Source organism: Paramormyrops kingsleyae, chromosome 5, assembly GCF_048594095.1.
Source record: "Paramormyrops kingsleyae isolate MSU_618 chromosome 5, PKINGS_0.4, whole genome shotgun sequence".
Taxonomy (NCBI): domain Eukaryota; kingdom Metazoa; phylum Chordata; class Actinopteri; order Osteoglossiformes; family Mormyridae; genus Paramormyrops; species Paramormyrops kingsleyae.
In genome coordinates, this window is record NC_132801.1 from 30,279,942 (window position 1) to 30,394,423 (window position 114,482).

At 42.1% G+C, this 114,482-nt stretch overlaps 2 protein-coding genes across 6 annotated transcripts; both read right to left on the bottom strand.

Moving 5' to 3' along the window:
* Window positions 1-4,306: 4,306 nt before the first annotated feature.
* LOC111845481 (guanine nucleotide-binding protein subunit alpha-12) lies at window positions 4,307-47,213 on the bottom strand. Of its 2 annotated transcripts, XM_023814928.2 has the most exons (5): window positions 47,086-47,213; window positions 46,379-46,676; window positions 29,508-29,723; window positions 6,936-6,986; window positions 4,307-6,088 (listed from the first exon to the last, which is right to left on the bottom strand). In XM_023814928.2, exons 2-5 carry the CDS (start codon window positions 46,550-46,552, stop codon window positions 5,519-5,521), a joined length of 1,011 nt encoding a protein of 336 aa, XP_023670696.1. In that variant the 5' UTR covers window positions 46,553-46,676; window positions 47,086-47,213; the 3' UTR covers window positions 4,307-5,518. The 2 variants fall into 2 exon arrangements, with proteins under 2 accessions (XP_023670696.1, XP_023670694.1); XM_023814926.2 differs by having other exon boundaries at window positions 46,379-47,170.
* A 10,400-nt stretch (window positions 47,214-57,613) lies between these two features.
* LOC111845491 (caspase recruitment domain-containing protein 11-like) lies at window positions 57,614-89,366 on the bottom strand. Of its 4 annotated transcripts, none has more exons than XM_023814946.2 (22): window positions 89,179-89,366; window positions 78,156-78,369; window positions 76,385-76,522; window positions 75,096-75,421; window positions 74,191-74,370; window positions 71,696-71,848; window positions 71,162-71,287; window positions 70,249-70,443; window positions 69,995-70,168; window positions 69,147-69,253; window positions 68,876-68,922; window positions 68,389-68,527; window positions 65,718-65,919; window positions 65,429-65,555; window positions 64,703-64,943; window positions 64,379-64,463; window positions 62,542-62,637; window positions 62,335-62,452; window positions 61,975-62,154; window positions 59,960-60,084; window positions 58,608-58,723; window positions 57,614-58,437 (listed from the first exon to the last, which is right to left on the bottom strand). In XM_023814946.2, the coding sequence occupies exons 2-22, from the start codon at window positions 78,355-78,357 to the stop codon at window positions 58,233-58,235; spliced, it is 3,282 nt and encodes a 1,093-aa protein (XP_023670714.1). In that variant the 5' UTR covers window positions 78,358-78,369; window positions 89,179-89,366; the 3' UTR covers window positions 57,614-58,232. The 4 variants fall into 4 exon arrangements, with proteins under 4 accessions (XP_023670714.1, XP_023670715.1, XP_023670711.1 ...); XM_023814947.2 differs by lacking the exon at window positions 89,179-89,366 and adding an exon at window positions 89,040-89,115; XM_023814943.2 differs by lacking the exon at window positions 89,179-89,366 and adding an exon at window positions 84,364-84,590.
* Window positions 89,367-114,482: the final 25,116 nt, after the last annotated feature.

A 114,482-nucleotide genomic window follows, 5' to 3' on the forward strand; every position in this document is an offset into this window, starting at 1 on the left:
GCCCACATGACGCAGGAAAAACATGCAAACTCTACACAAACCCCCAATGCAGATGAGTGGCAACAGTGCTACACAATGATATGTGATGCTACTCCATTATTTTTTTAATTTGATGGTATTTCATCCACCCACTGAACCATCTTGCCACCCTGTCTTTGGAACCAAGCCTACATATTCAGTGAATTGTAATCCCTTACACCTACAAGTATCCATATCAAAGTATATTACTTTTCTTATAACCAGATTTTGCAGTAAAGTTTCAATATAGGTGTGTTTAAGAAGTATTGCAAGTTACTGTTACTAAATTTTTTCATCATTGAATGAAACGAAAAGCTGAACCCCCTGATGAGTAGTGGTTAAGAATCAGCACCAGAGGGCGCTCTGTATCATGCTGTAAATTTTAGCCCTGCCTCACCTCTCCAGGAAAGAAAACACATCAAAAAAAAAAAAACAGTTCTCCTTCTCATCTTACTTCCCAACCCCAAAGCAAACCCCTTATTGTGTTTCTACCCAAACTGGCGTTGCTGTGTTTTTCTTTACTGGATCAACAGGATAAGAGTGCAAAAGTGGTTCTTGGAAGACTGGGACTGTGGAGGACTCTGTTCCTGGGTTTCAGGAGGTGAAAGTGAGATTTTCTGGACTGGATTGCATCCGTTGTGCCTCCACATATCCACCCCCCCCCCCCCCCCCCCCACACACACACACACACACTTGCTCACAAAAATCTGTTTTAGGGGAATCTACTTTTGAAGCAGTCCTTTTTCTGGGCCACTCCAGTCTATTAACTCAGCGGATGCCTTTTGCAGTGTGAAGGGGAAAAGGCAACACAGAGGGGGCTTCAGCTGTTTGGGGGCCTCTGGGAGTGCCCTCCCCCACAGTCCGGGGGCCTTTCACTGGGCTGCCTGAAAAAGCGTGGGCCTCAGTTGCTAATGTCTGTTGGCGATTATTAAATATCAACGCTCAACCACGAGTCTGGGTAAATGCAGCCTGGAGAGAGTTCAGGGGTAACAGGAGTCATGAGATTGTGCTCTTTCTGCTAACAAAAAGGGCTTTTTCTGTTCATGGGCTGTGCGGTAGACTTTGGCAAAAGGTTCTATAGAAATCAATTCAAAAGAACAGACATAAAATATTTTAAATGATTTTCTGTTAACAAGAAGTTGCTGACAGTGGAACATTTGCTTGTGTCCTAACTCGTTGTCAAAGGCCAAAAATAAAAGTTAGACATAGTTTAAATGTTGCTATTGAACTCCCCAACATCAGAACATCACCTAAAAAGGCTCATCAACAATTGTATCAAGGACTAAAAATGATTAACGGGAATGACGCTGGCACAAAATGGCTTGTGCTCATTAACACTTGCGTAATCTAAGTCTATTGCCTTGCTTTTGACCTTGTGCAAGCAGGATGAGCTCTTTGAGAAGGAGGATCTGCAGATCGCAGATGGGGGCTTTTTTCCACGTTCTCGTCGTCAAGGATGTGGCTCCCTTTCATCTCCTGCCTTCAGATGCTGCATTTTTTCAGCACAGTGGAGATTAGAAACCCTTTCTGAAAGGGCTTTGCAGGCACATTCCAGAGAGCCCATTCAGAGCAGAAGAGCACAGGCATTTCTCTTTACAGATTTTTTACTGATAGCCGTTTCCATATACAGCTGGTAAGTGTGTATTTTTAAAACATGGATTCTTAGTAGAAATGATGCATGGGAAAAAAAATGAGGGGCAACTGTGGGGCAGTTTTTTTTGGGCTATCAAATGTAAGATGTAGATCAGCTGGGAAAGAAAAATAGAGTGCAGTGGGTCTGTACCTTATATATGGCTCACAAGGTGCAGTCATGGCAGTAAGTGGTGTTTCAATATTGCGGGGCTTCAGGACGGCAACTGGAACCAGTTCCATCAGAAGCAGCCCTGTTTCTGGTCTACTGCTATATTTTAACTACTGTAAGTAATTCGTTTTTTAAAGTAGTTAAATCAAATTAACGACCAATCACAGCACTAACATTGCCCATTAGAGTCTGTAAAAATAAATCAACCTGCATAATGGATTAATATTTGTGATTTTTTTGGCAAAAACAGGCAACTGGAAAAAGAGCTCTCTCTCCTGTTTCATAGTTTGGTTAGAGAGCCGATGGGAACGCGGCCTGCGTTCCGCTGGGGAATGTTGATAGGCAGCGGAGGGCACTGCGCCAGTGGGACGCTCTGAGGTGGGGGCCATGCAGTGCTCTCAGCTGCGGCGTGGTGGAAAACCTTCCCAGGGACCCTATGGCCACACGGGCAGCGAAGGATCAGGCCTGAAATTTACACAGTTGCATTTAACGGTCTGTTCCAAATTCCTCCCGGCTACAGGAGTTATTTTAGCTGAGGCCAAGTGTGGAGTGCTTATTATGGGGCAAACATCGCCAGAGACCGAAGTTTATTATGTCCCGGCTGCCAAGAAAACAGTATTACTTTTTTTTTTTTTTTTTTTTACGATTACTACGTTAAAAACCGTCAGATGAACTATGATATTTTTTTCCCCTGACCAATAGAAAGACTTGGACATCTTCTATTCAAATATGTAGGGTCTGATCGAGCTTTTGAAACATCATAAATCTCTCCTGTTTCACTTTTCACCCTTTATCGGTACGTACCCACGTCTTCTTCCATTCTTCATTCAAAGATGTGTCCATCCGCATGTTTATCAGAGGATGGCTGTTGGAGGATGCTGTAAAGCAGTGTTTTTCAACCGTGGGGTCGCCTGGAATTCAAATGGGGTCCCCTGAAATGTCTAGAAATTGGTAAAAAATAAATTACTGATAAAAATATTTTTTCAACTAATTATTATTCTTTAAAAAATTATTATTAAAACACCACATACAATCTTAAACAACTGTATTATCTCATGTTCATAAATATAAATAAATAATTACATATAAATGAGTTAAATAAAATGATCGCGATCACCTTCAGCCTTGTAAAGACAAGCTCACCTAACTGTACATGTGATGAGGGAAAATAAAATGTGCACTAATCTGGCTGCTATGTATTTGCAACACAGTATAACAAACATGACCAAAAATTAATTCTAGAAAAAAAAAAATGTCTATGGGGTCACCAGAAATTTGTGATGTCAAAATGGGGTCACAGGCCAAAAAAGGTTGGGAACCGCTTCTGTAGAGAGAAGATAAAAAATTGAGTGCTGATGCTGAACTTCACTGAAGACAAAACCAGACGGAGGTGGAGACAACATCCACCCCACCAGAGAAAGTTCAGACTTTCTGCAGCTTTTGTGCCACGGCTCCAGGAATCAGGACTTATTTTCATTGGCAGTTCAACACACACCTCCTACTTTCAAAATAAAGTGTAAGCACCACCAATGTTAGCCAGGGACTGCAGCAGAGCTCTCTTCAAGTTAGCCCTTACATGAAGGACCTCAGAATTCTCCAGCTAAATTATGAAGACAAAACACCAAAAGTGTGACCTAATTACCACCAGACTCAAAAAAGGTCAAAGATAGCCCATACCAGTCAGATAAGAACAGCTTCAAAAACATCTGAAACTTTATTGTTTCAGCGAAGCCACCGATTATGAGTACTCAAATGGCAAAAACAGTGGTTTATCTTTCTTATGGTTTATTTGTTTCTTTACCTTGTAGCTGTTCTTCAAGTATCACTGCAAGGGACTGGATATAGAGTCAGACCAGTTTCCTGCTCAATTTGTCGCTATTGAAAGTTGTCCCTGAATTTTTTCTAAATCAAGCTGGCATTGAAATTCTGGTTCTGTATCTCTGCTCTGTGTATTCACTGCTTCTGCCAGTCACCTCACTAGAATAAGAAGGGGGATGGAATGCCTATTACCTGGCAACCTGACAAGTGGCAAGTAAGTTTTGTAGATTATTTAGAAAAAAAATATTCTAAATGATATAATTTGGGAAAAACTGTTTTGAAGGTGCATGGAAAGAATGTATCTTTCTTCTCCAATACTGTTGACTAGACACATTTTGAGCCAGAGAAGAATGTCTGTGCTATTTCAAGAAACTTTTTTCCCTTATCTCGTCCATTAAAAACCACTTACTACACAATAATCATGAATCATCCTCCAGGGGGCTTTAGTATTGCTTACGACAAACAGACGGTGTCTTGCGATTGGTCCAACTGTCTAAGTGACTCAGTGTGACACACAGAGTAATGAATAAATATATTCAATAAATAAATCCAAAACTAAAAAATATGATACTATGTATTTACAGCATATGCACATAATACCAAATGTATTTCCTGACACCTTGCATTATACCTTTCTCACAATTTTTTAATGAATTTAGCTGTTACATATTTTTGTTTTTTCAACTTTATTTTCAGATATGTTACAACACTAATTATTAGATAAATGTTATTTACAGTGGTTTAAAGACTTTTATTCCTCACAAATATGCTTATATATCACCTCTGATTTATTGTAGGAATCTGGAATGCATATGACAAAAAATCCAAAAGACACAGCACTCGTTAGATGTTAACCCGAATTCTGTTCTGTTCTGAGCAGTGTATATTCATAAACATTTAGAATCAATATAAATGGGAATTAAAAGGTTCTATTTGCACAGTAACAATGTCATACACTCAAAAAATTTACCAACTAGGAGTTGTGTTTCTGTCCCAATCTGACAGACATGGCTCAAAATTTTAAAAAGGACACAAAAATTACAGATATATACATGCACACATTAAAAGCAATGGAAAATGCAAAACTTTAGATGTATCGTTCCATCTTTCACTCCTTTATATATTATAAATTCTGTTCATATAGGTTATGATGCTTTGTTTGGTCAGAATAAGTATGTGAATATTTTTGATGTCCATTGTGCAAATCCTAAATGAGTTTAGCAGTTTAACGCACCACAGTATTCATCATGCTGAAAGATTTACAGAAAGTTTTACTTTATAGGCAATCCAAACCAAATTTGCTCCAAATCAGAGATCTCTTTTTAATCAGATGCCGTTAAAGGCAAAGATTCATAGTCAGTCTCCATTCACACTTGTTAATATCATCCCATCTCAGTCAGCATTAGTGCAAACTGAAATTCCTCTCCTAAAGAGAATACAGAAGGTACAGTCCTATCATTTTCTGCCTCATAACCTTTACAAAAATAAGAATGCCCATAGCTATCTGAAGAGAATGAAACCATCTGACCTGGAGCAAAGATCATCACATTTACATCACATATTTACAGTGCTGTCACATTAGGAAGCACTTGACTATCAGATCATTGTTAGTCATAAACATGATGGATGTTCCAGAGATACACCAGTGGGAAAACTATCTTAATTTCATAAAACTTAAACAGTGATCCTGCCAGAATAGCCTGTGGCACACAGAAACAACAGTTCCAGATTCAAGGCTGGCAGTGTGCTAGTCTAACAGAGAGATATCAGTGCATAGTCTGAAGTTCCAAAAGTCTTTAAGTAGCCTTTCAGCTTCTCTGAATGGGAAGAAGTGCCATCTGTAAGGCACGTTTGCAGAGAACTGAACCCCTGTAGAAAGATTCATTGTAAAATTACGTCTTTAAGGTTCGCTTGCAGTATTGTGTCCTTGACAGCACGAAACACAAAGCGAATGTTCTCTGTGTCGGTGGCTGTGGTGAAGTGATGGAATAGGGGCTTACTGCAATTCCTCCTCTTGCGGTTGAAGCATTGCACCAAGTAGGTCTGCACGTCTTGAAGCCGGTGGGGGTCCCCTTTGAAGTCGGGGAAGTACTTACAGATGTTAACCTTCTTGACTTTCTCCACCAACAGGTCCATTTTGTTGAGGAAGAGGATGATGGAAACATCAGAGAAGAGCTTGTTATTGACAATGGTTTCGAAGATGTTCATGGACTCCACTAGCCGGTTGGTTCGCCTGTCCTCCATCAGAAGTTGGTCATACTCGCTGGAGGACACCATGAAGAGGATGGAGGTGATACCATCAAAGCACTGGAACCACTTCTGCCGCTGGGATCGCTGGCCACCCACATCTACCATCTTGAAGGGGATCTTCTTGATAATAAAGTCATGTTCCACAATCCCTTTGGTAGCTTTCCTCGCAAGCAAGATGTCCTGTCTGCTTGGAAGATAATTCTGAAAGCCAGAAGAAAGATATACCAGAATGATGTAGGAGGAAAGCACTAGAGATATTGTAGTACTCATACAATGAAAGAAAAATAAACACTTTAAACAATTACATAATATGAATGAAAATTGAAGGTTAAATGTTAGTATATAATCCAGCAGTCTTCAATATGAATGAAAAATTAATGACATTTTTCAGCAGCATATCAAGTTGTGTAAATGTTTAGATATTTTAATATTTACAATATTGTGCCAAAGTCTCAGGCAGATAAAGAAACTGATGTTTAAATGATCTTTATGTTGGTGTAAAAGTATATCATGCTTGTCAAAGTGTGTCAGCTTAGCCAATTCAAAACTTCTGCTAAAATCACCCCAATACTTGCAGCAACCATCCAATGCAGCCAATGTACCTTTTGACTCAATCACTAGCACACCTCGAATGCCTAATCAATATCTCATTGACTTTTTAAACTAATTAATTAATTAATTAATTAATTAAGTGGGCTGGTGCTGAGATTTAATAAACACATGGAATGGCTGAGGTGCCCCTGAGGAGAGGATTGGGAACTGAAGCGGTGTTCATCTAGGCATCCAACAAGATATCAGTCATTTTAAAATTAAATTGTGTGTTATCTTTCACATGCTTTCTGTTTTTAACAGCAGCGTTTGATTAAATACAGATGTGTTAGATATACAGTGGATGTTTTTCTTTGAATAATTTCAATGTGGTCCAACAGTAATACACACAAGCAGATATTAGAAACTGGAAGCAACTGTGATACTGAACATTGTGAGGTCCACAGTGTTCCTGACAGACTGCAGAAACCGACTTAATCAGAAAGTGACCATAACTTACCAGCTGCCCAATACGGTCGAGATTGTCCAAGAAATACTTCACTGATTCACCCTGCAGGAGTAAAAACAGCAATTTTACAGGTTGTTACCTTAGTACGTTGTACTTTGGCACAGAAAGATTAAAAAAACGGCATATTCTGGGCTACATCCGGATTGAAATACAATTGAATTTGGAACATGAGATTGACCCCACACCCACCCATGAGTGAATTTTATTGTAGAAAGTGCAATCTGCCTGTTGACAGCTAATATGGCTGTTTATAGCTATTCATAGCCTCGGGGGCTGAACGTGCTTTAAAATTTAGCCTTTTATAAATAAAAAGATAATTAATTTTGCTCCCTGCACCTTAAAATTCATGAAGTCTCTTAGACTCTTGACAGTGCAATAAAGCTTCTATTATTTTAAGGCATAAAATTGAAAGAAATTCTGAGTTGTACTTAGAGCAAATCAAGCTCAACACCCATTGTTAAGAACAAAACAAAAATACTCGTCTCTTGTTGATGCAAATTGCAAACAGGGAATTCTAAGTTAAGGAACCTAATTATACCTCGAAAAAACAAGACAAACGATTGAGGTATTGTGTTTCAATTGTAGTCATCATGAAGACAAAGAATACACTTTGCAAGGGGAAAGAATAACAGCAGCAAGGACAAGGTTTCATTTTCTTGAAATAATGGTTTCTCTCATGCGCCTGTCTCTTTGTTCCACCGTGACCCCCTAACCTCTAGACTGCCGAACTTGGCTTTTTCCATTGTGTGACAGAGCATGCAGGCTGCCTGGAGTAGCTCTCTGGTGCATTGTGTTTGAGAAGCAGTGCGACCAGGGCTCCAAGGCACAGTTCCTGTTTGCTCGATGTTGTGTCCGTGCAGGCCCAAGGCCTTCGCTCCCAGCAGGAAACAGCTGTGCGTGAAAACAGGTGGGACTAATGCCCCCCATTTTCAGAGCCAGGAGCCAGTCAGTCCTGACTGAGACCATCCCGTCACCAGACACCGGAGCTGCTGTGGTCACAAGGGCACCGAACGAGGCGATGTGGTCTGCAAAAATACTATCTGAGGGTTCGGTGAAACATTCAAGAAACTGCCTGACTAGCTATCAAGTGCAAGAAACTGTCAACCGACATGATTAATAAACAGACGACCAAAGCTATTTGTCACACATGAACTCACATCAAATACCTTCAGACAATTTGACAATCTGGCTTCGTATAAAAGACAATGCAAAAACCCACACAAAAGTACAGAAGAAACAAGCCGTCTCAGATTCCAAATGAAATAGAAACGCTCGTCGTTATTCGGCCGATAAACGTCATTCTGACCCAGTCTAAGCGTTTCAGAGGACATTCTGGCAGAAAAACACAAGAAACATAAGAATCGGGAAATATGACCCCCAGTGTCTGCGTTTTGACCCCAAAATTGCCCCATGTGGATGTTACCAAAGAAAACAAAGACAGACTTGTGGCCAAGCCACTGCAACTGCGGGCAGAACTCCCCCGGGCCCCAAACTGCCGGATCCAGCACGGGCCGAGGGGGACTGTGGTCAAAGGAATTTTTAATTAAGCCTCAAGTTTGGAAGCGGATTAAAATACACCTTCCTATGCTTTAACAATCAGTCTGGCTGCTTAATTATGATGGACGCAGGGATGGTTATAAGTCAAAGTCTATGGAATGTTCCAGTATTACAAGCCAAACCTCTTGCTGCAAGTGGGACTGAACAGTGTAGTGCATCATAGCTGCTTTTCCTTCATGTCAGGGCTATTTGGCAACTATTCATAAACAGCTACTCCTAAGTGTGGGAAAACCCAGGCATCTACAGTTCGGTCTCAGAGAGCTGGCAAACTGGCCGCAGCACCAGAATCAGTGCTGGTTAGATGGGTGTTTCAATGCTGTGGGTATGGGGAGTGTGATTAACTGAGACACACAGGCGGCAAGAAAAAAAAAAAACAGCAAATGGATTTTCCCTTCCTGAGCAGAGCAGACCCCTTAGATTCAGGCTGCCTCTGAGATATTTTTGCTTGTTCTATTTTAGCGTGGGGACATCATAGTTCCTTCCGGGAAGGTTCTGGCTTTTTATCTAAATTCAGAAAAGGAGAAGAGTTTGCCAGAGGGCACCGGCGGGCTCCCCAAACAGAGAATGATCGATGGGGCCCGAGGCCGCAAACATGCCGGATTACTGTCACCAAAGCCAGGTCCCCCCGAGTCGTCACGCAACACCAGGGGGAAATGAGAGTCACGCAGGTCGACCATCATCAATAACTCCATAATCACCTTCGTAACTCAGTCCGCACAGCTGGAGGAAAGCATACATTCTTACAGTGTCGGTGGCAAACAGAAAACCCAATCAGCGTCCTCCGCACTGAGCAATTTCAGAATAAAACATAATGAGCCGAAAATTATTAGTCTTACATAACCAGGAACACATGTCCTTAAATTTCTTACTTAGTCTGTCTTCACTACAGTACTAAATGTATAATTACTTTATGATGTGTAATTTTGGTGAATTCAAAGACATATTTAAAAAGCAAGTACACAGAATTAGTCTACATTTAAAACAAAATCAGTATAATGTTGAGTTCTGACTGACATGCGGTGATTGCAGCCACAAGGAGCTGTTTTAAACCAAAAACTACATCTGACACAGTTCCTTCCATAAGAACCGTTATTAACTTTCATTCAGATAGTCGCAGAAAAAAAACACGGAACAATTTTTTGTTTCACTCATTACTCAGTTTATGGGTCTGTGTCTCTGAATAATATATTATATTATCATATAATTTACAGCCTGGTTGTTCCCTGTTTCTCATTAATGAAGGGCTTCTTCCTTGCTTTATGGGTCTTCAGTCCTGCTTCTAGAAGCCTGATATGAACTGTCCTAGCAGTGCATTTCACACCTGCACTTAATGTTTCCCGTTCCTTTTGAAGGTCACTTGATGTCATCCTACAATTCATGAGAAACTGACAGGTAAGTTGACAGTCATCTCTGGCATTAGAATGTCACTTCTGCCTTTTACCTGGCTGGTTTCTGGTTGTTCCCAGTGTCTCCTGCTTCACCTTAACCTTTTGTAGTGCTGTCGTAGACATTTTGAACCTGGAAGCAACCTGCTGCTCAGCATAGCCTCTGCCAGCAGAGCCAGGATTAAACTAATATTTTAAAATGCAGATTTGTATAAAAATATAGCGTGGTCTCCTATTTTTTTCCGAGGCTGTATATCTTATTAAATTGCAGTGCAGATTTCACTTAGTTCCTATTGTCATAAGCCTAAGAGTTTGAAGAATGAATTCCATAGCTCTATTTATCCAGTGTCCCAAACTCTATACCACCCGAGAAAACATAAAACAAGAGAGCAGATCACACATTTAGAAGGTAATCTATCTGAATTGATTAAATATTTTAGATTTGTCAAAATAACAAATTCCGAAAGACATCTGGGGGTTTGAAGCCGACTGTTTGTAAAACAGTGCCCTGGTTGAGGAGAAATCTCCAGATGTTTCCATGGGAATCTGCAATCCCCAATCCAGCAGGCCTCCTGAAGACACGAAGCCTCACATCCCCATCTCAAACATTCTTCACTAACAGACACAGAGACACCGATAAGGAGCGTACCATAAATGTTAATTAAACAGAACAGCAACGTTGATAAATAGTCCATGATCTGCTGCAGAGAAGGCCAATTTCCTCCACCCAGGGAAACCTTTACTCATTTAAAATAAGCAATATTTGTTTCATAGGCAAACACAGCCTTCACTGGATTTAGACCACATCACCTTTTTTTCCACAGTCTGTGGTGAATTAAACGTTTGACTTGGATTCGGGCTCTGAGCTGTAATTAATCTCCACGCAATGAATTTTAGCACAACCTTTGATGGATTTCTCAGGGGCTCAGGAATTATCCAGCAGTGCTGATCTTAATGTTACCATAAACCCTCTGCTTCCCTTCATCTCCACATACATTTTATCCTCTTTTACTGAGGCAGCAGACCAATAAAAAAAAAAGACGTAAATCAAAACGCATTTCGCTCTCCTCCATAATACTCTGAAACGTTTTTGTTGATGCTACTGTAATGCATGTCGGATCACTGTATGAGCAAAATCAGTAACATGCACTTTATATATTTAATTTTGAAGGTTATTTGAGTGCATTTCAATGAAGTCGATACTTTTTAAATTATCAAACTGTGAAGGCATCATTAACATTTCAGTTTATTGCTCTAGAGTATAAGAGTGTATTGCACATAATTTAAAATCAAAAACACATGGGCACAAAACATCAAATGTTTTGACAGCAAAAACGATCTTTTGCGAGGAAAAAAAGATTCACGTTTAGGAAAGCAGCCTAAAGCAAAAAAAAAGGTTTGTGGCTTATGTAAGGAAATCGACAAGATCTTTGGCTTCAAAAAAAGAGCTGCCCTTTATAAAAATGTGTAAAAATATGCAGAGGCTCATTTGAACATTGTTTGTCTTGAACACTGAGGAATGTCTCCTTAGTCGTACCCTGAGCCTGACCCAGGAAGCAGCAACATGCCTCGGACCACATGTTTTGATGGTTTCCTGCTCCCATTGGACGAGCACAAAGCTGGCAGGCTGTACGTTCCTCTCCTGGCTGTCTCTGCGATTCTGTGATTGGCTGACTTGTGTTCCACAAGGCCCCAGCTGATAGCAACTCGACCAATCATATCTCCCCAAAAAAAACTCAAGGCACTGCAGCCCATCTCCCCTGCCCAAACTCCCCCCCTACTCCCTGCCCTTAAGCATTCCTCCCGGCTGACTCTTTTATGGAGTTACCCACAGACAAACCTCCAACAACAAAGAATGGACAATGTGAGGTGATTCTGAGCACTGGAAGAAGGAGATGCCAGACTGAGATACCCAACAGGTGGAAATGTAAGTCATGAGCTCACAGCTTAAAACTGAAGAAATGAACAATATTTTCAACAGCGTTTAATTTAATGCTATATTTAATAAAAAAAAAACAATAAAATGTATTATCTTGCAGTGTCATACGAATTTTATGGCTAACTTATTATGATGATACCGAATTATTTGCTTTCTAAATAAAGAAAATGATTTAGGTTATTACAGTTCATCTCTAATCAGAAATGTTGATCTGAGTTTAAATTTTTTTCTAACTAAATTCGAGCAGTGTTTCTCAGACCGGTCCTCGGGGGCCGTGGACAGTCCACGTTTTTGCTCCCTCCCAATTCCCTGCCAGACAGCCCACATTTTTGCTCCCTCCTAACTCCCAAGGAATTGGGAGAGAGGAAAAACGTGGACCGTCTGGGGGTCCCCATGGAGTGGTTTAAGAAACACTGAATTAGAGAATGGCAATCCTCTAGCTGCACCTGAAGCAGCCCAGTCCAGGCAGGAGGTCCTGCGTGCAGTTCGGCACAGAGCTGCCTTTCTCATGCACCACCATTCACTCTTGACGCTTTCCATGCTGGTACTGGGCTGCCCCGGCCTCGCTCACTCTCCTCCAGTAAGGCATCTGCACAGAACCCCAGAGAGATTACAGGTTTGTCACCAGCTGGGGACAGCCCCGTTGCTTAGTCATCATTTGACTTCTGTGAGATTTGCACTAGCTCCTAACGCAGCATTTCATGGAGCTTACTGGGAGCAGAGAAGGACCACATACCTAACCCCACCGCTAGCACACTGGGACACGTCCTTTCACGTTTAACGGGGCCTGATCTCCAGCCTGGTTTTGCACTTTATCCCACGTTTGTTATAAATCCAAAGCAGCCTAAAGATGTACAACAAAAACTCTTTATCAAAGCTTGTAGTTGGGGGGAGGTGCTAGAACTCTCCTTGTTATTCAGTGCCAGTACACAGGAGAGATTGCTGGTTCTCTGCCGAGACAAACAAAGAGGAGCTGGTACCGCGTACTAGTGAGTACTAGTGAGTACTGGCCCACTTCAAGCACTGTGTGCTATTAAACTGTTCACAGGGGACAAAATACAAAAATGGTGTGTGAAACATTGTGGATATAGAAGCTTCTAAAACATTTTATATGAATATACTTCATCTACACTAGAAAAAAACAAGAGAACAAGACTCTACTTGCAGTCAGTTACAAACATTTCTTCTATCTGTCTTTATTAAACCATATAATTTCCTTAATCCCTGGCTACATCCTGGCTACATTGCTATAATTAAATAAATGCCTTGCAGGTCACTGAAAGTAAAACAGTGACATTAAGTGAATATGAATAATGAGTCATAAATCATCTCTAGCTGGTCCTTTAATCCACACAAGACATTTTTAGACACCACCTTAAAAGCCAAGCTTACATGCATTTATAAAATATAATGGAGACGAGCTTCAATAAAAGCTATTAATGACATAAATGGAAAATAAATGTAGGAATTCAAAAAGAAAAGAACATAAAACAGATCAGTTTGAAAGGACACATTCTGTTTCCTGAGCTGCGTTTATTGCAGGTCACATGACATCATCATACTTGAAAGACAAACATCTGCAGGTTGCTTATTGTAAGTTTAGTCCCCAAAACAGCAGTTACACTCCTGGAAATGCAGCCTCAAAGCAAAACCTGAGGCCTGGGGGTGAAGCGCTCCCTAGGGGGGTGGCGTGTGGACAGAATTAGGACCTTATCAAGATGGTCAGCATTCCCACAAACACCAGGAGGATGTCATCTAAATGTTTACTGCATTATGTAATCTAGCTATCCTTACTCAGAAAACAGTTACAGGCAGTTTGATACATTGTATATCACAAAGCAAATGAAGCAGCTCGACCCAAACAATGATAATCATGCACACTAATAAACAAGCAGTAAAGATTTTTTTTTAAAACCTGCTGCTCATTAGTACTTTAGAAATCCTTCCCTGGCTGAATGTTGTTTCAGCAAAAATACAAATATCAACAGAAAACAAGCGAATGGTGCTGAGTTTTTGCCTCAGCCCATGGGGGGGCCGCCGGATATAGTTTTTGCTTTATGTATAACTGTTCACTCACCACAAACCTACCAGTGTTTTGGTACCAGCTGATCATGTGACCTCTGAGTCACGTCAGCAACTGAAGGGGTCTGAGAGTGGCGTGCTCCCTCTGACTGCTTTGTGGCCAAACTCCCGCCTGGCATTCCAATCAGCCCGCGCCCCCCCCCCTCCTTAATGTCACCCACATGTGCACCGAGGGCACAGGGATCACCGTGTGACGCCTGACAGATTCACAATAAAGCGTGGCCCCACCCGGAAAATCAGAGTGTTCTGGAACCTTTATGAAAAATATAAATATCCCCCCAAAGACATACTTTGACTCACAGGGAGAATCACAACAATGTGGTCCGACACAAGCTGGTCAGAGAATTCCGGATGCGGGGGTCTCCAGCAGAACACAACACAGAGGGCTCAGCAACCATGCCGCCAGCTGAAGTCCGGAGGGTTCGCTTTGATGTGCTGCCAGACGGACGAGCCCTCCACACAAAACGGGCCGTACAAGTTTCCTGACAACTGCCTGAATCACCTGCCGTTTCCAATTAAGCAGCTAAGAGACTGTTGTGTATCATGCAAGGCAAAAGTAAATAACGGATCACATGACATGACCACATGACTGCACTGAACGTGGGATGATTTCTTTAAAGATGACCGAGTGAGTCCTTCGCCAGCTACCAAATCATCGAGAACATCAATCTCTCATGTTAACAGTTCGCCACAGGGGACACTAAGTCATGACCCTGGTCCAGGGTATCACTATGATTTCCAGGTCTGTTTTCTAGAACGTTGCAGGGTACAAGACGACCCTAAAATACCCCAACAGCACCAGGAGCCCACGGGAACCCGTGCCCATCATACAATTACCACTGACATGACAGGGATGGCGTGGCCTAGAACTGTAGGACACTTTTAGAGAAAACCCTTCGCAGAAAGCTGGCAGGTAGGTGCACAGCCCATATTATATTCATCGAAATGTCCCCACAAAGCACGGCAAAACACAATATGCTGTTGGCACATGGTGCCATCTTTGCTAATAAAGCTGAGCTGTGGAACTCTGTGACAAAAATACAGAAAAAAAACATTTCCTAGCCAATTTGAGATGGAAAATCAATTCAGTTGCACTGCCTTTGAGACACAGTCCATAATACAGCGCACTGTTTCCCAATCTAGTCCTCAGGGACCCACCAGTGCATGTGAGCTGGGAGGAAGCAAAAATGTGGACTGTCTGTCAGAGAGCTGGAAGGGAGCAAAAACATGGACCGACTGTGGGTCCCCAGGAGCGGATTGGGAAACACTGATTTAGAGGTATATTGGACCCTGCTCTAAAAATCTACTGTTTCTAACTGATATGAAAATCATAAAAACCTCCACTGGAAAGATTAAAAAAAACCTGCCACCCACAAATACTCATTTCCTTTCACATGTATCAGCTTCCAGGACATTTGTTTAGTCCAGAATATGCGGGAGGGCAGGTAGCATTTCAGATTCCGTATGTAGAGGAAATAGGTTACAATGCAGCACAAGGTTCCCTCCACCGATTCATTAATGTGATGGAGAAACCAAGTGATTAATCACAGTACTCATCACCAATATCTGGCCAGAGTTTCCATACAGGCACACATCTTTACCTCTGCATTTTCTGTAGGAAAGACGGCTTTTACAAGGTACTGTAGGCTAGTTGTCCTCTATAAGCTCCCGGTATCCAAACACGAATCATTCGGACTGATCCAGACTGAACCTATGACATCCCATGGCTTCTAATGATAACATTCACTTGGCAACAGATGCTAAAATATAATATTACCGTATACTTTGGCCAGGGATGTGGGAAATTGGATCATGGGGGATTTTCATTTGAATTCAGTTTTCAAAAAAAAAAAATGACTGAAAAATATCCAAGACATCACAGACACACAGTTAATCAAGCAATGAAATACGCAGATGTAACAAAAACTGAAACTTCTGGAAGGGTCACGTCTACAGTCTTGAGAGCATCTACTCCCGGGCGTCCAGTAAGATAATATGCTATGCTAACATGCTAATACGTTCTAATGTTGGGTGGTGACATGGTGATCTCTAACTTGACCCTTACATTTTGTCAGACATTTCAGATTTAAGAAAGCACATGCATTCCATTTGTATTGAAGTTTTGTTTCAGTTTCCAAGAATTTATAAATATGGAATATTGTTGATATTCTCGGATTCCTATTTCTGGTGTTGGTGATTATGTCCAAAATCAAATGTGTTAAAAGTCAGAATTCATAGTTTCGTATAGCTAATACTCCGCTTATAAAAACGGCACTGTAGCATTGATTGCATGTACATTTGTGCCGTAAGCACTCTGTCGCCCAGCCTGGTTCTGTCCCTAGCCCCGCCCTTAGCCCAGCACCTAGCCCTGCCCATATCCCGCCCGAGCCCCACCCATATCCCTGCTTGAGCCCCGCCCAAGCCCCGCCCATATCCCTGCCCAAGCCCCGCCCATATCCCTGCTTGAGCCCCGCCCAAGCCCCGCCCATATCCCTGCCCGAGCCCCGCCCAGTTGCCCTGAGCTGTTCTGTGTCCCAGTCTCAGTCCCTCCTGCAGTCAGCCCCAGCCCATTCTCCCGAGCTGCTCTGGACATGACCCCGCTTTTGCGACACGGCCGAGACCGGGCCCATAATGGGCCATTGTTCTGTGTTACACACATTGCTTGTGGAGGGGCAATTTGCCTGAATTAGAGTCCTCCTCCCCCCCCAGAGAAATCACAGGTCACTCTGGGAATCCACACCCTGTCTCTTTTTCACTCCAATGAGGACACGCTCACTTCCATAAGGAGAAGTGTATTTCCAATTAAAGTGAATAAAACAATTAAGTTTGGGCTTAAAAGCACCATTTCATTATAGAACATTGTCAATGCATATCTACAGAAAAACCCATGTCTAGACAAACAAAGTATATCAACCTACTAAGTTAATTTCGATGACAGACAATTCTTGTGTAGGAAACTGAACTGTCTCTTTCAGCTACACATTATGGACCAAAGATAGAGTCGAAAAGCTATTGAAGGAGTGAAATGAGCATTTTGGTGTGCATGCTTCACAGAGAGCCACTTACATTCTCACATAAGGCACCGTGGCTGGCTTCATAGACACACACACACACACACGTTTAAGGATATTTACTTTGGATGGGTTTCTGAAAGAGATAAATGAGCAGAGAGGTGACCTTCCACATCACCCTCTCAAAAACATAATGCATCATTTCTTACCACAAAAATAAACTCGTGTTAGTCAAAAGCCCTTGTTGACTTCAAAATTTGAGATAATATCTGAGTATACATTGAGATGGGGTTAGAAAAATGTTTTTATTTACGTCTTAATTATTTACAATGAAAGTACTGTAGAGATTACCAATTTTTGTGCTTATTTTTTTCCAACATAGAACAAAAATGTTCGGGAATCCAAATCTTTCCATTGGGCTTTTCCACAGCCTAATACGCTGTGCGGCACTTGAACGCAAGCACAGCCACATGACAGCTGTCTTACAACGAAGCTAAAGTATCGATTTGATGAATCGAGAGCCGTGTGTAGCTGTAGGACACTTCCAGGTAGATAGCTGCCTGATTGTGAACCTGAAATGCTAACAAACACCATGCCATGGCAGTAAAGGGAAGGTCAGCTGTCCATGACCTTGAATTGTTTGGTGTTTACAAAGCTTGGGAAAAAAATAAGAGACCACTCCTTATAAAAAAACAGCATTTTTAAATCCTGGTTTAATCCCGGTCCTGCTCTCAGAGGGCTACACAGCAGGCTGCTTCCAGGCTCAAAGGTTCTAAGAATAATTAATTTAGGTATAAACAAGAATAAGGTGAAGCAGGAGACGCTGAGAATGACCAGAAACCAGCCAGGTAGAGAGCAGAAGCGGCTTTCTAATGCCAGAGATGACCATTAACTTATCTGACAGTTTCTCATGAATCGTAGGATGACATCAAATGATATTCAAAGGAATGGGAAACATTAAGTGCAGGTGTGAAGTGCACTGCTAGGACAGTTCGTATCAGGCCTAGAAGCAGGACTGACGTCCCATAAGGCAAGGAAGAAGGCCTTCATTAATGAGAAGCAGGGAAGAACCAGGCTGCAGTTTGCAAAATATATGTCATTCACAGATGCACACAAAATTGAGAAATGAGTGAAACAAAAAATCGTGCTGCGGTCTCTTAATTTCTTCCAGAGCTGTACATCTGTAAAACTCTGACACTTCACACTCATTCTGCTGAGGGAGGTGGTGGAAACACTAGGAGGCTGGGGGCCCTAATCTGTCGGTGATAAACGCATAAGATAAAAGATCCAGTCAGCTATTTCAATGTGATCTACACCTAGCATCATTTTTACACATTCAGGGAAGGTCTTTCAGAATTTATCTCTGCCTCACGCAGCCTGCAGCGGAGGTTTGGGAATAGGGATGTTCAGCGTCACCTGGGGTCATAGGGTGAAAAATGTCCGTCTGGCAGCAGACGAAATCTAGGGGGGACCCCGTTGGGCTGTTTACCACATTAGCAGGAAGAGGTGAATAAGCCAAGAAGAATGTCTCAGTTCTGGCGCCGATTCACTGCCCGCATACCCAGATTAGAAGGCTTTGCAGAAGGAATGTTTGAAAAGATTTAACAAGCGGCTACAACGCATGAATAAGCGAGACAATGCGGTGACTGGGGGGGGGGGGTGAAGGGGGTGTCCATCAAAGGCAGCTGCCTGCTCTCGCCAGTCCCTCTAAGTAAGAGCCCACTGCGGGGGCTTTACTTCTATAGACCAACTTTGGGAGACTGAAAGGACCACAAACCTTGCTCCCTGCGTACCCACCCACAGAGAGCAGGCAGTGCTTGGCTGCTTTCGCTGGGCAGCGTGACCCATCCCTGCCAGGTCTTCCCTGGTCTTCTCCAGTTTAGAGGACACAGCATGACACGCTGCTGGGGAAATACCGGCGGAAAAGTCTGAAAAGGTTCTTATCTGCGAGTAAACAGTTAAATTTCTTATGTAACAAAATAATTACCGCTGTAGATCTGATCTGAAGTAGTGGAAGAGGAAAATGACTGGGAAAAAAAACCATTAGGGGTGCCATCGGACGAGCAGGAATTAAGAAAGTATTTCCATGTGTGTGTTTATACGTCTGAGCAGCGAATCTCGGCCATGTCCCAGAGCCGCTGGGAGTCTCTGCCACTTCCTCTTCCCCTCCACCCCTCTCTGAGGACGCAGGAGGGACGGAGGCCCAAAGTTAATAACACTTTAGTTCTAATGAGCCTCTACAACCTGGATTAGACACATCTGGAGTTGGGCCAAATGTAAGTGTGATGGGAAAGGGCTGAGCCTTGCAGAGCACATAAACGTACACATACAGTACAGCTGTAGATGTACAATCATGTACATGTATGTGGGGGAAAAAAAACAAATTACACCAAATTCACAAACACACACCAGGCTGCCGAAATAAATATGTACATTGCAGACCAGCTCATTTTTCACACTGTGGGCAGTACTAATGGCAGCAGTTAAGCTATAAAAAATCATCAAAGAATCTAAAATTATGTAATTAAACTGGTAACAAAAAAAAAACTGAAGAAATTAACAATATAGCTATTCCTGCTACAATTCATGATAAACTATAAAACTACACACTATAAAAACTAAATGGCCAAAGAGGAATTTGCAGAGACAGTACTATGAGAGATATAAACCTAAAAAATATATAGTATGCAAGATTTAAGGCCAATTAGGGCCAGTAACTGCAGCCAAAGCCAGTGAAAATTTTATTCTGTTTCTGTTTAAGCTTACAGACGAGTGTTTGTGGGAACTCTCCCCTCCTGCGAATTGAACTGCCCTTGGTAGCTAAACTGGGCTGTAAATCCTACCTGCCGCATAAAGACCAGTGCTGAGTCGTCAGTGTAGGGGAGGCCCGGGTTCGGAAAAGCGGGACGGGAATAAACAGCTACTGCAGGGAATTCTGTCCGTCCACCTTCCTGTGTTTATGCCGCAGTGACACAGCACAGTGCAAGGGTAAACACAAGGCCAGCCATGCCTTGTGCATCATAAAATATGTGCCAGAATTTTATTTACTTCCATCCATCTTCCATGACTGCTGATCCAGTACAGGGTCATGGTGAAACTGGAATCTATCCCAGGAAGCACAGGGTACAAGGTGAGGGACATCCAGGATGGGATGACAGTCTGTCACAGGATGTACACACACACACACGCATGCACATAAACACACACATACATGCATGAACATGCACGCACATGTACACACACATACACACATGCACACACACACATATAGTCGTGCGCGCGCACGCACACACACACGCGCACACACACACACACGCGCGCGTGCGCGCGCACACACGGATGCACACACAAACATCTGGGGACATAAATCAAACACCGATAACCACTCATGCACTCAAGCTACCTGATTTAATGTAATAAGATTACAGGTGGCCCTTGACTTACGATGGGGTTACGTTCTGATGAATCCATCCTAAGTGGAAATACTGTAAGTCGATTGCGAATATCAGGCGATAAATTAAGTAAACAAATAAGTGCTGTCACTGAAAAAGCAAATAAATTATTACTGTAACTAACTACATACCAATAATTGAGAAAGTAAATAAATGAATAGAAGTTAATTTGTTCAAACAGAAAAAAACACGAGACATTGTTAAACACTATGAGACGTTTATACCTGCAGTCGCTACAGAGACTGGAAGCGTGTTGGCGTGGATGATGCCATTGCCCAGCATCGACAGAAAGTATAGTACGGCATATCACTAACATGGGAACAGATAAAAATTCAAAGTTGACTACTGAATGTGCCTCACTATCACACCATTGTAAAGTCAAAATATCGTAAGTCAAACCATCGTAAACCAAGCAGAGTCTGTATACTCTCTGAAGCGTGGACTTGGCTGAACAAAATTAAGAATGTTTGAGTTTTTTATAAATAAGAAAAATAGTTTGGAATAATTAATTTAGGTATAAACTCCCCTGACCTTTTGCGGTCGTTTTCATTGTTAAAGAAGTGTGGCACAAAAACAAACATAAAATTAGAAGAAAGTGATAGACGCTCTACTCAAAGGGTTACTGACACATATGCAGATAAACATACACATATAATGTCCTCAAATGCACATAAGAATTAAACACTGCTGTAGCTGATCAATCCTTAAGCTGAGTTCAGAGAACCAAATGCTGCAGATATCCTGGTTGATCTTTCTTTAAATTTAATTGAGAAAGGGAAGATTACAGGCAACATGTAAAAGCAGACCTGCCTTCTTCACCCTGAAATCCATACCTTAAGCATCGTCACCCTAATTACAACCATATATCAGTTATAATGCGAACCATGCCAGCGGTTTGATCTCAGATTCAGCATATGGGACATGCCCCCCTTAACCCAAATCCCCCTGGGGGGAGCTATAATGACAGTAAGAATTAAGGCTGTTAAGAGGGATATTTATTGTGGAGACGGAGAAATTTCAGGCAGGTTTCAGACGATAATGTGTTACGTGCTGTGAAATTAAGTTCATTTGAGTTACGAACACAATGTAAAAAAAAGAGGAATAATGACAAATGACTGATAATGTATCATAATTCAGGTTTTGTATGCAACATTCAGCTGATGTAAAAGGGTAAGATTCACAGTTTCCCCATAAATGTATTTGTATAAAATACATTTCTATTGTGGTGTGCACAGACATGCCAATAAAGACATTGATTATTCAGAAAGGAAAGTTATGACTCTCCTGCCAAAACAAATTTTCTTGACCATAGAGTGGAACATGTGATAACATTTATGATTATATCAAAAGACAGAATCTACTTGACCTTTGGCCCCATATATTTTTTTCAGACAGCCTCGATCTTTTAATTACGCAGAGATTTAAAGCTTATTTTTCACATTGCTGACCGAGGTCCTCCACTGATTGTCAGGTGGCTCTGCAGTTGTTCAATATGCCCAGAAAATCACAAGCCACTCAGCTGTAGCTCCGGAAAGAAGATTTTTACATTGACCTTGAACACAGCTGGATCACAAGCTTCTGCTCACTGCAGTCAGGAGGCCTCCAAGCCCCATTGCACTGTATTTTTGTCCGAAGACATAAACTCTAAATTTTACTGCCTTCAAATATTAATCATTTTGGCTCGAACACAGAACAGCAGGATTTGTTCAGCTATGCTGTTAGTCATCATGCGGCAGGGTCAGAACCACACAGTCCAAATAAATATAACTGAAAGATTATTTACACCATAACATGCCCTGACAGACACTCGATGTCAGAGTTAATGTTATAATCAAGTCTGAGAAATAGTGCAGGTCTTTTCCTTCCTTATGCTTTAAGAAGAACATGAACGATAACAAAACAATAAAGAGATGACTTATTGCTCTGGATGAACATCTCCCTGACAACCAATGACAGAACCAGGGTGCAGGATGAATGACATGAGATCGTAGGTCAGCCGTTTTCTCGCCATAATATAGTTAATAAAGCAAAATGACAAACATGTAAGAAATAGAGAGGACAATGCGGAGAAAGGGGAACTTTACCCGCATGGTTTGTTTCTTCATTTTATTAGCACAATGTTTGCTGAAAGAAAAGATTAATTACAGTTGCGGTTCCCCTGCATACAAGACCTCTTTCATCAGTCGCATTTCAGTGTGAGCTCTGCTTTACTTTGTATGCAAAATCTGATTTCGGTCATCTCCAGAAGGAGGTTGGGCTTTTTGGTGTAACATCCTCTCAGTAGAAGACCACCATAGAGATGCAAACCACGCACCATACAAGGATGAGCAGAGCTACATCACAGGCCTGCCATCTTCATCACTACTAGATCAAGTACTAGATCAACCCTAAGCTTCGGCAAGCAGCTACCTGGGCCACGGGATTGGCTGAATCCCACCTGAAGGCGGAGTCGCCACCAGAGGTAGCGCTGAATAGGCCGATTCACTGTGATTCAGCAGCACCAAGGCGGGGAAATGGACCAAAATCCATATGCCAGAAACCCTAGATAAAGGCTCAGCGTTTGCAAACACAGAAAATCCATCTAGCAAAGATTAAAGGAGACACAGTTCCCACAAAATTTACTCAACACAAATAATTCTGTAGTAGTACAAGCTTTAAGACAGAAATAGTGAGTTGCTACGATTTTTAGTCAATATTCAAGTATTTTATGGTATTTTAAAAACGAATTGGGTTGTTTTTCCTGCTCATCCAGGGCGTGAATACAAGCTTTTTCTTTTTAAATTCAGGAATAAATAAAGTAAATAAGTAATACACTATTAAACATTTTTTCCCCAAATTAATTTTGTGCAGTATATGAATTCCAGAACTAAGCACATATATACTGAATATACACCATATAGACAAAAGTATTGGGACACGAATGAACTCAATGAATTCAGGTGTTTCATCCAGACCCATTGCCATAGGTGTATAAAATCAAGCACCTAGCCATGCAGTCAGGGTTACAAACAGTTGTGAAAGAATGGGTCATTCTGACGAGCTCAGTGAACTCAAGTGTGATACTGTCATAAGATGCCACCTTTGCAGTCAGATGCCATTTTTGAAGTCGGTTCATGAATTTTTTTTCCCTGTTAGATATTCCACAGTCAACTGTGGTATCATTGCAAAGTGGAAGTGTTTAGGAACAACAGAAACTCAGCCTCAAAGTGGCCGACCGTGTAAAGTAACAGAGTGGGGTCGTCGATTGGTGAGGCACATACTGCGTTAAAGTCACCGACGCGCTGGCATGAACCCCAGCACAAGAACTGTGCATCAGGAGCTTCATGGAATGGGTCTCCATGGCCAAGCAGCTGCATGCAAGCCTCACATCACCAAGAGCAATGCCAAGTGTTGGATGGAGTGGTGTAAAGCACGCCACCACTGGACTCTGGAGCAGTGGAAAGATGTTGTGTGAAGTGACAAATCACGCTTCTCCGTCTGGCAGTCAGATGGATGAGTCTGGGTTTGGCAGATGCCAGGAGAATGTAACCTGCCTGACTGCATTGTACCAACTGTAAAGTTTGGTGGAGGAGGGATAATGGTATGGGGCTGTTTTTCAGGGTTTAGGCCCCTTAGTTCCAGAGAAGGGAGCTCTTAATGCATCAGTCTACCAAGTCATTTTGGACAATTCTATGCTTCCAACTTCATAGGAGCAGTTTGGGGAAGGACCTTTTCTGTTCCAACCTAACTGTGCCCCAGTGCACAAAGCAAGGCCCATAAAGACATTGTTCAGTGAATTGAGTGTGGAAGAACTTGACTGGCCTGCACAGAGCCCTGACCTCAACTCCATCAAACACCTTTGGGATGAACTACAACAGAGATTGTGAGCCTGACCTTCAAGTCTAACATTAGTGCCTGACCTCACAAATGCTCTTCTGGATGAATGGGCAAAAATTCCCACAGACACACTCCAAAGGTGTGGAAAGCCTTCCCAGAAGAGTGCCGGCTGATATAGCTGCAAGGGGAGGGGGACCAACTCCATATTGATGCCTATGGATTTAGAATGTGGTGTCAAAATAATTCCTGTAAGTGTGATGGCCAGGTGTCCCAGTACTTTTGTCCATATAGTGTAGCTGTATCACCAAAAAAAACAAACACTCCTATGAATAAAATTACCAGAAGTAGTTAAAATACCAGCAGAATAACGGAAAAAGAATACATTTATTTGTTGCTATAGTGATGGATACTGCATCCAACCTTTGCCATGGCCACTGCAGTTAACACATAACAGCAGAGAAAAACAGGCTTGAAGCCAGACAAAGTCAAAGAATTTCATGGGAAGTTAATGATCCTTTTACACTGTGTTATACAGAAATGACCAGTAAGTGGTGCAGACTTCATAATTATTATAGCATTTCTAGCTACCTAGTAACAGCCCTCATGTTTCCATTAAACTAAGAACTGGGCATACAGGCAGCAATTCAACATGATCAAACCAAGGAAATAATTTCTCTTACAGTTAGTCAGCACTGAGTTTCCTCGGCTCATGGGTGACAACACAGAAAATACCGCATTTAAAAAGCCGTTGTCGTTGCTCGTAATCTTACACCAAACACTTATTCATTTTGTTTCTCATGGTCAAAAACCCACAGCGGCTTTGACTACATTTGACAGCCAACATAATAAAACATCCATTGGTTCTGATTTATTCATAAAAACCTCAATGCAAAACATAATCTTAGACACGGTTTCCTTAACAAATCCTCTTAGCTGGGGAATTCTGAATGTTAACTTTTTAACTGAAACTCAATCATCCGACGATGATTTTAAACTACCCCAGCGCTCCCTATACAGGAAAGAACAGGCAAAATAAAGAAGCCTAAATTTATTTATTTTGGCTTCACAAAACATTTGATGTATTGGAATAAGGCAAATTAAGCTAATTCTATTGTGCACTGTCAGAGAAAAAGCACCAATTGTGCAATTACTTGTCACTGGGGCTGTACCCTTAAGGGTCTGCCAATTGTATCCTATCTGTACCTTTTATTCTAATTACAAAAATGGACTCTGAGGAACATTTTTGTATCATTGGGAGTACATTAATGTTGTTTGCATCTTGTGGAACAAAACTGCGCCAGGACTGAGCCCTCTGAGTGTAGGAGAGGCTGACTGACAGGCCCGAGAAAGAGAACCAAGCCCATATGTAGGCCCGAATTACACCTGTCCTGCTCCAGATGGGATAAGTGAGTGAAAGATGCCAAGAGAGGAAAGCACAGTGAGCAACAGGATGCAGAGCCGAAGGCCCTTGGAGATTAGGGACGGCCAGGAATGTAAAGTGCACACGTGCGTGGAATGAGCCCCAGGGGTCAGCGGGTCAGGCCGCTACGGCTGCGGCGGCCATCAGCTCCGAGAGAGCAGACAGCTGGAGATAAGAATGCGATAGGAAGCTGTGCGTAGAATCAATGAGCTGGAAGACGGGGGAGACGCCAGCAAGGCCTACAGGACAGCCCTCCAGCACCAATTACTCATTCGCCGGCGAGCTGTGAGCCTATCCTCAGCTAAGCCGGATCGCAGAGACGCACGGCGCTGTCCCGTGTTTTCATAAACCCTGTAATAAAAACACGGAATTACTTCAAAGAGCGAGACCGCAGAAAATGGCTGTATAAACAGGACCTTCAAGTCTGGGGAGACAGGTGACGGAAGAGCTCGCTAATAAAAATGACGTTCACCGTGAGCAATGCTGGAAACAGATAATGTTATCACCAAGCCGCTCGACCGGCCCGGTGCAGACAAAGCAGCCTGAAGCAGACCTTTGTAGCCATAAATACACAACTGATAACAAAAACATGAACCACTGACATGCGCCCTTTACTCCACTGTTTCCCAACCCGGTCTTCGGGGACCCCAGACAGTCCACAATTTTGATCCCTCCCAGCTCCCTGCCAGACAGTCCACGTTTCTGCTTGGGAGCTGGGAGGGAGCAAAAATGTGAGGACCGGCTTCAGAAACACTGCTTTACACAACCCCAATATTACTTACTGTGTTACTAGAACCAAAAAAGAAAAACACTTATTGTATCTGTGTGCTGCAAGAAAATAGATGCTAGAGCCTGGATTTCTTCTGAATATGTGTTTGTCAGTGCAGCCAGTTTGTTTTCCTACCCATTTCTGTCTACCATTGTTAAGCAGCCTGATTTCATAATCAACACAGGCACATAGCTAATTAAACATCTAGCAATATTAATTCACATTAATTACAAGAGTGCTGTTCAAAACAATGCATTTGGCACATAGAGCTGTGAATACTTGTGGAAAAGACAGATGCAATCGAAACATTGGCTAGGAGCAGCAGCAAAATGCATAACCTGCAATTTAACGTAACCCTACCGACTTCACTGTACTGCATTACTTCCAAAATAGTATTCTCTGATCTTTAAGAGGACGGTCCCTTAAGAATACCTGTTTAAGAACACTTACACAAAGGCAGAAAATATCATTTTTTATCTCTTACGAGGTAGTTATTACGAGTTTTATCTCTCGAGGTAGTTATTCAAGCACCTTAGTTTTTCACTCTTGCAACCTACTGTTAAATGAGGAAAGCAGCCTTTTACTCCACTAATCATTTCAACAGAAACAGTTCAAACAACCTCGCTAAGCATCTCATTTTTTATTATGAGGTGAAACGTTACCTAAAATTAAACAGAAAGAAGCAGAAGGAGACCTAAGTGACTTTTTTTTCTGTATATTAACTTCTTTTCCCGATGTCCCGTCTCACACTGTACATCTGTTACACAACCAACATGCCTGGCTGGTCGTCGTCCAGGCTGAGCGCTTCCAGCACGGACATTAAGACAGGATGTGAAGGATGTATAGCACAGACCTCCTCATGGTTGCATGAAAACAGAAAAAAAAGCATGAGGGAATCCCCTTGAGAGCACATAACCGACCACTGACACACTGCACACTGCACACTGCATGACAATCATGCAACTACTTCACCATTTCTCCACGATGGACAAAATCTCGCAGCTTTTCTACTCTCAGCATTTGGCTGACGTACAGACAGTAGATAAGATAAATCGCTTTTACAAATAATTACTGGGCATTTTCATTGTTGGTGCTGGCTAAAGGTCATGTGAACTGGGGCTTCAGGCCAATAACCAAGATCTGGAGTAAATAAAGAGGGAAAACTCGCTAAAAAAAAATTGTGAATGAACTCACGGTGCAGATGGATAAAAGAGACACAAACAGTGATCATGAGACAGATTTAGGGTTGTGAGTGAAATGTTTCTACACCATGCCCTGTTGCCTATCCTTTATACTAAGCTTAAATGTGTTCATGAAGGAATACATTTAGAATTTAGTGCTTGCGTAGTAAAGCTTTCATAATGTTTTCCTGCAGCCTCAGCACTGACTTTATTGGAAGCTAAATGCTATATAATTGCCACACTGTTGTTGTGTGATATGGAATACAAGCATTGTCTGCAGATTACTACCCATTTTGTGTTTAACACAAAGCCACGGCTGGGATTGCTGCAGCCACACCTGCACATTTAATTACAACGACATCGGAACAAGTTCGCTAGAAACTGACTGAGATGCAGGTTATTACAGGTTATTAACTCCCTTGCACATCTCTTTTAACCAATCAGTGTGAATTTCGACAGCCTGCAAAGTTGTCAACAGACACTGTGGCTGGATTCTGGATTCTGTCAGTTGCAAGCTTTTCTAAAGCTTAACTGCCTAGCAGATTTTACAGGTCAGGGACAGGTAATAACAGAAATATTTCAAGAGGCACCTTTCTGTGTGTGTTTGGAGCGGGGGGTGTGACTATTTCACCTGTGGCTCTCTGCTGGGTTGTACCCTGGGAACCCCGAAGATTCATCTCCCACGGTCTTTGACAAGCCCAGGCTTATCCACTCTTCGACCCGTCAGTTTGGTTTTCGCTTTAGTTTCTTTTTTCTTTTTTTTAATTTCCTGAGTGTTCTGTCAGTCACCTTCCCGTCCCACCCTGTTCCCAAGAAGAACAATGTTTTGCCCAAATAAAGAACCCATTACCTGTCCAAAGCCATATCCCCGGATCCTGTCCCCTATTCCAACCTGGGCCAGTTTCCCAGCACACAACAACGGTAAAGGATTTTCCACAATATCATCAGCAAGTTGATAATTAATTAACCATTATTCCAAAACTAAAACTGCTCACTCAAGCCAGAAAAAAAAGCACAAATTCCAGTCTCATCCCAGCCATACTATGCATAAAATAATAACACAGAAATTTTGACATGCCTCTGGGCTAGTAACCAAGATATGGAGAATGATTAAAATTTCAGTCGACTTCTCTGCAAACACACCGCAGAGAGGTCTATATATTGATGAGATTCCTGTGCACTCCAGACATGCCAATTAAACATTAAGGGAACACTCCACGGAGACAACTTTCTGCATCAAAGTTCCACATCAAACCCAACATGACACAGCTGTAAAATACCCAGGATTACTTTAATATTTTATTTAAAAATGGAGTCTCCGCAACCTCAATAAGACACTCTCTGGGCTTTGCGGTGACTGACTGTAGAAACATGCGTTTACTGTTTTGTATTATTAGTCTTACTTTATAATTTACTGGCCCAGAGCTCCTGTCTCCAGCTCCAGAAAATGTAATAAAGGGCGCCAGAGCGTGTCGGAAACTGGCACATTAAGCACTTTTAACATTTTTATTGTACCTTGTTCACACGTGACTTGCTGTTTGGTATTTCTGCCAGGCCCCTAATACAAACTGAAACATTACATTGATCCAGACACTTTTAAATTTTAAATTCTAAATCCATGTATGAATAATTCAGATGCAGAAGATGTAGTTCATTTTAATATTGCCTATTTTCCGCTTTCCAAATAATTTTATGTGGCATCAAATTGTGTGTTCTATTCAAATATGTCATTAAGTTTATTCAGGATATGTGTGGGGCCAATTTAATTAAACAGGCTATAAATCAGACAGCTAAGTCTACTGACAACCTACAGAAATATTAAGTCACAAGTTGTAAGAAATCCAGCTTTAAGCTGCCAAACATGCATGTCCCTTGGGTGAGGCGGGGCGTCATGGGTAAAAACGACAGTCCGTGTGTTCATTTCGGCATCTGGCTCCTCGAGGGGACTCACCAGCTGGAACTCGCTGTGGCGAGAGTAGGCTGTCTGGATGCCCGAGTCGCTCCAGAGGGCGTGCAGGGCGGGCACGTACAGCTGGAAGGTGCACGTCTCCACAGGCACGCCCGCCTTGCTCTCGAACGCCATCACGAACATGCCGTGCTTCTCGTTCTCCGAGTTCTGCCAGGGGATGCGCAGCTTGTCTCGCGCGTCCACCAGCACCCGCATGCCCTGCAGGGGAGGCAGCGCATCGCATCTCCGGTTCAGTCCCTTCAGACACAAACGAGCTCCTGATTAAGTGTCGACAAGCCACATCAACCGTACAGTAAATGGTGACTATATGAGGGAACGCCATAACTGCGTGTATGAGATGACTGCGATTCAGCCACAAAAAGCAGCAAATGTCATACTCAATATAGTGTGTAATTACAGGGGACCTAATGAGACACATACATCTGACTTGTGTCAGAAGCCTCCAGAACCCTGTGGAGGGATGTGAGCGACTGATCTGCATGGGAGGTTTTCTACTCGTGTGTGAAGATACCATTAAGTTTATGTCTTTCAGGCAACTTTACGGCGGACAGTTAAAGTGCAATGACTGCATGTTTACGCAGAATATGCCATTTGCAGTTTAGCAAAAGGTCTTATTGTAAACAAATACTTATATTTTATTACAAAAAAAACACAAAGCATCACCCTGACTCAGTGGGTTCATTGGTTAAATTATATGCATTAAAAACACTTCTGCGTACAGGACATCTGTCTCTGTAGCTGAGGCGAGCTGGAAATTCAGCACTTTCAGATGGGATAATCAGAACAGGCTGTGGGATCTGCAGCTTGTTAAATTGGGCTAAACGATGGCCATATTCAGCAGTATTGCAGGCCTGTTTGTCAAACTCGTGGCACCAAGATAGATGCTGCCTTGTTTTCAAGTGATTTTTGCTTTTGCTATTTCAATACTCCCAGTTCATATGCAATCACTTTTCCCATACAGCTGCTAAACCAGTCCTACCTGTTACTTGACCAAGAACAGAATAGTGACATACGGTGACTGTGACACACAGCCGAAATTCAGTAAATTCAGTAAAATGCAATAAATTGTTAGCAACATGTTGGATCAGTTCTATATGACTTGACTTTAGTTACTTCACCTTTACCAGATCTTACCGCAAATTTCTCTAAACAGGAATGGATGTTAAATAAAAAATGTAACAATCTAACAACGACAGAAATAGTATAATACATTAATAGCAATCATAAATCAATAAAAATGTGTTTTTGACATGCAATATATCTTAGAAAAACAATGGAGCTTTGAATCTCAAGGTGGGTCGAAATATCCTGTGCTGTCAATCACTGGTTTAAGCCAATGCATGATGCAATAGGTGAATAATGAGTTGTCAGTTACACCAATTAGTGATTGACAGCATATGAGAATCTCATTTAATGTGGAAGCTGAAGAGCCATTTTTACAATGCCGGTTTTCCTTATGATAACACAATGACAGTGCATTGTTTTATACTACATTATCATGCTCCCTTATTACAGAGGATAAACGAATTGTGCTGATGCTCTTTCCATGTTTCTTAATGCCATCTTGCTTGTACCTACATGAACCTAGACTATTTTGCTTTGAATGGTCAAAAAAAATGACTAGTTAAATATGACATATGCTGCATTCTGCCTAATATAATGTAAAATTAAATATATTTAGGAACAAATGCATAATATTATACCTCTGAATCAACTATCACCATTAATAATAATGCAAAATGGCAAGAGTAGAATTATTAGTACATTTATCAATATTCTACACAATATCATAGTAATAACACAAAAACTTTATAAAGCAAAAGCATAATTATAAAGCAAATCTGATAAATCCAAGCATAAATGGCAATGAAGTTCATTGAGGTAAAGACTGATTTCTGAGATGTGGTTATTTAACAATTACCCACACCAGAAAGGCACAGAGTATTAGCTATGGATTTACATGTGAGTGACCTTCTACTGACCTCCTCAGATCTGCTACAGCCAAGCTCTAATGGACATTGATAAGAAGTTTAGGTATTAAGCCCCCTGTTCCTGATAGTGACATATCTGTTCATACCTGTTCATATGCTCTCAATAAAGTGAAAACTTTTGTATTGTTAAACTGTGCAAACTTAAAGCAAGCAAGGCTTCTCTCCCTTTTTAATAAAGGACTTGTATCACATTTTGAAAACATCTAAGGAAGCCACGGGTATTGCTGAAAACAAAGTTGCACCCAGGTAATGCTTAATAATTGTGGAAAGACTAATTCGAAAGATTTAGAGCAACGCGAAACAGCAGAAGAAAACAGCAGGTGCTGTAATGCAGGCAACACCCAGGCCTGCGGCTGGTCCAATAAAGCACAGGAGACCCTGCGAGAAAGACAGCAGTGTTTCCTGGCTACAAGCGAGTCTGAACAGGGGCCATGCAGCTGGAGGAGAGCATTTTAGGGAAACAGACAGCGACGCAAACATCTGCCGTCACCAGAGCATTAAAGTACCATCGTGCTAAGATCCGCAGCTAAAGCCAGCAGAACTCCCATGGAGGAATGGGGCTGATATCTCAGTGGCGTGCTTTTCATTTCCATGTCATAAATGAAGGTTCGAGGCCACATCTGTAATAGATATGAACAAGAGAACATCTTCAACATGATCTGGTGACTGATCACGTTTAGGACCATGGCCAAGATGAAATAGTTTGACAAAAATGAAGGGAATGCACATCAAGTTTGAAGACTTCTTGTTAAAAATAGTTAAAAAAAATTATGATAATAAAATAAAGAAATAAATCAGTATGGCCGTTACAGAGTGTAAATGACTGTGATTTCCTATGTCTAGGACAACTACCCAGTCACCCTTCACGTTACCGGGCTGTCCTGTAGCAACACATGGACATGAACCACAGAAAAGGGACTTTCCAGAAGGTTGCTTGTCCCTCCCCCCCAGGATTTTTGTTTAGGCTGTGCATGGTTCCTCCCGCCCCCACTCCACCCAAGCAGCCCGGGTCCTCGGAGGCCAACGCTGACCTTTCACCTACTTCCCCACCGCTCTATCTGGGAACGGGACAGCTCCCATCCTCTAGAGTTTCGCTAGGCGACGTCTAGGGAGAGCGAAAGGGGGGATATGGAAGACGAGAGCAGGAGGGGGGCTGGGCCGTCAGCGCTGACCGCAGCGCCACTGCTGGAGGTCACCCACCAGGTCTACTCTTTCCTCTCAGCAAGGCACAGCGCCATTCCCATCTCAGAACTGACCACAAAGCAGAGCGCAGTCCTGGCCCGTCAGGGTGAAAACATTCTCGTCTTTAACTAGAGACCTCCACACCATAAGAACACCTAAAAATCTAAAATAGAGGGATTTTGTTTCAGTATCAGGCAAAGCTTTTAAAACGTAATTGTTAAAATATTTGGAGGGACCGTATATAAAAAACATAAACTATTATTCAATACCGATACCAAATCTGATAAATACTGAAAAGAATTTAATAGACCACTTCTGACAGGAACTTGTGACCGCAAGACTTTCAGTCACTAGATCACCCATTCTAGTGATGTGACGAGTGATTTGATTTGATTTAAATAAACAAGTTGCATTCCTAAATAACTTGACTAACAATAACTTTGACAAACGTGTCATTTGTGTGACTATAAAAAAACTATCTGTGGCTGCTGATCCAGTGCTTTAATAACGGACACTTCTCCAGTCCCCATAATATAGCGTTTGACATCAAAAACAAATTAATCTTAATTAGAGGCAACCTGCAAGTAGCTATTTTACCCAGGGAAGTCAAGTAGATGAGAGGCCTCTCAACCAGAGGGTAAATAGTGAAATCTCAGAATTATCACCCGGGGCTCATTCCAGGGTCAGTCTCAAGCCACATACTCATCCAGACCACATGCTTAATGAGACCAGAAAACCCAAGCTGTCCAAAGAAAACTTCCATCTTCAGCCAAAGATTACATTAATAGGTGAGTCAAGAAGACAGAGAGCTATAGATGTAGTTCCTGTTCATCCTGTAAAATATACATATAAATACAGATCCAGCCGCTTAAAATTTCCCCACTTTCCATGACAGGTCCTTGACAGGACCTTGACTGGCTCTTGGCTGGTCCTTGACTGTAATGAGATCCCCCACGATGATGTAATGAAAAAGGGGGCCGGCATGATCCACCCCTCAACTCTCTGTGTGTAAAGTACTTGCAATGATCTATCCATCCACCAGGGAGAGCAGTAATCTGAAGTGACTTACCTGAAATCAGGTAAGATACCTGAATCAGGTATTGTAACTCCACTGCAAAAAATGAAAATCTAAGCAAGTACAATTTCCCTATATTTAAACAAAATTCCAATTTCATTAATAAACTTACTACACTGCAATAAATGGCCTGTGAAATTTAGAAATAGTTTCTGTTGTGAGGCAAAGATGGCCTAAAACTGTCAAAATGTGTTTTTAGTCAGTTTATTGATGAAATTACAATTTTATTTTACTTCCCTCTTTGGAGATGAGGCGGTCCCAAGATATGTCCAATACAATAATTACAGGCCTAAACAAAGTATTGAGACTGATATTGTCAAGCAATGAGAGGTATATGAAAATTAATCAGATTTGAAGCCCATTAAGCTTGTTTGGCACAAGATGAAAGATTTCATGCGCAAGGAGGCCAAGCCAGGTACAAAGCAGCAGCATGTCCAAGAGTTATTTTGGGAGAAGAGAGTGACCCAAGATGTGTGTGACAGACTAATTACAGGTCTAAACAAAGTAATAAGGTTGACTGTGGAGAATAAAGGTGTGTTCTTTCTTTCTGTCTGGCTAACAGCCGGATAGGCTGCTGGTGGCTGCACATCCACGGGGGGGGGGGGGGTGATGTGTGAATGTGTCATTAACTTCTCTGCTTGGCCACAATGAAACAATGAGACAGATGAGACAGATGTTTGAAGCGGTCAAGGTGAGGTTATTTTTTTAACATAAGAAACACTGCTTTCAGATCATAAGAACTATACAAACGAGAGGAGGCCATTCGGCCCATCAAGCTCGCTTAGGGAGAACTTAACTAATAGCTCAGAGTTGTTAAAATCTTATCTAGCTCTGATTTAAAGGAACTCAAGGATTCAGCTTGCACTATGTTATCAGGAAGACTATTCCATATTCTGACTATCAAGCCAGTCGGTTAAATAAACACTACTAAACAGTCATTACACACTACCAGTCAAAACTGTTGTTGGCATGTAAATTAGAAACCAGAAGACTATAGTGGAAAAAAAGTATGATCGTCTACCAAAAACATTTATACACTGTATAGTCATGACTGACATGCTGAGGCTGGGTTTGAACCAGTGATCCGGGGAACACAAGCACACAGGCTTAGCCCACTGAGCCACACAGGGACCCTGAAAGTGCAAATGTTTTTTGCATGAAAGTTCACCATAGCAAATACCCTGAGCAAGGAACTGCCCACAAGCACAAGAAAAGTGGTGGGGCTGGGGGCTGGGGGCTGGGGGCTGGGGGCTGGGGGCTGGGGGCTGGGGGCTGGGGGTGGGGGGTCAACTGAATGTGTGAAAGTCATTAACATCTCTTTTGACTGGTAGTATGTGTGTGTTTGTGTGTGGGTTTGCATAGATCACATTTGAGGACCAAATTGCCCCCAAAGTGTAGTAAAACCTGAAATTTTCCTACTTTTGGGGACATTTTTTGAGGTCCCTATTTGGATAAACACTTTTAAAGCCTCTGGTCACAAATTTTTCTGAACACATACAAATCGAATTTCAATGAAAAAGTTGGCCAAAATTTCACATCTGTTCACGACTATACGCTCGGGTGGTGAACAAAAGCACTGGCAAAGTCTTGCATTTCTGAAAAGTTTCAATACGCAGAAAAAGGCTAGTCACATTAGAGCGCTATTTCGTGAAGTCTGGTCCACCATCTAAACGGCTAAACACACCAGAAGCCCCTGAAATAGAAGAAATCACAAGACAGAAAACACTTTAACATCCCTCCATCATAGAGCCGGACTCGCCATCAAAACTGTAAGCTCCTCTAAACCCAGCTTATTGTACCTTGATACCTTGTACGTTGCTTTGGATAAGTCTGCTAAATGCTTTAAATGTAAATATAAATATTGTACAGTGTAAAGCCATGTAGCAGAAATGACTTGGGGTCAGTAATCCAGGAGACATGGAGGTGTACAGTAAATATCCATTGTCTTCCCAACATCAGTCACTGAATGGTATTAAAAAAGCACTGGAGAGTTCAAAGCATACAATTCTCACAGTCTAACAGCACCACCAACATTCAGATGTAAATGAGCTTGAGATGTAAATGCATGCTGGCTGACCAGATCACCCCCCCTGGAAAGAAAATATCCCTATTCCCTTTTATTGTCCTTGGTGATTTTAACAGAGTGAATCTACACCAGGAACTTCCTAAATACAGACAGCATATCGACTGCCCCACCAGGGACAACATCACACTGGACCACTGTTACACCATTTTAAAAGATGCCTATCGCTCTGTCCCCCGGGCAGCTTTAGGACATTCTGATCACTGTATGGTCCATCTTATTCCAATTTACAGGCAACAGCTTAAACGTGCCAAGCCTGTAGTCAAAACTGTGAAGAAGTGGACCAATGCAGCAAAGCAGAAACTGCAGGACTGTTTTGACTGCACTAATTGGACTGTCTTTGAAGCTGCATCTGATAATCTGGATGAGCTGACAGACACTGTGACATCATACATCAGTTTTTGTGAAGATGTGTGTGTCCCGACCAAGACCTTCTGCACATACAACAACAATAAACCATGGTTCACTCCCAAACTGCAACATCTTCACCAGGCCAAGGAGGATGCCTACAGAAGTGGTGACAGGGCCCTGTACAGGCAGGCCAGGAACACGCTGACCAGTGAGATCAAAGTGGCAAAAAGAAGCTACTCTGAGAAGCTGAAAGAACGGTTCTCAGCCAATGACCCTGCATCAGTGTGGAGAGGCCTGCGAGATATCACCAGCAACAGACGACCCCTACCCCCCGCTGAAGCAAACAAAGACCTGGCAGATGAGCTGAACAACTTCTACTGCAGGTTTGAGATAAACAGATTCACACCCCCCATCCACCCCACTCCAGAGACAATAACCCCCATCACACCTCGTACCCCCCTATCCTCCCCCCTGGAACTCAGAATACACAAAGCGGAAGTGAGCCGGCTGTTCCAGAAACAGAAAACCAAGAAGGCCCCGGGACCAGACGGTGTATCCCCCTCCTGCCTCAAAACCTGTGCTGATCAGCTGGCTCCCATCTTCACCCGCATCTTCAATAGATTCCTGGAGCTGTGTGTAGTTCCCTCGTGCTTCAAACGCTCCACCATTATCACGGTCCCCAAAAAACCCACCATTACAGGACTGAATGACTACAGACCTGTCGCCTTGACGTCTGTGGTCATGAAATCCTTTGAACGCCTGGTTTTAGCCCATCTAAAGGACATTACAGGACACCAGCTGTACCCCCTGCAGTTTGCCTATCGGGCAAACAGGTCGGTGGATGATGCAGTGAATATGGGGCTGCATTATATCCTGCAACATCTGGTCCGTCCAGGAACTTATGCCAGGATCCGATTTGTGGACTTTAGTTCGGCTAAACGAGCATAGATTTTAACGAGCAGTTAAAATCATTTCAGATCCGTCACATCCTGGACACAATCTTCTCCAGCTACCCCCCTCTGGCAGGCGCTACAGATCTGTTTACAAAAACTGTTTACACTCTACCTCGCACCTTAAAATTGCACAGTGTTACTCACCTGTGTATATTTATAATATTTATAATTTTTCACATTTGTATTGTATTTGTATTGTATTGTACTGTATTTGTACAGTATTTCTTGTATACGGTATTTTGTTTTTATAGTGTCACTTATTGTAGAGCTGGGTGATATGGCCTAAAAATAAAATCTCAGATTTTTTCACAAAAAATCTGATTTCCGATTTTAATCGATTCTCCCCTCCCCTACTCAAAATCAAACTACTTTATTTAGCTTTTTTTACTTTAGACCACACCTTTAGGAGCAGTGTGTGGCTCAGTGGGCTAAGCTGTGTGCTTGTAATCAGAAGGTCACTGGTTCAAGCCCAGCCTCAGTATGTCTGCAGCTCCTTGAGCAAGGCCCCAACAGGTGGCCTTCACAGACAACTTATTCTTCAAAGATCAAGTTGAGGGAGGCATAAACACAATTTCCCCACGGGGATCAATAAAGTGTCAGTTATTATTGTGAACACTTTTAGAAAGGTTTCTCTATAGCTTATTTTAAAACTGGCAACAACACAATACACCCTCACACTTATAAATAAAAGTAATAAGTAATATTGTAATAACAATAGAAAAAAAACACATAATTTTATCATGTCAGCTTAGTATTAAGTAAATACTTTATGCCATTGGGTTTGACATATTATATTACAATTACAATTACAAATTACAGAAGTAGCAACACCTTTCTTTGGGCACGTGCCATCTTTTCCCCTGTCATTGCCATGTTGTTAGTGAATCTGCTACAGTGTTAATTTACCCATGAGGAATGGTGCATCGCATTAGTTCCGCATTTGGCGCTTGTGTGTAAAAAAAGTAATAAAATCGATTTCATGAAAACATATCGTCCTGAACTGTAAATTCGAATTAATCAATTAAATTGATTTATCGCCCAGCTCTAACTTATTGTTTGTGTATGAGAGAGTATCAAACTGTGGGAAACTAATTCCTTGTGTGCCCCAGCACACTTGGCGAATAAAAGCTGATTCTGATTCTGATTGCTGCAGCAGGTGAGGATCATGAACTCCCAATGACCTACAAATTCTTTAATCAATCAACAGTTACAGTATCAACAATCAATGGCTGGACAGTTGATACAGGGACAATGATCACAACACACATCAGAACAGCCTTCCCAAAGCCAACAAACTGAACCCTATTGAAAATTTGTGGACTATGCTTAAAATAAAGCACTTTAAAACAAATCAATATACTGTAGGACCAAAGTGCTGTACAAAGGATAAATAAGAATAGACAATAAACAAACCAATAAAGCATATTAAAATAAAATAAGTAAATAAAATAAATTAAAACAAAAATGAGCTTTTTTAAGTCATAGCAAAGACCATTCAATCATTTAACCCTGTAAAAAGAAAAGTAAAGTTTTTGTAAAGACAGCGCCATCTAATGGTATCACCCTGCAAGTGAATGAATGGGCGGGTTTATAGTCAAATATAGGCCCACCCCTAGAAGAAGGGGGGCTCTACCTTTCGGATGGTAATTGGAAGGAACTTGGCTGGGATTTGGCTGCCAGCCAGACTGGAGGGGAAATTTTAAGTGGCTGGATCTGTATACAAATATATAACATCTGGTACGAAAAATATCACGAACATCTGCGTAAATATATTTAATGCAGCGCAGACAGACGGCTAAGTCAGGGTGTCTTATGCAATACCAAGCGGCCTTTATCAAAATGGCATGTATCACATGCCCATCGTAATCACTAACAGGCAGAACCTCGAGACTCTATTGATGGTTAGAGTCAATTTAGCAACACCAGCCAGGAAGACCTTCAGCATTCTGTGATGCAATGAGTGACATAGGTGCTTAGAGCACAGATTAGATATACCCATCCATAGTCCGAATAAGACGTTTGTTTTTTCGGGAAGAGGAAAGATCCAGTCAGTCACCTGGAGGTCACCTCCAGTAAGAAGCTGCTACTTAGATCACGGCGATATTTACACGACAAACCGGTTCACGAGGTTTTTAAGCCACACCAAAGAGTTGTTTTCCTGTATTTCTGGAGGGTGATCACGCAGACCTCACCTGTCTGACATCATTTCAGGGAAACTGCAGGTGTTCCTCCGTATCCATTTACATCTTTTTTTTAAAAACAGATCCACAGAAAAGAGTAGGACACTTGGTCCTTTCTCATTTGCCAATCAATGCACTAGATAATCGTTTGTAGATGGAAATCAATGAAACAGCTTCCTATGAACACTTCTGTCTGGCTGCAATCCCCTTGTCTTTAAACACACTGCTTTCCTGTCACCATTAAAGTTGCACCCATGTTCTTCTGCACATCTTTCCATTCGCAGTGTGGGTCTCCCCAAGTGAGAGCAGTTCTCTTCTCCACAGTCTGATCCTGTTGTTAGTATATTTCAGCCCCCCATTACAACAAAGTAAATGAGTGGGTGTAGATCATTATATCACAAACACATTTTTCCTTCCTCTTCCCCTGGCTCTTAAATATGTTGTTAAGTATGGCTGACATGCTACCTTTTCTACAAATAGATACAGACAATAGGTACAATGAAGACAGTTAGAACATATGGTAATGATAACAACTGTCCAAGGAAAAGATGCAAGAGTTATAAAATCTGACAAGAATGTCATGCAAGTTAGGGAGGGATAATTTAAACAGGGCGATGTCAGGCAAGTCCTGCAGAAACCATCTCAGACACTTGACTGGGTCAATGCAGTATATTATGCATAAAATGAGGTCTTCAGCCAAAACAAGACCAGTAGCTTCACCTGCCTTATAGTGGGACTATTTTATATTTACTAAGCATGGGGCCCACCCTGGAAATGCAATATGTCTCCATTAACAAATATTGTATCCAGCTACACAGCATGTCATCCTAGGTACAGGGAACACAAGAACTAGGATTCTATCCAGATTACAGGATAAAGTAAAACTATTGCGATGCGCAAAACTGCACATCAAATTCATCTTCTGCCTCCCAATTACAAGCAACCCTAAAAGGGGAGAAAACTGTTCCCAAAAAGAATGTTTTAATTAAGAGTGAAAAGACTCAGACCGTAAAGTGTCACGATGGAGCTTCCTGTATGTGACCCCGTTCAGAGTTCATTAAAACGGTCGCCAGTGAAGCCGAGCTACGCTATCGGTAGCATTATTCTATAAAGCCCTTATCAACGGGACGAGAGCATTTAAGCAGCCACAGAAAGCACCCTCAGATCAGACGGCAGCTCCGAAGCCTGATGGCATCTGATATTAAACGGGCCGGGAAGCCACAGTGTGTCACACAGAAGATGGGTGCGGAAAAATAGCTTAAAAATGTAAAAACGGGAAAAAAAAAACAAACAATGGGTGATATTTCACACTCTAGCTTCTCAGCCTGAATTCTTAATAGGCGTTTGTAGTTGCCTGCTCCAGATTAATATAGTCAATAACACAGGTCAAACCTGAAAGGCAAATCATTATTTTCATTAATATGGGCTCCACCAGTGAAGTTATTAACTTTTTTTTTTAAGGATGCTGAATTCAACAATAATCTGCCTCATTCACATTGTCTCTATTATCAAAGACCGTGTGAAACACTTATGTGCTCTCCGCAGCTTCGAAATGAGAATGTCAGTTAGCAACAGCTACACACGGTATTCGGCACGTGGGAAGCATTCACCTGTGCCTAGCTAGGGAGGGATATAACGTTTTTTGATTCCTGAGTATTGCTGAAAAAAGCATAACCGGCTATTAAATATTGAACAGTTTTAAACCCTATAAGAGAAAACTGGAGAGGCAGATTGCAGTCAGAATCAGTTCATGATGGCTTCTCCAGATGGATCTGTGTCAGAGAGCACTCAAGGGGATCTCTCCTGACTCGCTGTCCTCAGTGATTCACCTACTGTACTGTCAAACAGATCCAAGTGAATGCAAAGGTTACTTCCCAGATTTATGAAAATGTGTCACAAAGGTCCAAATCTTGTTCCCTGCTCCAATGGCCCCCTTACACAATCCTTACTATGACGAGCAGTGGGAAGACGAGTAGGTATGTGCAAAGATCAACTGTGCTGTCCATTTTTAAATATGTTATTTGTGCACAGTAGTTAAGTAAAGACCAAGATCTATACTTTAGGACTGTGTTTCCAAAGCCGGTCCCTGGGGACCCCAGACACTGCACGTTTTTGCTTCATCCCAGCTCCCGATAGGAAGCTGGGAGGGAGCAAAAACCTGGACTGCTGAAGGTCCTGAAGGACTGGGTTGGGAAACACTGCTCTAGGCCATGCTTTGACCGAATGAAAGAGTTCAGCCACAGATAATGTTTGTCTTAAAGGTACAGCTGAAAATATTTGTATTCATTTTTCACTTTTATTATCTATTTTTAATGCCTTAAACATGGAAAAAGTAGAGTGATTCTCCCACTTCAATGTGACTCTAAAATAGCAACATATTAACCACAAAATTTTACGGTATTTTAAGATTAATTTTTAAAGATGTGCTCGTTAGAACTTTTTTGCCAAAGTACAGTTCTGTCCAGCTCTTCACTTGATAACATGCTCCACATTGTGTTTTTCTGAAAATTTCACTTTTTGGGGGGATTCCTGGATCATTTCACCTTTCGTGAATCAATATGGAACAATCTTCATCAATACATACATAAAGTGAGTAAATTTTTTCAACAATAGAGCACAGCTACAAAGTAACCACTGTGACCGCAGAATGACATAAATTTAATTTTTGTTTTCCATAACTGGAATGGCACATTAGCCAATTACTGGATTCCTCTTCGATGCCAAAAATTGAGGGGTGTGGACTCACACGCACATCTGTGGCGGCTGTCACGTCTTGTCACTCCGCAAACCACAGGTTTCATTAAGCAGCAGTATACATCACTGAGAAAACAGATCATGTAAGCTGGCCGACCGAAGGCAAGTCAGCCTGCATTCTCTGTGCCTCTTCACCTCATATATGTAACACGTTTCAGCAGGGGTCAGACCCGAGTCCCTGCTATGGAATTGTTTTCACTGTGACGGCACATTGGGTGCAATTCTTTTGTTGCTGAATCAAGGAAGGACTCAGTGAAAAGGTGCAGGTTCTGTCCTCAGACTTTCAGGTTCTCTCTGTGTTGTGTGGAGTTCCTCAAGGCGTTTCCTCCCACATGCCAAACACAGACGGTTGGGTGAATCATCATCTCAGTAATTGCTCTTAGTGTGACTGTGAGTGTGTTCTGTGAGGGTCTGGCATTCTGTACACGGTGTACCTCAGCCTTGTGCCCTGTGCTGCCTGGAAAAGGCCCCCGGGGCCCACAGCAATGACAGGACATGTGGTTGGAAGATGAATGGATGGATGGTTTATAATTCTGAAAACAGGCAGCCCCAAACAGATAGCATTTAACCAGAAAGAGCTTTGAGTAAAGTGATAATGATTATCTGTTTGATTCTCAATATTATGGAGGCAAATACACACAAATATATTAAATGATAGACTCTTAACATATATTGGCAGCTATCATTCCATTTCTGACATATTCAACGGTATTTATTGTAAATTACCGCATTTGGGAGAAACATTGTTACGGGAGTAAGTGGATTTTTTTGAACACCGAAAGCAGATTTCCCTAATGAGCAACTGGATTTGCAAAGTATTCATGCTTTTTTTCGTTTCGCATTTTGTGCTTGAATGGATAATGTCCCCTTGTCTGAGTGGATTTGCATATTTTTTTGCGCTTAATCCTGAAATTAAAGTGATAACTGAACACTCCTTATGTGCAGTTTTGCCTCTTTAAGCCTGAAATACACCAGTACAATGAGACATCTGTGTAATTCCTACATTATGCAATTGTATACCTTGCTGGTGCAACTTTACCAGATAACTACCTTGCTGCTTCAGGTAAGGCAGCATTTAAGTATGGCCTGAGTTCATCAGCTGTTTACTCCTCAGGTGTAGCACATGGCTTCCACCAAGGTGGAATCTGCATTCTTTTTTGCTGTTAAATACATGCCTTATCTAAAGCACTGCAAAGAATTACATTCCCAGATTCTGTAGGTTCAGGCACAATGTTGGTACTTGTACAGTGTTATCAGGTCACTCACCCTTGAATTATGGTTCATGGTGACACTTTTCTGACACGTGTAAAGTATTTGCTGGGGCTTGTGAAGTATGAGTGGTTGTGCTAGTGAGCTGGGTTGCACACTTTGCTAAATAAATAATGCTACGTGTACAATAATGTCACTTCTAATCTTAGGTTGTCATAAGATGTGCTAAAATATTCAAGGTCGCATGACAAGGGAAACATGTAAATGTACTTTACTAGCAGACTACCTGCTCTATAAATGAGCTTAACTAGTCGTCTTTCCACTTGGTCTTTATCTCATCGCTGGCTCTTCTTTTAGCCTAAAACGGGGGAGATGGCAAGGCAAGCCATTTATCTACATTATCAGTTGTTTTCAACAAGTCAGTTACTGATAAGTCCGTGAGAATACATTAGCAAACACGGCCGGCCTGTATGTATGATGTAAAACTCATCCCTGTAAGTGAAATCCTTCTGCTGACAGGACAGCCAGATGTTCCCTCACTGCTGTTTAAATATGAAAAAGCTTTTACTTTATTTACCTCTAACAAAGGGACTGTGAAAATTATGCACACACAATATACAGACAAACACCATCTCGCAACTGACAAGGTGCAAATGTACATAATGTGTGTGTTTGTGTTGCTATATCTTCTTATAGATCTTTTTCTTTGATCCTTCACTGTTACTGCTTGCTACTTCTTGTTTAAAAATGAAGAATATGAGAGATTACGATGAGCTGTCATAATGAGGTATCTAAGACAATAAAAACAGCAACAGTCTCTCCCTGTGTCGGCATTTCCTCAGTCGGAACTGCAGCCTCAGTTCTGTCTTCATAACCACCTATGCAATACAGGGCTGCGGCGTGAGTCTGGGGTCTGTCTCAGGAAGAACGGAGCACACCGCAGCAAAACACCCCGGACAAGATTCGCGTCCATCACCAGGCACATACTTGCCCGCTATTGGCAAACTGAGCTAGTGATTCACCTCTCCACATGTTTCAGGAATGTGGGAGGTATCTGACAGTGTTATAGGGACACTGTGCAATTTACACACACAGCTTTGGCCCAAGGCCCTCGAGGTACCAGACCATTATTCTGCCTCAGTGCTGCTCATGAAATCTAATTAATAGACATTCTCAATAAACTGCTTGCTTCATTGAATTTAGTGAGCTTTTGGGAATAAAACAATGCAGTGCAAATACTGTGTCCATGCTGTTTATTCCTTTCCCCACACCTCTGTCTAAACTAGAACACAAAACGCTTTATTAGTCGGCTGGCTGTATTATTAAGGTGTACTTTATTAGTGGAATTTGTTACTTTAAACGAAGATGACTAATATCTGCGCCATAGCAAAGTGTGAAAGGCAGACAAGGCCACAGAACTCTGCAGTCACCAAGTCCTTGTCATTGAAATACACATTTAGTCTGAGGCCAGATAATCAGCTGGTTGTGTCATCCGAGTGTCTCCACATTTCACTGTCTGTTAACTGTGTCCCTACACCTCACACCACTGGGGGGTCGTAGTGCCCCCCCCCTCCCCCATCCTTCCATTACTGTGGAATTAAACTCACAAGAGTCACTGTTGTTTAAAACACCAGCATTTGCACTGATTTCCCTTTAGAGAGGCACTGGATGAACCCCAGTGACTCCGGTTTGAGACCGTCTGATTCAGCCCCCTCCCCCGGGAAGACCAATAACACACTGTCATCATTTTCTTTCGGTACGTGCGGATGAGCGGATGAGGCATGACAAGGTTGGCCTGTGTGGCGGTGTCAAGAGACCAAACACGGCGAAACGAGACGAGACAGAGCGCATTACGCGCAGACGAGCGACGGCAGACACATCTGCAGCAGTTACTCAGGCCGTGCCAGTGGATGGGTCTGTGAAGGTACCATTGTCTTAGGCAGATGCTTTATGTCTGCGCAGAGACCCCCTGAGCCGGAAACTATTTACAGCAATTATTTGCAGTCTTCGGAAGATCTTAGTCCTGCCAGCAGCTCTGTGGCCGACCAGTCTCAACATATCAACACTGTTACCCACATCCTTCCTGTGCGTACATGTACCAAGTAATGCGAGATTAGAGACGTTTATACGACATCGCTCAGCCGACTTGACACTATGACCCGAAATGTAAGTGCATAACCTCAGAGTGAAGGTGTTCAATAAAATATCTGAGGGAAAAAAACTACCAACTGATATAAAAAGACTGCAGGAGAGAAAACAAATGACGACTCAAAATCCTATATTAAGAAACTGCTGACTGCAGGATTGCGATTTACTTACTTTTCCCTTCAACATCTCATACAAATAGCCCTAATTCAAACTGACACTATAAGCACAGTGTGTTGGTCCAAGAACAGCCTTACAGCACCAAATCTGTTTTCTGAGATCCTTGATAAATATTGCTAAATTGCACAAATTACAAGATTGCACCCAATCTGCCGTCTTAGATTTTGGTTTGCATTTACCTTCCAAAAAAACCTCTCCTGGACTACTGCTGCATGTTCTCCAGCACAGTTTTACAAAATAATAATTTCCATCACCAAGAATTACGCTGCAATTGACCAGTGTTTAATGCTTCAACGCAAACACGTGACCCACTCCTTAAGAGCAATAATGCGCGATGGTGTCTTAAAGTAATCAATAAAATTTGGTTTTGCCAGTCAAGTAAGTCCTCGCTTACTTTGTGCATTTAAATACAGCGCTGTTTCATAATTGTTTAATTTATTCAACCGCAATAAATAAAATATATTTTGTTTAAATCCGTAATAGTTTGTACATATTTCCTCACTACTTACTGTAAGAATTTTGGATATGGGCCCTTGACTAGAATAAATACTATATAGTATGAAATTTATTTATAAAGTTGATTCATCTCAATTTCCAGGAAAATAGCTCAATGCCATATATTATACAATCCAAAGCAGCTAAGTGGCATATTTGGATTTCTTGCGATATAACGACTTGCATTTTTTTTTAGCCAAACTTTTTTTAACGTTTTCAACAATTTTCATGGTTTTCTCATATAAATGTCATTACCTTGATAATGTTCTCGAAGATAGTGTCCCGAAACTCCAGCAACGCTTTCTGGCCGAACTCCTTCCCGTGTATAATCCTCATTTGCTTCAGAAAGGTGGACTTGCCGCTCTCCCCGGCTCCCAGCAGTAGTATCTTGACCAGGCGCCGGATAGAGCGCCTTTCGCGGGCCAGCATGGCGTCGATCTCCCGGCTCTTGAGCCTCGCCTCTCGCTCCTGGTTCGCATCCCGACCCCGGCTTCTGTCTTTGCTGCCGTTTCGCTCTCCCCTCGTCTCGGCCGGCAGCAAACACCGGCTTAGTCTACGCACAACTCCAAACATGGTTTCCATTGATGAGCACTTTTTATTCAGTGATCCCTGTGCATCTGTACTCTGTTCAAATTTCAATCATTTTTTTTCGTGTAAAAGTGAATACATTCGATTCCAGTCCATGGATCACTTTGAAAAGAATCCCTTTTTACTAAAAAAAATCACCCTGATCTCATTACGGTCATGTATCGACAAAGTGTAACGTTACACTCTAAAGTCCTGTGCTTTATATTTCACAAACAGCCAAACTAACCAGTCCAGATGATTTTGCAAAGATATATAATTGGATCAAATATTTCCAAACGATAGACTACAGAATGAGGTATAAGCTTTAACAGAGTATAAGTCATAGGTATTAAACGAATAAAACGCAATCGACAGCTTTTGCACTTGATAAAAACCTTGACAACTCCGGCTGTAGGGAATGACTTTTCCTCACCGCCTTGCTCCGCACACATGGGATTATCGGAACGGTCCAGGACGGGACGGGACGGGGCAGGACGCTCCGCTTCTGGGAAACTCCGGGGGAGGCGGCCGTGGGCGGGGCGGCGCCTCCACACTGTATATGAGAACATAGAAACGCTCCCAGGCTGATCTGCCTTAAATTAATGCTTAAAGTTTTAAACTATATATATCTCTAAATCAAGTAATTATGAACACTTACGTTAAATATACTCTTGAGGTAAAATGAGCTAAAAGATTTTGTCTTTTGGATTTTTTATTTTTTTTTTTAAGGGTGTGGGTTTCGGGCGAAGTTATACGGATATGTGGTTTTTGGGGCCACAGCTGCTTTCATTCGGTAATGAACAAGCTATTTGGTTGCTGAAGTTTTCACTCTAAAAATGAGTAAACAAATATTGTGAAATAAGAAGCGAATGGATCTGGTGCTCTTTAAGATGCAAGTAATTGATGGTAACTTCAGGTCATCCTTTTTTGGTTGCGTTTTGGTTGCAAAGAGCGCTTAATATTAGCCATCAGGGGCATCGGAAGGGTATGGATTCAGTGGGCTCAGCATTTTATAGGGTTCCCAAAATGTACAGCCCCCCAGGGGCACAGCTAGAAAGGGCGGGGGGGGGGGGGACGACGCTCCCAGGCAGATCAGCGTTTCTATGTTCTCATATACAGTGTGGAGTTTCCCAGAAGCGGAGCGTCCTGCCCCGTCCCGTCCCGTCCTGGACCGTTCCGATAATCCCATGTGTGCGGAGCAAGGCGGTGAGGAAACGTCATTCCCTACAGCCGGAGTTGTCAAGGTTGTCAAGGGGGGGGGGGGGGCTGTACATTTTGCCTGGGAGCGTCGTCGTCGTCCCCCCCCCCCCCCCGCCCTTTCTAGCTGTGCCCCTGGTTGCCATAAACTATTTTAGGCCTGTAATATTAATGGAAATGATCAGTTAAGAGTGTAAATGTATATAGCCGCCCCCCTTTGCGATCTCCTCGGGTGCCGTTTGATTAGGGGGCGCAAAAGAGTGAGTGAAAACAATCAGAAATACTTCTGGCTGCATTCCATAAGATTACAGTTATTTACACCAGTTTTAATATTTCACCGCTTGTGAAACAGTCTCCAGTTAGCTAGTCAGCAGCCAGATACCCTATGATACTTAAATGTTTTTCATATAAATAAATTGACAAAAAATGTTTCTGCTGTTCTGGGTTGGGGGTGCTAAGCACGATCTCACCTAGAACATCTGAAAACACAGGCTTGGTCCTAACTGTACATATCTTATTAGTATTTGCCGCTGTGGTGTGTTGCTGACCTTGCTAGCTGGAGAGTTAACTAGCATCTGTGTGGGGCGGCAGTGGGGCTGAACTGGCCATCTGGCATACATTCCCAGTGGCCACATGGGCTTGTGGGCCTGCGATATTTATTGTGGGGGACCGCAAAGTCCATTTTTCATTCCAGTCCCGCCCTGGACTGCACCTAGATCCTACAAAGGAATTTACATAATTGACATGCGTTGTTACATAATATTTGTCACAGCTCTGGAAGTAGGAATTCTGGTTTTCAAAATCTGACCTGGCCTGTATGATCGACCAGCAGGTTTGCTGACTTAGGTTAACTGTACCCACAGCAATTTAAACTTACCTACTGCTCAGCAAGGTGGATCAATGTTCTTAAATCCCATATAAAACAGGTAGATAAAATCTAGTAATAGCAAGTCAATTTGTAATGTGGTTTGCAAGTAATGCGTCAAACCTTGTAATTAATTTCTTTGTCTGGTCTGGATACTTTGTTTAGCCCTGTATCTTAAAAATAATAATCCTTCATTTGCCATTTACACAAGTACATTGGAATTCTTCCCTTCGCCTACCACATCTTGCTCTCCATAGCTTGGGGGGGTCACAGTACAGGGTCCTTGGAGCTGGGGGTTAAGGGGACTATTCTGCCAAGTCTGGGACTCAAAGCTGTCACCTTTCAATCGTAGGCTCAGAGACTTAAGCTCAGCCACTCATTATCTACACCTAGACCCCAAATTCTCTTCCATCCATCCATGCATTGCGTAATCTTTGTAAGGAATACAATGCAGAAACTATAGGTTGATTTCAATTTGGCCTTGACTGATGTTCATGACAGAGAAAGACAATGGAAAGTTATTGCTGCGGTGCTGAAATCTATACTGGTCACCAAACTGCACCCTTGAGATCATTTTGATGATTGATTGATATTTCCAGTTGTAGCCATGGGTAAGTTTATCTTACTTTTATCCTAGCTGTTTTGGATAAAAGACACAGATAAACATAAAAATAATTTTAGGGAAATAACTCACCTGGACTCCAAAACCCAAAATATATTATAGCTTGCTGGAAAACTAGTTGTACACACAGTTATGAATGAAAGCCATTGAGTTGCCAATGCTTGGGTAATTAATGCTTGACTCCAATTAGTTTTGATTAATATTTTGTCCCACGAATCATTTCAAAAGATAACATTTGTCTACCTGTAAATTAGCATGCCTAACTGGTGTGAGGTGAAATTACCTGCTACTGCCACTTGGTGGTCAAATTAGAAGTGAGTAATTCATTGGCAAAGCACTCCTGTTTGCATTTCAGGACACAGTTTAACTGGAACCTTACAGATTTTAAACTTGGCCTTTTTCTCAGTTTTGCACTCAGCAATTTAATATTTAACCCCTTTCACTAATAAAAATCTTTCATGTATCATGCAATGCTTTGAAGTTTAATGTGCAATATTATGATGGTTGTGAAGTGCTGGAAACATTTTCTGCATACTAGTGTGCATCCTGAATATACCACCATATTTCTATGGTTTGTGCATGTGCAGTAGCATGATAAGGAAGAACTTCATTGAAACCTTCAGAAATGAAGGTAACAATTCATATTTCATGAAATTTTACCTTTATTTCAAGCTGTGAAATTCCACAAATATTTAAATATTCAGTTTATAGAACTGAACAAATGTGTCTTTGACTTCTAGCCATTAATCCATCTACCTACCTATCAACAGGGGACACAGACCGAGGTTTCACTAAGAATGCAGTGATGAACAATCATGGGGGGAAAAAACCCTGAAAATCATCTAATGTGAACTGATAAAACTTTATTAACAAAAGCCTGACAAACGGGCTTGACTTTGCCCCCCTCCACCCATGTGCAGATGCATTCCGTAGCCCATGTATCATCTATATATATGAATATATATGCCAGGCAGCATTGGGCCTAAGACATTTATTTGCATTTTGTGCAACAGTACATAGGAATTCTTGTTCAAACTATCCAGTCAGTAACCGGATTAGACAGAACAAAACAAGACAAAGGCACTTACAAACATCAAAGCAGACATATGACTGGTACTGTACAGGCGTGTATTCATGAAATTAATATGAATTAATTTAATTCTGAAACAGAAGATATGACTAAATAAGTTTTAAATTGAGTGATATAAATCCTATAGGCGACGCAGGTGATTGCCTGGGGCACCGACTTCTGAGGGGGCACCGACTTGCCAGGCGACTTCACTTTGCCTCAGGTGGGGGGCGCTGGTGCTCATGCTCGCCTAGGGCGCCACGTTGGCTAGGGCTGGTATTGATGTGAATATGACATAGATGAAAGAAAGCAGAATATGGCACAGTGAAGTGCAGTGTGCATCCATAGGCGTGCAGTGTTCTCGCGCCGTACTGAGTCGGCCAAACGCAGAGGGGCACAGACTGTTGTTAAACCAGTCAGTCGCAGTCCGGAGGCGAATATATTTTCAGCCAGACCTCAGTTTGGAGAACGGTCTGTGTCCCAGGTGAGTGGAGGCTCACAGGGTTCTGCGCGGGTTCTGTTTCTGCAGGAGTTATTATAAATGGACCCTACTGAAGGAAGAACAGAGCCGGTGCCGCGTTACACATGTTTCACAAACTTATTTAGTGATTTATGCTCCAGATCTGCAGTGTTACCGTACCAACAGGCTGCCGGCCTTCTCATTAGGACGCTCTCAATAGTACTGTGGTAAAAGTTCACTAGAAACCATTTCTGTATCCCACACTTCGTTAAATTAATGAATCACCTCAGGAAATGGAGTCTGGCTGGGGTGCCCATCAATTCACACACACACACACACACACACACACACACACACTGTGGGGAAAACTCTAATCCCAACATGATGACCTTAACCTCTACCCAGCCTTAACCTTAACCATACAGTAAGTATGCAAACAAAATACGAGACTTTTGGCATTTTTACTTTCTTGATTGCATTCACAGATCTTTGTGGGGACCTGAAAAATGGTTCCCACAACATCAAAATAACAGGTTTTTATCACAATGTGGGGGACATTTGGTCCCCACAATGTAATATAAACCTAATCCAGACACACACACACACAGACATACACACTACACACTGAAAGGAAAAAGTACCAATTTGAACCTTTGAGGGTACAATTACTTGTCACTGGGGCTGTACCCTCAAGGGTCTGCCAATTGTACCCTAGCAGTAGGTAAATGTACCTTTTAGTGTAGTTTAAAATACAGAAATGGATTCTAAGGAACATTTTTGTATCACTGAGGGTACATTACTGTTACTTTTACCTTGGGGAACAAAACTGTACCAGGGCTGCACTCTTTTTGTCTGATAGTGCCGGTGATTTAGAGATGCCGGTGATTTAGAGATGCCGGTTAACCTAATTGCATGTCTTTGTGCTGCAGGAGGGACTCTCCATAACGGGAGCAGGGGGGGAAATCGAACCCCCAACCCCTGTTCTGTGTAAGGTAAGTTCTGACTTCCTGTCTTATCAGTGGTTTGTCCTGTCCTGCACAGACATTCTTCTGCATTTGTCATATAAAATCGCTGCACACTGTTGCTTTATGGGGTAAAAAATGATTGAGTCACAGAGAGACACACTGGGCTGGATCTGAAAATAGCTTTCACTAAAATAATGGCGAAAGCAGTATTCAGCTTCAGACCTTTTGAAGAGTGACAATAAATGTAATTTTATCTAATTTTATATGTTTGATATTACATATATTATGTAACAGAATTGTATTAGAAGAGAAAATCACACATTGTCAGCTGGAATGTTTGTTCTGCAGGGGGCAGTAAAGAGCTGCATTTAGAGTGAAGGAGGTTTATTTTCTATCATATATATAAAGGATTAACTGAGAGCCTGTGAAACTGACTTCTGCTAAACAACATCTAATTAGACACTTTCATGCATGCACTACACTTCTTGTGTGAAGCTATTCGAGCGTTTTCAACACATATATTTTTAAAATCCCGCTAACCATTATTGAGCATTGGATAACGTTACTTGCCGCAGAATAATACATGGCAAACTTGTTTTATTAGAGGAAATCGTGGAAGATGTGTTAGTGAGTGGCTTTCTAAAACTTGTTGCTGCGTATTCATACCGCTTTTTTGTGATTGAAGTTTCCAATTTGAAGGTGCTCGTCTACCGGCCTCGGTTCAGTGCTGAAGCAAGATCCTGTCACCGTAACGACAACGATGACAGTCTCGCTATTACCTGCCGCTGCCATATTTCAAATCCATTTCTATTTGTTTCTTCCGGCGAAAGCTGTAGATTAAGATCATGGCGTGACAATACATTTGGGACGGAGAAGGATCGGAAGACAAAATCTTGAGAAGCTTTTTTTCAGCCTAGAAAAGCAGAACTGCGCTGCTGGGTTTGAGGTGCGATTGACTTCAGGTGACGGAGGCGCGATTGACTTGCATCGGTTGGCTGGCAGCGTCAAACCCGGCCAGCCAAGGTGGCATTGGGCGTCTCCAGAGACGCTTCTGCAGCCTTCAGAGTGACAGAGGTCACTCTGTGGGTGCAGCCCGGATACACTACGAATGATCAGAGCTCAGAAGTGAAGGAGCAGAGATCCCTTCAAAGCCTGCACTCATATCCTGCCAGCAAACAGCACCTTTCCCAGAAGAGCACAAAGGCTTTCATTTGACATTGATTAAACGGTTCTGTGCGCTAGTACGTTGGACGGCTCTACTCTTCCATCTTCTGATTATGTCGGGCTATGATCTGGATCAAATTACCCACCAAAAATCTCTTATACATTTCTTTCATTACTGAATGCTTTATTATGATTTTTCTGGTAAAACTATTGATTGCATTTTAATTTCTTTCTATAACTGAAGCGTATCATCAAAATATAGTGTTTTGAACTTGTTTTAATCAGCAGTGAGTTTTTTCCTAAGTATCTTACATACAAGTGGCATCGCATAGTTCATTAGTGCTGAAAACCTGAACAAAAATGAAATATTAATTGACTAAAATACTTTCTATTTATCGCGACTATTTGCATGCTTGAAGGAACCCATAAAGGGCTATAACAGCTTTCTTCTCGAGTGTGCCTTTCAATTAAAAGACAAAATATACTAAGAGATTAAGAACGCTTGTCTTTTGTTTCATGTCTGTACAGTTCTCATTATGAATTCTTTTTTAAAAAAATCACTTTTTTTCATAAACAGCAACTTTATTGGTTGGATTCCTCTGAGAAAGATGCTTTAACGGGGGAAAACACTTAATAGTGTTCAACCGAGAATAAGCAAGGAACCCATAGAGCTATTTCATCATCCATCCATCCATCCATCCATCCATCCATTTTATGTAACTGCTTACCCTATTCAGGGTCATGGGGGGTCCGGAGCCTATCCTGATCGCTAGGGGCTCAAGGCAAGGAACAACCCAGGATGGAGTGCCAACCCACCGCAGGGCAGAACAGAGAAATTTATACTCAGTAAAAATAAAAAGAAGATAATTGATCTATTAATACCTATTATGTATAAGTTGGTACTATTTTTTTAATAAAATATATGTTAAAAGTTAAAACTGTCTGGCGGACTCAAGTCTTCTCAAACAGAGGCCAGCTGAATGTTAGAACTGCATGACATCTACGTATTGGACACAAAATGCCTGATTGGGATGCAAAAGGATGGAGATGCAAGTCAAACACTCCGTAGCAGATATGATGTTCTCCTGCTCAGCTGCTGGGCTGCTCCAGTGGACACACCTGATAGATACTGAAAGGAATGAGAGATGACAAACCATCTGCCACAATGAAGCTGGACTGTATAATTTCCTGCATTTCCACCTGCCGGTATTTTCTAGCTGCTGTTATAGATGCAGATGTCTGCAGAGTTAAGCTGTGTTGAGGCCGTACGAGAAAGCCTGCGCACTTGGGAAAGAAATCGGGATTGTGGGAAAAGCAAATCTGTTGCCATCCAGATACATCTGTTTGTCATCAAGAACTTTTTATATAAATTTGAATAAGTAATGTTTTTTTGCTATTTATTGTGATTTACTGAGCAAATTTAGTCACTGCAGAATATTACATTTCCAGTCCTTTTGTGGTGTTTCTGCATGAATTATGTCTTCGTATTCATTTCAATAAATCCTGATGCTGATTGTTATACTTTTGCTGCAATGGTGCAGCTCCGCACTGGCAAGGAGTCTTTTACATTCATTATCAAAAAAGGTTTCTTCTGTTGATTATGCGGTATTCATATATCCACAGCTTTGAAAGCCATTGCATTGTTTATTTAATAATGAGGGTAAGGCTGGTTGATTACTTTGTCTTTCTTTTGGAATTAATGACACTCCATTTGTTCAGGTATTAGTTTATGCAATTATCGAATGAACCTCACTTAAAATATGTATTACTTTCTCCAACATAATTGCATGAGTCCTATCAAAATTCCTTGAGCATGATGTTCCTGCTTTACAATGGATGTACACTCAAGATGCCAAGAAATCCCAGTCTGTGAACAATGTGAAAGATTAGATACAGTGTCATTCCTCTTTCTAATTAATGAAACACCAACAAGTGTTGAGAAGGAATGACAAAGACAAATGTGCATCTTCATAATGCTATCTGTTGAACTTCAGTCATGAGGCAGCAAACCTTCGGTTTTGCTCCGTAACCTTGTAACTATAGTGCCTCTGGAGAACTTCTACAGCTGAAAAAATACCTAAAAGTATCAATATTTATTTCAAATTAGTGCTATAATGGTCCACTGTTGTTTTGCAATTAATTGCGGAAACATTTTTCACTTATATCAGAGAACATGGATGTTAATTTTTTCTGGTCTTGGAATGACAGAACATTTGTGGAAGTATTGTGGTAAAGTGTTGAGGTCTTCTGAGATCTGAAACACTTATAGAAAGGGCATCGTTAAAACCATTACCTGTGACTGCGTCTGATAGCTGGCTGTGATCCACATATACAGCAGTGTGTCTCAATCCGTACCCCGGGGACCCCCAGTCGGTCCCTGATTTTGCTGCCTCCCAGCTGCCTTCCAAACAGTCCAAAAATGTGGACTGTCATGGAGCCCCCAAGGACCAGATTGGGAAACACTGACATATTTGTCCTAAATACATTCCATATTTGTCCTAAATAGGTTCCTTTGTAGCATAAGCATCACTCAAGCCTACATATAACGAACAGCACCTAGTGTTATGTTTGATGTTCTCACAAGCAAGCATTGTTCAGCTCAACAGCAGCAGCCATGGAGTGTGGTTGTTCTGCAGGGAGTATTGGAGCCCAAGCTGTTCATACCATGATCACAGGTTCTCCCCACGTTTAAAAGGATCTCTGACCAATCAATCTGGCCATAAATTCTGGAAATGAGCAGTATGTTACTCAGAGACCTTAGCTGACAGCTGTCTGAACTTGCTGCATGCAGTTAGGCAAAATTATATCTCTAAATTTGGCCATGTCTGTGATGGACTGACATCCCAGCCAGGCCATATCCCTCGGATAGGGCCCAGGCCCCTCCCAGTTACACTGACCAGCATAAGTGGTCAAAAGACATTAGTAAAACTGACATGCACAAGCATCTTTTGATTTTGGCTTCATTGTTGTTGCAAGTTGAAGAAACAACCTAGATCATGTCGACTAGGGAACAAAATTGAATTGCCTTCAAATGCAGGTGACACCAAAGACAAATTACATAATGATATAAACTGACAGAGAATAAGTACTTGAATTGATAATAAGAAGACAGTGAAACATTTTCACTAAGGTCTCTTCAGGGATAATGAACTAAAATAAAAAAAAAAATGTCAATTAAGAAACTTGGTGTTGATATCACCACCTCATCTACCAGCGGTAACCAGTTCAATATCTACATGTCTGAGGAGTGTGCAGGTGCAGAAAATTAATCAAGCAGTTCAAGCATGCAAAAGCAGATCTCTGGTTTCACATGCACCAGTGCAACTGCGATCGTGTGGACCGTACTGATTGCGCATTACTGAAGAGGAACCGGAAGGTGTTTTTTTTCCCTTCTTCTTTTGATTGATTGATGGAGATCAAGGGATTGTCTGGGGTGGTTTGTAAAACTGGAGGCACGTGAACAACAAACCCAGCAGGGCTTAAAATGCCTCGTGTTATTTGACAAAGATTGTCTCCCTGAACTGAGAAATGCGGACACACAGCTAATGTGAGCGGGAAATCACCACCAGCACTGCATGTATATGAAAGTTTACTCTTAGGCTCGGTAAGCAGCCTAAAGCAGACAGATAAGCATGCAGGGATCAGGTTGAAAATAGCAGGGTACAGATTCAGCTTGCTTCTCCGAACGGGAAAATCTTGATTTTTGTCAACATGTTTATGAAATGTAGCCAGCTAACTGTATCATTCGACCTTATGAAATATTCCAGGTAGGTTCTATAACAATCATAAAATCAGATAAAGTTACTGAGCGAGTTCATCTGTCATCTTTGTCAAGCTGTACTTGAGGGCTTATTATATTAAAGAAAAAAAAAAAGACCTTTAATATATTGTCATTCAGCACTAGTCGGCAGGTAGTCTTCCAGCAATACTTCTAACAGTTAATCCATTTTAAATATGTTTCCCAAATGAATTTCAAATTAACTGTTTAAGCTATTTGAGAAAGAACTTTTCATGGTGATATACCCATGCATGCAAAGTTAAATCAAGGTGTTATTGCAATGCCCTGACACCGGAACAGCTTCAGTAATTGGCTGTCAGCCGTACAGTGTAAATTAGCATAACAGCATAAATGTCCCTGCTTCCCCCTCACTTCACCAGGTATTGCACCAGGTTCTGCTAATTTTTTTCCCTTTTTTTTGCCCCAGTCAGGGCTTGACTCTAGCGAGACACACAGTTGCATCGGCAAGTGAAAGGCTATTTTGGAAACTTAAGCAAGTGGTTTAAAAGTGCTTTCCAGCCGCGAGAGGCTTTCTGTTTAATATGACCCGTTTCCTATCTGAGTGGAGCAGACGGTTTTGCTTTAGCCAGATTTTCTTCGCGTCCCGATAACAGCGGTCGTGCTTTAAGAGGCGCTCCTTTCCGACATTACCATATAACTGACATCCACTGCCTACAAAGGGAGTCCTCGCCGCAGTTCCCAAACAGGGAGAGCACCAGGTGTGGACAAACGCAGCGGCTATGAAGGAGCACATTCCGCATTTCCTCATTCAATTTACAGGTGCGGGGTATAAATGGAAGGGCTCGCTTATAAAGGACACTTTTAATCACAAAACGAACACTGTCGCAGCTAGCAACCGCAAGGAAATGACACACCGAGAAAAATTAGCATGCATATATTAAATAAGTTACTATTTAAAAGTAGCCAAAGATCTTATAAAATCACATATATGACCTCCAACTCTACATTCAATATAAAATGAATATATAAAATATCTCTTAATTAGTTAATAAAATAGGCTAACTTCTCACATAACAGGAAAATGGTAATTATGCTTTCCCCCTGATTGTTATCTGTAAATTAGTCAATCTTACATTCTTAACCGATCTCATGTTTTCTTTTTTCATTGCAGTCGGGGAAATAAAAATGCTACGATAACAATGCTTTTGCAGGCCGACTATAGCAAATCCATTAAATTGGTAGCGGTCTTCATGGGCATTGTTGGAAAATACAAAAGTTTTGCATTCTTTAGCTCCTTCATTAGTCATAAAAGGACTTGATCCTCAGCATTATGCATCATTTTCCTGTGCTGCTCCCTCTTCTTCGATGCTACTTCAGGATCAATGAGAGCTCAATGCAATGTCTGCATTGACTTCAGTAACATTCATCTAGGCTGTTTACTGAATATTTTTATTTTCTATCCTACAGAAGATCCTGCTCTATCCAGACTGTCCTTTTCTGTTCCTCTAGGATTTTGTCCTTAATTATCTTCAGAAGGTCTTCCACCCCAGTCCAAGATTCAGGTTCCACAGAAGCATAGAGACAGGGCAGGCTCTCGAGATCTTTCTCCTTCAAACGGCACACCTTAAGGAAGTCATCCTCTGGGTCTATCTTCAATGGCAGCCTCCTTCAGAAATGAACAAAGCCAAACAAATATTAAACATTCAGAACACATACTGCATACATAAAATGCAATGTCTTTCCAAAAGAATAATAAAAAGAAAATCAAAAAATATTTTTGCAAACTTTAGCAACATTAGCAGCTTATTGTTAAACAGCGTAAGGTACATGCATTACCTTAGCTTTTTAATGTTCTTTTCACAAACTTTGATGAAGATGATGATTGGGTAGATTTCTCTTTTGATCAAGTCCTTCGTGCAGCTGAGGTCAGATTCCAACAGGCAATGTTTATTCTATAGGAAGATAAGAATTAATTTTCACTGGCATTGTAATAAAACACCTCCCAGGTGTGCAGTGAGAATAAATAAACAAATAAATAAGTGTGTGTGTGTGTGTGTGTGTGTGTGTGTGTGTGTGTCTGTGTGTGTGTGTATATAATATACATAAACACTGTCATGGCCGCCACAGTTTATCTACCAGTTGACCTGACACGCATTGCCACACAATTTAGCTCACAACATCCCCGAAGAAATTTAATAACTACTTAAGTTTTACTAAAGCTTGAACAATATATCAATATTGGTTTCACATTTGCTTATTTTTTTCCAAGGCTTCACTGAGCTGAAATAATTGTCTCCGTCTGATTGCCTTTCATAAAAAACAAAAACAATTTGCTATCTAAAACCAAATGTTTCTTCTGAATGCTTCTGCTGGGAAACAATTTCCACATCAGCAGACACTACACTAAACAGCCTTCATATTTTATCGCAATCTGACCGCTCTGTATAAAGTTACTGATTCAGACTGAAGGACTGCACGCAGAAGTTCCTCCTGTAAGACTGCACATGCACAACATGCAGAATGCATTCCTTTTTTATCCTAAAGAGCAAGCTGGTTTCTCTGCTTATGGAAGCACTGGTATTGCATAAAACTTTCACCCAAGATTCTCTGAGTCTGAGGGACCAACTGTGTAATGATAACCAACACTGTCAATAAAAGTTACAATGAACATCAGCATCATAATTATGAAGATGGTTCAAACATTTGGACATTGTTGAAACACTTGTTACAATGCTTGTATCTTAGGTGAACTATGATGACTTTCAACTCAGCAGTTACAGGTTTTTATTCCTCTTTCAGAATATTGATGCATGTTAAAGGAGGGATTAAGACAGTTCACTTTCCCAGACTAACAATAAGAGAACGTCTCGACCTGAACTTTGATGTACGTTGGCCTTAGGGGCTCTCGAACCAAACTTCCTTATCCTGTCCTTTTGATAATGGACGGTTGCCCTGAAAAAGACCCAGGGCCTTAACAAAGTTGACTTATGTCAAATTAAAGCTTTGCAGCTCAAAAGGATAATTGAATCCTATGAAGAATGGTTATCATCTTTTATATTCACGAGTCTTATTGTGTAGGTCTAAAAAGGTAAAGGTGGGTTATTGGCATATTCTGTGAATTTACAGAGGAGTAATGAAAAGGTGTCATTTGACAGAACATTCTTCTGTTCAAGAGTGTAGTAGTTTACCTTGCTGGCTACGGCTTCAAGATTTTCAGATGTGACGCATTCACAGGTATTATTGGCCTTCTCTTTCAAATAAATAATTGGCTCCATTTTTTGCTTCTGCAAAAACTCCTCCTTTGTGATGATATCTACGAAACAAAAGCAAATTAGCACATTGGTTAATCAGTGTACTCCTCGCTGCCACTTAAGGCTGTTTGGCTATTGCTGTTATTCCTATTATTGTCAATTGGTGCAAAATTGAAAGAAGATTATGTAATTTTGCTCACTCTTCTCACCAAGGGAGTTCATTATTCTTTCCTGGATATCTCACTCATGCAAAAAATGAGTTTGCTTTGGCACCACACTGAATATCTTTCTATACCTCCAAGTTAACGTGATAAAGAATTAATAGACCGCCATCTTTAAACTGCATTGTGTAATAGAAAGCCAAACTGATTCTACCAAAATTACTTTGATTCAACACATTGATTATCTGACAATAATCTTTTGGAGATAAGAAAAAGAAAACACCAACAGCAACACGTATCAAACTGTTTCTTGATTTCTCAGTTTGCTGGATAATGTATTTGTATTTACTGCCATCATTCATGATGGAAACAAGGTTTACAGGTAACCTATCTTCAGTCTTTGTATGTCCTCATATTCCATTCACCCATTCATATTCCATACACTTATTTAGTGTCGCATTGTGGGCAGAAAGCATCCGATCCCTGGAAGCACATGGCAGGGGAGAGACTGGGCAGGATGCCAGTCCATCACAGGGCACACACACACACACACACACACACACACAGTCTTGTAATCATGTCTTTCTGGGGACCGCTCATTCATTTCTATGGGAAAAATGCTAATGCTAACTATGACAACCTTAACCACTACCCAGCACTAACCATAACCATAACCGTAACCCAAAAAAAAATGCAAGACTTTTGGCATTTTTAGTTTTTTGATTTCAGTCACCAACTTCTCTAAAATTGAAATTCCCCTTGGGGACTGAAAAATGGTCCCCAAAACTTCAAAATAAGAGGTTTTTATCACATTGTGGGGCCAATGTAATGTACATGCCACCAGTTCACTTAACTATTTGTCCCACACATGCACAGGGAGAGCATGCCAACCCCACAGACACGGGGAGCTGGGAGCTGGGGGTACGTCACTACCCACAGTGACACTGTGACACAGTGACACCCATGGCTTCATTACGTCTCCATGAAGGAATAATTTTCAAAATGCAACATCACTACTACTTGTGAATAATGTATGGTAATCATGTATGAATTAGCGAGACAAGGTCAGTGTACAAAAACAGCAGACGAAATATAAAGCACATTGCCCAGAATAAAAACAAGCAAAACCTGCTGACCAATTATCCACTGTGGATGTATTTATAACAAGGAGTGACCCCAAGACCATCTGCCCCATCCTTATTGCTGCTTTTAATAACCAGCATCTGTCACTAGTCAGCTGGTAATAACAAGGGAAAGGATTAATAGTCGGCGTGTATGTACTGTGCTGTTAACAGGCACTGATCAGACTGTGATCGATGTACACATGCTTCCCGGATTCTTGGCTGCAGTACTATCATGAATCAGAGATAATAGAGCATAGATGCTTCAGGTTCCAGTTGAAGGGCCAAAATGAGCAGACCTTCTCTTTAATGCAAAGAAGGTTGCAGGCATCTTAATGGATAAGTATCCAACTTTGAAACTGAAGGTTGACAGGTTCAAGGTCTAGATGAGGCCATTCTGTTCGACAAAGGCATATATCTGCAGAAGAATGTCCAAGTTTAAGCCTTACAGATAATACTAAATAATATTATGTGAAGTAATACTGAATAATATTGTTAATGTTGAAACCATAGAACAGAGAACTCACCTGCCTATAGTATACTCTGTATCTAGTACCTACTTTCTTTTAAAGATAATTTATTCTTTCTGGTCGTCACATTCTCTGGTATTACTCCTCTATGCAACTACGTCTTGAAGGCCTCAGACAGCTTGTCTGGACCTTCTCATTACCTGGCTTGCAGAGGTCAAACTCCATTGCTCCTCCTAAATTGAGGATCTTCTGCATGATGGCTTTGGCCAATGTGTTGGGGACAAACAGGACAGGTCTCTTCCGCTGGCAGTGGTATGGAGTCACCAGGCTGTACGGCAGCAGGTTCAGGCTGTCGTTGAGGTCGCTCTCGCCATCCGAGTCTGCGTCGAACGGAAAACAGAGTACGGCAAACGCATCGTTCGACAGACCGATGACTGGCAAAAGACAAACCATGAAGAACGCAGCAAAATAATGAAACATCTGTCAGCTGTGACAATTTAATGTTTTTTTAACAAATGCGTGAATCTGTCAGTTCTGAGTCAGGCTGCAGATGGCCTTACACTCCTGCTTCATGGCCTGGAACCCGGGTCTGGGCAGGCTTCCGTTCCCCAGGCTCACTCTCCGCACTTTCTCGCTGCTGTTTGTCCGCTTGTATTTCTGCTCCGTCCTGCTCACGAACTGCGATGAGGTGGGGGAATGTCACCCGGACTGCAGTCGGCTCGCCGCTCACAAGGGGCGCATGCAAACGTGAAAGTGTCAGCCCTCACCTGTAGGATCTGTCCAAGCAGGACACTCGCACAAGAGGACCGGGAGCTGGATTTTGGGTCTCCTGGAAGTGCAGACTCTTCGGTCCGGAATAAACTCTAAACACAGCAGCAATACAGATACTGTGCATGCTATAATATCAAGGGCATAGGCTTGGGTATGGATGGTAGAGACATGTCCCTACCAATACTGTGGGAGTACCTGTGATTTTAGGAGGGGGGGGTGCAGGGATTATTTGGTCCCTACCATTGTTGAAACAAAACCTACACTTGTATAACTCTGTTTCCAAAAAGGTTTGGATGGTGTGTAAAATGTCAATAAAAAAAGAATGCAGTGATTTGCAAATCATTCACGCCCATATTTAATTGCACATAGAACAAAGACAATTAACATATCAAATGTTGAAAATGAGTAATGAATTTTTTAATGAGTAATTAAAGTTTTATGACAAATATACGCTCAATTTGAATTTGATGCCAGCAACACATTTCAAAAAAGTTGGGACGTGGCAAAAAAAGATTGTGTAATGATAAAACAAAACACCTAGCTGAATAGCTCACAGCTAATTAGGTTAATTGGCAGCAGGTCAGTAGGATGACCGGGTATAAAAGGAGCCTCCCAGAGAGGCAGAGTCTCTGTGCAGTGAAGATGGGGAGACGTTCACCGCTCTGTGACACAAAGACTGTGTGGGCAAACAGTGTAACAATTTAGGAGTAATGCTCCTCAGGGTAGTATTGCAAGGAATTTGGGAATTACATCATCTATGGTACATAATATTATCAAAAGATTCAGAGAATCCGGAGAAAACTTTGTATGCGAGAGACAAGGCCGAAAACCAGTATTGGATAGCTGTGATCTTTGGGTCCTCAGGCGGCACTGCATTAACAACAGACATGATTCTATAGTGGAAAGCACTGCATGGGCACAGGAACACTTCATAAAGCTATTGTCTGTGAACACAGTTCGTTGTTGCATTCACAAATGCAGGATGAAACTCTACAATGCAAAGAAGAAACCATATCTAAACATGATCCAGAAACGCTGCCGACTTCTCTGGCCCCGAGCTCATTTAAGACGAACTGACGCGAAATGGGAAACTGTCCTGTGGTTTGACGAATCAAAGTTTCAGATTTTTTGGAAATCGTGGAAGCCGTGTCTCTGGGCTAAAGACGAGAGGGACCATCCAGCTTTGCATCAGATTGCCAAACCGCATTCTACAACAGCATGGCTCCGGAGTAGAAGAGTCCGTGCGCTAGACTGGCCTGCCTGCAGTCCAGACCTGCCACCCACTGAAAACATTTGGCACATCACGAAACGAAGAATTTGTCGCAGGAGACCCCGAACTTTTGAGCAGATGAAATCCTACATCAGGCAAGAATGGGATAATATTTCGCTTTCAAAACTATGGCAACTGGTCCCCTCAGTTCTCAAATGTTTACAGGGTGTTGATAAAGGAAGAGGTGATGCAACACAGTGACAAACATGCCTGTCACAACGTTTTTGAGAAGTGTTGCTGGCATCAAATTTAAATTGAGCATATTTGTCATAGAACAATAAAATTTCTCAGTTTCAACATTTGATATGTAGTCTTTGTTCTACTGTATTTTCAATTAAATATGGGTTTTTATGGTTTGTAAATCATTGCATTCTGTCTTTATTTACATTTTACACAACGTCTCAACTTTTTTGGAAACAGGGCTGTAGTTTTGTTAAAGTAGTAATTAGTTTAGTAAGTTTAATAAGTTTAGTAAGTTGGGAAAGGGCCACTAGCCTCAGCATGGCTGTATGACTCTCACAGATCTGTTTTGGGCATTTCTGATGTAGCGGTGACGCTCTCACCCTGAGTCCACGCATGCAGTCCGCCTCGTCCCGACCTCCCTTGCAGATCAGCTTCTGGATCTTCCTCAGGAGGAGATTCTGTGCCCTGCAAGACATTGAAGATGAAGTTAAATGAGCAGCGGGGGCCCGATCCACAAGCGGAGGGGGAGGGCCTCAAACACGGGGGCTAAGTTTGAGTTTGTGCCAGTGACAAGCTTCTGAGAATGAGGCAATGGGGTGTCCAGGCCTGCAGCCGCTATGGAAAGGGTCAGTGCGATACTCCTGCTTGAAGTCGCACAAGTTGTTGGTTCACAAAGGAGACTGAGCAGCCTCATCCCTGCTTACCTGGTGTAGTTGGGAATGGTCACTTTCTCCAGGTCTTGGTTGGTGAACATGTGGACACGAGCGCACAGCCACTCGCATCTCCCCTGGTGCATGGTGTCGATGACGTGGAGCACCTCGTCGCACTTCACGCACGTGGAGCAGCTGTCCGGCGGGCCGGACAGATCCAGGTTGAGGCGGACGTAGAAGGAGTCCCCCGACGTAAGCCAGCCCTCCTCCATTTCTCGCAGCAGCTTCCTGTAACCTGTCAGTAGCAGAGGAGCTACATGGGCAGTCTGGTTTAAAGGACCAAACCGAACCATCCTATGAGGATTACCTCACTAATCAGAGCTCTGTTTTAATCCCAGATGTTAAACTGCTGAGAGTCTAGTAAGTGATGTACATTACACCCTATATTAAGATCCCTTTGACTAAAACAAGTTCAAAACCATATATGTAAGGTATACAATCCGTGTTTCTAACAAGCAGCTGAATTGAATTAATTTAGGTGACCTCGGCACAGAGGAGGTGTTTACCACCATTCAAACCATGCATTTGTGTGGGACCCCCTGGTGGCCACAAACAGTAATTACACTTGGGGTGAGCCATGGGCCCGTAAGTAACATTTTGAGTGGTTGGCATCCTAAGGACTAGCAGCAAATACCAAGAACTTCCTGAACTATTTCTCCACGCATTCCCGGCAAAAGTAGATACCCAAATCCTAACCAACCCCCACACTGCAGTGCTTACCTTCATAGTTGGACCGAAAGTGCAGGGTGATCTGGCCCACACACCTCTGCAGCGTCCAGTAGGCTTCCTCTTTGGTGCAAGTATCAAGAGGTACAGTCTGGAGATTTCCTTGTACACATCCTTCAAGCTAACAAGGGGGGTGACGGTAAGGTAAGGCAGCGCAAAAGCGTCACGGTGGCTGTATATGTAATATATAACAAAATAACCTAAGCAGCAAAGAAAATACACATCTCCGCATATATTCAGGGGGGTTCAGCAGAGTGCTGGAAGGCCACATCACTTCTCTCACCAGTAAGAGGTTGTGTCCCTCTTTCAGGCCGGCGTTCTCCACGCTGGACCCTGGCTGTACCGAGGAGATGAAGATGCCGCTTGCATTGCCGCCCACTAGCGTGACCTCGGACAGGAAGGAGTCCCCAGGAAGAGAGACGTCTCGTATGGCCCGCGTGGCACCGTTCCCGGGGATGGATGATGACAGGGAGGGCCGGAAGGGTCTGAGGGAGGGGAGGACAGTCACGAAAAGCCGGGCGCGGAATGCCGACGCTAATCCGCCAGCTCACACGCGGGGAGTCTCCAGCACTGAGCGGGGAGTTCTGGACAGGCGCAGCAACAGCGAATGAAGATTCTGCTCAGTGCATCTACAGACACCATCCCAAACAAATGCACCAGAAGCAGGACTACGCTGACACGCCACGGTTAATACATAAAGCTGACATCTGCTGGTGGGTGGCACATCTGTTGTGATGGACAGATAAACGAAACAGAATTAGCAGAAAACCTGGAGTCAAACAACATATGTACTACAAATACTCCCGCTGCAGTTTTCACAGAAAGGAACAAATGATGCGTTCTTTCATCAGCGAACTGCTCTCTTGAACTCGCTCGCCTCGTTTCCATTGCTTTAATTAGTCTGAAACTTATGACAACTTGCTTGAGGGCACAATTTGTAAATGGCTCGCAGTAGGAGGCCACAATTAACATTTAAGAAAAGCAGGACAACAGAATGAGCACTTTACCCCAATTTGCTCAGACAAGATCTGATGGAATTTTTGATTACTCCAGGAATAATAAATATATTAATACAGCTTCAGTACTTGTTTCCATGTTTAAAATCATGTCAGAGCACTGGCTATTTGCAGCAATCCGTTTTTGTGGACTGTGTACTAAATTACTAACTAAATAAATTTGGGTAGATGTGTGTCCTGGGAAGCGTTTAGGTTAAAGGTATTTATTATTGACGTTTCTGATAAATCCAACAGACCATATACTGCTTTCTAGCTTATAATATGCAATGCCTCAGTCAATGCTACACCCACACAGCATTCAGCTGACTCATACTACCCCTTTTGGATGCACTTTGAATTGCAAAACACAGGAACCGACAGAGACAGGTTTGTGCGGTCTGATCATGGGGAAGAGACACTTTCAGTACCAGAATTTTATAAACAGTGATTGAAGTGGGGAAAAACAGGTGCAGGTACTCCCCTTGTTATTCAGTAACAGGTGCCAGTACTCATCTTGTTATTCAGTACCAGGTACAGGTACTGCCCTTGTTATTCAGTACCAGGTACAGGTACTGCCCTTGTTATTCAGTAACAGGTGCCAGTACTCATCTTGTTATTCAGTAACAGGTACAGGTACTGCCCTTGTTATTCAGTAACAGGTGCCAGTACTCATCTTGTTATTCAGTACCAGGTACAGGTACTGCCCTTGTTATTCAGTAACAGGTGCCAGTACTCATCTTGTTATTCAGTACCAGGTGCAGGTACTGCCCTTGTTATTCAGTAACAGGTGCCAGTACTCATCTTGTTATTCAGTACCAGGTACAGGTACTGCCCTTGTTATTCAGTACCAGGTACAGGTACTGCCCTTGTTATTCAGTAACAGGTGCCAGTACTCATCTTGTTATTCAGTAACAGGTACAGGTACTGCCCTTGTTATTCAGTAACAGGTGCCAGTACTCATCTTGTTATTCAGTACCAGGTACAGGTACTGCCCTTGTTATTCAGTACCAGGTACAGGTACTGCCCTTGTTATTCAGTACCAGGTGCCGGTACTCCCCTTGTTATTTAGTACCAGGTGCAGGTACTCCCCTTGTTATTTAGTACCAGGTGCCAGTACTCATCTTGTTATTCAGTACCAAGAGCTGGTACTCCCCTTGATATTCAGTACCTGTTGCAGGTACTCCTCTTGTTATTCAGCGCCGTGTGCTGGTACTCCCCTTGTTATTCAGTACTAGGTGCCAGTATTCCCCTTGTTATTCAGTACTAGGTGCCAGTATTCCCCTTGTTATTCAGTACCAAGAGCTGGTACTCCCCTTGTTATTCAGTACCAGGTGCCGGTACTCTGAAGAGAAAAACAGGTGCTGGTACTGCGTGCCGGTGAGTACTGGCTCACTTCACATGATGTAAATAATCTCAAAATACAAAAGTAATACTGAGTACATTTTGAGTACACTTTGAGTATAATCAAACATAAATCAAATTGGAGGAGAGTTACTGAATATGACAAATCATTAGCTATCTGTAATATGCAAAATAATATCTGAATTAAGACCTAGTTTACACATCTTTGTCCAAATCTTCACTATCATTGGCTATGACAAGTTAACCACTTTTAATTAACTACAGTTGTTGACCTTGTCACAATATATTAACCTTTGACCCTATCTTTCTGACTGCCACTATGAACTAACATGTAAAATATTCCTTATCTACCTCAACAGCCCAGTGTTTTCAAAGTAAAACCAAAACCAGTTAGGTTGCACAACAGCATTCAAAACACTAATATCAGATGACCACGATATCTTTAGATCCCTCTGAACTGATTCTGACTTCTAAAGAGACATCTGAGTTATAGAGGCTCAACAATGAGCTGAAATGTAACTCTGGGCACAATGTGATCCCATTTGGGTGGTATTTGGCTCCCTTTCTAAATTGGGAGCAGCAAAATGAGGACTTTACCTTTCCATTGAGATCTTTTGAAAGATGCTGCTGACCTGCTCCAGGTCATAAGGGTCTAAGTTCTCAGAGTGGCAGGATGATGAGGAGGACTGAAATGAGAGAACCTCGTGATAGGCCCCATCAGACTCCAGGAAGTCACCTGGAGGAAGAACAGGAAAGCTTTCTTCACTGTCCTGACAAATTGCTTCTCATAATTTAATGCGAATGCAGTCTCACACTTTCATTATTGGTGATTATAACAAGCCATTACAATTATTTAAACTGCATATGCATTAATTAAGCTGTGGTTCTTTTGTTTCTTTGCCAGATGCTGCCACAACTGAAGAGATGCCTTTCTCAAATTTTAACCTTAAAATTAATGTTAATATCAAACATACTGTATCCCTGCTTTGTATAAACAATTAAGGAAAATGGGTGGCTGGATATTAAAACATTAATCCTCTTTATGTGAGGCAGTATTTAGTCATTTTATGAATGGATAATTTACCGCAAAGTTCCACGTTTTCATTGTCATCATCGTCAAAGTCACAACGGCTGAAAGTGAAAAACAAATTTAAAAACATGCCCATGACCAGCTGAACATTCGCCTGACAATACGCTATGAGAAATGTACAGATGCTCAGCATCCATGATCTATGCACTGCATTCTTACTGTTGCCAGGACAACAGCTCTCGCCTGAAGAGCCGGCACTCTCCTCACGGTTTCGGGTATTAACAGCCCACAAAGTGATCTGGAAACGGAAGAATGACATGCACACCTTCTGGGGACGGAGTCGTCATCGCCTTCTTTCGTCCTCCTGACAATAGACTCATTCCCCGGGGGCTCTGGTGCGGTGGACATTACACTATTGCGACACCTCTGGAGCTGTCACGAACACAGAAATCGGAAAGATGCAAGAGTTTCTCTTTTTTAGTTCCTGTATTGCAATATTACAGAAACATTCCCATAAACCAGTCTCCTTGGTGTTAACATTTAAATGGCAAGAATCTCAATTCTGGTGACTCAGCCAACACGCGGCATTTAACTGTCTAGTTTTACATGCTCATTTGATATCTTTAAATGGTAGAAATGCTTATGGTATTAACGATCAGAAAAAATATAGCATCGAATCTTTCTTGCAGTTGAAGCGAGCTGGATGACACATTTTTAGCTGTATCCTGCTACACAAACAACAGAGTAGTTCATAGTTTGACTATTGTTCATCATGTGCAATGTACAGTACAACCTGAAGCTGCCTCATTAAAAGGCATTAGAAATATGTACAGATGTACATATTTTTAGCAAGTCGTTTTTCCTGCACAACTCTTAGGGACTGACGGGAAATGATACAAAATGAATGTTGCTGCATTTTACGGCTATGTGTTTGTGTTAAGTGCAGCTAATGGGCTTAACAAATCAGGTCCTCGTTCACATGTCATAAAGACTTTCATACTGGCATCCGATAAACAAGTTAACCTAATTAAAGTAATTGGCGAAAACGAACAGTATTAAATGCAGCATCTGGTAATTTCCCAGTATTGAAACACGAGATGAAATTCCAGTCAAGAACCTCAAAGAACAGCAGAGACGTTGAGAACTACATGTCTGTGTTGAGTCGTATCTCACCGTAACTCCCTTAAGATTGGGTCTGCGTTTGAGCTGAGGTTCAGTTTGGAAGAATTCTTCATCATCTGGGGACTCCTCACTGGTTATGCTGACTGCGGAGTCCTCCAGCTCTCGTACTGCATCCCGGCCCATGAGCTGAGGCATCAAGGCTAGCGGAAGGTCCCGGGGCAAAGTCTGAACGCAGGGAAAGAGGAGATGAAGCAGCATGTCCATGGGAAAGTGGGAAGCGGCTGCTGAAGTCGGAGGGCCCTCACGTGTTCCAGGATATTCCCTTTGGAGATCCGCCTCAGCTTGGACACCAGGTTGACCGACTTGGCCTCCTTGCGCACAATCTCGATGTGCAGCTCGTCGTTCCTCTCCTCCAGCTCACGTACCTGCTTGCGGTACTTGTCTTTGTCCATCAGGCACTGCGAGAACTGGTGTTGCGCCTCATCCCGTGAACGGAAAGCCTGTCGAGTGCCACGTTATAGCACATTATACCTTCCAGCAATAATTGCATATCAGTAATTAGTAATAATTCAGCATCCTAAGTTTTATGAATAGGACGTATTGGTGTCGATATGGCATTTTCTCTGTTACACAAGGGAGTAAGTGGTTAGTCTGATAAAATCCATCTTCTAACAGCTTATCCCAGGCAGGGTCATGGGGCCCTGTTATCACAGCATGTTACAACACATTATGTAATAATACCACATTATGTAATAACAAAATGTAACAAAGTTTCACTTCATTATGTAATAGCACCCACATTTTGCAATAATGTATCACATTATGTAATAGGCAGCTTGAACGCAATATGTAATGAATTTCCCTGCATTTTGTAATACATTATTACATACTGTGGGAGTTGGACATTTTAGTAATGAAAATGTAATACTGTGGATTATATAATAAACAACCAAAATGGACATCTTCATTGACACTTATGACATAACGCTGTGTTATTGCACAATGCATTGTTACATGGCACCACAGGGCGCAAGTTAAAATACACCCTGAATAGGATGCCAGTATATTGCAGGGTACATACAGACACAATCTCATAACTACAGTAAATGAACCACTTTAGTTAACACTTTTGATTCCCATTTATGCATTAAATGCTCCATTAAGCTTAATTAACAGGATGCTGTACACACAATGGACACCACAACACAATTCTAATACCTGGTCTCTCTCCCGCTCCACTTCCTCCAGCTGTACCAGGATGGTGTTCATGCGGTTCTTGTACATCTCGCAGTCCTTGACCAATGCAGAACACCTGAGCCCCAGATCCTCCTTTTCCTCCAGGTACTACAAAAGGTACATACACTCTATTGTTAAGCGGCGCCTACTCCAAAAGTCTGACGCAAGGCAGCTTCCTGCTCGAAACGTGAAACAGCGAGTGAATTAAGAAATGAAGATCCTTCATATCATCGATTCCTACGTCCACACTCATAAGATCTTCATTTGCCAAATGGTCTGGGAAAACCAGGTCAGCACAGCACTTATTTTTGTGTTATTTTGTGCACATGTGCACATATACAGAACAGAGGAGCAAAAAAAACAAGTAGCTTCATGTCAGTTAATTCGTTTTCTACCTTGGTTGGGCTAATGCTAATCTGTTCCAGGCATTTCCAGGATTTCTAAGATATCTCTTCAAAAAAATAGCCCAGTAGCTATGTGGACGGGACAAACCCAATGTAGTCCCTCGATCCTCACCTTGTCCCTCAGCTTCTCAGTCTGCTGCAGCTCCATATGCAAGTTGTACAGCCGCTGGAACAAATCCTGACGGTCGTCCAAGGCTTCCTGGCGGTCATGCTCTAGGATGTCCACGATGACCTTCTCAGAGTCCAGTAGTCCCTTCATTTCAGGCTAGAGGCACAAAGAGTCCAAAGGCACACATCACAGGGGAACAGCGATATGCCAGACATATTCATGTACAAGGTACAGATAAGTGAATATTCCTTTGCTTGTTTATAAGAGATAACCTCCACTGTTTGGCGATATAGATAATTATTTGATGTGTTTTCATGTCCCTTCAAAAGTTAGCACTGACAAGATCTTAGTATTCCTTAGTTAGCTAATTAGGTCCTTTAATTCACTGAGACACTATACAAGAAGATCAATACAAGAAAAAAAATCCTCAGTGAAGTTCAACAAAATTACAGTTTAAGGACCTGAACTGCAGAACTGTGCAGTGTTTGCGTGACTTTAAAAAAGCGACTGACAGCTTTCTTAGTGTTATCTCAGTCACAATGAAACGGCATTACTTTTCAATAACCCGAGTGTTTAAAGAATTTAAATCTTACTGTACCTCAGCATAGCTGAATAAGGAGAGTTCGGTACATAGAACTGAAATATCGTGAATCTCAAAAAACGTTGTTCCCTCTTTCAAATATAAATCCTGCCTATGTAAAAGAAGGTCTAAAACAGGATGATTCAAAAATCGTAGACTGTTAGGTAACTTTGCCTGCAATTTTAACATGCACCGGTCCACTTTCAGGCTCAGTGGATCTGCACAACCTGAACATATTTTGCTCTCTCGAGGGGCATGTCTGCAGAGTTTCCACAAGGGAACCTGGCAAGGAAAACATGTGTACTGACAGCCATTGATGCAAGGTTATTTACTACTAGTTGGCTAAGAAGGTAAGTCTTACAATGGGGCGCGTTTCCCAAAGGCTCTTTTTAGCAACTCGCGTAATTGTAACCGTTCAGTTGCATGATTCCAAGAAACATAAGTTACTAACGTTGTTAGCAACTGTGCTTTTAGGAAACGTACTCCAGGTCAGCAGCAGAGGAGTAAACAACATTACGAAGTCTGTGATACTGACATTGACAAGAAGCTTCACTACTGCCTGTAGCATACTTTTGGTTAGCTGAACAAATATCTAATAGACACTGAAGTCTATTAGAAAAACAAATAAAAAAGAACAAAAATGCCAAAAGTCTCGGATTTTGTTTGGTTACTTATGGTTAAGTTTAGGGCTAGGTAGGGGTTAAGGTCATCACTAGAGTTTTCCCCATGGAAATGAATGAAGAGTCCCCACAAAGGTATAATTACAGTACAAACCTGAGTGTGTGTGTGTGTGCGTGTGTGTATGTGTGTGAGCGGGTTTACCTATCCTTATGGGGACACAATGTCTCCATAACGTGATAAATATCTGTTTTTTTTCCCTTATGGGGACCGGTTTCCTGGTCCCCATAATGGAAAACTCTATTTTATAAAAATCAGTGACTGCTATGAAAAAACTAAAAATGCAAAAACTCTTGTATTTTGTTAGGTTACTTATGGTTATGGTTAGGGCAGGGTAGGGGTTAAGGTTGTCATAGTTACCGTTAGCATTTTTCCCATTGAAATGAATGAGCAGTCCCCATAAGGATATGTATACCCTACGTGTGTGTGTGTGTGTGTGTGTGTGTGAGTGTGTCCGACAGGCAGTTATTAGGGCAAATACTGGTTAGTATGACAGAGCTCCCAAAGTGCTCACTTGTGCATTTGGGTAAAATGAGTCTCCGGCTGTGGGAACTTCTCCCCCCATAAGTTCCCTTTTGAGGGCATGAGCCTCATTTTCCCTGATGGAGAGTAATTTGTCCCTTACTTTCCTCTCCATCACCGCCAGCAACTCCAGCAGGAGACTGATGACAGAGCTGGCCTTCTTAGTGTGTTTTTATATAGCTGGGTATTTTTACCTTTTCAGGTATTATTCGGATAGCACAGGCTTAAAAAATTTCACACAATGCAGTCTAGGTCAATCCAAAGCTAAGAGCTCAGTCGGAGTTCACCGCAGCAGATCTCTAGCATTATAATCAGGAAAGCAGGCTTTAACTAATTACTGCAAGTGTGGAGTGTTTATAAGCACAGCCAAAGAGCTACATGTCATTTACATTCACATTTATTTATTAGACATTTTTATTCAAAACTATGTTCAAGTGAAGGGAAATCAGAGAGCAGGAACAGCCAGCATCCTGCATCCCTAGAGGTGTTGGAGTTTAAGGGCCCAAACTTCTGAGATACACCCCACTGTGTTGTGTTTCAATATTTTAAAAATTGAAAAGGACATGGGTACAGAGCTATAAAAAGCAAAGTGCCAGCCTATTACAGGAAAACTGAGGCAACCTCCTATTACAAGCATTATGGTAAACTTACACACTATCACATCAGAGATCAACACTGCAGATTTATGCATGAGTGTAAAAGCCCGCGCGCTGCGTACCTGTATGATGGCCTCCAGTTCCTGCACTTTCATCTTCAGCACCTCGTTCTCCTGCTGCAGCTGAAAGATCTGCTCTTTGCGGGGCTGGGTTTCTATGTCATTCCTCAGCTTCAGCGACTGCTTCCTCTCCAGCTTGCACTCTTCCTCCATGTGGTTGAGCTTGTGTTTCAGCTGGTCAATCTGAAACATCATCCTTTATGACATTTCCATGGTGGTGTATCAGCAATATTTACAAGTAATACTACAAGGGTACAAATATTAGGATTAAAAGCTGCAGAATGAAACAGCGGCTGGCCTGTTGAGGAAACTTCATAGAGACCCAATCTCATTTGATCTTATTTTACATCTCATGTGCTGCCTGTAGTCGACTCCTGGTGAGCGAAACAAATATCTAATCAATACTGAAGTCAAAAACATTGCAAGCCGAAGTCCCAATTCATTACAAACAACACATTTACGAGCTGCTCAGCTTGCTCTTTGGAGTTGATAAAAATTGCATGACGCAGCCAGCATCGTAAAATCATTTGCTGACTAAGATGTAAAATAATTACAATGTTCTTATTACAATGCCAAAAACAAAGTTATGGCTAGGCTAACGCAGTGCCTAGGCTGAAATGGGAGTATTATAGTTATGTGTGGCAAAGTAGAAAGAGTACACTCTAAAATAACGATAAAAAGTCCAGCGTAGTAAATACACAAACCTAAATAATACACACATACATAAAGGGTCAGACGGTCCCTGAAGCAATTGGGACTTAAGGGCTTTGCTCAAGGGCCGACCCTGGGATTTCCAATCACAAGCACCGCATCCTAACCCTATGAAGGCCTTCTGGAGACCTTGAGGTGAGCCACAAATCAGATGCTATTTGTGGAGAAAACGCCGGAAGGTTGCCCCGCCCCCTGACCTCCAGCTGCAGGTCGCGGCTCCTCACGACGGCCATGTTCTTCTCCTCGCTCAGCTGCGCCAGCCGCATGGCCAGGTTGTAGTTCTCGTCCTTCACCTTGCCGAGCTCGTCGCTGTAGTTGTTGCGCTCCTCCTTCATCTTATAGTAGCGCTTCTGGAAGGCGATCAGCTCCTGATTGGCCAGCCGCACCTTCTTGTGCTCGTCCTCCAGGAGCCGATGGCGTCCCACTATGGTGGCACGTTGCACGTCCTTGTCTTTGGCCTGCTGCTGCAGTGTGAGCACCTCGTTCATTAGGAACTGCGTCAGTCCCTCATGGCCCTCTTCCACTGCGGACACAGTAATGTGTTTGTCCCCCTCAGAGAAGACAAGCGCTAACAAGGCCCCGGTCAGCGGCAATGCTGAGCTCTGCTTGGTACATGAAGTGACTGTAGTTCCAGTTAATCTCAAAGCTTTGTTAGACATTAAAGTCATTTTCCCAGTGAGAGTTCGGAGTTCTTATCCCACGTGCAAGAAATAAGGTGGGACCATGGACCGTGGAACTGAGGAGGGATGGGGGGGGGGACACAAGCCTGTGTCCGGGTATCTTTTAGACCATCATTAATAATGCATTTTTTGTGAACAATCACAAAAAAATTCCTACAAATAACGAATAATGAATGCAAACCAGTAAGACTTCATTAAGGAAAGCCTGAACGTATCCAAGTTTTTCAAAACTAAAAATTTAAATAGCAAACAGACAAATGGAGATGACTGCCCCGCACCCCCTCAGAGTCCCCCTCCGTTTCCTATGTGTTCCGCGGTCCATGGCTGAGTCACCTGCGCTGGAAGACCTGCCCACACACACCTTTCACACAATAAAAGGCTCAGAGTCGCCAAGTGATCTAAGAAGCACGTCTTTGGTGGATGAGAGGTTTTCCAAGGGAAAACATTCATGCTGCCAGATTCATGTCTGGTGTCATTCAACAACTCTCTCGTCTTTAATTAGTCAGTTTCTGTCTCACAGGATATGAGTCGTTTTAAAAGGTATGTAGGACATTCCAAAAATGCTTGAAAAAGGGGGGCAGACTTGGTCCTACAAAGCTCCCAGTAGAAATAATTCATATAAAGTATTAAATTATGTGGAAAAAAAGGTGTAATTATTACTGTGATTTATATTAAACATAACATGGGCTGGACTGCAAAAGCACAGGAATAAGGCATCCAGGCCAATTTGCTCTTAAGCTCTTTGCAATGGACAGATATCTCACATGAAAATACCAGCTTAATGGTAACCAGTCATAGTAACTTACCAACGATAGTTGAGAATCTGCGGGTGGGAGCATTGCCTGTTACCAGTTTGTACAGCTCAGGATAATAAAACTCCAGACTCTCCAAAAACACAACGTATCCTCGTTGACCTTTAGTGCGCAAGATATCCATAAGTCTGCCTGAGGAGAGGAAAACAACACTTTCACATCTTTATTGGTATTTATTTTCTCAGGAGACACTTATTCACAGCAACGTTCACCTGTCTTACTGTACATAGGCATGTATTCAGCACAGGGTGACTCTGGGCTTGGAGCCTACTGCAGGAAGCGCATGGCACAGGGCAGGGGGCCAGCACAGGGTGACTCTGGGCCTGGAGCCGACTCCAGGAAGCGCATGGCACAGTGCAGGGGGCCAGCACAGGGTGATGCCAGACTTTCTTAAATATATTTTTCAAAAATCAGAAATTATGCATCACCTATTCAGAATTTTCTCTAGCTGTGTGTGAAAGGTAGATAAAACAGAAAATCAGCATCTCTTCTGTAGTCTGTGCCCCCCAAAATGAGCCATTGTCCCCCCCCCCCCCCCCCAAAAAATATCACCCACCAAGGACACTGAGATTTATTTTATTTGAACTTTTCTTTCATAATGAAGCCTCTCCCAGGGGTGTGAATACAGATCATCTGCTTACCTAATGCTCATGCCACCCATTTTCATTCATTTATATATCAAATTCATATTGGAAGCATTTTTGTTTTCTTATCTGGAAATAGGAACCCCTCTTTGGGATCCCTCAAACACTGAACTAAGTGTTATCAATGACCTCATGGGCGGCATTTCTGCTACTCCTAAAAAGTGGAAGAAACAAACTTAATGGTTTGTTTCAAGATGTGCAACCTGCATTCCTGACTTGTATTACTTTTGACTTTGGTTAAAATTACAAAGGAATATGATATACTGCTGCAATTTAAATGCAAAGCATCAAGCAGCAAGAACAAATTTACATGCTTGTGGATGCATGACATTACTTTATCTACACATGCTGAAAATAGAGGTAACTGGAGGGTGCCCCACAAGGCCGCACACTCCCGGCGATGTATAACCTTATCCCTCCACAAATAATTCCGCATTTCTCCACCGCTGCAAATTAACCAAGAAATAAACTCCACTCGCAATGCCTAAACCAATAACACTTTTTCATTTTCTCCAATCCCCCAGTCCATTTCTGCTATCAAAATTTTTTAACTAATGCGCGCGCGCATGGCGTAATTATGCATCTCGTGCCTGTGCGACGGTGGAATTCAAAGCATGTTATTTTTTGGTGCATTGAAAGATCCAGGAGTTTCTGCATGCTTTCTTTCTGCATGTTATCTTCTAGAAGCCTCCATTTAAAAAAATGCATAAAACAGCACTGGAGGAAATGCTGGCTAACCACGTATTACAGCTTCCTTAAAATTGTTTCGAGACATGATTTGTTTTCTGTTACCAAGTCTGTGTTCCAATTAGCAAGACTAAAAAAAACATGTTGGAGTGCACAAATGTGTGTTATTTTGCTTTTGGCATGATGTGTGTAGGCTTGCTGTGAAAAGTACATATGGTTCACACTGCCACAGACCTTTAGTACCTCCTATAGGAGCTTAAAAGGTTCCATTCATCATCACATGGCACGATCGGCAAGACACAGAGGAGCCTTAGTAAATGATTGATGGTATGTCTTCCACAAAGGGCTTTTTTTCCCCCAAGCCCTATTTGCATTTCGACAGCTTATGCTGCCGCGTAATCCTGCAGTGGCTGTTTGCTTGCGGAGCGCCTTACCTGCCCTGTTGACGCGGGACACCAGCATGTGCGAATACAGAACCTCGTCCTCGTCCTGCTCGTCGATGACTTTGCACTGCCGTAGGTACGGCGTCAGCTTGCTGGAGTTGATGTGCCGGCTCAGTGTGTAGCGGTGGTTCTCCACGTTCTCCCAGATCGTCTCGTCATCCTCCTTCACCGCATCCGAGTACCCGTTCTCCATTGTGACTGGCACCTGAGGTGGTCAGAACAACAGGCAGCGTGCTAAGCTAAGCTACTTACATTTATTTACACTTACGTAGCAGAGACAACATACAATTGCAAGGTCATGTGGTATGATTACTGAATAGGATAAAAATCCACAGCCTTCCACACATGGGTTCAGATCCCTGACTTACTGAGCTGCACAATATTATTATACTGCCACGGAATCATGAAGCTATGCACGCATTCACAGGAAGGAGTACAGCGATAACATTTTACTTGATGGGGCCCAAATACATAGTAATAACCGAGTTACTACTGAAGTACTAATTATAAACAAATCATAAACAAATATAACTGCTACTTGAGATAAAAGATGTTTCATGATTCATAAATGATGAACAAACATGACATCAGTATTTCACGTGTGTTACTCATTACTTGTTCCTTCAGTAGTTCACAAAAGTTTACAGAATAAACAGACATATGAACAAATATAGTAACTGTAACAAACATAGTACGATTCACTAATGATGAAGTAACACAAGATCATTATGTAACTAAGACTTAGTTTGTGGTTAATTAACACATAAACAATAGTATAATACTACATTATTTGTGCCCCATCAAGTAGTGTTACCAGTACGGCTCCCATACACAGGCTGGTCATAGATGGTATTTGGGGCAGGAAAAAGCATCTGGCAAATAAAAATGTCCATCCATCCATCTTCCAAGACTGCTCATCCAAGCACTGGATGACGGGCAGCCTGGAGCCTATCCCAGGAATCTCAGGACATGAGCGAATGGACACCTTGAATGGGATGCCAGTCCATTGCTGGGCACAGACACTCACAAACACAATGTGCAATTTAGAGACACCTAAGCAAAGATTATAAATGCAAGAACAAGGAATCCAAATATCCGCAGTAATAAATTACACTGCTCTCCAGTGAAACACTGATCCCTACTGATAAACTTTCAAAGTGTTAAAGGACAAAATACCACCACTGTTCATCATGAGTATTCAAATTTCAATGCAAATTCTGCTGTTTTGCTGTTGTCTATTTTTGAGTTTCCTATCTCTTTTGTAACGTAATGCAATGCTTACAGTATGTAGCGTTAGCAAAGCTGCCTCACGTTAAATGAAAACAATTGCAGCAACAAGCGTTCCAGATGTGCACTGCACTTGCCCATCAGGTGCACCACTGTTCCACTGTTCTTTCATTTCACAACCATTCCGTGTCCCTGCTGAGTCATCATCAGCTTCAGCTTTATATTACCTTACTGTCCCCCTAACAGATCACCCATCCTGTGGCTGCTGTGATTCACTGAGAGTTGATGGTATTACCTTTGCTTTAGCGTACAAGATATAAAAATAAATAAATATATAAAACAGTATGCAATGAATCCTATTAAAATGACTTCTCAAATTTAAGTCTGTTTACATATGTACTTTTCTTTACCGCCTTACATTCAAGATGAATATTTTTTCACAATGTTATTATGCTGCAGTTATATGTCTTGTCTAGCAAAAAGGCAGATTTTAAAAAATCAGTATTAATCATGTTTTTGTGAGCTGCATAATCATGGAAACAAGTTTATAAGTATTTTATAAGGTCAGATATTAGGGCCCTTCCCAGGAATTGACCTATGACCTTTTTCATCGTTTAATCATGAATGTGATAGCCTTCATTTGACGAGTTAACAATGGAGAGAGAATTAGCATTTTGTTTTCTTCTGGGAATGAACATGTCTCTATTTGCCGCTTCAGTAGTCAGTCATGTGCCTATCAGGGCATCTTTAAATAGAGGGGGATCTTGCCATTTACATAACGAGATGAAAACGAGCTGGAAGTTTAAGGGGTGGAAATTCCACCCAAAATTATATCATCTTCATTTTGCTCATCGTTAGACAACCTCACCCGGAGGAAGCCATGTTATGCTGCATGAATAAAGAGCTGCCCTATTGTTTCCGGGAGAAAATCACATTTGCATATGTCATGAAGAGACATCTGTTTTCCAGTTTGTGCTAAAAGTTCACAGACAATTAAATGTGTGCCCTCTGAAAATTGTCAGTTTTTTATTGCCTAAAGATCAACATGCACTGTGTTTTTCAATTTGTTAAAATTGTTCCTATACTTCTATAAGATGCTTTTATATTAGTCCCACTAAATACCTTACAAGCCCATGAAACCTTGACCATATTTTAGAAATATATAAATATTTCTGTCAGGCCCAACTCAACAGCAATGATCATATGCTATATAAAAGCTATCGCACTGCATCAAACAAGCACCAGGCACCGAAGAAAATATTTCAGTGTTTCAGGGATGCAGGTAAATATAAATAATCTGTAGCGAACAGAAGTCAAAGGACTTCAGGGCAGGGGTCAGGAAAAGAAAAAGGGCCTTCACTGAATATTACAAGATCAGGGAAACAAAACAGGACCATGAGGTGTCAAAACAGGAAGGCTTAGCATGAGGAAGAACACAGGCAACAGAAGGATAGACATTAATGACCGGATTGGGGATGACGAGACAAACGAGTACTTAAGTGCAAAAGACTAACAAGGGGCTAACAAGAGGCAGCTGGGAGAGATTTCCACATGAGAATTAGGAACAAGAGGCAAGACTGGAAGGGTAGACGAGTAACAGGCGTGGCTTGTAAGGGCCATGACTGGGAGATGACGGGCAGGGATATGACAGTCCCCCATCCCCCGTTTCTCCCCAGCGAGGCACACACTCTGGGTGTGGGGATATGGACAGGGCATTCAGGGACCGAGACACCAGATGGGACAACAACAGGGTCAGGACACAACACACACTGGGGCCAGGACAATGGAACTAAATACCAGGGTAAACACAAAAAGCCAGTGAACACGAGATGGACAGGACATGCAGAGGGGCAACACAGAGGGGGACATAAGAGGGAGCCATAGAGGACACAGGCCAGGGCAAAACAAAGGCAGGACCGAGACTGAGGCACAATGAAGGGAAACAGGGGAAATCTAGGCAGTCCTCCAAACCCAAGGGAGCTGGGCAATGACCCAGGGATGCTGACCCTCATGGGCCTGTTCATCAGTGAAGTGGAGCCTGTCCAGAGTGCAGGATCTAAAGGCCTCAGAGGGACAGTGGGACCAGAGCAGGAGGGTGCAGAGGGGACTGCTGGACAGGAATAGGCGGGCACCAAGGGGATTATAGGACAAGAGCAGGAGGGCGCCTCTTTTGGGCCTCAGCCACCACCAGCGGCTGCCCTAGGACTTAGGGCTAGGTCGGCTGAAGCCTTGGGCTGAGACAGAGGCCCACAGAGTGGGCCTAGGGTGAGGTCCAGAGGATCCCACTCAAAGTCTACCAGAAGGGCATCCTCCAGATCACTCCAATCCAGTCTGGCAGCTACTGGGGAGTCAAGCATCAGACTGGCGGTGGCCAGGGAGTCAGACATCAAGCTGGCTGCAACTTGCAAGGGATGACGAAGCCAGGAGGCTGTGAAGCAGGCACCAAGGCAATGACAGGAGACAAGGCGAGCACCCTATTCACACCAAGAAATGAGGCAGGTGCTGATGAGAAATTGGGAGATGAGGCGGGTGCCGGCGGGACATCAAGGGCCTGGAGCCAACAGAACACTTGGAGGAGAGGCTGGAACTGATTGCATGCCTGGAAGTGAGTGGGACGTAGCTGGGACACCTGGATGCAAGTAGGGTGCAGCCAGGACACCTGTAGGTGAGCAGGGCCCAGCTGGGACATCTAGAGGGGAGCAGGGTGCAAAGGCCCCCTTGGGCTGGGAACTGGGGACTCAGGCGGAATGACCCTCGTTGGGCTGGGGTTGAGGGGCGGAGCAGCTCCTTTCGGGCCAGGAACCTGAAGCACAGGCAGAGCAGTCCACTCCGGGCCGGGAGACTAGAGCATGGGTGGAACAGCCCTCATTAAGCCGGAAACTTGGAATTTGGACAGAGTGGCCATCTTTGGGTCGGTGACTTGGGACTCGGACCATGGCCCCCCTCCCAGGTCAGGCTCTGGAGGCTCAGGAGGAGCGGGTGTGGCCAACTCCTTCTTCCTCCTCTTAGGACGAGCCAGGCATGGCACTTACGGAGAGTGAGAAGAACCCCATGTCTTCCTCAGGACCTACAATGGCTGGGACTGCCCATGCTGGGACGGAGGCTTGACATTCAGGCTGGGTGGTGGCCTCCCCCGGGCAGGGCTCTGGGGACGTGGCAGCGGCTTCCTCTGGGCAGGGCTCTGGCGAGATAGGATTCTGTCTCCATGGGGACAGGCAAGTCAGGCTACATCTGCCCAGGGTCAGGCAAGATGGGCTCTGTCTACACTAAGTCAGGCAAGATGGAAGATGCGGGCACAGAAAGCTTCTTCCACTTCCTCCTTCTGCAGCGGGAAATGGAAAGCAAAACTGAGGTGAGCTGCGGTGAGACAGCGGGCAAATAGGCTTCACAATGTGGAAAAGTGGTGGACAGAGCGGTCTCTCACTCATTTAATTGCTGCACCTCCCTCATACCGGTCCGGACCTTCTCTGCCTCCTGGGGATCAGCTTCTGGGTGATCCCCAACAGTATCTCCCCCACCTGCATGAAGAGCGTTTTGGCCTTGGGCACCTCCCACAAGGTGGGATTTTGCCCCTACTCCATGTGGGTGTCCAGGAGGGAGAAGAAATTCTCGGCTCACAAGCGGAGAGACTCCGGAAGGAGCAGCGGGGGTTCTGGAAAACCAGGAGTCTCTGGCAGACTCTGCTAAGGCATGGCTTCCTAAGGTCTCCTCTAGAACTGTAACCCATACGTGGTTGGCACCAGCGGGGAAATCTGCACGGTGCTCCTCCACCTCGGGCTCCTCCAGGTTGCTGCCACTCAGTGGGTCCAGCTTCAGATTGTCCACAAACCACCGAGGTGAGTAGACAGGAGGCTCGGGCTGAGAAAGGCTGGGTGTAGGGAAAATCATGCAGGTAGAGATGCAGAGTGTAAGGGGCTCTTGGGGATAGCCACTAGGCAATTTGCGGGGTCTGGTCATTCTGTTGCCAACAGAAGCCAAACAACTTGAGAGCAGGTGTCAGGTAACGAAAAAGGGGCTTTACTGAATAATACAAAAGCAGGGAAACAAAACAGGACCGCAAATTGACTGTAACAGGCGTGGCTTGTTAGGGCCATGAGGCAATGGGCAGGGATATAACATAATCTGGATTTTCCTATAAAGTATAAAACTATTTTTCCGATACATAGAAAAGTCAGTCTCCCTGCACAGAGGCTTAAACACAGTTGGAGTTCCCCCTTTGACCTACATCGATACAGGAATGGGGGAAACCCAGAGCCTAGATCAACCAAAGTGCCCAAGGAATGGACGCCTAGGCGAGAATCAGTCCCTTCAGTAGGAGTCGGTATAACAGCAAGTGTGGGATTTAGTGACTTTGCATGTCCAATAGTGATTGATCATCAGCCTTATGCTCTGAGCTTGCTGGTTCTTATCAGTCTGACTTGCCTGGTAGGACGTACGCTCAGAAAGAAGGACCCGGAGAACTGGAGGTAAGCTTGCTGTGTTTGCTAGATAATGGGGTCTTACTCCCGATGGATATTTTTCATGTGGTGCTTTCTTTCAGTTTCAGTTCTTCAGTTTATTTTCAGTGTATTCTTTCTTTCTTTCTTTCTTTCTTTTTGCTTTTTTGTTTTTCATTATAAATTATTGTAGTTTCCTTGGAGAAACCTGCAATCCAGAATCTGTCTCCCACCATCATAGTTCAACTTCACCCAACAATCAGCCAAGATACATTAAAAATATATATTTATCAATATTTCAATTTATCACACTTTACGACACAAAAACAAGCACTCATAAAACAAACAGGCTATAAATGACACTCATTTACTAAATATATATGTACTCTATACTTATATTCAATTAGTACTTGCTTATAATCCATGCCATTTTTCTGACATCCTTTTTCTGAGAAGTAACCCAAATTCTTACCATTTAACTTACCAGTAAGTAACAAATAAGTCATTAAGTCATTAACCATAAGTCATTAACTTACCCAACTATGCGAACTTAATGACCCATGTTTTACAAAAGTGAAAGTGCCCATCGCTGGTCAAACCACCAAAAGCATTGAGTTTTAGGGGGAAATGTACGAAATGAGTCTCTCATCCGGCAGCTAAACCAAGAGTGATGCAAAGTAAAAGTAGGTGTAATTTCTCCCCTGGAGATGAGAAGGACGCCAGTGCTGCACAAGCGGTGGTGTGAAGAACAGTTTGACAGTGCTCCAGCGCTCCCCACCTTACACAAAGCCCAAGCCCACCCACATACACCTCGTCTCTCACCCTGGCAGATGGTAGGGGTGTTCTTCCTCTTATATTATTTTAGGACGCCAACGCTTCTTTCACTTCATAATTTCTTTTTCTGAAATCCGTCTCGGTCTTTTAGGTTTCACACTTCCTGTTGATTGGGTTACATTGACTTGAAACTGTACGAATATGCTGGATCTAGATGGAGTAATGCCTGAACTGAATATAATTTATTTCCTTTCACAGGAATCGAAAAAAACAAAAACAATCAAAGACTAAAAGTTATGTTGTTCCTATAGCCCAATGTACTATGTAGTATCTACACTGAGCTCCCTGGTAAGCTAACATCTGCAAAGTATTCATCACATTTACAATAACGTCTTTCAATACATCTGAACCATGAACTGTTTTTTGCATAAATTGAGGTTCTTTTTAAGTCATTAGGTGGATAATTTAGGTATCGAACAGCCCTGAGCTTTTCTAAACCCCATTACTTTTGGACTTTTGGAAATATCCGACTGATATGCTGGTATGTTTATTGCAAGAGCTTGCAAGCATACCGACTACAGTTCCTCTACAGAAGTGTAAACCACCAGCATACCGTTTGTACGCAGACAGACCTCCTGGTGGTCTACGTATCATGGACAACAAAGTGTCTCTAAACAATCCCCCTTCTCTGGATGACAACCACACCGTCGGGGCAAACGCACAGGAAATGTGGATGAGACGCCGAAACTCAAAACTATTGACATTCTGTCATATCTTTAAAAAATTACACGGACCGTGGGTGTTCGATCCGCTCCACCTGTTTTCCATCCATAATAAAACCCCAGAAACCAAGACCAGCCAGCTCACAGTCACAGTCACAGCAGGCACCCCTGAGCCAACCTACCAAGAACTTGGACAAGCATATGTCCAAGGCAGCACCACCCATGTGTTAGATGTGCCCTTTAGCACATCTCATGATGCTCCACCACATCCTCCACACTTCAGCGCCTGTCTGTGTCTGTGTAACGTCTGGCCAAGCCACTTCTCCTCCCTGACGGTGACGTTTTCAGTGAGCAGCACTAGTGTAACGTAGCATTTTACATCCACGTTAATCATTTTTATGGAGTTAATCACTCCATCTCCATACAAAATGCTCCCCGTGATTGATAATGATACCTGTTTGAGCACTTTTTAGCATAATTTGTTTCCTGTCTTTTCCCATCTGATCCACAGCATGTATGTCTGTGTGTGACTTTGTTTCTCCTCCTGCAAGTAAACACAGCATCCAACACCCTGCTCAGAGCTATTACCCCCACTGTGACCCCATGCCCCTTGTTATATCTCACCGCTTACCCCAAAATAGCTGCCTTTTGCTTGCCTTTCTCCCTGATACTTCCACACCCATGTCCCAGTAATACCTTTACTCCATGTTAAACAGCACTCCTCACCATCCCGCCCACAGCAGGTCATACAGCCTGCTGTTAGCCCTCGTGGCTCCTACATTCTTTTGTACTCCGCCAGATAGTAGCAGTTGTTCTAATTATGCCAGCTAAATAAATCAAATGCAAATATATGCCCACTGTGAGTGAGAAATAAAACATTAAATGTTCAATGTGAGGTTTCAGCTGCAGCAAAGACCCCCTGCGAACCAGCTATTAGCCACCGCTAATGAGTTACTCTCCAACTGGGATCTTTGCAATCCAAGTAGACTATACAGCCTGTGTCAGCTTGCAGGTACGTTAATGATTAGATTTGATTAGATTAGATCAGGTTAGATAGAATTTAGCTTCACTGTCATTGTACTGTGTACAGGTACAGAGCAATGTCAGGCAGAAAGGATATAACCAGGTGCAAATAAAATACATACAAATGCAATAAACATGATAAATCATAATTATAGATTACGTCTGTCTGCAAAATTATACATGACGTAGTCCGGAATATGAAGTATAGACGACAGGAAGTGCAGAGCAAACGACTGTGATAAGAAATATGATAGAAGAGCAAACGGAGAGACATAAATAGATGTACGGAAATGCTTCCACGCTCATAATTTTTACCTTGAGCATGAAACTTTAGTTCCCCCAGTAACACATCCAGCTATAAAACTTTAAGTCACTTTGGACTGAAGAGTGGACAATGACAAAACTGACTGAAATTATGTAAAATAACAGATCATGTCATAAATGGAGTCCACCACGCTTCATTTGATCTTCACTGACTGACTCATTCAATTGCATCTGAAAATTAGAAATAATTGGAGCAAGGAAGCCTCACATGTGGTGGAACTGGAAATAAGCTACGAGAATCTCGGGAAATATGAAGACAGAACGTCCGGCCATGTTTATCCATCCGCACACACGCTAATGCAGCTTCAGCGCTTAATTGCTCCTGCGATACCTGCCTGTTCCATGGTTTCATTATTTCCTCTATTTAAATGTAGCCCCTTATATAAAACAGAAAGTAGCTATAATGTTAAGGCAGTGTGATTTCACGCTCGGCATGCTATGCAGTTGTTCGTAGTTTATATCATTTATTTTGTGAGCTATATCTGAGCAGTAAGACATAGGTAATGCCTGAGGTTAATTAAGGCACAACAGTTATTGTATTTTTATACTTAAGTTTTCCAAGAAGCATTTAAAAAGCACGTGTTAAATAGGGTGCTAACAAACTCATATGCTGCTACTGAGAAATTGCACTTCTGAGGGGTGTGAAAGTTAAACACTTCATAGCACAAGTGAGCTGTCAAAAATATAAATTAATTCCTGTTTGTATGTGGAGCCCGATGACAACTCATGGCAGGCCTCTAATGGTACGTAACTCTGTCCCTCCTTCAAAGGGACTATTAAAGAAGGACTGCATGGATACACATAATGCTGCTTGAAAATCGAGGAGTATTACCAGAAGCAATAGAGTTTCATTTTTTTAATTGCTTAACTGATGTTTTTTTTTCATCCAAAATTGCCTTATTTCTTTTACTTTTTTTTAACCATTTTTTCCAAGTAATTCTCAATAAGTACATTTTGCAGAATCACCACAGTGGGCACTTATTACCTGTTTATTATAACTAAACATACTGTATCATTAATTCCATTTATTTATTTATTTTTAACAAATCAAACCAGTGCAAATTGATAGATTATATAGATGATAGAGGTCATAGATTATATAACATTCAGCTGAAAGCTGATGTGTATATAGCTTCTTGGTATACAAGATCTTACAAAATCTTGTAATACAAATATCTGTGAGGCTCCAACAGGTGTTGTTTACCTCCACATACATCTAAACAACACTGTCCAGAACACATGTACACAGTGCTATCTATATTCAGACTTGTGCTAATCTTCATAGCCAACCGGTTATCGGAATTCACTGCATGATAAATAAAATGAAAGTTAAATTTCAGCCTTTCAATGTGCAAAATTATTCACCTACATAGAGTGGAAAAAAAAACCCACTTCCTACTGAGTGCATTGATCAGCTGATAAAGCGTGGCCAGGGTGTATGTAGGGACAGGACCCTTTCTTTGCCACGGAATTTAAAGCGGCATTTATACAGTGTCATTCCAGAGGTGGCGTGCGGGCCTGAAGAAGGCTAAACGAGCTTCGCAAGGCCTACAGATGCATCACTACAGAAGTAAACTGAAATACAGCACATATTATCGATCTCTTCATCTTCCAGTCCCTTTTCCAGTATATATATAGGTGAGGACTGTGTATACTACTGTGCATGCTCTATGCTATTATATCAGATTATTAGAAGAAAAATGTATGCATTCAAATAACAAAAATCCACAAAACATGGGCGAACATTACTTTCAATTTAAGTGATAAGTTATAATACAAATAAAACGCGTAAACAGTTAATGTCCATATAATAATAACGATTCTGTTAAAGCTGAAATTTCTTTAACAATAAAAGGTATTCAAGGCAGGTATGGTATATTGCGTAAATATCACATGGATAATTGACAGTGGACTTTAAGTGGTCGATGCTTCTAGCTAATACATGTGATGACACAGGTGTTGCAGTAAATAACAGTTTTACTGCAATTTTCAGTACTAGAGTAAGATAATCGCCAACTGATAAAAACGCTCAAGTTAATGCAATAGCTACTGTTATGCTGTTATTAGTCGGGCTACTTTTTACACTAAGTGTACTTTTCAAGCACATATTGTAGGCTATGGTTCGTGACCGGCTGGCTTATGGAAAAAGCATTACTATACTGTTCATTAAAACAGTCGGAAGGGACGTAAAGTACTCCACAGTTTTGTCATTTTCCACGAAATCATTTCGTGGCCCGCCGCGTTAAAGCATTTAAAGTTAATTTTTAAAACATTCACACTTGAATAATCATAATAAGTTAAACCCGAGCATTTTTTAAAAAATGTTAATCATCCGCACGGAAAAGACGCGGCGCGTGGTACGGACTTACATTTAGTTAGTAGCAGACAATAAGCTGCGAAAACGCTCCGTTTGCGGCAAACACAGCAAATAATGCATGCGAGATGTAAAGTTTGGAAAACTTTTGCATGTGTTCGGCATGCATTGTGAGTTTTTTTTTTTTTTTTTACCTTGATCGTAGTTACTTTCGGTGATCTGGCCTCTGTAACACACGGGTTTACATTTCCGCAAAAAAAGAAGAGAGGAAATAAAAATAAACACGATGGGGGTCGCAATCGTTCCTCAGCAAACGAATGTCTAAACGGGGCGTGTATTATTACATTACATTACAAGCTGCTCAGACATCAGATGAAGGGCAATGCAATGCTTTTCGGTAACGTTCTTTAGTTAAGACAGTACTGATTTGACTTTTATGGTGTTTGATGCCAATTGTGTGGGTGAGCAATAATGTCATTGCCGCGAATTTGTGCTCGGGCACGGTTCTTTGATTCTCTATCAAAGCATGCACGAACTGATGCTTGCAAACTGCAATTCAGACACAGTAGCGCATTACTGTTTACGAGGTAAATCTGATTATGGTTACTGGGATTGTGGAATAATATACAGTAACTATCAATGCAAGCTTTAATTACAAACTGCACTCTGATAAACAGAGATTCAGGGATTGGAACTGAGAAGCAGTGCAGCTTTTTAAGCAGCTAGCATTGCCTTGCTAATAATAATAATATCTCTTAAAAGCTGCTGTGCAGAATTGCCATGCTCATATACAGGGTTGTATAGCCCTGGATCTTGGGGTCACTTTCTGTATTTTTGGGGGGTCGCATGATAACTTTTACTGAGTGATAGATCTTTTGGGGGGTGGGTCTCATACAATAAAGCAGGAAAAAGCCCAGTATGTCAGATCACCAGACCAGCCCATTTGTTCTATTAATCAGACACTTTCATCCAAATTAGCTTATAGTAAAGGAATGAATTTCTGGGGATTGAAACCCACAACCTTTGTGTTGTTAGTACAACACACTACTTGCTAAGCTACATGGGGAACTCTACAAGGAAAGGAACTACCAACTTATAAGGGACATTCAGTATTTTCTAATCAAGGAGCACCAAACTGGGGAGTGGGGGCCCATACTTATTTTGCATTTACGTTTATCCTTCGAATGTCCGCTGCTTATGTGGGTCACAGTGATGGGTTACAATAGCTCAGTGCTCCATGGAATTTGAGTCCACAACTGTTGCATTGTTAATTCAAAGCTTTACTTTTTCAGCTACAGGTAGTGCTCCAATGAGTTTCCGACCTGCAAAGAGAAGGGGGTTACTTTATATCATATTAATGTTTGTCTGACTCTGTGACTCTGTGTTTATCTGTGCGCCCAACAATGGGTAGGCATAATGACTAGACATGCACTGCAACACCAAACCTGGATGGATGGATGGATGGATGGATGGATGGATGGATCACTTAAAGCCCTGGCACCATCTGCCTGTGACAACCTTATTTTCAAAGTCCTAGTGAGGTTATCTTTTCACGGATGAGAGTTATCTTTAAAATCTGATGATGCTTCCTTCCAGAAATCAGCAAAGGTATATTTTTAGCACACACTCATTTAAGAACTTGTTTCTTTACCAGTGTTTTTCTATGCTTACATCTATACTTCCATATTTTATTCCATTCACAGTGAAAGCGAATATGGTAAACACCACTTTGACAGTTAAATATGAGAATGTAAAAGAATATTATTTCATACATAACATTATGTATGTTATTATTTTATAGCATGTCATCACTATTATCATAATTACTGATTTGGCATTATATTGGTAGTTTTTTTTGGGGGGGGGGGAACTAAAGAAAATTCTGGCTAAAACAGAATATTAAACCATAGCATATTCACATATTCAGACCCGTATGCTGGAAAGGGATTTTTTTAAAATGATGACATAAATATTCCATGCTTTAAAAAAATGTCTGTCTTACTGTATATTTTTCAGTCTAACACATCTGGTTATAACACCTGTGATGGATGCTGAAAATAAATCTATTGATCTCCAAGATAAAAAAAAGTAAAAATAGTGCAAATGCAGATGATTAGTTGGAGCATCATGCCTAAACGGGCGTTTGGTTGGATGAATGTTTGATAACACATTTCCAAAAATCTTACTCTGTTATTGTATGTAGACAGCATGTCTTGTTATACTGAAATTTTCATGGGCATCATAAGAGAGCAATGAATTAATCTCCTGGCTTCAGTTGTAATGTTTTTAGCGACCAAGGACTTAAACACATAAAGAATAGAAAATTAAGTGGTTTATGCAGAAAAAAATAATCCCAGAATGGGAACAGATGTGTGCAGAGGGAGGTGGTAGACTGAAAACTGGCAACTCAGAGGTGTGTGAACAGTGAAAACACATGGCAATTAAATGCACCTGATTCTCTCTCTCTTGCTCTGCTGTGCAACACTGGAAGCTGGACAGACGTCATTAACGTGCTCGGTTTAGACAACGGAACGTGCTTGCTGTGACGGACAGCCTAAAGGTGGCGCTATTAGCACCAAATGACTGAATGCGTCAACTCGTTTCCACTTAAAGACTAACTTGAAACTTTATTTTCCACACAGCACACCAGGATGGCGTCAGAGGCAAGGTGTGGAGACGAAAGGCAGAAATGTGCCTGATTGTTGATGTGTCTGAGCAGATGTGCTGTACACTTGCTTGGTTATGTAGGTAATTACTAAAACAGAGGCTAAAGAAATAGAACAAGGCTGTCCTCTCAGTCTTATTGATGAACTTCTTTTCTACTAAGCATTTTAACAAAAGCATCTGATGTGGGATATTTTTGTTTTTAAAAAGGTTAAACGACATTTCCAAACCCCTGGGTCTGCATGTTTATAAGTAAAAAAAAATTAACAAGTCTACTGTGAAATGATTTTTTTTCATAGTGTACTGAATTGAACATATTCATTGAATATAATTTAAGTCCCTCTTAGCCTAATAAAATGACACTTCTCAGCTATTAGGCAGCTCAAAATATTTAAACATATTTAGGTCCTACTTTATACACAGAGGGGGAACGTCACCGCAAACCTGTATGGTCATAAAAAGATTCATTGGTTAGTAAAATTGTAATAAATGCTTTTAAAGAAAGACATCCCTTCTTTTCAGCATCAGCTTGTTCTAAAATTAATTCTGAAAAATTGGTAATAATGCTAATTCTCTTAAAACAGAATCCAGATTTCATTTAATATTGTAGATCATTAATAAAATATTGTCATAAACGTGTTCTCTTGATTCTGCAGGTTAAGATTCTGCAGGTTAACTACAGTTAATCACAATGACCAAGAGGCTATGAAGGGCAGCTGTCTGCAATGTGTTTAATGATCCAGTTAGACTAGTAGGGAAATACCTCTGGTCAATCCTCTGTCACAATGTTACCAAACTGCCTGAATGACAGAAAGACCAAAGGCAAAGATACTGTAGGGCAGGGTTATTCAACTCACGGTCCTGGGGGTCCGAGCACTGCTGGTTTTCCAGCCTTCCTTTATCTGTCAGTCAGGTGTGAAGCCTCTGGCCAGAGAACTGAAAACACGGCCTGGATTCGGAATCGAGGTCCAGAGTTGAAGAACCCTGCTGTAGGGACTTGGCAAATCCGGCGGGGGGGACTTGGTTTAAGACGAGGTTGCGGATTGTAGAAAGAAGTCGTGACTTAGATGCAACAGGAAAGAAATGCAGATTTCATTCAGTGGCGAGTGGCCTCTGCTGTTGTACCAACCATATACAGGTATTCAGTAGGAGGAGATAAGAGTCACCCAGCAACGCGCAAAAGCCCAGGGCAGGGCCAGATAAGAGGGGCTGGGATTAAGGCATGAACACAGGGCCTGAGTGTGTAATCAATGGAAATAAATAATGTCGCAGCATAGAAGAGTAGAATAAATACAGCAGTGTCAGTGAACTGACAGTAAATAAATAGCGGAGTGACCAGTGCCAGTGACTTGTGCCAAATCTTAGGGTAATGAAGGAAACTTCAAGAGTAAGCGCAGTGCACTGCTTCCCCACTGCTCAAACGGATTCCGCATAAGCAGGCTTTGAATCCATCACTCTAGGGAGTGTCAATAGCAAGTTAACTGCAGCATCATGAACACTACCTGGTGGTTCAGAGCACAATGAGGAGGATACCAGACTAATATTGCCAAATTTGTATGGGTCTGGCATTTCATATTCGGTGCTGGACAACCTGACTGCAGAGCATCAAAAAACTATCATCAAGATCTGCATGCAAAGGAAAGCTTTTCAGGATCACTAAGTAGATTAATTTCCTTAGAATATTTTCCTGATCTGGCAAAAGTTATTCTGCAGGTATTTTGCTATGTGTCTCAAGGAATAGTTCAGAGTTAATTATCACTCAGAGGAATTTAGAAGCTGTGTCAGATGTCACCAAACACCTGTCTAAATTTAGACACAAGTTTGGCACCTTTATGGGTTTGCTGTCTGGTTGATATCCATCTGTTTTAATGTTAAAAATAAAGCTGCTTATGGTTGGCATAGCAATGAACATTGAACAGGCACAGATAATGACTTGGATGCTTGTGGACCGGTGCACAAAAGAAGGCCCTGGACAGACCCTTGTGGGACCCCATGTTTAGCATTGCCCAAAACAGAAGGTATTTTAGACCCCGCTGGCATAATTTAGTATAATCATCCATCATCCAACCACTTGGAACTGTTGTGGGTCGCAAGGGGGCCAGGAGCCTTTCCCAGGCAACACAGGGCACAAGGCGGGATGCCGCTGTACCATAGGGTGTACAAGCATGTCTAACATGGATACTCTAGTTGATTCCAGCTTGGGCCACTGGGCCTGGGCTGTGGGCCATAGGGCCGCCCAACCATTGTCCTCAGTGTCCCAAATGTTTAGGTTAAGTCATCCCGTAGCTATGGCAGTGCTCGTTATTTAATAAGGTCCGGGGCTGTCTCAGATACTACACTGGTTTTGGCCAGCTGTGGTTTTTGGGGGTCCAAGGCCCCCACAGTTACCAATGGGGGGCCTCGAGGCCTGTCCCCCATTTATAAAGACCATCAGCATCCATTTTTGGATATAATCCTCAAGTAACTATGTAATGCTTGTTGTCAGAGACCCAGGACTTAGTACACTGGTTATGACAAACTGTGGGTTTTGGGGGCCCGATGCCCCTTCAGTTGCCTAGCAGAGGCCCCAAGCCCTGTTCTTCATTGTGCTAAATCCACAGCATGATGTCTGCCTCTGATACTGGGTTTCTGAGCATGTGGGGAGTATTTGACCTGAAATAACTAGTATCAAAATATTTGATACTATTTTCTGATCTTTGCATGATATGAACTTTCAGCACTTGGGGAATGACCAGAATGAAAACACAGTGTGCTATGAGAGGCTCAACACATGATTGATGACTTTTTAACTATCGTTGGTGAAATGCTCACTTGGTAGTGAAGACATGAGAAAGTCAGCTAGGCAGAGAAGCTCTGTATTTCTGCAACAGCTCATGCAACGGATCCAAACTTTTGACCTTTTTAAAGAACAAAAAAAAACATAGTTCAACTTTTTCAATTTAAAGAAATATGCAGACATTGCGGTTTCCTTTTAGTGTATGAACCCAGCTGATCAATAGACCTGACTGACAATTAGACATCTAGACTTGGACAGCCTATTAAATACTATCCATCTTTCTGCCGCTTATCTTGGACCGGGTCGCAGAGCCAATTAAATAAATATTCTAAACATATATATCACTCCAGCTTGCAGACCAAAACAAGAATCCTTAGAGAAGCCAGTTGTCTGTTCACTGGTGGTCTATGCAGATGAAATACAAATGATTTAAACTAGATCTTCTAACTCTGAAAGCATGAAATGATGATGAAAGGACCTTCCTCTCCTGTACAATGGTCCAGTGATTATTTGAGCAATTCACTCTTTGCTGTGTTCAGCTTAAAATGATTGAGAACAAGTTTGTGGAATGAAATAATATTCAAATTGCCCCAGTATTTACTTTCATAAGGAAACACCTACCACATTATCCTATAATAATGAACATGCTATCTAGGTATATTCCTTAGTATGGAGTGAATTTCTTCTCTCCCAGAACAGTTTGATGTCTAACAACCGAGAAAACATCTTAATAACATGCAGATTACTTCCTCATGTTTGACTTATAATCAGTAAGCTACAGCTGATGTAGCAGATAAAGTGCATATCAATGTATCAATAAATTACACTGAGGATAATTCAAACAAGATGTCACAAAGTGCTATATAGTTAATGAGAAAAAAACAAGAGAAGGGATCTAACTTCCAGAGGATGATAGATGTGTAAACATCATGCACAGCACTGTGCAAAAGTCTTAGGCAGTCAAAGGAAATGTTTAAAGCTATTTATCTAGGTAGTAAGTGTACATTTGCTCAGAACAAAAAAACACAGTTTAACACTACAACACATTCAAATGAAGAGCAAAGTAAAAAATTCTCCTGTTCTTGAAAAAGTTACTGATACTGTACCTCTTTGGATGAGTAAACCAACACAAGCTCCCAAAACTCTACTCAGGGGCTCCTCAGCCTTTCCAGGTATTTGTTAAATTCCACTACCAGCTTAGTTAAAAAAATCAATGAGATATTGATCAGCTATACAAGGTGGCCAAAACAAAAAATACACGTGTGTATTGTATGGTTGCTGGAAATACTGGGGTAATTTTGACCTGGCTAAGCTGACACACTGACAGGCATTATAGCAATAGTTTTACACCAACATAAAGATCATTTAAACATCATTTTCTAGACATTTGCAGAGTACTGTACAAAAATATATTCTATATATAAATGCATATCCTGTTATAATACATGCTTTCTGTTGCCTAAACCAACTGGCCTCCATGGTATTAATGTAAATGTAAAAAATTGAGAAAATAAACGTTTCATACAGTGGCATGCAAAAGTTTGAGCACCTCTGGTCAAAATTCTTTACTGTGAATATCTAAGAAAGTAAAAGATTACCTAATTTCCAATAGGTATAAAGTGAAAGATAAAAAAGTAAAATGACAGAAATGTTATTTCCATCTTTTATCAGTTCAAAATAACAGAAAACAGAAGAAACAGGCCCAAAGCAAAAGTTTGGGCACTCTGCATGATCAGTACTTAGGGAAACCCCCTTTGGTGAGCTTCACAGCTTGGAAACACTTTTTGCAGACAGCAAAGAGTCTTTCAATTCTTATTTGGGGGATTTTTGCCAATTCTTTGTTGCAAAGGTCTTCTAGTTCCGTGAGATTCTTGGATCTGTCTTGCTTGCACTGCTCTTCTGAGGTCTATCCACTGATTTTTGATGGTGTTTAGGTTGGAGGGCTGCAAGGGCCATAGCAAACCTTCAGCTTCAGCCTCTTTAGGTGCAATTGTGTCCATTGTGGATTTTGAGGTGTGTCTAATATCATTACCCTGTTGCAGATGCCATCCACTTTTCATCTTCATCTTTTTGTGATGTTTACTGTACTTCTTGAATTAGCTGACATCTTAATGAATCCAGTGAAATGTTCCTTGTGCCACTGGCTGCCCAAAGCATGATCGATCCACCCCCATGCTTATCAGTTGGAACGATGTTCCTTTCAAGAAATTCCTCAGCCTTTTTGCCTCCAAACATACCTTTGCTCATTGCAGCCAAAAAGCTTTGCCTTCATCAGTTCACAGGACTTGTTACCAAAATGCATCAGGCTTATGAATATGTTTATTTGCACACTTCTGGCGCTGAACTTTGTGGTGAGGTCATATTTGTGAAGGTCATATTTGTGCAGGTGTTGCTGCAAAGTAGAATAGTGCTCCACCACTTCAGAGTCTGCTACATTTTCCTGAAGGTCTTCGCAGTCAAATGGGGCTTTTGGTTGGTTTTTCTAGCACTCCTAAGAGAAGTTCTCCTAGAAAGTGGTCTTCCAAATCTTGGTCTTCTTGACCTCAACTTGACCTCCACCGATCCTGTTAATTACATTACAACTGAGGAAATGTCTACCTGAAATCTCCTTGCTATCTTCTTATAGCCTTCTGCTTTGTGGGCATCAATTATTTTAATATTCAGAGTGTTGGGCAGCTGCTTTGAGGAGCCCACGGCTGCTGATTGCTGGGACAAGGTCTGAGGAGTCGGAGTATTTATAAACTTCAAGATTTACATCACCTGGCCTTTCCTAACTAATATTGTGAACAAGCCATAGCCCTAATGAGCTAATTAGGATCTGAGACCTTGGTAAAAGTTATCTGAGAGCTCAAATCTCTTGGGGTGCCCAAACTATTACATGGTGCTCCTTTCATTTTTTTCAGTCTAAAATTGAGCAAAACAAGAATAATATGCTTTGCTTGAAAAGAATGTTTCACCTTTAACTTTATGTCTTTTGGATATCAGTTCTACTCAAGTATTCACAGTAGCAGAAATGTTGACCAGGGTTGTGCAAACTTTTGCATGCCACTCTATGTACTACAGATTTTCTGATGAATTAGCTCACATTTGTTTGGAGATTAGCTATGTCACCTGTGTGAGTTCTTTGTATTTTATAGTGTTTGTGGTTGATTGTTTTGGGGGATTTTATTACAATTAATTTAAATCATCCATCCCTCTTCCAAATGCTTATGATAAACAGGGTCACAGGTGGAGTCCTGGACAAGAGACAGGGATGTGTTTCCATTTTACATTCATATTAAACTATTTTTAATGCTTTGGATTACAGAAAGGTTTTGTTTATTTTTATGTCTAAGTATATCAGTTCAATATTCATAACACATGTCAGTTAAATATTCATAACAGTACCTTTTGTAATTGATCCATCCTCTGGGCACAAATCCAACACCAGGTCAGGGGGATGTCTGGAGCCTGTCCCAGGAAGCAGGGGGGGGGGGGGAGCAGGCAGGGGCAGAGCCGAGGAGGGATGCCAAGATAGCGCAATCACAGACTGCAGGCAAGGCAGAGATGCCATGGTGTGTCTACAGACTGCGAGAGGGGGCCCACACAATACAGGGAGGAGACCCGAACTCCACACGATACAGGGAGGAGACCCGAACTCCACACGATACAGGGAGGAGACCCGAACTCCACACGATACAGGGAGGAGACCCGAACTCCACATGATACAGGGAGGAGACCCGAACTCCACACACACCGAGCAGAGGTTGGATTCAAACTCCCAACCCGTCGGAGGGGACTGCAATAGCGCTAAGCGTTTCTGCTATAGTGGTTAGCATAGCTGTCTTCCATGCAGTTATCCCAGGTTCAATTCCCAGCCAACACATAGATTTGTGGCCAGCAGTGGCTTAATGATTAGGAGCTGTATTTGGTATAATGCTGGTTTGATTTCCTGACCTAGCAAGGTACTACTCCCAGGACAGTGAATTAGCTGCCCCTTGCTATGTCATATATGAGTTAAATGCAGAGGGCACATTTTGCTGTGGTGTGTCAACACTGATCACTAAATTCTAATTCTGCTGCCCACTGAGCCACCCTGCACTCTGTGCAAAATATTCCTTTAGCATGACAGAGTATCTCAATCTAATTATAAACATACAGTGTCAAATGACATTAGATTAACTGATTAATAATGTATATATTTTTTAATGGGGGTCTCAGAAATGTTGATCCTAACACAATAGTTACAGTTCTCATTAATTGCAGCTGAACTTTCATCAACATGAGAGGTTTTCCAAGAATATTCAGAAACTCATAGGAGCAAACATTAACTCTTAAGTCCATAAAATAGTTACAGGCAACATAACACAGATTCATGTCATTTTTTCTAAAAGATGAGATCTATAAAACACTGCCTTTAAATGACATATAAGTCACCACACTATAGAAATATTTCTTCTATTCAAGAAATTTAAAAGTAGAGACAGTTTTTCAAAACTTGTTTGAGGTATTGAGTGAAAAGGACAGCCTGACAAATGAAAAATCAGCGGTCAGTGATATCGCAGATGGGGTCAGTCAGACTCCATTTCTGGAAGCATTTCTAAGAAATAGCAGTCATGTAACTTCATCTTGCTTTTGGTCATTTAATGCAAGTAATCAAATATGGGCTGATTCTCATTTAGTTTGTTATTATGCTCTACTATTTATTTATTTTTGTTTGTTTGGTCTTACCTATTTACTCAATATACTCAGAGGTTTTACCAGCATGACTGAGGTGGAGTATCTATCACGAAAATCTGTGCCCACTTATCAGCAAGACTGATTCTTGAGAGCATGCATTACTGAGAGGTTGAACACCACTGACTGTGATAGATTTGATAGAATCAAGGGTCGACCCGCTCGGTTTTTCCACAAGGTGGCGCTAAGATGTTTGAAACAGGGCAGACCTTGAGGAAGAAAAAACTCATGTAGCCTCACAGACACAAACAACTGGGGTGAGATTCAACCCCAGAGCTGTGAAGGACAGCACTAGCAATTGCGTCAACATGTTACATTCTTTGGGAGCAGAATCTTGTGTTTTATATTGAGGTCAGTGTCTAGCAGAGGGTTTTATGGTTTCCTCTATGTTTCTCAAGGTAGTTCCAATATGGTCCATACATGTTGTATGAACACCAGCCACTATGGTCCTGCAGGTTTGGAAAGCATCTGCACTGACACGCCCTACTGCTCTGAAAAGATGAGCTTCTTGGTATGCTCAGATCTGGAGTGAGGATCACAGTCTCAGGTGGTGCCCCACTGAATCCCAGCAACACGGTTTAGGCTATTAGGGAACGCCAGAAAAAAACTGCTTTCTGCAGATTCTCTGAAAGGACTTACGAAATCCAAGAAATGAGCTCTGAGCAGAAGGCTTTCTGGCCCAAGTTAAAATTCACACAGTGTTCTGCCACTGCTCTGTGAAATATAACCTGTTTTAATGAGAGAAAATGCTGCCGGTGGTTCAAAACGGCTTTAAGCCTCAATTAAGCTAAAACAGACTCCTTTGTTTCTGGCAAATAAAAGTACTGTTCTGAAAAACACCATTTACATCTACTAACTTATTGATTTTAAATAAATAACAAAACATACGGATGACCGTGTCTTGTAAATGGTTAGTTCTAGGCATGTGTGATAAATGCATATTTTAACTAATGTTATTTCCGTCCCTGGGTGCAATGAACTCCATTGCATTAAAAAGCAGGATCCTAAAAAATTATTTAGGTTTGTACATAAAGTGTTCAGGAGATCTGTGAACAAAAGGGATAAACTATAAGACTTGGTTTTACTTTCATATCCAAAGAGGATGAGTTTAGTTTTACCTTTAAGTAGCAAGGTGCTCATATTCAGCATTATAGCAAGATTGTAGACTGGAATTGATCCCAAATTTTCAGCCATAGAAAGATGAATGCCCACAGTGGAACATTGAATAAGGCAGTAAAATACGGCTATTATTGTCCAGGTCATCACTGTCTATGTCATCAGCCCTGTGTTATTTGAGACAGAAATTTCAAGTGCAATGTTTAATATTTCTAAGTCTCCTCAAACTTTCCTACAGATAAGAAGGAATGTCAAACAGAAGAGTTTCAAGATAGCAGATTCAAAGCATAATGAACAAGCTATCTCTGCAAAGAAAGGCTACAGCAATAGACGAGCTGAATATTTAGCTATCTGCAAAACACTAGTCTATCTGACAAGACGTGGCATTTATAGAATTCCAGTAATCCAGCTACTTTTATGTGACTTGCCATTTTTTTCATGACATATGGTCACAGATAACATGCAAGCTAGATGGCTATCAATATATTGCTGATCAGTGAAGAGAATTTCCTCTAACCAACACTAAAACCTGGTTCAATAACACCCTCATTCTGGAGAATTCTTATTTTGTCAACAATCCGCTCGGGAACAGCATTTGACCTTTGCCAACAGTGTTTTGACTTGATGAAACCTGCCATTCATAGTCAAGCACAAAAATTGTTTTTCTTTTTCTCTTCATTGTCTCTGTTTCCCATGTTTGTGCAATACTGAATCATGGGTAATGAGGCTGACAGCACATATACAGTAGCAAATATATTGGGAAATTATTAGTAAGAACACTTAGGCTGAGTTTCTTTCTTCTGAATGGGATAAAAATATTACTGAGAATTCAGGAGTATTATGGGCTTTACAGCGTTGCTTTACCGATCAAGGCGCTCTTTCTATCAGCACACTAGGCCGTGCACCAGGACAGGGAGGGGGCCAATCACACCAGTGCGCTTTCACTGATCCCTTATGTGCCTTCAAGACACCATTTGACTTCAGTGGAGGGTTATGCTCTTTCTACTGCTGCCAGGGAGATCATCTGCGTGATGACGTGTGATTTGCGGGGCACAAATCAGACAGCCAATGCGGGGCCTACAGGGTCTGCAGCCAGGGCTCCAAACCCGGTACGACATCTGAGCGAAGAACTAGGGGAATTGTGACTAATCACTCAATTTCAAAATGTATTTCTGGGAGATAGCAAAGTGTCGCAATAGAAACTGGAGGAGTGCATGAGACAGGCAAGTGTCTAATCTGTGTTTCCTGCATAACTAAAAATAAACAAAAGCCAGCTTCACAAGTATTCTAATAACCAGCGATAAAGTGAACTAACCCTATTAGAATACCCGAGTGTCCTACATATTTCATACCTATAAATAGCATTTCTTGTTTTGGAGCGATAATAGCTCATTGGATATCAGTGTGCGACCCACAGCTCGGCACGGAGCAAAGCAGCCAGGCTGGACGAGTCCTTACGCCCCCACCCAGTAAGCCCCCGCTTACCGCCACTGGCCAGACTGGACGTGTCCTTACGCCCCCACCCAGTAAGCCCCCGCTTACCCCCACTGGCCAGACTGGACGTGTCCTTACGCTCCCACCCAGTAAGCCCCCACCCAGTAAGCCCCCTCTTACCCCCACTGGCCAGACTGGACGTGTCCTTACACCCCACCCAGTAAGCCCCCTCTTACCACCACTGGCCAGACTGGACGTGTCCTTACGCCCCCACCCAGTAAGCCCCCGCTTACCCCCACTGGCCAGACTGGACGTGTCCTTACGCCCCCACCCAGTAAGCCCCCGCTTACCACCACTGGCCAGGCTGGACGTGTCCTTACTCCCCCACCCAGTAAGCCCCCGCTTACCCCCACTGGCCAGACTGGACGTGTCCTTACGCCCCCACCCAGTAAGCCCCCGCTTACCCCCACTGGCCAGACTGGACGTGTCCTTACGCCCCCACCCAGTAAGCCCCCGCTTACTCCCACTGGCCAGACTGGACGTGTCCTTACGCCCCCACCCAGTAAGCCCCCGCTTACCACCACTGGCCAGACTGGACGTGTCCTTACTCCCCCACCCAGAAAGCCCCCGCTTACCGCCACTGGCCAGACTGGACGTGTCCTTACTCCCCCACCCAGTAAGCCCCCGCTTACCGCCACTGGCCAGACTGGACGTGTCCTTACGCCCCCACCCAGTAAGCCCCCGCTTACCCCCACTGGCCAGGCTGGACGTGTCATTACTCCCCCACCCAGTAAGCCCCCGCTTACCCCCACTGGCCAGGCTGGACGTGTCCTTACTCCCCCACCCAGTAAGCCCCCGCTTACCACCACTGGCCAGACTGGACGTGTCCTTACGCCCCCACCCAGTAAGCCCCCGCTTACCACCACTGGCCAGACTGGACGTGTCCTTACGCCCCCACCCAGTAAGCCCCCGCTTACCCCCACTGGCCAGGCTGGACGTGTCCTTACGCCCCCACCCAGTAAGCCCCCGCTTACCGCCACTGGCCAGACTGGACGTGTCCTTACGCCCCCACCCAGTAAGCCCCCGCTTACCCCCACTGGCCAGACTGGACGTGTCCTTACGCCCCCACCCAGTAAGCCCCCGCTTACCCCCACTGGCCAGACTGGACGTGTCCTTACGCCCCCACCCAGTAAGCCCCCGCTTACCACCACTGACCAGGCTGGACGTGTCCTTACGCCCCCACCCAGTAAGCCCCCTCTTACCACCACTGGCCAGACTGGACGTGTCCTTACTCCCCCACCCAGTAAGCCCCCGCTTACCCCCACTGGCCAGACTGGACGTGTCCTTACGCCCCCACCCAGTAAGCCCCCGCTTACCACCACTGGCCAGACTGGACGTGTCCTTACTCCCCCACCCAGTAAGCCCCCTCTTACCACCACTGGCCAGGCCGACCTCCATGCCATCTCCCATTATAAATTCAGACACATTTTTCGACTAATTGGCCAAGTTGGGACACGGCCATAACACGCACTGAATCAGGTGAAATCATTTCTTCTTGTCGTACATTTGCCGATGACAATTTGCTCAACTTCTTTATACTAACGGGACCTTTAACAAGATATTAGGTTTACTCACATATGGTTGGTGTTTTATAATATCCTTTTATAGACATCACTGGCAGAGCCAAACGGAGGGTGGCGGGGGGCACCACCCCCCTCCCAATCAGACCGGCTGTTGGGTGCCCCCCCCCCCCCCAATTTCATTGGCCCTAAGTGATGTCAATTATAGAACAGCAGTTTTCCCTAACACATGTGACACAACAATATTTTTAGTAGTTCCTAGAACTGGACAAATATGCATAAATGGTTGGTGTTAGTGTGGTGCTCTGCGACATTTTTACTTTATGGATGCCCCCCCCCCTTTTTTCTGCACCCCCATTCCCCCTCCCTGCCTGCAGCTGCCAACTGACTGACATCTGTCTGAATCTGGCCAAATCATTATTTTTTGTGCTGCCTGCCTTCAACTTTAAGAATAATAATATATATTTCAACACACTGTATACCTTCAGGGAAAATGTTCTTAAATTCTCAGTTCAGCAGCTACCATACAACAAATTATCATCATAAAATGTTATTTTCCCATTTCGGCTCCTCTGTCCGAGGCGACCGACAGTCCGTGCCTCACGACAAAGATGAACAGAAACGCGAGAACTCTCTCTCTTCAATCCTCCTCTCATCAGCGCAGTAGAGAGCCACAGGAGTGTCGCCTTTCTAGATGGACGGCTACACGGGCATATGGCTGATTAGATTAGATTCAATTTTATTGTTATTGCAGAAAATACAAGAATTCAGACAATGAAGTGCACTAATAAGCAATGCTTTTGCCTGGTTTCGAACCGTGGACCTTTTGCAAACATGATAACAACTACACTATGGAAACATAAGCACTAAAACACATCAATTTGCTTTTCCGAGTGAGCCTAGATCATTATATGCACATAAGGCAGTGTACTGGGAAGAGGGGCAATTGTAGGATTTTTTTAAGGTGGGGGGGGCATAAAACTATAATTCATACAGAGGTGCCAACCAATGGCATGTTTTGAATCAATGAGTGACAGAGGAGAAGGCAATTTAGGGGCCAATCAGCGGCATCCAGTGCCCAGGAGGCCCCACCCCTGTATACAGTATAGAGCTATCCATCCCTATCTCTGCATTTCATTGAAATGGGCAACCCAGCTGGCCAGGGCTGCCTCCTCCCCAGTGTCCTGGAAAGACACACTGAAATCAGTATAAATAATTCAGGCATCACAACATTTAATTGAGATGTGTCACAATAGAGAAAACATAGACTGATATATCAATAAACCAGAGTCTACATTACAATCTTTCGGAGTGCAGAACAACGTTATTTAGGCTGGCTTACACTTTACATAGGAACTAGACTCTAAAAATAACAGTAATTTTACTTTATTTGCCATTTATTTGCACGTATATTGCACACATTCAAAGAAATTGTATTACTTGCACCTTAATCAGATTTTTGTTTTATTTTTTCTTTTTACAATAACATACTTGTCTATATCATCTATTTCTTATTTGCATTTGAAGACTATAGGGAATAGAACCAAGGCACTCAGAAAGTTTGTCTGAATATCACCACTACCCTACGAATTTTCCGTCGGAGTCTCTCACGTAATTCGACAGGAGCATGTTTATGAATGCCAGTTAAGGTCATCCAACTTTGCAAAATATCACCCTTAACCCCAATTTCCTTCTGTCAGTCAATGTTTTAAGACAGCATCAAAATTATATATGTATATCAGGCTTTAACATTAAAAGATGCCCCACCCAGCCCCCCAGAGTATCTAATTGACAATTCTGGCAAAATCCTTCTTGCTATGAACAGGTAGGGGGGTACATAAAATTCTGCCTTTGGAGTGCTTGACAAATATCTGTGTCATTGATTCACAATCCTCCCACACTAGATTTCAGAAAAAAACATAAATTAGAACCCTTTTGTTACATTTTGCTTTTATCATCAGAGCGTCTGCCCTGCTTGGCAGTTTGTGTGCTCCGGAACATGATTGTGCTTATTGTTATGCATACTGTACCAATCCAGTGAACTCTCTGTACTGGGCAAGTGATTTAAAGTGAGCTAGAAAAGCATCGTATGCTGAGAGTCGCGAAGACGGGGACGCCGTGCAAATTCACACACAGACTGGGAATCAAACCTGCAACCTTGCGGAGGTGAAGCCATTGTGCCAACAGCTTAAACCCCCCTAAAGCTACAGCTTTGTCAGTATGCCTGATTGTCTGCCTTTTGTCACTGCGCCACTGGACTATTAGCATCAGGTTTGCAAACCTCGTGCAGAGCATTAACTGTCTTAGGAGGCCACTGGAGGACCTTAGGCTGCTGGTGAAGCAATTAAGGTCAATACCCTCAGCATGAGAGAAATGGGTTCTCGTCCCACTGCAGACACTACAGTGCAGTGTATTGAGCCTGCTGAACACTGCTGAATGTTTAGTGCTCAACAGCAGTGCAAAGGTAGTTAACAGCTGCAAATGTTAGTAATTATAATCAACATATGGCATGTATTTGCTGTTCTGTGCATTTTAGCGCACCTTGAACTTTGAAAATAGAAGGGGTTCTTTTTCACTTTGCTCGTTTAACAGCAGGTTGGATAAGTCAAACGTTGTAAAACTCACTTAGGCTATTGTACAATGAAATAGGGGTTAGCAAGAAGTTAACGGTCTACATGAGAAGGTTAGATGATCTTTACGTTGATTATCTCCTCATACGGTAGATTAGGCAGCACATGAACAGAGGGAAAAAGATAAAGTTAATGTTAATATATTAGAGATCATAAAATATACTTTTTCTGTATTATTATAGGCTTTATGAACAATTCAGTATAAGAGATGAGAAATGTGTTCCAGGAAATGACTCCTTCTCAGGATACCTTGGGAGGACCCTTACGTAAATTCTTAACCAACCAGACTAGCAATAGACAACTAATATGTCAAGTTTTTTTTTCCACTCAACTAAATAATGTTACTAAAGCATTGTTACGTGTTTATTTTCATATCCACACACAAATCAATTGCAACCAGTTCAGGCATGTTTAAGATAAACAGCATAAAGATTACATTTTTTGTTTAAATATACAATAAAGGCTTTTATTGAGTATACCGCATGTGGGATTGATCAGTTTTTATAAAAATGATTAACAATATCCACAGAGGAGTTTTGTAGTTAATTGGAGATACTTGGGGTAAATTGTAGCGTGTTGTTGGAAGGTGTTGATTTAAACATCATTTATAGAAAAAGACCACTGTGGGTAACAAGTTATACGTAATATCAACACGACAGCTACAACTTTGAGAGTTTGCAATTTTACAAAAAAGGATGTGCTGCGTGGCCAATTACAATTTTCCCAACTTCTTCATATAAATGGGATATTTAACAAGGTATTAGCTTCACCCAGATAAAGCTTATGTCTTATGATCTTATTTTACAGACATCAGTGGCAGTGCCAATGGGAGAGTGGCCAAGTGGTGCCAGGATGACAACCTTAACCCCTACCCAGCCATACCCATAACCATAAGTAACCAATCAAAATACAAGAGTTTTTGAATTTTTAGTTTTTTCATTGCAGTCACAGATTTTAATTAAATTGAGTTTTATTGGGTATTCATCACGTTGTGGGGACGCACACACACACACACATCTCTAATCTGCTGTCATATTATTTAAAACTAGAGTCATATGTTAATTCATGCATGCTTTATCAACTTAGGAAGATCCACACTGACAATGAATAAAATGTATATGAAAGTTTGTAATCAATTTTAAGATATCCACGCAAATCAAGAGAAATATAGACATACAATATAGGGCATACAGTTTGCCTTAATGCAATACTTCCATGCACATGACAATAGTTACGTTCATTGACATAAAAGCATTTATAATGCAGATGTAAGGGAACAGACATTAGAGTCACAATGTCACGCACATCCATTATCCTGACACGCCGATGTGCTTATAAAGGTAATATTCAGAAGGATGTTACGGTGCAAACAGAAAGTCGAAAAGGCTTCTTAAGAATCAAGAATGGGGATAAAAGGTCAGTAAGTATGGCGACAATATAATGTTACAGCATATTAAACACTATCTTTGAACATGGAACTGGTTTTTAAATGCCAAGAGACACGGAGTAATAATGATATGCGGCGCTGTAACCTTCAGAAACTGTTATCACTCATCTCAAAGAAGTCCACGGGCACCGTTAATTACTTCGATCAAAAAACTTCTTATGTCTTTTAAAAGCTGTGATGAAAAGCCGGTTTTGCGCATTCTCAGCGAGTTCTTCGTAAACAGAGCTCACCTTCAGGGCGAGAGCATCCGTCGGCCGCGGACAGCTTTCATCACCATCGTTGTTGTCTTTTTCTGCATTCTCATCTGACCAGAAGGACTTTCATAAATGAAATCGTGCCTCGCGAAGGACGTTCCTGCAATGAGAAGGAGGACCTCTGACATGCCTCAGTCTGAAAGTGGTGAGCTTGGAGGTGCAGCCGCATTTGACTTATATCAGCCAGGGGAAATGGAAGCCAAGAAAATATGGCAACTCGGGCTGAGACTAACAGTTTGATGATAAAATTACACAGCCCGGTAGATAGGTAGTTATCTGATGTAAGGCTCTACCAAGGCGATCTTACAAGAACATTTCCCACTGTGATGCTGAACCAGAAGGCATTTCTTCACATCATGATGCACTCGCCATCTCCCTCTGGGAGACTATAGTATTCGGCTACATCCTGAAAGGATTTATTAGGTTTGCCTGTACTGCTTTGGTGCAGCCAGATCATCCATATGTCGATGACTAGCCCAACATTTAAGTTCAAAGCATGCCCCAACTCAGCTCTTTGTTTTGTGGGTCTTTTTGGAATTGTTGACATTATTCTTATGTACAGTGCACATGTGTGTGTGTGTGTGTGTATACATTACATTGTGGGGACCAAGTGTCCCCACAATGTGATAAAAACCTGTTCTTATGACGTTGTTCTCCCAGGGATCAAAGAGGTTCTGGTGAGGTGAGCTCAGGAGATTCTGCCCTTAAGTGGTGTCCTTACCTGCTGCCATGTTCCTCAGCACGGCCGTTGTTAGCTCTGATCACTCAGGACTATAACCCTGAGTATTTTAAGCCTAGTCCCCAGTATTTTAGCCCCAATGCCGATCTCCCTTCCAAAAAAAAAATAGCTAAACCCCAGGCAGACTTGACTTAGCCCTTAGTCCTTACCAATATCCAGAATACCCCCCCCCCAGCAAGACTGTGTAAAGATGTTTTGAAAGGCACATGCTCAAAGGTTAAAAAAGGGGCACTCAGTAGACACACACACACACACACACGCACACACATACACAGACACACACACACAAATACACACACCTTGTAACTGAATACAAGCATAACGAAACGCATGACATGTGGCTCAGTCGACTAAGTCTCTGTGTCTGTGATTAGAAGGTGGCTAGTTTGAGCCTCAGATCTGCAGGTCCTACGGCAAGGGCATTAACCCCCAGCTCCCAGGGTGGTGCTGTGGGTGGCTGCTTGCACTGACCTGCAGAGAGCAACAGGGGGAGGCTTAAAGAGAATTTCCCCATGGGGATCAATAATTATTATGAAAATGCCTTTAATAGGAGTTGTGAAGCTTTTTGTCTGTATTACTTCTATATTGCATATAACTTAATTTGTACCTTCAGTTCCTAGAAGAAAAAAAAAATTCTTTAATCTATGGAGAAACGGCTAGCGGTGAAATATTCCTGCAACATGAGTAAAATTACCAGTAAGCCAAATGACTCATCATGGTTGTCACGCCCAGCTCTGTACGGTATTCGTGTGTGCCACGCCCCCCTCATTACCTCATGTGAATCCCCGATTGTGATCACCTGTTGCCTGTTATGTTCAAACTGTCTTGTGCATTTAGTCCGTGTCTCAGTTAGTTTCCCCAGATCCGTCATTGTAGTGTCATGTATTGTGGTAATGTTTGGTGTTTTGTTGCCAGTCCGACCATTAAAACCCCTGATCACCCATAAGTTTGGCTTACTATCCTGCTTCCCTGCTCGCCTTCCTGCTGAATCGTGACAATGGTTGACGTGTTTCCTTATTAATGTTGATATCAGATGGTGGCCAAAACAGAAATACACATAAGTGATGTCACATGGGCTCTGTTTCAGTCATGAGCAGGGGCAGCGTGCAGCTTGGGGGGCAGCATGTGGCTCAATGGGCTAAGACTGTGTGCCTGTAATCAGAAGGTCACCAGTTCAAACCCAGCCTCAGCATGTCTGCAGGACCTTGAGCAAGACCCTCAACCCCCAGCTCCCTGGATCCTACTACAGGTGGCTGCCCTTCACAGACAACTTACTCTACAAAGAGCAAGCTGAGAGGGGCATAAAGACAATTTTCCCACAGGGATCAATAAAGTATAAATTATTATTATTATTATGAGGGGGGCCCGCTGTGCAGATGCAAGAAGTAAGGGAAGGAAGGTAAGTGCTTTGGCCCACTGGTCCAACGGAGGACATTCAAAGTTATGTAAGAGCAGCAGCATCCATCATGCCATTGAACTACTACGTACTGGCAACACTCTTAATTTAAAAGGATCTATATTTTTTAATTGTTTGTTGTAGGAAAGAATAATTCCAAATTGTCTGAAAACACTTTTTACTTCAGAGTATGTTCACTCACGTATGTAGCACATGTACACTTCAATTCAAAGGGACATGCAGTTGAGGGATGATTTGGGTTAGCGAGCACTGCTGCAGCAGTTTTGTTTAGGGGTATTTCTCAAGGGCCTAAGAGTGATATGATTACACAGCTGTGCTTGGGATTTGAACTAACAACCTTCCAGAGATGGGCATTAATCCCAAACCTGCTGAACTGCACACAAAGTATTGAAACCTGTCATGTATCTATTAATATAGAAGGGAGACTGAGTAAATGATCCTTTTAAAATAAGCAGCAGCTTTTGAAATCTCTGCATAAAGGATGCAAAAAAAGAACAGCCAGTAGGTGATGGAAGGAATAAAAAGAAACGGGTGTAAATAAAATCACCAAGGAAGAGGTGCTGCTCTGATTAGTTTCTTGGTCTGATGTTACTACGATGATGGTTGCCATGGTCAAGTGTCATTGTGTATAAAGGTTTCAATGTTTATTCACACCTCCAATCAGCCATTTAAAGGGCTGCTACAGCAGAAAGAACGTTCCAGAAGTGTCTGTGGGAGTGCAGCGCGTTTAGCTCCTTTTCTTAAGTGCCATTTCATCTTTCGAGGTCATGCTCCCTGTCCTCTTTCCGTCACTATAAACAACACCTAAACACCTCTATTTCTCCACGCCTCGAAATCTGATACCACGGCACAGAATCATTTGTTAAAGCAGCAGCGTTTGTTATCAGTGCGCGGCCTTTCTCTCCGTCACACCACAGACTATCTTGTTGCCCTGCATTCCATCCCCTTTGTGAAAGGTTATTTCCTTTCATTTTCCAAACATTCGCCCTTTTTTAGTCATTCATTTTATAAAGCGATAAACTGTAATGCTGTGAAAAACGGTGATATTAAGGCTCTTAATTAAATTAAATATTATTATCTTCCAAAGTGAAAATGCCTCTTTCAACAATAGCCCCTGTAATTACCTTCATCACGGGGAAGGTTAGAAATGTAAGTTCATTAATAAGATCATTTGTTTTTAGGAGCTTTTGCAATTCAGATGGAATATCACTTAATTAAAGCAAGCATACTTTACATTTGCAATTATTAATTACACTTCCACATTACAGTGTCCTTCAGTTCCTTAATAAAATTTTAGGTACAAGAAGAAGTGAAGCAGGCTCGCCAATAATTTATCTTGTAATTTACTAACAGAACTTCAGCACAAAGCAAAGGACAGAGTGCTTCAGGAGTATCACGTTGCAAAAAGGACAACAGATTTATCAAGTGTAATTACCCAAGTAAACGTTGCATTGGGCTTCATTATACCTACAAATGGATGCTAATTCGAGGCAGAGAAGGACATGAATGTGAGATTCCGTGTCTAAGTCAGACTGAAGTCTTTTAAAGCGTTCTGTAAGATTATGAATATGCTTCAAAGTGAAAGTACGATTTGGCTGGAGAATGGATAATTCAAAATACACACATTATGTCTTTGAACACTGAACACTGGCCTAAGAGAATCTGGAGATGAAAGTCAGCTACAATGTCACGCTCATTACAGCACTAATGCTCTTAAAACGATCAACAGCAGTACAGTAAATCAGAAGACTTTATGAATGATACTGTAAACAATACAACTCTGGCATTTTGTATTCCTTGTTTAATAATTAGAGAAAAATCAATGATATGGTTTCCTCTCTTCTTGTGCAGCATATATTGTGTTTAAGCTCCCAGGAGATAAACTGCTTAATTCTGCACCGTATGAAGTGGACAGTGAGTGGCCGTTTTTTTTTTTAACAAGCAGGAAGGTTACAAACTAGTGGTGGAAAAACAGCCAAAAAGCATGAAATGAGTTTTGATCTTGCCAAAGCTGTACATGTGTATTTAAAGATTTTAAATTATTACAGCATTAAAAAAATAAATAAATACATGGGAAAAACAAGATCATACATGCCTAGTAGGAACTGATGTCTTTATGCGAAGTTCAAAATAATCCGTGTCCCTCCAAAAATTAAGTGGTTTGCAGGGATGAATAATTTGATAGAACAAATTGGATCGCCTTGTAAAAATGCACAAAGAGGCCTGCATGGAAATCCACGCGCATTTGTAATTAAGCCGGGCTTTAATAGCATCCCTTGGGTCTGCTTTTCAAGAGCATGAAAGTCAGAAGCTTGGTTAGAAGATTTAATCCTTAAATTGAACACAAATTCAGAGGAAAGCACACCTGTTTCAAAACAAGGGAATGGAAAGTTATTTTCTCAAAGGAATCCATTTTGAAAGTACATGCAAGATTAAAAGAAATCCGGGAAAGGCTTTTCAGTGCTATCCCTGCCGTCACACCGTCCTTATTTCTGTTTCCTACTTGAAAAAACATGAGCAGACTTTCTTTACTATTTGGTGGAAACAGAATACCAAATATTTGCCTTATTTTTGTTCTCGGCTGCTCTTGACCTAGTCATGTCTTTCTCTGTATAGTCAGTTTACATTAATCATTTTCAAGGTAGCATACTTCAAAGATCAAAGCTGCATAAAAGTATTATTAAATCATGCTACAGTTTTCTGTTGTAATTTAACTGGAATGGCTTGAAATTAATTACATACATTTCTTTATTCTTATTTAAAGTCCTTAAAGAGAAAATGAAAGTCTTGCTCTGTGAATTCTATTCATTTAAAGCCCTAGCGGCTTAAACCTGGCAAACTATTATACTGGACTATTACATTTCAATGTTGTTTTTTTAGTTTTGTTGATTTTTTTTTTTTTTTATGAAAATGCAGTTTTAAGCATTTTTTACATCTATGCCTGTATTCATTTACATTGCCTTACTTAATGGAACTTGGAACTTTTATTTTATTTCTTTTTCAAACTGAAAGTCTCATATCTCATTTCTCAGGACTTTTATTCAACGGAAAAATGACTGACATCCCTGTAGTGAGTGCTCTGTGTTATGCCAGTACTCCTGTCCTGCCAAAGCTAACATCATCTGCAGTGTTTTCCAAAGTCCTGGGTGTCTCACTGCTTCCTGAATCATGTGCCATTGCCTCCCCAGGGGCGTCCCATTGGAGGCAGGCAGGTAGTGTCATAATTAAGGATGTGATGCCCTGGACTCAAGGTTCCTGGTTCAAATCCCTGGACAAGTTCTGCTACAGCACCATGTCAGCAAAACACTTAATGTGCATTGCTTTGGTAAAATGCCTCACTGTAAAAGTAATGAAACAAGTTGTTGGACTTAGAAACTAATCATTCAAGTAAACCTAAATTTCCTTTGTAAGTGACACGAGTTTTATAATTTTTGTGGTCATATACTGATATTTGTAGAGGTCATATTGTCAAGTGTCAAGATTTCTTGCACACAGCCTCAAGACAAAGGAAGCATAGATATATTCAAAGTAGTTTTTCTTTTTGATAAGGAACCAGTATGACAATTATAGACTAGCTACGTCTTCCATGTGGTCACCTCTCCAGTACAGGGTCCCAGGGGGGCTGGAGCCAATCCCAGTCAGCACAGGATGCCAGTCTGGGGGACAACCTGTGACACATCCCAGTTCCTCACATAGCACAAACACATTCACACACTATGGATGATTTACAGACACCAATTCAGCTAACTGAGAAAAAGTTATAGTGTCTGGGGGAGCCTGATCCAAGACAGGAGAAACATGGAAGCTCCCCCAGCCCAGAGATTTGAACCTCCGGGTCTGGGGGTGGTATGAAGTACCCACTAATCCCCCTCCCCGGTCTTTCTTAGAGAGATAAAATTGTAATCGTTGTTGTGAAATGTATCAACATTATTTTCTTAATTTTGTGAAGTAGGAAGCTAGTCAGCCTGTTCTCCTGGGTTCTAATGATGTTCAGTAATGTATTGTTACAACGCTTAGCCTTCGCTCATTAGCGGAAGATCAGCCTAGCTACTGTACCGCAATGCCTGAGCCGGCTCCCAGACAGCTCCATGCCTGTCGTCTATTATTCACCTCATTTGTATGCCGCCTTGGACAAAGGCATCTGCTAAACATAAAAATAAGTGCATTGTTTACCGAAAATACAACTATGTTTTAATTTCTTTTGTTTTAATCATTTCAGGAGTGCATGATTTTATTAATGATAAAATGGGGCCAATAGACCAAGCACTTGGCAGAGCAGGTACATGAGGAGCAGGTACACAAAGAGCAGGTACATGAGGAGCAGGTACACAAAGAGCAGGTACATGAGTTGCAGGTACACAAAGAGCAGGTACATGAGGAGCAGGTACACAAAGAGCAGGTACACAAAGAGCAGGTACATGAGGAGCAGGTACACAAAGAGCAGGTACACGAGGAGCAGGTACACAAAGAGTAGGTACATGAGGAGCAGGTACACAAAGAGCAGGTACATGAGGAGCAGGTACACGAGGAGCAGGTACATGAGGAGCAGGTACACAAAGAGCAGGTACATGAGGAGCAGGTACACAAAGAGCAGGTACACAAAGAGCAGGTACATGAAGAGCAGGTACACAAAGAGCAGGTACATGAGGAGCAGGTACATGAGGAGCAGGTACACAAAGAGCAGGTACACAAAGAGCAGGTACATGAGGAGCAGGTACACAAAGA

Excerpts from the sequence above, each read along its gene's own strand:
- LOC111845481 (XM_023814926.2), bottom strand. The coding sequence starts at position 46,705 with ATGGAAACCATGTTTGGAGTTGTGCGTAGACTAAGCCGGTGTTTGCTG. Across the intron at positions 29,724-46,378 it reads TCTTCGAGAACATTATCAAG|GGCATGCGGGTGCTGGTGGA; the intron begins GTAATGACATTT and ends CCTCCCCTGCAG. Across the intron at positions 6,987-29,507 it reads GCCACAGCGAGTTCCAGCTG|GGTGAATCAGTGAAGTATTT; the intron begins GTGAGTCCCCTC and ends TTACTCCTGCAG.
- LOC111845491 (XM_023814943.2), bottom strand. The coding sequence starts at position 84,414 with ATGGGCACTTTCACTTTTGTAAAACATGGGTCATTAAGTTCGCATAGT. Across the intron at positions 69,254-69,994 it reads CCAATCTTAAGGGAGTTACG|CTCCAGAGGTGTCGCAATAG; the intron begins GTGAGATACGAC and ends TGTTCGTGACAG. Across the intron at positions 58,724-59,959 it reads TTGAAGCCGTAGCCAGCAAG|AATAAACATTGCCTGTTGGA; the intron begins GTAAACTACTAC and ends ATCTTCCTATAG.